Genomic DNA, 126,168 nt, shown 5'->3' with positions numbered 1-126,168 from the left:
GGAAGTCTGAATCCAACTGGGTGACCTTGGGCTTAATTTCTTGAAGCCTCAGTATCTTCCCTGTGATGTGAGAACAACAATAGTACCAAGCTGGAAGGGCTTGCTGGGAGAATCAGTGTGACAGCTTATGCAGAGAACTTGGCGCAGCCTAGTGTACGTGCTCTTGAAATGAGATGGTTGGCTTCCCCTTCCAACTGACCTTCCAAGAGCCTCCACTGGGGCTGTGGTTACACACTCAGCCCTATTTCAGGCGCTGTTGACCCAGCACCCACCACAGGAGGCAAACAAGCTGGGGAAGTGAGAGGGAGTCCCCTTGAGTGGCCCCTTGACTCCAGATTTGGGGCTTAAAACCAAGATAAACATGAAGGGGGGAATGTGAAGTTGCCTAACGTTTAAAGATAAAACACAAGACTTCAGAGAAATCGCGTGCTTGCTTTGGTCCATGCCCCTGGGCTGGGCGAGGCGTGTCCTCAGGCGCCTCTGTCCTCAGGGGCGTGGGGTGGATGCAATCACAGGCTGGGCCCTGGGGCACAGAGGAGCCCCGAGGGCATCGAGGGTCTGCCGGTAAATTCTTCTTTTTTCAATTGTGAAACTCTACTATGTTTTTAAAGTACTTTCAAATTTCAATAAATAATACATGAATCATTGTTACACACACAGTAAAATGTAAGAAGGGGAAACAAAATTCCTATCTCCCCTTCCCAGAGAGAAATGTGTCAATGATTTAGTGTTTGTCCAGACAGTCTTCTTCCTATTCATGAACACATAGGCGCACAGCACACACAGATACTCAAGGCACAGACTCACACAGGTGTGCACCCACACACACACACACACACACACACACACACACACACACACAACCTCAGACACAATTGCACATACAGACACATAGACACATCCAGCCATAGATGCGCATACGGATGCACAGATCCATGCACTTAGATGTACAGATACACATATGTTCCCTCACAAGTGGCAGACACAAAGGGATGTGAGGACACACACATAATGTTGCACAGAGTTGCACAGACATGTGGCCACACACCTGAGCACAGACATGCAAACATGCACATGTGCACATAGGTTTTAAACGATGGCATCAAATTATTGATACTAATCCACAGGCTGTCTTCCCCCTCCCACATGTTTCAAAACTTAGAAAATAATCTAACAGACACCCACCTACCCATTGTCAGGATATACCAAATATTAATATTTTGAAATAAAATGAAATGATACAGATCAGTTTAAAACCCTTCCTTCTTCCCCATGTATTTGCTAACCAGAAGCTATAACATTCCTGAGCACATTTTTATACTTTTGCAACATATGAATGTATTTAAACAATGATAACATTTGTGTGTGTTTTAAACTTTCACAGAAATGGTGTCCAATGCGTGAGTCCTCTTGCACTTTGTTTTTCCCGCTTGCTTTTCTTGCATCACTGGACATCCCTTGTCACTCCTTCGATCCACCCCAGGCCTCTGTCTCCTTCCCTGGCGCCCCTCCCCCAGCCAGATCTTCTGCGTATTATAGGCCAAGGGCCCCAAAGCGGCTCTCATGGTGGAATTGGGTCTTTGATGCATTTGCTGAAAGCAGTGGTTTCTGACCATGGCTGTCAGAGGGAAGGAAAGGCTCCACCTCCCACCTCCCGACTCCCACCTCCCTCCTGCTGCTTTTGGAAGGGCATTGCCTGGCAGGTGTTTGGGTAGGTGGTGGCTACTCTTCCCCTCCTCCCTTCTTCTTCCTCCCTCTTCCTGCCCTCTCTCAATTCCCCTTCCTCCTCCCCTCCTCCTTGCGCTTCTCCCTTCCTCCTTTCCCCCTCCTCTCTTTTTTCCCTCTCCCCTCTCTCTTCTCCTCCCCCCCCTCCTCTCTCTCCCTCCTCCCTCCCTTCCCTCCATCCCCCACCCCCTCTAGGCAGTGCAAGCCTCTGGCTGAAGCGCTGGAAGGTCGCCCAAGGAAGTACAGAAAGAAAAGACATCCTGATGTATTTCAAAATACTGTCTCCCTGCGATTTCTTATAGTTCTGTTTTTACATTAGGCTCCTTATCCTTTTAGAATTAACTTTTGTTTATAGTTTGAGGTCAGGATCTAAAAAACAATTTGTTTGTTTGTTTTCAAAGATGGCTAGCCAGTCTTCCAGGTGAATCAACTAGTAAAAATCTTATATTAGGATTTTGATTGGAATTGGAGAAAATTGAGGTCTTCTTATTTTTGCTTTATCACAGAAGGAGTATGGGAATACATGTAAATTATACAAATTAAAACCTCTATTCTTTTAGTAATTAGAATTAATTACAAATTAGCCCCCCCCCCCCGGGCAATCTCACTTTTCTAGGTTTGGTATGTGATAGGCTAAATTATTAATTTGATTTCCCCCGCCCTCTAGTAGCTTTAGACATCTACACCCTAGCAGCGGCTTCATGCTCGGCAGAATGCACCTCTCCACTCCCTGATCCTGGTCTTCACGAAGGCAGTGAGGAGCTGTGGCACAAGCAGAGTCTTGAAGTCCATGCCTGTGCTGAGCTGGCCTCAGGACTCCTGCCATCCAGGTAGGAAGAAAATGCCCAGGCGGCTGCTGACCCTCCAGGCTGAGCCCAGAGTGAGACACCAGCCACCACAGACATAGAGAAATAAATGCCTATTGTTTAGGCCACTGAAATTTTGTGTTTGTCACACAGCAAGAGCTGACTGATACAAACTGTATCCTTGTGTCTGTGTGTATATTCCCACACAAATTACATTGGGATTATGTGAAACATTTTATTCTAAAATTAGAATTCTATAATACATAGATATTATATGAAATTATATGTGTGTTTGTTTATTTATTACACACCTTGGCTCACCCCTAACATTTAAAAGGCTCAGAACTAAAGGAAAATTGGAAATCTACATATCTATGTCTAAATGTTTAAAAGGTATACCTTAAGCTAAGAGCTGTTAAATAAAATACATTTTATCCTCCAACCTTGCCAGCTATGCCTTCATAATGACCTGCAAGGCCGGTTCAGTTGGAATTCTCAGGTTCCTTGGAGGGAGAGGCTGAATCTGGTGGCGTGGGAAGAGTTGTCCCCTTTGCTCAATTTCCTGGCTCCATTCCCCACTGTGGGGCTGGGGGCTTCCTGTGTACTATATGCACACTCTAGCCTCCACTGCCAGGCTCTGTCCACACACCCCACAAATGGCTGTCCCCTGGCTCCCCTCAGACCTTGGGGTGCATACATTGGTGGATGCTGTCCACCCTCTGGACAATGGCCCAGAAGAAGAGGCCCATGCAGGCCCTGGTCCTAAGCTTAGGGCTGTTTGGCAGGAAATCCTAGGGCCCCAGGTGTGTCAGGACATGCAGACCTGTATGTCTTCTATGGCTTATCCTGGCTTCCTCTTGCACAGTTAATCTCCCTCTCGGTGGGTCCTTTCCATTGCTCCTTTTTATTTTATTTTACTAAATTGATTGGGGTGACATTGATCAACATGAACATATAGGTTTAGGTCTAGGTTTCTGTGTTACAAGATCTTATTGCACTGTGTACCCACCACCTAAAGTCAAATCTTCTCCTGTCACGCTGTATTAGGACCTCACTCCCTTCCCTCTGGCAGCCACCACACTGCTGTTTGTGTTCAGTTTTATATCCCACATATGAGTGAAATCATATTGTTCTTAGCTTTTCCTGACTGACTTATTTCCCTTAGCATAATGTTCCTAAAGTCCATCCAGTTGTTGCACATGTCTCTATTTCATCCTTTCTTGTGGCTGAGTAGTATTCCATTGTGTATACGTACCACATCTTTGTCCAGCCCTCTATCATGGGACACTTTGGTTGTTTCCATGTCTTGGCCACCGTGAATAATGCTGCAATGAACATAGGGGTGCATATATCTTTGTGAATACATGATTTTGAAGAGAGGGATTGCTGGGTGGTATGGTAGCTCTATTCTCAATTTTTTGAGGAATTGCCAGACTGCTTTCCATAGTGGTTGTAGCAGTCTACATTCCCACCAGCAGTGAATGAGGGTTCCTTTTTCCCCCATAGCCTCTCCCACATTTGTTATTACTTGTTTGTTGATAATGGCCACTCTAACAGGTGTGAGGTGGTATCTCATGGTAGTGTTGATTTGCATTTTTGTAATGGCCAGTGAGGTTGAACATCTTTTCATATATCTATTGGCTGTTTGTAAATCTTCTTGGGATAGGTATATTTTTAGGTTCTTTGCCCACTTTTTGATTGGGTTGTTTGTTTGGTGTTGAGTTCTACGAGTTCTTTATATATTTTGGAAATTAAACCTTTGTCGGAGCTACTGTGTGCAAATATCACCTCCCATCTGGTTGGCTGCCTCTTTGTTTTGTTGTTAATTTCTTTTGCCGTGCAGAAGCTTTTCAGTTTGATATAGTCCCATTCACTTATTTTTGCCTTTACTTCCCTTGCCTTTGGGGTCAAGTTCATAAAATGTTCTCTATGACCACGGTCCATAAGTTTGGTACCTATATTTTCTTCTATGTAACTTATTATTTAGGTCTTATATTTAGGTCTTTGATCCATACCAAAACCTGGCAAAGATAAGACAAAAAAAGAAAACTACAGACCAATATCTCTAATGAATACAGATGCAAAAATCCTAAATAAATTACTAGCAAATCGAATACAACAGTACATCAAAAAATTATACATCACAATCAAGTGGGGTTTATTCCAGGGGCACAAGGATGATTCAACATACACAAATCAATCAAGATAATACACCACATTAACAAAAGAAAGTATAAAAATCATATGATCTTATCAATAAATGCAGAAAAAGCATTTGATAAGATACAATAACCATTTATGATTAAAACACTCAATCAAATAGGAATAGAAGGAAAGTACCTCAACATAATAAAGCCCATCTATGATAAACCTTCAGCCAATATCATACTTAATGGTGAAAAACTGAAAGCTTTTCCCCTAAGATCAGGAACAAGACAAGGATGTCCACTCTCACCTCTCTTATTCAACATAATAGTGAGGGAAGCCCTAGCCAGAACAATAAGGCAAGAGGAAGGAATAAAAGGCATCAACATAGGGAAGGAAGAAGTCAAACTGTCACTTTTTGCAGACAACATGATTCTGTATATAGATAACTCTAAAGACTCCATCAAAAAAACTATTAGAAACAATAAACAAATATCGTCAAGTTGCAGAATACAAAATCAATGTGCAAAAATCCATTGCCTTCCTGTATTACTAACAACAAAACTTCAAGAAAAGAAATGAAAAAAAAATTCATTTTGCAATTGCAACCAAGAGAATAAAATACCTAGGAATAAACTTAACAAAGAATGTGAAAGATCTATATACTGAAAATTTCCAGGTATAATGAAAAGAGATTGAAAAAGACACAACAAAATGGAAAAAATCCCGTGTTCATGGATGGGAAGAATCAACATAGTTAAAATGGCCATATTACCCAAAGCAATAAACAGATTTAATGCAATCCCCATCAAAATCCCAATGTCATTTTTAAAAGAAATTATCAGATTTTTATGGAACCACAAAAGACCCTGAATACCCACAGCAATCCCGAGGAAAAGAACGAAGCTGGAGGTATCATGCTACCTGCCTTCAAATTATACTACAGAGCTACGATAATCAAAACAGCATGGTATTGGCAGAGAACCAGACACACAGATCAATGGAATAGAATGGAGCCCAGCTATAAATCCACATGTATATGGACAGGTAATTTTCAACAAAGGAGCCAGAAACATACAATGGAGTAAAGAGAGTCTCCTCAATAAATAGTGCTGGGAAAACTGGAAAGCCACATGCAAACGAATGAAACTGGATTACAGTTTGTATCCATGGGTCTTTATACACATGCAAGTTATCTCCCACGGAAAACAACAAACAAAACTCTGTTCCGGATATGCCCTGCCAGCCCCTTCCCTGCTTCCCTCCACCTGTCCAGCTGACATAGTGGAAAGTGGTCCATACTTCTCATGTCCTGCTTGCCTTCCATTCCTCCCTAGCCAATTCCAGTCACCTTCTGGCCTTGAGTCCCTTAAGGTCCCCAAACCTTGCTGACCTGACCTCTTTCTCAGGTCAGCAAGGACCCATATCACCTCATCCAGAGGCATCTCTCAGCCCTCATGTTACTGGGCCCCTCAGTGGCCTTGGGCTCAGCCGGGCTCTCCTCTTTCCTCAGCTCCCGGATCTCTTCCTCGGGCTCCATGGCAGCACTGTCCTTTCATGCCTCCTTTGAAGTTAGCAAGGCCATGCTACTTGCTTTGCCAGCAACATGTGAGACCGAATCTGAGAAGCTAGCGTGCCATTCATTCCCAGCCTGGGCAACTGTAGAAGCAGTTTTTGAGGTGGAGCCTCCATCAACTGGGTTCCCAAGGGACTATGCGCGGGGACCCATGCTGGACTTGTACAGTGAGGTGAACTTTTGTCTGTTTGGGACTTTGACATTTAGGCATATCAGTTTCTGCAGAGTGCTCTTGCCTGCACGGGCTGCTGCACTCCGCATCTCCAGAGCAGAACTCACACCCATTGCTTCCCCTCCTACTCAGCCCACTGCGTTTCGGCTTTGTCAGCTGGCGCATGCCTCTATCTGACCATCCCCAGGCTTCCTTCTGTTCTCTTCTCACACTTGCTCAGACAGCAGTCTCATGCAGCTGTGTAGTGTTAGTGACTCACAGATTTACACCTCCTTCCACCTCCAGACCCCACCTCCCACTTGATGCCTCCCTTAGGATGCCTCAGAGATTCCTCAGACTCAACATGTCATGACTCAGACTCAGAATCTTGCCCCTCCTAACCTGGCTTCCTCCAGCGCCCCCATCTCACCCTGCCGCTCAGTTGTGCAAACTGGAACCTGGGAGTCATCTAGGAATTGCCTCCTTCCTGATCCTCTCCTCCTTTTCCCATCTCCAGTCCATCACCGAGACCTGTCAATTTCCCCTCAGACGCGCCCACACTTCTCCATCATCATGGCCACTCTGGTCCAGCTACCATCATCTCTCACCTGGATGGCTGCAACAGCTGTCTTTCCGGTCTCACCACTGTCAGTCTTGCTCTTACAATATACACTGAGTGGCCAGATTATTATGATCTCTGAACACATACTAATCTGGCCACTCAGTATATATCCCATATAATAAAAGGCTAATATGAAAATTGTCCCCTTGATCAGGAGTTCGACCAGCAAGCAGGCCAGCCAACCACCCATGTCCCCTCCCCCTGGCCAGGCTGGCCGGACCCCACCCATGCATGAATTCATGCACTGGGCCTCTAATATATATATATATATATATATATATATATATATATATATATATATATACACACACATACTAGTGGCCCGGTGCACGAAATTCGTGCACATTAAAAGGGGATTAATTAGAAGAAATAATTTAATATTGCTATTTGCCCTTTCTCTATAATAGAAGTGTCAGAAATGAAAGAAAATTAGTAAAATGTATATGAAAACCTTCCTCCTGTCAGAGTCTGGGGCGCACCAGAGTCCCGCCCACCCACATGTGCCTCAAATCGTGTGAGACCCAGACCCGGCCGGCCCCCGCCCCCATTGGGCTAGATCCAGACCTGGCAAGTCCCACCCTTGTCAAGCCCTGCTGGGCAGGGGACGTAGCCTCAGGTCCCCTGGCCTGGCACCAGGATGCGGGGTGTGGCCTGAGGTCCCCCAGCCCAGACCAGGGTGGGAGGGCATGCCTTGAGGTCCCCCGTCAAGCTCTGCCAGGTGTGGGACATGGCCTGAGACCCCCTGTCAAGGGTCCCCCATCAAGCCCCGCCAGGCGGGGTGGTGCAGCCTCAGGTCCCCTGGCCTGGCACTGGGAGGGGGGAACAACCTCAGGTCCCCTGTCAAGCCCCATTGGCAGGGGGGTGCAGCCTCAGGTCCCCCCTGGGCGGGGGGCACTGCCTGAGTTCCCCTGACCCAGCACTGGGGGTGCACTTGAGGTCCCCTGTCATGCCCCACCAGGCAGGGGGACACAGCCTCAGGTCCCCTGGCTTGGTGCTGGGGCGGGGGGTGCGGCCTGAGGTCCCCTGGCCTGCTGCCAGGATGGGAAGTGCACCTTGAGGTCCCCTGTCAAGCCCCACAGGGGCTGGGGAGGGTGTAGCCTCAGCTCCCTGCTGATTGCTTGTTAAGGCTCCTTATGGGAACTTGGCCTCAGCTGTGGGTGCAGCCATCTTTGTGACGGAGTGATGGTTAATTAGGATATTCCCTCTTTATTAGATAGGATACACACACACACACACACACACACACACACACACACACACACACTGAGTGGCCAGATTATTATGTGTTCAGAGATCATAATAATATGGTCTCTCAGTGTATTTCCCCCATGGCAGCCAGCGGCACCTTTTCCCAGGAGTATGTGACGGCTTGCTGAAAGCCTTGCTCTAAGATAATGCCGTTCCATGTGGTGCATGTGGACTGGCCCACCTCTGCCCTAGCTCCCCTCATACTTCTCTCCTTCTCTACTGCAGGTGGGGATCCTGGGAAGCTGGCTCTGAGGTGGAGATTATTGCAGGAGCTTTATTTAGGGGGTGCTTTTTTGCATCCACATTTGTGGAGGGGAGGAGTGGAGAGGGAGAAGTTGAGCTCTCATGCAGTCCCAACAGAGGCCTCAGCGACCCATTGCAGCGCCTCTGTGTGACCAGACGGATGGCTGGATGTGCCATTGGATGCAGGGTGTGACCTTGGGCGAGACATCACTCTTCACCTGAGGCATTTGTGAAGGGGGTGATGGAAGCTGGGGGGTACGCCCTCCATTACTGAAGGGGATCTGGGTGGGACATCACCCTTAGCATGGACCCACTTCTCATACACGTTCAGAGAGCAGCTCTTTGGGATTCTGGTGTGCCGTGGGGGAACTTAGAAGAGGGCGGTTAGTGGGATAAACTACAGCCCCCCTGCTGCAGTTGGGCTTGAGGCTACAACTGATGTTCATCTTCTCTCAGATTCCCCTCGCCCTCATCTCACAACCTGCCCTGGCCTCAGTGGCTATCCTGGTGGAGGAACCAGACCCTCGTCCCTGAGGGCTCTGAGACTCTGGCCCACACGACCTTCTCGGGCCAGAGTTGCTACACTTGTCCACTATGGTCAAAATTGGGCAAGGGGGTACCAAGAAGCACCCAAGGGGATTGACCAGGCACCAAATATACTTTGCCCTGCCCCCATTCTATAACAGAAATGTTACTTCTTTCTGATGATCAGGCCCATTATCTCTGCCAAGATGGGGGCTGTCTTGCTGGCTGGTACCTCGGCGTGAGGAGTGTGAGTGCCCAGGCAGCGTCCCAGCATGTAGTCCATGAAAGCCTTGCTGTTCCTTGGCAGAGCTCTCCTTCTGGAATGTCTGAGCGCTGAGTGCCCAGGGAAGCACAGATTCCCCGAGTGGGTGGCTAGGAGTGATGGCAAGCAGGCGCCCTGACTTGCAGCCCTCGGCGCCCACACCCATCTTACCAACGACACCGTGTATTGGTTTCCCTTTGCTGCTGTAACCAATTACAACAAACTCGGTGAGTTAGTACAATATAAAGTTATTATCTTATAGTTCAGGAGGCCAGAAGTCCAAAATGGGTCTCACTGGGCTAAAAATCAAGGTGTAGGCAAGGCTGCCTTCGTCCTACAGGCTCCCGGGGCAGTCCGTTTCCAGCTCCTGGGGGCTTGCTGCACTCCTTTCTCAGGGCTCCCTTCCACCTTCCCAGCTGGCCATGGCTGCTTGCCTCTCACATGCATCACTCTGATGCTCTCCTGCTCTGCTCTTTCACTTACGCTGGGCCCTCCCAGATAATTTAGGATAATCTCTCCATCTCGGGATCCTGAACTTGATCACATCGGCAAAGTCCCTTGTGCCATGTAAGGGAACATAGTCACAGGTTCTTAGAATGAGGACATTTTGGGGAGAAGCGCTCTTCATTTTGCCTACCTCACATGGGTAGACCTATGTCGACCTATTGTTGATTTAAAGTGTACATTTTGCCTGGGAGAATGTTACCCCATCTTCAGTTGTGCTTCCGTCAGATCCTTCCATTGTATTACCAGACTGCAGATTCGGGGCGATACAGTGAGTGATATGACCAGGGCATTTTATGGTCATGTGCCCACGCTCCCACCTCCTTAGCTACAGAGTGACTCCCTTTATCTGACACAATGCTCCGTGGTGCTGGAGCGTCAGATACTCCGTAAGTCCTTGGATAGTGGTCTGGTTTGGGCTCTGTGGGCAGGGAAAGCAAACCTGTGCCCAGAATAAGTGTATACCCCTGACAAAATGAATGATCACTCCTCCAGGATGGAAGGGATCACCCCAATGTGGTTAACTTGCCACCAGGTGCCTGGCTGGTCCTCGGGAATGGCACTGTGTCTGGGACTTAGCGTTGAGCTCTGTGCTGGAAGGCTGGACACTCAGCAGCCACAGTAGCTGTCGCCATGGTGAGTGAGAGCCATGCTGTTAGACCTCTTCACAGCCTCTGACCCTGCCACTGTGGCTACTTCTTTCCTGTGCCCTTTGTGCCAGCAGTGACGAGACCAATGGCAGAAGCTGGTGGATGTCACTTGGCCAAGTCGTCCTGTTGACCTGGTTGTTTAGTGTGTCTTGATGATGGACGTTTTCCAGCGAGTGTTAACACAGGAGATAGCGAGCTTCACTCTGTGCGAAGACCCATCCGCATGACAGCCCAACAGCCTTGTCCTATCTTCTAATCAGCCTCCTTCCAGGCCCCTACTTCCACCAAAGTGGATGGCCAGGCACATTTCCCAGGGCTCTGCCCCAGGAGGATTCATTCTACCACCATCTCTCAAGTCCGTCTCTGATGCGGCTGCAGTGCAGACACCACCCAGTACTTACTTGCTCCCCGTACCAAGCCAATACTTCCGTGAACCAAGCTCGGGCTTTTTCCTGTTATCAGCTGTCGTGCCTCCCACCATGTGGTCCTAGGAGTCCAGGGAGAGAGCTTGGGGCAGCAGGGGTGGACAATAAAGGAGTCTAGGCTGGTCACACCACTTGTTTGTGGCCTCTTGTCCTGGATGTACCACCTCTGTCTTATGGATGGTTGCTTCTGGGTCCTAGTACCCTCTGACAGAACTCAGCTCATGATGGGCAGTGCTATGATCTGAATGCTTATATCCTCCCCTGCACCACCAATTTATATGTTGAAATCCTAACCCACACAGATAATAGTATTAGGAAGTGGGGCCTTTAAGAGGTGCATAAATCATAAGGGTGGACCCCTTATGAATGGGATTAGTGCCTCATAAAAGGGGCTCCATAGAGGTCGCTAGCCTCTTCCACCCTGTGAGGACACCACAAGAAGGAACCGGCTATGGTCCAGAAAGAGGGCCTTTACCAAGCTGTGCTAGCGCCATGATCTTGGACTTCCCAACCTTGAAAACTATGAGAAATAAATATTTGTTGTTAATAAACTACTCAGTTTATGGTATTTTGTTATAGCAGCCAGAAAGGACTAAGAGAGGCAATTAATGGTTGCATTTGCACTTGGTGTTCCATGGTCATGGTCAGGTACTCTCTCTAGACCAGGGCTTGTAGCATGCCAGGAACTGCTTGTCAAAAGATTTATCATTTTCCACATGGCATGGCCTTGCGACAGAACCTCAAGAGTCTTGCCAAAAACTCTACGTGGTGTCTTTCGCCAATAGTGATACCTCCAATACCATAGGGTCCTCAGGGTCGCATAGCCCAAGTTAGCACCTTGCACCACAGCCTGGACCTGCTGCAACGCCCTCTCCATCTCTGGACTGGCTCAAAGCTGGGAGCTTTCCACGTCCCCTGATAAGTGGTTTGGAGTATTCCTACATGAGCATGATGCCTCCAGACCCAAAGAGGCCTCCAGCCACGGCTTCATTCTCCACGGGGGGAGGTGCGAGATGCCAGGATTTGTCCTTTACTGTAGTTGCTCCAGCCCGCTGCAGCTCCTCAACGTTTTTCTGACATGAGGGGCTCCTGAAACGTCACTGGCTTGCCCTCCGCCGTCTGCAGTGCCTGGGCCTTCTGAAGGCCCACTGCTTGCTCATTCATTCTGATTAGCGTGAGGTTATTGAAACATAACCAATATGATATTCTACAGGATATCCAGCCAATCCAGGGCTTCTTGGTCAACTACTAAATAAGTCTATTTGAGTTACATGTGCTTTGGGTTTCAGGTTCATCTTGGGAGCTTACCTCTCCTTCAGCCACTGGGTTCCTCGCCTGAAAACCGGCTCAAAGTTCATTCAGTAAACTGGGCAAGGAATCACAAATATTTTTTTATTGGGAGGATTGCCCTCACATCTGCCACGAGAGTCTCTTCTGCCTTAGCTCTAACCTACAGAAGCGGGCTGGCACCTACCCTCTTAGTGACGCTGGGTTTGGTAACTGGTGTATCTGCCAGACCCTCCTGAAGACCATGCTTCTCTTCCATTTTTTCCTGGCCTTACGTGTACATTCAGTTCAGCATGACCACTTCGCAGAGCATGTCCACCATCTAACACAAAAATTCCAGCATTTCTAAAAGCACGGGCCATTGCTTTCCCCATGCTTCTAGAACCCATCCTAGCAGCATTTTTGCACAATCTCCTGTAGTCTTTGCTAGCATACTGAGTCCCCTACCCCAGGAAAGCGCTCTCATATCAATAAGCTCACCAACCCATTTCAACCTTACGTGCCTACCCAACACAGTCCCTGCCTGACCTGCGACCAAGCACCTTGAGAATTCGGTCCCACCTGTGCTCTCCTGGCCCTGCCGGTACCTGGGGGCTGTAGGTGCTGTGGCTCCTCTGGGCTGAAGTTCCTTTCTTGTCCTACCAGGTGCAGCACTTCCTTCCCCAGCTGTGCTGTGGTCCAGTGGCCGGGCGGGGGGTGGGGGGCAGATCCTGGAGGGCTGCACACTGTCTTACAGAGCAGAGATCTCCCACTTCTTCAAGGAATGGGGCCATTAATCCTTAAGAGGGGAGAAGGGCCACCTCTGTAGGCTCAGAGGGTTCAAGGCAATCTAGGGATTTACAGCTTGGGGTGCATCCACTCAGACATCCCATTGGAAACGTCAGGGTGTCGCTTTCCCCACCAGAGCATGACCTTGGCTCAGCTGACCTGCATAGGCTGAGTTTGACCTTCTTTGGAACTTGGTTGCTCCGGGTCCTAGCTTTGTCTGCCCTCCTGCTACAGGACGGGAGGACCTCCTTCTGTGTGCCACAGACCCCCTGGCTTTCACCCAGTTCTGCACTGCTCTCAGCCTTTTGTTACCTTTTCTCAAAGTGTTAGTCACGAGCAGGGGCCATCTAATTCTGCTGATTTGTTGTCCCTGGTAGTTCTCAAGTGCCTGAATACATTGCCCTCAGCACTGCATGGGCAAACCATCCCAGGCCACCAGAGGTGCAAGTGTGAGCCACTGCGGTCACCTGTGACAGGGGCTACCTGTGCACCCCCTGCAGCTGTGGCTGGCAGAGGAGGTGGGTGAACCTGCTCCACGGTCCTGCCCCTGCACCTGCCTCCTCAGACTCCCTGGCGCACAGGGCTGTAGGTGGGGTTCCCTGGGGAGCAGAACTCATTAACATGCAAGAGGTTGCTAGGGAGGCTCCCAGGACCTACACTTGTGGAATGTAAGGGAGGAAAGCAGGATTAGGCAGGGGAAGAAGGTGGGCTCTGATGGTGTATCAGTTTCCAGCTACAACACAAAGCAACACAAATTTACTATCTTACTCTTCTGGAGTTCAGAAGTCTACAATGGGCTACATTCCCTCTGGAGGCCTAGGAAAACATGTTTCCTTGCCTCTTCCAGTTCCTAAGGCTTCCTGCTTTCCTTGGTTCGTAGATCCTTTCGTCCATCACTCTGACCTCTGTGTCCATGGTCCCATCTCTCTCTGACTGACCCTCTCCTTTCATAAGGACTCCTGTGATTACATATGCCCATCTGGATACTCCAGAATAATCTCCCCATCTGAAGATCCTTACTCATATGGGAAAAATCCCCTTTGACATGTAAACTAACACATTCATACATTCTTAGAATTAAGAGGAGGGCATCTTTAGGGGCCATTGTTCTTTCTACCACATGCAGCTTTGAAGCTGGGTGGCCCTTCAGAATTGTTGGGAGAGGACACTGGCTGTGCTGTGATCATGAGTGAGCCACTGTCTTTAGCCAGGGCCATCCCTGAAGAGGGCAGCGGCAGAGACCTGTGCCAGCAGCTCTCCAGTGCCTGCAAGTCCCTCATTCCTGAAGGGGATCTGGGTGGTGCATCACAGCACCCACTACATCTCCTCTGCTGCAGCCCGGGCGACCTTCCTCCACCCCTCACCTGGCCACCCAACCTTTCACCGCAGGACATTTGCACATGCTCTTCCCTCAGCCTCATTGTCCTCCTGATGCTGAGCCCTGGTTCGGGCTGGAAACACACACACACACACACATGCGCGCGCGCACACACACACACACACACACACATGCCACGCGCATGCCATCACCACATGTCCTCAGTGCCTAGCACAACACCTGCCACATATGGCCACTCAGAAAATATGAAGTGGATGCAAGCTCTGGCCTCCCTGCCGCGATATGGACCCTTTGAGGTATGGAGCTGTGGTCACTACTCCCCTTCAGTGGTTCCCATTGCTTTTAGCACCAGATCCAAGCTCCTTATCGTGGCCGGGGTCCTACTTGACCTGGCATCTGTTGTCCCGGCCGCCTGCACATATGCGCTGCCGGTCCACACCGTGTCTGTGCACATTGCCCATGGGCTCCAGACCGTTCCAACGCAGGGATGGTCCTGAGTCCTGAGCTTGGAGCCAGCCTTACAAAGTCACATGCCCTGAGGCCGCCAAATACCCAGTTGGGGTCTGTGCTCCCCAGGCCAGGTCCCTCAGCCCCACCCTGAGCCCCACCCTGTTCCCATCCCCCTTGGTTAGGACCCCATTAGGGAACAACAATTCCATGGAGAGCCCAACCCCTGAAAAATGATGGTGGGCCCCTGTCCCATGTCATTAATTCTCCTGTGACTGAGGCCTTTCCCCCAGGGTGGGCATAGGGCCAGGGTGACTGATTGCACCTGTTCCGCCTGCGAGGACTTTGGCCAGTGGGCGGCTTGGGCGGCAGTTCCCCAGTGAAATGCTGCATGGAGATTAATGACCCCTGAGCTGGGGCTCTGGGTGCAAGAGGCCTGCGTGAAGGCGGGCTGGGCCCGCGGGGCCTGAGCCCCATGCCCCCGCCTGCTCTGCCCAGTCCCTCCGAGGAGCAGAGCTGCAGGTTCTGCACCTGTGCCCAGGTTCCCTGGATCTCCCAGAATTGGTTGCCTCAGCCTCATGCCTGAAACCTCAAACACAAATAATTTTCAATTTGCCTGGGAGTTTCAATCGCACAATCCAATGTTAAATAATAGATTAAATGCCTCAGGGAGAGAAACAGGATTTAAGAAGAAGAAATAAATAAAAGGAAAAGTAAAATTCAGCACATCGGCTTGGTGAGTAAGAATGTAGCTCTCCCTCCTGGCCTGCTTTCGCCCACCCTGCCCCATCCTGCCCAGCTGGGTTCTCTTCCCCAGGCCTGTGGGAATTACCCTTTGGGCACCTGGGTCTCCCAGGAGCAGGTTCCAGGCCTCAGCAGCCCTGGGCTCCACCCCCACCCTCCTGCTCCAGCCTCTGCACCGGAGGGAGAGGCCTGGCTTGTAGCCCTGCCAACCACCACTGACCCAGGTTTGCAGGCTGACCAGACACAGGCAGATACAGAGCACAGTCAGGCTGTGCCAGGTGACAGGCAGGTTAGCGGGCAGACAACAGGCATGATCTGATGGGGTTGGGTGCAGACACGGGTGTAGGATGATGGTGTCTTTGAATCCAACAGGAGGCTGCTGAAGAGGATGTGTCTATGGGACATGACTTGTCTGTAAAGTCTGGAACGAGGTCATCTCTGAGAAGCAGAATGGCACGTTGGTGGACACCAGGGCCAAACTACCAGGGTTTGAATCTTGGAACAACTTTTTTCTTTTAACATTTGTCAGTTTCTTTTATAAATTTTTAAAATTTTATTGTTGACATTATTACAGATGTCCCCCAATTTCCCCCTCTTTGTCCTCTTCCTCCCAGCCCCTGCCACACCCCAGGCCTTCACCACATTATTGTCTGTGTCCACTGGTTATGCATATACGCATCTAAGTTCTTTGGTTAATTTCTTACCATCCCCCAGCCCTCTTGGAGATATGTTAGTTGGAACAACTTCTTTTTTTTTTAATTTAAAATAATTTTTGTATTGATTTCATAGAGGAAGGGAGAGGGAGAGAGACATAGAAACGTCAATGAAGAGAGAGAATTATTGATTGGCTGCCTCCTGCACGCCCCCCACTGGGGATCGAGCCCACAACCTGGGCATGTGCCCTTGACTGGAACCGAACCTGGGACCCTTCAGTCCACAGGCTGACGCTCTATCCACTGAGCCAAACCAGCCAGGGCAGAACATCTTCTTAACAGCTGTGTGAGTTTGGGCAAATCACGTCACCTGTGTATCAGTTTCCTCATGTGCACAGAATGGGGATGACATAATTATATCTATCTCACAAGGCGGCGATGAGGATTTCTATGCATGAAATGCTTAGAACAGTACCTGGTAAACCGGTAAATGCCATCATTCTTATGATTGCTTGAGGAGCCTAGGCAGGAGACAAAGTGGCTTGGGTTAAGAGGTGGGCACTGGACAGGGACAAAAGGATTCACTTAGGGGCAGAGAGAATGACATGTGCAAGAAGGGGGCAAGCGATGGAGGGGATGGGGCTAATGCTTTTTCTTTTTTGAAGAGGGGCCCTGCTGGGAAAGTCTGATGACCAAGCAGTGCGTGAGTGATGTTCTTGAGGAGGAGACGTGGGGCTGGGAGTCCAAGAGAGAGTGGAGGGCTGACCTCCGAAAGGGCAGCGAGGAGACACGGGGGCGGGAGGTGCAGAGGAGAGTGCCTTTCACATGCAGTGAGGGGCCCTTTTATTTCACCGCAGTCAGAAATACACCACTAGCTGTGCTCCTTTCTGGGGATGTCTGTGTGAGGGTGCGGGGGTGTCTCATGAGCGTGTGCATGTATCTGCACCTATGTTTTTATCTGTATCCGTGGATGTGTCTCTGGGTCTGGGTGTGTATTTGTGAGGATGGGTATGTGTGCATTGGTGTGTGCCTGTGTGTGGGGGCATGTCTTGTGTGTTTGTGCCTGTGTCAGCGTGTGCATATTGTGGTTGAGGTCACAGAAGGCCTATGTCACCCTCATGGAGAGTGGAGGCTGCTGATGGCCCTGTGAGGTTTGTGAGCATGAGGTGACCCCATAGCTGGGAGGAGAGCCCAGGGAGCCAGTGCCTCCTGCAGCGTGGGGAGCAGGCTGGAGGGGTCTGCCACGTAGGGGTTTGCCATGGGAGTGAGACGGAAGGAGCGTGTGCAAGGTGGAAAGGAGGGTCAGGATGCACCCCAGTGTAGCTTGCCAAAGAAGGCGGTGAAGCCAGCACGGTGATGGCAGCTCCCCACACACCCCTGGGGACACTTGGCCCTCTTCGCACTGTGTCCTCCCTGCTAACCAGTCGGGGCCGGGGAGACCTTCCTGGGACGTCCTCCTCCCACTGGGCCCAGGTGAGGATGAGGGCAGGTGGGTTTTCTGGAGCTGGTTCCAGAATGACTTCTGGATTCTGCCCAGAGACAGCTGGAGAGGTACCGCGCGGGTGACCCCATGGCTGGGAGGGAGAGAGGTTCTCCAGTCAGTGTCGCCTCCTTGCTGTACACAGTCGGGATGTTGCTGCCACCTCGTGGGCTGGCCGGGGATACCCAGGCCGCTGCTCAGGAGCTAGGTCTTAGCACCCCCTGGTGGCCAGCGGTGTCTCTGCCGGTAGAGGCCTGCTTCCGCCCCGCCCTCCCTTGGATCGCCCAGATGCCCAGGGGATAAGGCCGTGGGCGGCCACAAGAGTGAGGGGGTCACAGCCCGACTGCTGGGTGGATCCCAGCTCCAGGTGCTATCCTGTGCATCTCTGTCCCCTCGCCTGTGGAGTAGGGCAAGGCAGGCACAATCAGAGCTGCTGGGAGAGGTCTACCAGGTAGTGCATGGGCAAGGCCAACACAGCACCCACTGTCTTGAGCGTTTGGTTCAGGCTGGTACACCCTAGGCTCCTCAGTTTGAAATGACTCATTTCTGACCTCTGACCTCTGACCTCTGACCCTTGTCCTAGGCTTCAAGTGTTCTGGGGAGCAGCCCCCAGCTTAACTTTTGGAGTCCCGTCTCCTCCACCCTCCCCTGCCCCCGCCCCCGCCAGCAGTGGGGGAGGGACAGAAGCATCTAGGTGGCCCTAGCCCCACCAGACACCTGGCCACCCTCTGCTCCTGGCCACCATATCACAGCTGAGACTCTTGTGCAAAGGGCAGGGTGAAGAGTCTGTGAACAACGTGGGCCTCATTGTTAGGCCAGGCCAGGCTACCCAGAGGGACCAGAGCTCAGGGCTCTCACTCCCCTCCCTTTCCCCTCCAGCATGGGTGAGTGGACCATGGAGCCTACTTCTCTAAGAGGGCAGCCATGGCCAACTCCCTCCCACCTCTCCCCACACTAGGGCAAGCCCACAGCTCCCTAAGGGTGCCGGTTTATTCCTCATCCAGGTCATTGTACCCATCAACACAGGGTCCCCAACATGAGGACAGATCATTTCAGCCCTGCTCAGCCCCAGACTGCCTGCCCCCAGCTCCTGGGAACCTTCCTGGTCCATTCCTGTGCCCATGGGTCAGACGAAGCTCCCTATGCCCAGCTCCGGGTCCTGCTGCATTGGGTGGAGTGGGGAGGAGACACCAGGAGGAAAGTCCCTTGATGAGCCACAGGTGCCCCCAGAGATGATAAACGAAGGATGGTGGGGGGTGAGGGGAGACCATCTGCCAGCCCCAGGCCTCTCCTGAGGCTCCAGTGCCCCACCCCCCAGCCAGGGGGCACAACTCCAAGGTTGAAATTGGTACATGGAAGGGGAGGGGGTGCTGAAGGACTGTCCTTCCATCCACTGCCTGCCTACCTCTGTCCTGGGCCCCTTCCTGTGTGGGAGGCCAAGCCCACACAGTGGGGAGTAGGAGGGTTTGGCTGTGTCTCAGAGGCCCAAGGCGCCTGAATGCCACACCTGACTACCTGGTAGATCTCAAATCTCATCTCCCCAGAGGACTTCAGGTCTCCTAGAGCTCACAGGCACCAGGAGGACCCTAGTCTGTCCTCTTTATCACCCAGAGAGCAAGGCTCGTGTCTGAGGAGGTCTGAGCTGCTCTGAGGCAAAGGCCTGGCAGGGACTCCACTGTGGGCTGCCCCAGAGAAGCAGGGGAAGGGCACTGGGGGTTCAGTGGTTATTTTCCCTGTGTAGTGGGCTATTGACCTCTGGGAGGACCCTGACCCAGACAGCCCTCCCTCCAGACTATACCCACAAAGTGGGAAGCAGATGAAATAGGGCAGGGAGGCTGCACAAGATGGTCCCAGAGAGGAGGGGGAGGACTGTCCAAGTCCCCCCGAATCCTGACACATTATACAGGCTCACACACATACACACTCCCTCACCCCAGACAGATACCCCTAGGACAGACACTTACCACACCTAACCCTAACCCCCGCCACACACATAATACACATAGAGACTCACATGCTCAGCCCCACACCCAGACACTTACACACACACACACATACCCTCACAGACACACCCACACAGACATACAGATGCACACACAGAGACACATACATGGAGACACAGACACACTCACAGACACACAGACATATACATAGACTCACATACTCACCCATCCACTCTCCCAGCCCAGATACCCACAAAACACACACACACACACACACACACACACTTTCCTGTATTGGCAGTTAGCTCCACTGTCCCCAAGCCCTAGGGCTATACAAGGCTTGAGGCTGGGGTTAGATCCAAAACCACCTCAGTGGATTCCTGGTGAGGTCTTAGGACTGGGCCTCTGGCGGTCGTGCTGGGAGCCAGGACTGTGTCACCTGTTATCACCCAGAAGGAAAACCCCCTCTTTGATGGATGTTGTGTGTGTATATCTGCCCAACTCAGGTCTGGTTGTCTCTGAGAGATGACACAAGTAAAGATGTCTTTTCCTACCCCCCAACACATACACACACACACACACACACACACACACACACACACACACTCACACATGCTCACACTGTGGGAGGATGGTCTCAGGACAATCCTGGTTGTCTCTAAGCTGCAGACAGCCCAACTGAGCTTCTAGGTGTCCCCATGCTGAGCTGATACCAGTGACACTGCCTCAGGCTTGGCCAATGCATCTGTGACCAGAGACACTGTTTCTGCATTGTGAATTCTGTCTGACTTTGTGGGCACACAGCCCGGGAATGGCTGTTTCTGGGCCATCGTTAGCCCTCCCCGCCTCCTCTCACACTGCTCTGGCCCTGGCCAAGGTGCTGGTGGGTCAGTCTCTTTGGCTCTCGGCATCTACCTTCCTGCCTCCCACACCCTCACGCCCTGACCACAGCCTCCTCCCTGGTGCTCTGGGTTCCTTCTGTCAGATGTCCCACGCCATTCCAGCTGGAACCTGAGGGGAAGCCTCACCCTGCTCAGGGTTCTTGGATGCATATGGCCTGAACAGGCAGGTGGCAGCCCCAACTCCTTGTCTGCCTTTATAGGTTTCCAGAGCCCATGTTGGAGGCAGAAAGGGAGATGGAGCAGCTCACGCCAATGTGAGCCTTGCAATCCAGGGTGTGATCCAGCAGGGTGTCCCACCGTGGGGACCTCAGGGTCTCCTTCTTAGGGTCCAGCAGCATCTCCCCTAGCCAGTGGGAACAGATTGAGAGCAATCTCCTGGGGAGATCCACAGAGACCAAAGGGGGGCCAAGAAGGGCGAGCAGCATACTCCTGAGAGACAGAAATGAGACCCAAGGTAGGCAGACAGACAGACCCCCAGATGCCTAGAAATAGTCAGGCAGCACTTCCAATTACAGACAAGACCCAAAGCAGCCACAGGCACACCCAACTCAAAGCTCCAGCAAACACTTTCTCCAAGACCTTCCAGGAATCACCCTGGCTCTTGACAAGCTCAGAACCATTCCTGTGTGTGAAAATGCCTGCGTTTGGATTTGTTTTCTTTATAGCCTCTCCTCCCCCTTCCCCAGACCTGGTTCACTCAGGGGAAGACGATCCTGACAACTTTGAGGTGGTCTTCTCAGGTGAATGGAGCCAGGGTCAAGGTCTGCTGATGGCAGCTTTGGTCCAAAGCTCTGCTTAGCCCAGGGGTTCGGAAAGCCAGGGATGGCATTACCCCCTGCCCGGCAATGCCACACCCACTGGCACCCACGTGCACTGCAACAAGCCCAGTGGCAGCCCCAAATGGCAGCTTGCCCAAAGAGCTCGTCACTGCCCTGGCAGTCCTCAGAGGGCCCCCACAAAGTGCACCGACAGGAAGAGACAGTGGGCCTCCGTCTGTCTATCTTTTTACAGACGAGGGTGCTGGTACTGAGACAGGAGGTCCCAGTTAACCGAGTGCGGGCCTCAGAGGCCTGAGTGTGAGGAGCTGGCCCTGAATGGAAGCTGCTGCGAGCGGCTCCTGTCACACACACAGGTCACTCCTGCCCTGGACTTCCGTGCGAAAGGGCCTGCGGGCACGTGGCTCTGGCTGCTCTGAGGAGGGGGAAAGAGCCCCCGACAACCCCGGGAAGGGGCTAGTGCTCCCACGCCAACGCACAGAGTGTAGACACGGCTGCTCTGGAAACCATGTGCTTTATTTGGAACCTCCTCCTGGGTCATAGAAAAGCTGCAAACCATGTGGTTTGGTACAAGGCAATGGCGAAGGGACTGCAGGAGATCCCTTACCACCCGGCCCTCATCCTCGGGCCTCAGGCTTCCTGGTCACCCTGACTCCTGGCTGAGCTGGGTGTGGGCAGCTGGGACTCCTGGGTGTCCAGCTCACACCCCTCCATATCTTCCTCAGCCAAGAAGGAAGGAAGTGGCTATGAGACGGGCCAGGGTCCCCACCCAAGGCCCGGGCCTCTGTCCCCACCAGGGCCTGCAGCAGCCACAGCTCCTCACGTCCTCAGAGCCCAGTTGTTCTGGGTAAATTGTGGCTCCTGGCTAAGGAACCATGCCCCTCGGACAGGTGAGTGGTGGGCAGGGTGCCCATGGGCAGCCGCCAGGCCCTCAGTACAGGTCAGCGAAGGGCTTGGAGTAGTTGAACATCAGGTAGTCCATGTAGTAGAAGTCGTAGGCGCGCTGCCGCTGCGGGGCCGAGAGCTGCGCGAAGTACTGGTGGGTGATCCCCGCTGTAGTCCGTGCCTCCTGCGAGTGCCGGTCCTTGAACTGGGGGAAGGTCAGGTTGCGCGGTGCGTGGATGAGGCTCAGGAAGAAGTTGGCATCGTCCTCCATGCTCTCAAACTTGCCCACAAAGTCATAGTCGATGAGGCAGGGGCTGCAGAGCCTGCTGACGTGGTCCCAGTGGATGTCCATGCCCACCGGCCGGTGCACGTCCAGCAGGTACTGGACGAACTCGGGGAAGCGCACGCCAGAGCCCGTCCGTAGGGCTTCCCCGGAGGCGTTGGCCCGGTACCGGGCCAGGATGGCCTTGCCGAAGACAGGGTGGTAGTAGCTATTGGGATGCTCGAACTTGTCGCGGAAGGCAGAGACCAGCCGCTCGAAGGGCTCGCGGACGAAGAGCATCTTGGTGTAGGTGCGGAGGCGGTGCAGGATGCCCTGGCGGTCGAAGGCGTCCAGCCGCTTGAGGGCGCCGCCGTAGTGCACGGTGTTGTGCTGGAGGTCGGCGGTGGACGAGGCCAGCCCGGCCAGCACCATGAGCACCCGCTTCCAGTTGGAGCAGCCCGCTTTGGGGACCTCGCAGTACAGCACGCGGTGGCGGTCCTCCACGAAGATGCGGGACACGTGGCGGGGCGTGACCGCCCTGCGGCTGCTGCTGGCGCGGTACTTGGCGCACGCCTCCCCCATCACCCGCTTGCGCTCCTGCTGCCTCTGGTGCAGGCTGACCCAGCGGCCGTCCAGGGCCCGCGGTGCTGGCCGGACAGCGGAGCCGGCGGAGCTGTTGGCCGGGATGGCTGCCGCACCTGGCATTTTCTTGATAAGCAGCCGGCGGCGGCGCTGCCGGGGCCGCAGACGGGCCCCCGTGTTTGGGTGGCCTTGAGGTGGGTCAGGCACCAGTAGGCTGAGGCCTCTGGGTGCCCGGCTGGACACGTCTCTGGCGACCCTCTCTGTGGGTGCCTTAAAAACGCCATCCTGGGAACTGCCTGGCGGGAAGTCCTGGAGCAAGAAGAGAAATGGTTAGCAGGGTGGACAGGACAGCTGGGCCCTGAGGGTCACACAGGCCGGCCCGCGGCATGCCCAGCCCCCGCCCGCTCTGTGACAGGAGAGTTTCTAAGATGAGGGAGAGGGAGATAGCTGACCCTGCAGGATGTGACCTCTCTGGTCGGAGCTCCCGCCCAGCCCTGCGGTCCCCCTCTCAGCTGGCCATGGCCTGAGGTGCAAGTGTCATTTTGGCCACAAGATGGCGTAGGCCTCCCAGGAACCCGGCCTAGCGAGGCGAGAGGGGCTGGGGAGCGGGTGGCTGAAGGCCGCGGCTCAGATTTACAGAGTCAATTAGCACACTCCAAAGCTGCCATCCAATGGGAAAGGGAAATTCATGGCCCAAAGCCCCGGGCTTTGTTCCCAAGGCTCCCGGGAAGAACCGGACACATTTTTCTTTCCAAGAATGGATTTAATGTGAGCTCCAAATTTTCTCCCGGCCCTCGCCAACTTTCCCCAGGCAGCCGTGCTGAGATTTATCAGAACTCACGTCGCGCGGCTGCTGTAGCCTGATGTTGAACTTGACTCCTGAAAAGCAAGCAGAGAGCACAGTATTAGCGGTGGAAGAACCACGTGGTTCCCAGGGGCCTGCTTATGGGCTGTTGACTGTGGGTGCCCCGAAGGGAGGGCACTTGGGATAGGCTCCATAAAAAGGCAGTGCAGGGGGGACACAGGAGAGGCACGCTTCAGTGTGAGTGCCCCTCTCCCCTATCCACATGGAAAATGGGGGCGCAGGGAAGACTTGATCCCCCTGGCTGCCAGCTGATGCTCCCTTCTTGGCGTCTTACCTCCTAATGTGACCTGAAAGGTCTGGAAAAACGCCCTGCCCAAGTGTGCCACACACCTGCCCAGTGGAGCATCCAGAAACCTCACAGCCCACTTCCCACCTCACACTGTCCCTAAATCAGAGGGGAAAGGACCCTTCAGAAAGGCCGTCCATGTTCTATGCCCTGCTGGCTCTGCCCGGCTGTAGTCCACGTGGACGTTCCGTACTTAGAATACGACACACCTGCACCCACACCTTTGCACACACCTGGCCCGGGACTGGAACACACTCATTCTCCTTGGCCTGGAGTCTCCCCACTTCCCTCTGGGAAGTTCCCTAGCTGAGCCATCCACTTTGCGAAGTTGGCCTCGCAGCTGGCCCTGGGGCTCTGGGGGTGAGCTGACCACATACTGCTCTCCTCCAAAGGGCCGAGCAGAGCCCAGGCACAGAGTGTCCAGCAAGCACTCACTGGTGACTGGGGAAGATGGAGAGAGATCAGCGTATCACTGGCCACACTCCAGGTGTCCCCTCTGCTCACCAGGGAGTCCCTTTGCCTGGGCTGAGGCTGGGCTCACCCAGGATAACAAGCATTGGGGAGGCGAGCCTTTGGCCGGAGGAGATGATTCTGCCTCGTAGCAGGTCTGGTCTGTTTTGGAGAATGTCCCAGGAGGACAAGAGGACTCCTTCGGGGGAACTTATTTAGGAGTCTGGGCTTCCTTCATCCATCCCTGCTGGCCAGGGAGACTTCAGGGGCCCTTCCCGCTCTGAGGCTTTGCCAGAAGCCAGTCACAACCAGAACCACCTTCCCTCACACAAGTGGACCGAGTCTGGCGGCTGCCTGGGGTGGGTGCTCTGGAGCCCCAGCACTTCCCTTGCGTCTCTGAATACTTCACAGAGGTCCAGTGGCGGGAGCCCAGATAGTGAGAGGACGTCCAGGTCCTCTGTCCCTGACCCCCAAACTCCACTCACTTCTCTGAGGTTGTTGTACAGGTTCAGCCACTGCAATGGCCCTGGCCTCATACTGGACAGGCTGAGGATGTGCCCACATGTCTCCTTCATTTATCAGCAATTGGGGGTACCCGAGGTCACCCTGGACTGAAAGCCTGACATCCTTGAGCCGGCTGGGCCTTTCTCAAGTCCCAAGAGGTGGGAATGAAGGCGGAACTTGGCACGTTGCATCCTTCTTCTGCTGCAGTATTATTCTTTGATCCCTTTGGGCTCAGAACAGGGGTGTGCCCTTCCCTGGGCAAAGGGCAGAGTGTCCGCCTTCCTGAGCATTCCCAAGGTTATGTGCTTAAGTGTGTGGAGGTGGGCGAGCTCTGAAACAGGCCTTCCGGACTCTTCCACGAGGCTGAGGCACAGCTCCAGGCAGAAGTGGTTGCACCCCTGAGGGTACATACAGAGTATGATCAGAGAGTGCCTGACTGTGAGATGGGAGCCTTTAGAATTGAGACCCTTGCCAGGGGCCCCTTCTCAGCCCAGATCCCGCTTCCCTTCGCTGCCCCTTCACCATCCTCATGGCAGCCATCCCCAGCATGAACTTCCTGGGCTCAGTTTTTCTGGCACATGCTGCTTCCTCCGACAGCCGATGATCACAGAGCCCTTCTCCAGAAGGGGCCCGCCACACACTCGGTTTTCCTCCACACTGCCGGGTTTCCTTAATTATTTTCTTCTGGTGATGGCAGCTGGCTCTGCTAAACCACCTCTCCTGCTCAGTTTCAGACACAGGAATTTACTCTGCTTGTCAACCCTGTCAACTTGTCAAGGTACGATGGCGCTTATTTATGTTCCTTTTCTGGAGCAAATGAGTCATGCCAGGCTTGGCCAAGAGTGGGGCTGAGGAGCCACTTACAAAAGGCATCCTGCCAGCTGGTGGACTCGATGACAACGTGTTTATTGAGGTTGCAGCCCCTACGGCTGTGACCTCCCACCTGCACTGTCCCCACAGTCCAAAGGGAGGTGGGCTGTGGAGCCTGTTCCATTTTATCTGTGCAGACTGGACAGGTGTGTTCAAGCTTGGCCCACTCGGAGGCTGGTAGGGCCAAAGTCCTGGGCATAGGCTGGGGAAAATGTTCTAGCTGGATAGAGCCTAGCTCTGGGTGAGTCTCCTGACCTTTGGCCACTTTTGTGTAATAAAGCCAACCTGGCTGCAATTGCCTCCTTTGTAAAGAAAAACTGTCTGTGGAAAACCCAACAACAGATCCTATGGGGAGACTATATGTGCCACAAACTCTATGCTCCAAACCCTTTAACTTATGGCAAGTTGCTGGACAAAGACTGGCCCTTTGGAATAAAGGCAGAATTTTAACAAAGGAAATGTAATGGGCTCTCCCCTAGCAGAGGCCCCTTGCTCCTTCCCCATGGAGGACCTGCTCTTCCACACACCGATTACATAAAGGCTGAAGCAAAGACCACCCAGCTCTCAACGAGGGAAGGCCAGGACCTTGGGCATCTTGACAATGGGGTCTGCGTATCCCCCAGGGGGCTGCGTATCCCCCCCAGGGGGCTGCACTTCAGCACCCCGGACAGCTCCATGGAGAGCCCAGCAAAGGCGGTGTTGCCTTTGCTGCACCCACAAGGAAGGAACAGCATTGTCACCAAGAGCCAGCAGAATTGGTGCCAGGGGGACTTATGGAACGGGGGGGCCTGACCCCAGTATAATCACGATCAGCCCCCTAAGCCCCCAAATAAGCACACAATCCAGGTAAAACTGGGTTTTCTGAGCAACACAAGCAGTGGCCCTTTGCCCCCTTGTCCACCCAATGCCAGTGCTGCCATGCCCGTTCCCCATCCCCCCACCTCCACCCCAGGACAGGGGAATCCCAAGGCCAGTCATGTATACTCCACTTGCTATATCTGAGTTACCCATCCCCTCTTTTCAACATAACATTACCAATCCCCCTGCACTTTGGCAAAAAATAAACCGCTTTCTCTTTCTGGATAGATGATATACACAGAGCAGTTAGAATACGACAATACAATTAGAGTTAGCATCGGTGAGAACAAACAAGGTGTGAGTTATGGGGACTGTCAAGTGGTTTCCACATGGTGAACTCTTCACGGGTTTTCTTCCGAGTGTTTGGCTGAAAAGCTTCCTGGTTACCTGCCGAGGGGAGGCACGGGCTGACGAGGGTGTGCAGAGCCAGTGCTTAGAATTGGACGGTGCAGCCTGGGCCTGGAGCAGAGCTGGGAGAGGGCCTCACTGGCAGGTGAGCAGTGGGAGTGGAGGGTCCATTGCCCTGCGAGTCACAGGAGGGAGGCTCGCTGGGTTCAACTAAAAAACTCCAACTCCTTGGTGCCAGTTTGTGTAGACACGTGACACTGACGGGGTCAAAACAGGGCCCAAGTGCCTAGAAAGGGTTAGACGTGTCTCTGGAGCCCTTGAACATGTTTAAGGGGAATGACTGCTATTCTGGTTGCTCAAATCCCAGCTCCAGGCCCTGGTGGGCAGTGGGGAGAGGGTCCTGCCACTCTGAACACTGTGGCCTGGGGAAAGGCAGGGCTATCCTGAGGAATCAGGCCCACAGGGAGGGACAGAGATGGGCGAACTGAAGGCCCAGGAGGCGCACCTGGGTGTGGGTGTAAGTTTGAATCCCTGCCCTGGGCGGAATTTCAGACTCATGCTCCTTGGATCCCTGGGGTTTCCTGGACCGAGCTGCATTTCCCTGGCTCCTGTTCTATGTCCACATCTTCTCAGAAGTGAGCCCGGGTGGCCACACCCACCTGTGAGCACACTCAGATGTCCACTTAGGCTGCCCATCAGGCCAGGAAGCTTCAGGAGTTTCAGGCTGGCCTGAGCCAGGGGAGACACTTGGAAGTGAGGCACCCACTGTGTCTTGGCCCCCTGTGTGTGAGATCCTGAGTCCAAGCTTCAGTCCCACCCCAGATGCCCTGGCAGTTGGTGGGATGAAGGCTGTTGCTGTGCTCTGCGCCGTCCACACCCCAGGCAGAGAGCAGCAGCTCCTGGGCCACAGGAAGGCCTCCTGCACAGCTGGTCCGCGGATGGGACATACAGCAGGGATGAGCCACAAGGTAGGACGCAGGGGTGCTGGCAGGAGAAAGCGCAGCCAGGGTGGGTGTGCTGCCCACAGGGGTCAGGAGAGAAAGCCTGAGGGAACCGCCAGGCCCCACTCCACAGGAAGTATGGAAGGTTTCTGAATGATGGACTGGATTAGTCAGGTCCTCCAGAGAAACAACCAATAGGATATATACATGGAAGGGTATATATTTTAAGGAATCGGTTCATGCAATTAGGAGGTTTGCAAGTCCAAAACCTGCAGGGCAGGCTGAGGCTGGAGACCCAGGGAAGAGCTGATGCTACAGCTCGAGTCGGGGGCAGATGGAGGCAGAATTCTTTCTCCCTTGGCGATCCCAGTCCTTTCTCCAAAGGCCTTCAACTGTTTGAATGAGGCTCACCCACGTTATGGAGGGTAATCCGCTTTACTCAAAGGCTACTGATTGAAATGTTAATCACACCTAAAAAATACCTTCCCAGCAACATCTATATTGGTGTTTAACCAAACATCTGGCACCATGGCTTAACACATACAAGTAAACATCACAGGGGTGTATTAGTTTCCTAGGGCTGCTCTAACAAACTACCACAAAACCGGTAGCTTAGTATTCTCTCTGGAGGCCAGGTGTCTGAAGTCAAGATGTCAGCAGGCCTCTCCCTCTGAAGCACCTTCTAGCTTCTGGCAGCCCCAGATGTTCCTTGGTTTGTGGCAATTTAAGTCCCACTTCACATGGTTGTCTTCCCCAGTGACCTCATCTTAACTTGATTACATCTGCAAAGACCCCATAAGGTCACATTCACAGGTACCAGGGGTTGGGACTTCAATGGGGACACAGTTCAACTCATGACAGGGGAAATGTGCCCTCAGGGGCTTTAAGAGCACTCGGGAGGCAGGACGGCAACCGCCTGGAGGAAGTGAGGAACATTTCCCTGCTGGGTTGGTTCGGCTCATCAGGAACAAAAGATTGTGTTAGTTCTCCATGTTCTTGGGGGAGGGACCGTGTCGGTCCATCTGTGCCAGACAGAGCCTGGCACAATGCCTGGCACACAGCAGGAGCTCAACAAATGCTTGTAGAAAAGCCACTGCTGCCTGGACTGGGAGCTGGCCCTAGAGGTGGGGATGGGCATTGGGCTCCTCCCTGCAGAAGTCCACCAACCTGGGCAGTGACTTCTCCGGCTCAGCCTGGCAGCCTGGGAAGGGTCTGCATGTCTGGGTGGCAGCTGCCAACCAAGTAGCTGGATGCAGACAGGAGCTGCCCTGGCTGAAGGTCCGTCCACCCCACCTGGTCTGTGTGAGGTCTGTGGGGTCAGAACTCTGACACACCCAGCTGGCGGCCCCACTGCCATCTGTGGGCACAGGCCAGAGCCTGCTCCTGGGGCCTCGAAGTGGCCACACCTCCTCTGGCTCTTTCTTCTCCCAGCAGTTCAGGCTGTGCCCTTTGGAGGGACACCCCCCGCCCAAGATCAGCCTCTGCCTCATTGTCAGCAGCTCCCTTCATCTGGGCAGATTGTTAATTCATGCAGATTAGATGCAAAACTAAAGTTTAAACATACTCAGCAATTAGAGGGCAGCCTGGACTCAAAGCACAGAATTCAGACAGAAGAAGCCTCACCAAAGGGCCTTAAACTCTCACTTGTGTTCACGGGAAAATACAACTCATTAAATCCTTTGCTAGGGCCTCAGTCACAGACTGAAGACCAGACTCAGTCACCGCCTGTCCACCTCTGCTGCCCTGGGTGCAGGGCAGGGAAATGGTGTTCTAGGCAGTGGGGCTGCCCTGGACAAAGGTGCCAGCTGCTCCTGGAACCCTAAGGTGGCTCTGTGGACCTTGGGGAAGGCAGGAGTCAGGCCAGACCCTCTCCTCTTGCCTCAGCCTCTGTGGATGGGCTTCCCCCAGTTGCTCTGAGAAAACTGAACTCATGGAGGCTTTTGGCCTCTCCCTTTGCCTGGAGACTCCATAGGTTTTAACAAGGGATCCATATTTTTTAAACAAGTGGGGAGAAAGAGAGAGAGAAAGAGAGATCTTTGGGCAAATCCCTTGACTGCACTGAACCTTAGTTTCCTCATCTATAAAATAGGATAAAAAATACCCATCCTACAGGTCCGCAAATATGCAAATGAAACGATGCTCAGTGCTGGCACAGAGAGAACCCTCGGATGGAAGCTACCAGGTCACCTAACCCCTGGCCACCTTCGGAGCAGCTGAGATTCCCTGAGCCACCTCCTCACCAGCGCAGTGTGGGAGGGATGCGGGAATCTTCCCATTCCGGCTGACGTGCCCTGACAGCTCTGACGGCTACTTGTTTTGTTTAGCGATTCCATCCCCTCGCCTCCGTGATTAGGATCCACGATTCAACTGGGTAGTTCCCTGTCAGCTCAGCCTGGACTGCGAGTCCCCTTGGAGCTGTCAGAGTGGAGCCTTGGCGCTGCCTGTCAGTCAACCAGCCAGCCAGTTAGCTGCTCTTCGAACCCAACAGCTGTCCTGCCAATCCCCACCCACTCATCTGCCCATCACATGCTGGGGGCAGGGTGTGCCTGAGCCTCCTGCATATGCACACCTGTCCACAAGGGAGGGTCCTCAGTTCCTGCTTTGAAGCTGTGCTCTGTTAGAAGCTGGGGGGACTCCCACCATGTTCCGTGTGTGGCCCCAGCACACATGTGCCATGCATTGCAACCCACATGTGCACACTGCATGGAGCAGGGCTCACGCCAAGGGGATGAGTCCCACCAACTCTCTGCGCCACACGTGTGCACGCTTCCAGCTGTTGCTGTGGCGTGTGCTGGGTGGGTTCATGTCCGTGGATGGTTTCTGAGAGTACGTGGCACATGGCTTCCATGGTCATGCCTTTTCTTCCTTTTGTATATTCTTTCACACACGTGGGCCTGGAAGGATAGGCAGGAGCTAGTGAATGCGGCTGCAGAGAGCAAGAGCTCACTCACCAGCAAGGCCGCCGTGCCCCTGCAGCCTGTCTCTCGCCCGGCGCTCCCATCTCTGCTTCCCTCCAGCACCTTGGCAGCAAGGATATCAGGTGGCAGAACAATTGTACTGTTCTGCACCATTTGCCCATTCACTCCTGAGTACCTGTGTGTGCCAGGCAGTGTCTTAGGTGCTGGTGATGGTGCCTTGGCCACGAATGAGACAGTCATGGTCCCTGCCCTTGTGGAGTTTAGTCCAGCAAGGACGTGAGGCACTGAACAGCGATTCCAAGTCAGTGGCAGCAACGGAGGACAGGGCTGGCAGCATGTGACGGGGGAATGTCCGCAAGCCCAGGCATCAGGTGAGGGCTCCCGAAGGGGGAGACAAGTCCTTGGCACCTGACAGCGACGATGGTCTTCTTGGCAGAGCTTGGTGGCCTTGCACCATGAGTGCAGGGCTCCTGGGATGAAGGGATGTAGAGACTGAAGGGTCAAGGAATGGCAGGGAGTTATTTTGAATTTAAGTCCCATTCTGAGATGAAGAGCTGGAGACAGAAGCAGAACGCCGGGTCAGTGCATGCTGCATGGTCCAGGCAGGACGTGCAAGGCCTGGACTCCGGGGCTGATGGCAGGAGGTAGAGGAGGATGTGGCAAATGCTTCAGGGGGACTAGCTGGCAGGGTGCTGTGCTGGCAAGTGTTTAACAGCTGGCTCCCTGGGTGATGGGCAGAAGCCTAATTTGCAGTGTGTGCTGATTCCTGTGGTGGATGCTCCCATCACGGCAGATTTCAGGCTGCTCATGTGAACGGGGAGTTGGCCCTGTGGGCTGGAACTAGCCAGCTCCTGGCACAGTGCATCAGCGGTCTGGGGCTGCCGCGAGCAGCACTGGGAGACTCTGGTTTCGACTTGAACGGTGGGAGGGCACTGGTGCCATGTCCTGCAAAGCAGGGCAGACCTGGCTGAGCATGAGATGCTGTGTGTCTCCCAAATGTAGACGTCCTGAGTGCAGTCGGAGGGTGGGACCCATTGCGTGCGCAGGAACAAGTTCTACGGCCCGTGGTCCTCCAGTGCCCGTGAGAGCGTGGGACCAGCACTTCCCAGAGGAGAGGGCGCAGAACTGAGGCAGCTAACTACCTGAAGGCCCGGCAGTGTCCTGCCTTTGTCCAGAACCTGCGGGGAGTCTAAGGCCGGCTCCGAGCAGCTGTGGCCCACCAAATGGGAGGAGCATAATGACTCCTGTTTGGCTGTCAGGGCACCCAGCGACCGCTCTGCAGCCAGCTCTGTAGGAAGGGGTCTAATTTGGCTTAAATATGGTGAATTCCCACTGGGGGTTACCAGGAAATAAAAATGAGTGAGTCATGCTGGAGGCAGAGTGGCCCCACTGAAGGGCAGCCTGCTTGCAGGAACAGTGCCAGCAGCGCTGACTGGCCGGCCTGTGACAGGCACTCCTTTCCTGGAAGAGTCAGGCCATTGGGGGCTGCCAGCGGGGCAGCCTCATTACAGAGATGGCCGGGCCACAAGATAATGATCAGCCCAGCTCTAGCCGGGCTTCAGGATGTGCTGTTCCGGCTGCGGCGTCAATTACTGAGCTGGCCTGTGGCTGTCAGATGGTCACAGCTGCTGCCTGAGACCCTGAAGAGCCACAAAAGCAAATCCGCCCGAGCTGATGCTTTCTTGGCACGCCCCACCCCCAACCTGCTACAGGGGCCTCTCTCTCCTGAGGGTGGCTCTCCAAGCCCCAGGAGCCAGGCTCCTGTGAAGGACTGCCTAGGGGCTCAGGGTGGGTGCGCTGATCCTCATAAGACAGCCCCAAATGGCCGTGCACCATTGGTCACCACTGTTCATTGATTGCATCCCAATTCTGGGCAGCAGATCCCCTTCTGGCCTGGCTCAAGCACCATGAATGGGCCGCTGCAGCCAGGGGGCAACTGCATTTCAGGGGTCATCCTGTGTGCCCCTGAGCAGAACAGGGCCTCCGACAACTCAGATCCTAAAAGGGCAAGGCTGGACATGGCTGCAACCTGGGAGCCCTGGCAGCCAGTCTGGACTCCCTGCCACGGGTATGGATAGCTGCAACGCACCTCTGAGAGGAGAGGTACGAAGGCCTCAGACCTGGAGCTGGGGCCGCCAGCAGCTCAGGAAGCCTCTGGCCTGAGGATTTTTCCGGCTTCTCTGAGGGGTAAGGCCCAGAATACAGACATCGGTCCTGGCCTTTGCAGCGGCTGGCTGTGTGACATCTGGCCAAAATCCACTTCTTCTCCCTTCTGGTTGGTCAGCCGTTGGCGCTGCTCTGCCCAGCCCCCTGGGTCGGTCTAGCAGTGAACCCCACCGGGCTGGCTGTGGGCTTACCCTGGAAGGCCCAGGTCATCCTGGGGAGCAGACATACTATTGTCCCATAGCTCCATCACCACGTCCTGTGGCTGCACTCCACACGCACATCACATGTGCACACAGAGACCCCCAGGCCCTGTGCACCCAGCCCCAGGCTCATGAAAGGTGACCATTCCTGGGGTACCAACCACATGGCTGAGATAGGGCGGAGTGGGGAGGGGCCTGTGGCTGCACATGCCAAGGCTTTCTGGAGGTGACTGGGGAACAGCCTGGAGAAGGGTAAGACCTAAGGTGGGTGAGGAATGGTGGGCGTGAACTCAAGCAGGGCAGGGAGATGAGGAGGGAGGGCAGATTCTGGAGAACAACCATGTGCCAGGCTGGAGGGCTTGTGGAGTCAGAGGTCTGAGTGGCAAGGTGAGGGAACGTCTGTCCCCCACCCTTATATCTGTCGAGGGAAGTCTGGGGGCGGGAGGAGCTGATGGGGGAGAAGACTGGGTTAGGCCATGTTGAACAGAGACACAAGACCTGCAGGTTGAAGCTCTCAGGAAACAGTGCAGAGTGTGGGGCAAACAGTGTCCATGCACAAACACGCAACCCAGTCCTTCGACTTCCAACATCTGTAACCCATGCAGCCGACATAATGCTGCTGACAGCACCCTCACTAACTCTGAGCACGAGAAGTAGAACTAAACACTGGAAATGTCATCCAGAATTTTCACAATTGTCATGTGGACTTAGAATTTGCCAGAGTTTAAGGTGGTCCTTCAGCCGAGACCCCCAGTCCTCTCCCCACCCAGCATGATTGATGCAGGCGTCTCCTGAACTATGAGAAGCCCCAAAGGCAGGGAACTCGTGTGGTGTGGTGTTTGCCTGGTGGGGTGGGGGCTGCTGGGTTCCCGGGAGGTACCGTCCTGTCCGAGGTCCCTGAATTCCCCTCCAGGCTCAGCGTCAGCCTGCACATCTGCAGCAAACCTGGGAGTTAGACCCGTGGCTTTGCAAACAGAATATGGCCTCCGCATAATGGCTGCTGGAAGGATGGCAGGGTCACCGTGGGAGGAGAGCGGAAGATGTTCTGAGCTCTTCTCTCGCTGCCTTTGAAGTCCGGCCGGCAGCTCTCAGGCCGAGAGAGACATCACAGGCGCAGAGGCGGCCCCTCCCGGCTGCGTGCATTTCCTGCGGAATGAGGACTCCAGTCTCGATGACTGGGCTTGTGTTTTGGGCACCTCTTTGCAGTCAGGAACGTGCTATTTCAAGACACAAAGAAGCCTGGCTCGTGCCTCTGGCCTTCCACACCCGTGTGTGGCAGAGAAGAAGAGCTGCCGGTGGAGGTGTGTATGGGGCCATCCTCTCCAGAATTAATGATTCAAAAGCTGGGCCAGAGCTGCTCAGCCCACCGCGGCATCTTCTGCAGGATTAAACGTCATTCTTTCTAATGACTTGATTTATGTCTGGAGGTTTACAGCTCCAAACAAAATATTGTGATGATGGCAATAAATCACACCGGGGATGCTTACAATGGCGACCAGCATGCTCCTGTTTGTAGGGAGGTGACGCAAAAGGAGGGGCTGCTGTAATGCCCAGGCGGGGCAGGGGGCGCAGGACAAACACGCTGTCAGGCCTGGGGAGCTTGGGCAGGGGCATCAGGCTTTGCATGTCTGAGGTTTTGGTGAGAATTTGTGCCTGGAGATGGCAGGGATTTCGGAAGAGCTGGGAATTCACGGGAAGGCACTCTCCTGGGCGCTGGAGGCAGCGCGTGGGTGGTGGACATCCTGAGAATGTCATTTGCAGCTTTCTACTCCTGTCTGTCCTGCTGCCTCCTCAACTGAGGACATGAGCTGGCTGAGGTAGGGGCCCCGGGACCCACGTGTGCCTCCGGAGGGGTACACCTCTCTTGTGTGCTCAGGACAGCTTCTGGAATACATGGGGGCCATTTTCTAGTCTGCAGCGCTGTCCTGGGTGGGGAGAGACCTGGATGGGGCCAGGCTAGGATTACTCTGCAGGGCTGAGCTCCTCGAAAGCATGAGGGCCAGCGGGCTGCAGACAGGCACCCCTGGGCCAGCATCTCTCACTCAGTGACCAGCGGAGTCAGCCCTTTCCTCTGAGACCTCGCCCTGCAGAAAAGAGCTCAGGGGAACTGAAGTCATCGTCAAGGTTCACCTCCACAACGGGGTTAGGTAAGACCCAGCCTGGGCCCAGGAAGAAACGGGCAGCCCCACCTCCCAGCCCCGTCCTCATCCTCGGCGAAGGTCTTCTGCCAGAGAGGCTGTCACCGTGCCCCCAACATCTGGGACTGGCTGTCCCCATGAGGCAGGGCAGAGGCTGGAGATGGCATGCAGGGTGGGCAGACGCTGAGGGGCCGCCACAGAGCAATCTGACCGCCCCCACTAGCCCAGCTACAGCTCCGTCTGCCCTAAAGTCTGTAAGAGCAGGAGCCTCCTCACTGGTAAAATTAATCCTGCCCCTGGCATCCACGCAGAGGACAGGGGAGGGGAGGAGGTGGGCTCAGGTCACATTTCAGGGGAAGTCCCCTCATCCCAGGAGACACAGTCTGGCCCATGTGCTCTCTTCCTGAGGCACAGAGATGTGTCCTCAGAAGAGCCCCGTGGCCTAAAATGCCACACCAGGGGTCATGATGCAGGGTGACTTAGGATGCTGGGCACTGGGGGAAGGTGATCCATTACCAGGCATGTGGTCCAGGCACTGTTCCAGGCACATTTAACTGGCGCTGTGGGTAGGAGAATCAGGGTGGGGAGAGGTTCACGTGTTGCGCAAGGGGTGTCTTCCATGTCAGGTGTGTGGAGCACAGGCGATGGGGAGACGGCACACTGGCCGCAGCTGGGATGTGGGATGGATGGTGGTAGAGCATGGAATGCGGGTGGCGGGTGGCGGAATGATGGTGGGCGGATGAACGGTGGTGGACGGGTGGTAGGTTGATGGTTCAAGGTGGAGAGGAGAGGATTTGAGATGGGGACCAGGCAAGGGCTGGGCTGCACTGGTAGATAGCTAGAGCGGAGACAGCAGCTGGGGGGGCTACACGGCTACAGCCCAGTTCTATTGGCCACAGGCGCAGCCTCTGATTTGCCTTCCCGTGTGCAAGAGGAACGCGACGCTTGGCAGGCCTGGCTGTTTTGGCTTCCCCGATGTTCTGGTGACAGTGGTGGCGGCATCTCCACATCAAAGGTAAGCCAGGGCCCACTGACCCCCTGGAGCCCTGGGGGTTCATGTGGCTGCAGCAGAACATGGCGCTTCCCCTTCCCCCAGGGCTGAAAGCACTCTCCACTTCAGAAAACAAAGCTTCTATCATTCTTCCATTAACACAGGGGCAAACAACATGTTGTTTGTTTTATAAAGTCAGGCAAATTTTGATAATGAAACCTGAACATACAAGGCTAAAACCTTTCTAATTCCAGGCAGATAAGGAATAAGGGTAATGTATTTCAACTTCAGAAGCAAGAAATAGCCTATATCATGTAATTTAACAACATTACTGGGAAAATATGTTAGGAGAATGTAAAATGTAGTTTAAATGATAAAATATGCTGTCTTGGATGCAAGGATTTTAATTGCCACAATCAGAATCCAGACACACTTCCCGGCCAGCGCTGACAGACACTGCAGCAGCACAGGGCGGCCTGGGAGCGGGTGGGGGGGTCAGCATAGGCTTCTGCCGTCCCCGGGGACCTGCCAGACCCCACAGCTGTCTGGGCTCCGCGGCGCTCATCAACATCGTCGCCTTGTGAAGTATGAATTGGTTCAGATATTAATATTAATCGGCCAACACATTAATATTAATCAGGTAATATATACTTCCCATGACAACAAGAGATAAAGGAACCTTATTATGTGGTGATCGGGGACACAGAATATCTAAGTGGATTTCCTTAGGACGCGTGACACAAAGAAGCCTAAGCCTCTTAGGTTTGTCATCTCTCGGAGAGCTGGGCTGGGGCGTGCCTGTGGACAAGGTCACAGCAGGAAAAGCCTTAGGGAGTGCATTCCTCTCGGGGCAGAGAGACGTTCCCATTTGTGAGCAGGTTCGTGCGTGCAGGCACCCCCACACTCCGCCCTCTCTGGGCTCAGATGGCAGCTGCAGAGCCTTCCCCCGGGGCAGGCAGTCTGCACAGCATGGGCCCTTCACTGCCCGGTGTGGGCGCTGAGGACACAGGGTGGATAAAGAGATGCTCTAAGTGCTTCGGCATGATTGAGGGCAGTGAATCTCAGAGGTGACGCATCTTGCCCTGGTCCACATCGCTGGCCCAGTGGGCGTCAGAGCTGGGGGTCTAGGCCAAACCTGCTAGACTCCATATGCCCTTGTTCTAACCATTACACACACTGCCTGTCAGTGCCTGGGCCAGAGCGCTGGCCGAGCAGAGGGTCACAGCAGTCTTAAATGGCATCAGTGATGTCACAGTCTTGGCGTGGGGCTGTCACTCTGGGGACACTGCTCCTCTCCACAGAGGACTACCTTCCCACGTGCTCGCTTGCAGGCAGCCACCACAGGCAAAGGCACATCTGAGCACAATTAGCATTCAAAGCACTAATTATTTCACTTGGGTGTCTAAGTCTGAGGATCCTTCAATTTCGGCTTAATTGGAGAAAAGTGGTCATAAGTTACTAAACAGCGGGAGGGCGCTCCGTGCTTTCCCAGCATCGGGAGTGCCAAGAATCATGTGAACATGTGTGTTCCCGCCGCAGCAGCGGGCAGCCGAGCCAGGCGAGAGTGCGGTAGGCGGGCCGTGGGCACCCTGCCCCGCAGTCCCTGGCATCTGCTGGGAAGGATTCTGCGCTGAGTTAACTACTCCCCTTTTTATCTTGTCCATTCTGTTCCATTTTCTGAACAGCATCTGTTGCAAGAAAACCAACTGAAAGAGGAAACGGGTGGGATTCACTATTAAAGGAGAGCTTACAGCGTCCCCTTCACTCCCTCTTGTACTTGATACAAACCTGAGCTCATAATGAATCCTCAGGCCTGTCTGGGCGTGGCAGGGTGGGTGAGGGGCTGGTGTGGGCATTGCCCTGCTGCTGAGGGATACGGGCGCTGACCACAGAGGAGGCTCATTCTGAGGGTCTGAGGGTCTGAGGGTCTGAGGGTCTCGTGTCCAGGGCCTCACGTGAGAACCACGAGACTTTGGTGCCCACACTGTGGAAAACTAAAAAGAAGTTTTATTTTGCTTTGTCCGTTTCTGTCTTTGGTCTCCTATGGACAACTACTTAGGAGTTTTAGAGTTAGAGTCAGGGAGACTGCGAGGGGGCTCTAGGAGCTGGGCTGCTGGCAGAGTGGGGCGTGGCTCTCTGCTGGCAGTCTCTGCGACGGATGGCCTGGCCCAAGGCTGAGGTGGGTGGCCCAAGGAGGTGCCAACTCCGTGACTTTTCCTCAGGGACAGGCCCACAGGCCCAGGTGGTTCCAGAGAGGAGTGAGCGAGGCTTTGAGGAGAAAGAGCTTGTCCCTGTGCATGGCCTCACGGGGGACCGGAGCCCCCTGCCAGGGCATCTAGCTTTACATGAGGCTGAAAACACTGATTCAGCTGTGACCCTCCCTGGACACTGACAGGTCCCTGCTCAGGAACGCATCCTGCGCCCCGGCAGGGTGGCTCAGTTGGTTGGAGTGTTGTCCTGTACACCAAAAAGGTTGTGGGTTCGATCCCCAGTTGGGGTGCCTACAGGAGGCAACCGGCCACTGTTTCTCTCTCCCCCTTCCTCTCTCTCTCTCAAATCATGAAAACAAACAAACTCTCACACACACAAAAACCCCCATAAACATACCCTGGGGTGAGGATTAAAGAAAAGAACACATGCTCCAACCCTCACTGACCCCGTAACCCTCCTCTAGTCACACCCCTGGTGACCCCTAGCATCCTCACTCACTGACCCCATCAGGGTCTCCTAAGTGACCCTTGCTGTCACCACCCACCTCAGGACGTCCTTCTCAGGCCCCATTTATCTCACAGGTTCCCCACTGCCTTGCCACTCCTCCCCTGGGAGGGTCCCCACGTCTCAGGCAGGCCCGGTGCCGAGCACCCCGATGCAGCATCTGGGTCCTCCCCACCCCCATCCCTCTGGTCTGTCTCTGGGTGCTGTGGCCACTCATTCACATCAGCTGTCTGGGAGCACCCCTAGCCCAGGCAGCAGGCTTCACAGAGGCCCTGGGCCGCTGCAAGACTCAACGTGCAGCTGGTGGACAGGTGAAGGGCAAGAACCCCCGGAGATCGGTGCACCTGCCAGTGGTCCTTGCTGGCTGCATCCACGGACCCCACTTCTTTTATGAAGCCGACTCTGTGAGCCCGCTGGCACTGTGCCCTTCCTCTGCCAGGGCTCCTGCCTCTCTCCCCTGGAGACTGGTCCTGCCCTAGAAAACTGGGTCTCCCATCTCAGCAGCTTGGGGTCTGAGAGGTGCACCCCCATAGCACCCAGAGACTGCCAGCAGAGGCCACCCAGGCAGAGCCCCCCTGCCTCACTTGTGCACGACCCCCTGCCCTCACCGGTGAGGGTATTTATTGATTCTAGGTTCCCACTCGCCGTGAAGAGCCTCGCAGCCCTGGACCCTCCAAGAAGCCCACACAGCGTGACACAGGGAGGAGCTGAGATGCCCACATGTTGAGCTGCACAGGGCGCACGGCTGGTAAGTGGCTGAGCACGGACTTGAACCTGGCTGTCCTTGGCCCCAGGGTCTGCTCTCCTCTCCACCTACTGCTTTCCTGTACAGTTTTGCTCGTGGCTCCTCTCCTCAGCACTGAACTGCCCCACCATCCTGCAGGGCCTCTCTGGGGTTGGCTCAGGGTGGGGTCTCTCCTTGAAGCTGGTCTTTGAAACAGCTTCCGAAACTTCTCGGATGCCCTCAGGTGAGTGTGTGCACCCGTGGGACGTCAGCTTCCTGATCTCATTTCCTTCTTTAGTCTCTCCTTGGCTCCCTGTCTTCAGTCCTGGCTGCCTTCCCAGCTGTGGTCCCTCCTCCCTCGCGGCACTGGCTTCCAGGTCAGCGATGAGGGCCCGAGCCGGGAGACCCCTGCAGGCCCGTTCATCTGCCTGCAGCCTGGGTCTGTCATCTCGGTAAAGGGAAGTTAGTGGCTTTGTGCCCAAAAATGAACATGTCTCTGGGAGGAAAGAACATGTGAACAACCTGGCTCGTGGGCTCACAGGAGCCCCCAGTCATGTTCAGACAGTAAGCTCCCAGGTGCCCAGGTCAGGACCGACCCTCTGTCTCCCTGTCCCAGCTGCTGCCCCAGGCTAGGCTGCATGCAGAAGCAGAACCTCGGGGGAAGGGAGGCTCTGGTGACAGGGAACCTGGGCTGCTGGAGGGGTCACGCCACAGCTGCTCAGTGGCGCTGGCACCAGACTTCAGGTGGCACCGGGTGGCTACAGGAGCAATCCGTCCTGTGGAAGTCGTAGCCCCACGTCCCGCCAGCTGTGGGGCCTTGGCCAGTTCCAGAGCTGCTCTAGTCCTGCACCTCCTTATGTGGAAGGTGAGGTGACGGCGGGGACTGTAGAGAGGGCTGCCCAAGCTCACCCGCAGGAGGAGGGAGCTGGTAAGTACCTGCATATCCAGATGTTCGAGGTCCGAATGCTGAGTACCAGGCAGTGGGCAGACATGGCTCTAACAGCCCGCTAGGTCTAAAAAAGAACCACGCCAGGTGAGCAGGGATCGGCATTCCCCTCGGTCCTCAGTGGGAGGGAGTGCTGGACAGGGCAGTCTGCCCACCACCCTCGCTCACCTCCTCCTGCTGCCCACCCTGAGGGAAATGGCAGTCATCATGCATGGGGCCACCTTCTCCTGCACAGAACTCTTTAGGAATGTGAGTTTTGTGCACCCACCAGGCAGACGCAGGAGGTCGAGACCAGTCTTCAAGCTGCGTGCTTGAAAGGCTTCCCTAGAGTTGTTCTGTTGTGAAGTGTTCATTCACACCAAAGAAAATATATGATAATACATACAGTATCCTCCGATATAAGCAAATTGACCAAACAGCCAAACAACCGGTTGCTATGACGTGCACTGACCACCAGGGGCAGACACTCAATGCAGGAGCTGCCCCCTGGTGGTCAGTGCGCTCCCACAGCCAACCTCCTGTGGTCCCTCCCCCCGACCCTCAGCCGGGGGACCCAACTGTGCACAAATTCATGCACCAGGCCTCTAGTAAAGAATAAGAACACACACCTGTATTCAGCACCCAGCTTACGAAACCGTTTTATCAGTATCATGGAAGCTCTCTCTGCCCCTCAGACATCACATCCCACCCCAGCCACCACACTGAAGTCTGTGTTTATCATTCCTTTGTCTTTTAAAATGTCTTTTTTTGTGTGTGTGTATGTGTGTGCATATACCCTTAAGCAACTTATCATTTATTTTTGCAAGGTAGCTTGGAATTGGCCACAGTGGGAGTATTTACAGCACAGAAACTGACAAATGTTACAAACCTGGGCTTTGCTTGTTGGTTGGTCCCTTGCCCTGGAGCACACATACTGGCATGTGATTGGTTGTAGGCCACCTCTCAGGGGAGGCGTCACCTTCGGGGGAAGAGGTCAAATCTCTGGCGAAGGGTGCAGCTGTGAGCTGTGCACAGCCCACTGGGAACGCAGATCTGGGTGGGGCACCCACGCATCTGATACAGCGCCTTGTAGTGAGGTCCAGACGAGAAGTGACCTCACAAATCTGTCCCCTCATTTTTTTGTTCTGTGGCTCATAGTATTTATAGGCCACTCCCTGAAGTCAAACATATGCTTAGCAGAGCTCTTCCCAACCTGAAGTTATTTATGAGTTGGCATTCAGGGAGGAAAAGCAATTTTCTCAGAATGGCTGATGTCATGATATATAGTCCGTTCGACATGCACGTGGCCCAAACAGATTGCTCTGTAGGTCTGCCCCACCATGACGATTACCCTGAATTGAGAAAGGATGTTAACTCAAAAAAAAAAAAAAAAATGCCTAGAGAATCTTCTGGAAAAATACCAGCCATTGGGCCAGACCATTGTTTTCTAGGTTCTTCAGTTAAGTGACGGAGTGAGTCCGGCCTCCTGGCTCATGGAGGCCCCTCGCAGCACTCCTGGCTGCATGGTTGTGGACAGGCCACACTTCCTGCCTGAACGCCTCTAAGGACCACGCTGCCTGCATCCACGTCTGCGGTGACGACTGCAAAGAGCATGCCCATCGACAGGGCGTGGATAAACACACCGCAGCCTCGCCACACAATGGGTGCTCGGGCCTTAAAGAGACCAACTACCAATACACACGACAGCACGGACGGAGCTCACAGACATTGGGCTGAACAAAATAAGCCAAACTGTATTTCCTGTGGGGTCTCTCTTATGTAAGTTCCACAACAAGCATCACTGATCTCTGGCCATGGAATGGGACCTGTGGTTGCCCGGGGGCCGTGGTGAAGGGGCTTTGGGTGAGCAGGGACATGAGGGAATGTTCCAGGAGAGGGAAATGCTGTGTGATCTGGATTGGGGTGATGGTATGCATTTGTCCAAACTCACAATGAATGTGTTTTCCTGTATATAAATTATACCTCAATTAATTTGATAAAAAGTTGTGTGAACATATTTTAGAACTCCCAAGTGGCATGTTAAAAAAATTCCTATTTCTGCTTTGCCAAGATTTTGCTTGTATCTCAGAAACAAAATGGCAACACCTGGAAGGAAGAAGCTTTCATAAAACTGACAGAAAGAAGTGAATTCAATAACATCAGCTACAGTCAATTTTCAATGATCCTGAGTAAGCCAAGCAATTTGGGAAAACTGACCCCTCACAAAGCGAGCCTTAGGCACTCCTTGTCCTTGTCCGTGGGGTAAGGGGCCAGCTGCTGGGAGCCAGAGGTGAAGGCTGCGGGGAGGCTGGGGTCAGATAGAATTGTGGGATGATGGGGTGCAGCGGCCTCTGTGGAAGCTTGCAGCCAAGCTTCCCTCCATGCCTCACTCTTGGCTGCTGAAAGTCGCCGCCCATCTTGCTCCCAGGGGCTGCCTGCATCCAGCGACGGGTTGCTGAGTATAAAGGTTCAGGCCCTTGTGTCCATCCTGGGCCACTCTGCAGGGCCATCCCAGCTCCTGAGCTCCACATGGGATGGGCTGACTACATCAAGCCGGACCCTCCCTTTGCTCACTCTTGCTGCCCTCCCTTCCCCACAGGTGTCTCCACTGTCTCAGACTCTCCTTCCCAATGAACTGCCAGTTGGTGTCTGAGAAAGTGAATGCTAAGATGAAATGTGAGGTTGAATCACCTGGTGACCAGCTAGCAACAGGGACCCCAGAATTGGTGGTAGGTGGGGCACAGGTAGCCCCTGGCAAGAGACAATGATGCAACTGCTGACACGTTTTCTGGTGGTGAAGTGGGCTGGCATGGCAGGGGACAGCAATCTTCTGTGTGTAGAAGGCTGTGAGATACGGGACAAGTAGTAATTTAGTGACAATGGAATTGGTTGGTTATTGCTTCTCTGGCAGCCTATAAAGAGACTCCCAGGTGCAGAGGTTAATTCTCAGCAATGTCAGGCACCAGACTGAGAAATGGGATGGGGACACCTGGATTGACACATGTGAAGAGGAGGGGCTAGACCCCAAGAGGTGACCCCAGAAACAGGTACTGGCAGGAGCCAGGCGTGTACATAGAACTTGTCTCGAGGGTGTTGGCTGAGAGAGCAAAACGTAGAGTTGGGTGAGGAAGAGAAACCCACAGGGGAGCACTCTGTCCGACGCTGACAGGCTGCTAGGACGGCTCTTGGCCACGCAGAGGGCCATGGCCCACACCGGTGAGGCAGATCTACAGGAACTGTGTGCAGGGCGTGGAGGCTCTCAGGGGTGACCGTGCAGGGGACCCAGGAAAGGCTGGGCACCGCCACAGCTGTGGGAAGAAAGGGAGAAAAGTCTTCCTGCTCCCAGGACTCCTGGGGAGGGGCTAACCTTTCTCTGCTTGTCTACCCATCTTGTAAGAGGCTGCCTGGGAGTGAGCTGGGAAGCGAGCAGGCGGGGGAGCCCAGTTAAGACGAGACTAAATCTCCGTGCACTGACATTTTCTTGACCTCTCTCTCTGCAGACGGCAATGGAGCGAGGAGAGTCAGGCAGACCCTGTAACTCTAAGTGGTAAGGGGATTTCTGAAGAGGGGCAGGACTTGGGTGGGAGCTGGGCCTGGTCTCCTTGGATACTGCCCATAGCGGGGAGTCCTTCTAGAAGGCAGAGGCAGAATTCTAATCCTAGCAATTTCCTCTCCTCCCACTGTCTCCCTCTCCTGCCAGGGAACCGTCTGTGCACATTGCTAAAGAATTTGCACTCCATCCCTCCAGATGCCAAAGAGAACCGATAGTTACATCAGAATAGTAGCACAAGGCTCCTCCCCAGCTTGCTGATACACTGGGAGTCCTCCGCGCTTTGCTTCTGAGAGACTGCAGCTTTGAAGTCATACGGGAATGTGCTGAACTAATCCTGCTCTACCACAGCCAACTGGGTTGTGGCCTTTCGCTGAAAGCCAGGGCTGGGAGCCCGGAATGACCACAGACTCTTTGCAAAGGTTGACAGGGTTCTCCTGCTCCTGCTGCTGTTCCACTTTCCCAACTGATGACTCAGGAAAGGCAGAGGCCAAATGCTGCAAACATTTTCTAAACGTATATTTTCAGGGCCTTTTAACGTGGCCAGTCCATGACCCCATCCTCTCGCACAGGCAGCGGTGACCAGGGACACTGGGCCCACACCTGGGAGTTTTGAGCAGTCAGAGAATAGGATGTATCTATCTAGCAGGATGTTCTGTAGCTCATGTCATATTCTCATCAAGAATGGGAAAGGTAATTGGATTTAAATGTCAAGATGTCCCCAGTGTAGGGTGGAAGGCACATTCCTCTTTTCTCACGTCTCATATTGAGTGTTTTTTTCGTGTTTTTTTTTTTTTTTTTTTTTTTTTTTTTTTTTTTTTACGTCTCATATTGAAAACTGCAACCACTTGTTGCAGAAGATGACAGGAGAAAATTCTCCGGGATGTGGAGATAAATGTCAAAGCCTTGGGGACAGGTGCGGGGCTATCAAACGGAGAGACCAGCGACAAGTGGTCGGGACTTGTGAGAAGCCCCGGATTAGGCAAGAGGAGTCAGCTGGGCAGAAAACAAACTGGGAAGGCCCAGAGGGAGCCCAAGGGGAGAGCTGGCTACACACCTGTCCTGCAGCCGTACTTCAGAGGAGAGTGTGACAACCCCAGTGCTCCCTGGGGACATTTCCCTTGAATTCTGTCCTGTGGCCCATTTCTGGATTTTGAAAAGCTCACTGTTAGAACATAACAGCATGGGGAGCTGAACTGTCTCCCCCATTTGTCTCAGCTCTAATCACAGCCACAGTGAACCTTTATTTCTGGTCAATTCCCAGTGCTGGGGGCAGCTCCAAGCGCACATCCCACGGCCCTGCACTTGGGTGTGGAATGGCAATGACCCACCATACATACAGGTATGTTGGGGACTGGGCTGTGGGCGCTGTCCTACATGGTCACAGCCCACAACCTCATCGGTGTGAGGCAGGGGGGTGGTCAGGGGGTCTGCTGGTGCCAGTGTAGCTATTTAAGAATGGGAAGGGAGTCTGGACAGGATATTTTCCACAGTCCCAAGGACATGAAGCTCCCTGCAACGCCCCAGGTCCCCAAAGCTGCCCCACACTCATCAGGCAGGTAAGCTGTCCCGCCAGGCACTGGACTACACAGCCAGTCTGAGCTCCAGCAAACTCCCCGGTGCCTCGGAGGGCCCTCAGAGGGATCCCTTCTCTGTAAAAGTGAGATCTGCTCTCTGGAGATGGCAGTGCCAGGTTCAAGGCACAGCCAGGTGCAAATTATAGATGGGCAGGGGGAGGCAGAGGCAGGCTGGTGAGCAGTTAGACCAGAATGTACTGGGGAGCCTTTCTCAATGCCCTTGGGATGGGGACCCCACTCTGATTAGAAGGGTCTGGGAGAGTCCGGTGTGATCCTGACCTGTGTCCACGGTGAGAGCCCCTGGCTAGACTAAGGCCTCCTCCTCACCCCAACATGCTCAGAGTTGACGAAAGGCAGGGGCCCAGGAGCTGGGGTGCAGTTGGGAAGGCCGGGAATGGCGTCCGGAGGCACCAGGGAAGGCGTGCAGGCCCCAGGTCAGTACTGAGCTCCTGGCCAGTTCTTCACTCCTGACTTCCAAACGCACCTGGACTTGGGTGCTCTTTCGTCAGTCCTCCAGCCTCCTCCCTTGCCCTCCTGGGGCCCAATTCCCAGTTCAGGGTCCATGACAGGAGTGAGGCAAGAGGTGGAGGGCTGGGGATTCCACCCTCTGGTATCTGTCTGTCATGGATTCGTGGCTTTGTTGGGCTGAGGCCACCGTGGCCCCTCAACAGGGAACAGTCCTCTTTGTAGGTGGCAGGATGGTACCTTTGAAAGCAGGGGACCTTAACTAGAAACAGGTGGAGGGAACCCTCTGTTCCTTTCACAGGTGTGAGCAGTCTTTCCGGAAGACGGCAGAGTGTGAGTTTCTATGACTGCTGTAGAGAGCTCTCTCTCTGTGTGTGTGTGTGGGGGGGGTGCACTGGGAAAGACCCTCTGGCTGTGAGGGGCCGGGGGTCAGGAGGAGGGAAGTGTGTGGCTGCCGGCAGGCATGTCCCCTCTCACATCCGGTTCTCATGCGCCAGGGGCATCTGCAGCCTCTCCCTATCATCCTTAAAGGGCAATCCTGAGCCTCAGGGGTCGGTTTTTCAGACCCTCAGGGGGAAGAGGCAGCATCATGGAGCACATCAGCTCTCAGCTGAACTCACGAGCCGCTCGGTGTGGCGGCAGACCTGCTGTCCCAGCATGTGGGTAAGGACCCCTACGCCTGCACCCCAATCTCTGCCATGCGATCGAGCTGCTGAGGTGGCTCTCCCATTTCCCTGAAGCTGCTTCCGGTGGAAATGGGCAGGGTCTTAGGTAGCCCACAAGGATGAACGGCGCATCCTCACGCCTCCCCTCTGCTCCGGCTCTTCTTGGGCAAACCAGAGCATCGGCTGCCCCCTCCTGCACAGGCCCCAGGGCTTCAAGGGAAGAACTGGCACCTTGTTTCCCATCATTGTTCACACACTTGTGTGGACACACAAAGACACGTCCAGCGAACTAAAGGGGGTGGCAGCAAATGCCAGACCCAATGGTGTGTCCGAAAAAAAAAAACACCACATGTCTTCCCTGATGACATGTCATGCCCAGCAAGATTCCCATATTATCTCATTTAATTTTCATGATGCCCTCTGAGGAAGGTTCTATTATTAACGTTATACCCACCCAACCAGTGTCAGTGAAGAGATTTCTCCCAAAAGGTCTCCCTGCTTCATCCTTGCCCACCCACCTGTTTCTCCACAGCAGCCAGTGTTGCTTTTACACAGTACATGTCCTCGTGAAAGCACCACAGATACACACACACACACTCTCACACCCACACCCACCCACACACACCCCCCACCCACACCCACACACCCACATGCACACACGCACACGCACACCCACACACACACACACCCCACCCTCACCCACACACCCACATGCACACACGCACACACGCACCCACACACACACACACACACACCCCACCCACACCCACACACCCACATGCACACACGCACACCCACACCCACACACACACACACACACACACCACCCACACCCACACACCCACATGCACACACGCACACACGCACACCCCCCACACACCCATACACACACACACACACCCGTTGCAGGCAGCTTCCGAGATGGCGCCCAATGGCCCCACTGTCTGGTAACTTGCCCTTGCCCTGCACTCCCGTCTCCCTAATGAAGGCTGAGCCCAGAGACCAGCTTCACACACAAAGAACACAGCTAACACGGTGGATGCCATTGCTGAGACTCCTTTGTTGGCCCTCTCTCTCACTTGCTCTGCAGGAAGCCGGCTGGGCTGTGAGCTGTCCTGTGGAAAGGACAGGAACTGAGGGATTCTCTGGTCAACAGCCCAAGAGGAATGAATCCTGCCAAGAGCCATGTGGCTGAGCTTGAACACAGTCCCGCCCTCAGTCGAACCTTTAGATGATTGTGGCCTGTTTCCCTCTGAGCTTCTGCTGGATCTCCCTCTAGGTACCACGGGCGACTGAGGCCTGGAGCTCTTGGCATGCCCAGATGGGGTACAAAATGGGGTGAGGCCCATCTTTCCTCCTGGGTGCCAGCAGAGCAGCTCCCTGTGCCAGATGCTCTGCAGCAGCTGGTAAGATGCTCTTGTCTCCACCCAGCCCTTCTCACAGGACTCGGATGTGGTCCACAGAGGGTGGGGCCAGAAGTTGGACTGGAGCAGCTAACACCATGCACATGTGAACTTGCCTCCATCTTGAGGCTCAAGGCTTCCTCACTGGGCTGACTGCCTTATGGTGTATTCCCTCTGTGGGGGGTCCTCAGCTCAGTTTCCCAGAGAGCTGGAAGGGGTGGGGTCAGCCTCTGTCCCTCCTTCCATCTCCTGCTCTGGGCTCCCCTGCACCTCTTTTCCCAGTAGGCTGTGAGCCTCAGAGTGCAGGTGCACCTCTGGTGCCACCACCAGCTCAGGGATGGCAGAGGAGAGGCTAGGAGGCTGACCAAGCCAAACCCAGTGCCAGAACCCATGCTAGGAGCTCTCTCTCAGGACTGCCTGAGGCCATGGGCATGGTGGTGTGAGGTTCAGCCCAAATATGTCCCTTCGTTGCCGGGCACCATGCCCCACTCCTTCCTCGGACCTGCAGCTACCCTGGAGGACATCCCTTGCTGAGGGGTGTGACTGTCGTCCTAGGAAAGCCAAGGGGAGAAGCAGTAGTGACCTAGGAAGCCAAAGGGCACCACCCTTGCCACAGGAGCCTCCCCCGAGGCAGTCTCCGCATGCCACCATATGGAGGACATGGATGCCACCCCGGGGCCAGGCCTGAGCCTAGAGAGAATTCTGAACTACATGGGAATGTGCCAATTATCCTGAATTTGTCCAGGAAATCATGGGTTGGACTGAATTTACCCTAAAGAGTAGCCAAGTCATCTGACACAAGACAGGCCGGAGGTCTAGAAAACAACTAAAATCTATTCTGGAAATAAAGACAGTGCTGCCTGTTAGGCCAGACGCTGTGTGCCACTGCCACAGGTGTGGCCACGACCCTGCCACGGGGTAAGGCGCTTGCTGGAACCCGTCTGCTTAGGCAGTCCCACACTGCACTGGTGCTCGGCCCACTGCCCTGCCCTGGGCCCTTGGGGAGAGCACCCTCTGCAGGCACCCATCTGTGCCCCACGCACAGGCAGTGTGGCCTGGCTGGGTTCCGGGCTCAGCAAGGCAGGGGGCCCAGCACAGAGGGACTCCAGAAGGAAAGGCACACAGGTTTGTGCAGACAGCGCGCACCGGCTGGTCTGGAATGCAGCCATCAGCCCCCTGCAGAGGGCGCTTCCCCGGGGAGCAGCTGCACTTGGCACCTGGTAATTACTGCTGAACTTTAAAACTAACGCAGCAAAACCGCAAATATTTAACATGTGTTCCTCCTCCCGGGGGGCACGGAGGAAACGGGAGCAAATGGCCAGATTCACAACATGAACTCCCAAGTCTGCTCACAAATGCATTAATAAAGACCCAGCCACGGCGAGATGCACAGCCCACAGCCAGCAGCAGCCCGGCCCCAGCTCTGCCCGGTGCCGCTCCTCCGTGGAGCAGGGGACCCACCAGCCACAGACACTCAGCTCCCTCGAGGCCCACTCAGGACTACATGGCACAGACATGTGCACAGACACTCGTGTGTATGAATGCACATGTCCACTGGCTTGCAGAAGCCTGGGCATACATACAGCACACACAGGTCAGGCTCAGCCCCAGTCCCGGGCCCCACAGGGAGGGTCAGCACGAGGTTGTGGTTCGACCCTGCCTTTCCATCCCAAGCTCTACAGATGGAGGACTTCCGGGAGGGGAGGCCCATGGAAACAGGCTGTTCCGAAGGAGGGGTGGGTAGTGTGAGAGGATCAGGACTGAGGGGAGCATCTGGGGGGCTGGCCACAGGGCCATCAGTGCTCCTGAAAGTTCCTGGGTGAAGCACATCATCCTGTACCTGCATGTGCTGGGAGGGGCCTGTGAGGCAGGAGCAGTCAGGGGCCCTGGCCAGGCTGAGCTGCTGGTGGGCCGGGAGATGGGAGGCCCTGAGGGCCAGGCCTGTCACATTTCCCTCTCACTGCCTTTGCTCCTCGGCCATGTCCCCCTTGCCCATGCCAGTCGATGAAGAAGCAAACCCAGACCTGCCCTTGCCAATTCTGGGCTGGGCATTGCTGTTGAGAGGCACAGGCTTGTGGCCCTCTGCTCCTGGGAAGTGGACCTAGCCTGTTTCCCACGTAGAAGGGAGCTCAGCCCGCCCCCGGCGCCCCCCCGGCTGAGGCCTCACAGTTAAGTGGTCCAATGCCAGTGCCCAGTGTGGCCAGTTGCATGTGCCCACTGCCCCATCTTGCATTCCAGGCAGGCAGCACGGCTATCTGAGGAGACCATGCCCCAGGCCCCGCTCAGGTCCATGGAGGCCTCAGGGCAGAGCTGGGTTAACTTCAGCTCCTGGCCACCCTTGCAGGTGGGAGGGAGAGGGAAAGTGAAGGGAGACCCCCAGTGAGCAAGGACCCTGATGCCCCACCCTGAGTGCAGCCCTCTGGGCTCACAGGGGCAAGACCTGCTGGCGACGGCCCTCCATGTTCCCATTCTCAGTGTCCCGAGTTAGCAAGGCCAGCTGGGCCAGGCCACTCTGACCTGAGCCTCCCAAAGCAGCTACCATGACTGGATGAAGGGACACAGAGAGACAGGGAATGTCGGGGCCAGAGGGGAGGGGTCACCCCAGATGAATGCCCTGGCCTGGCTCTTCCAGCTCCCTTCACACCCCAACCCCGTTCCTCCTCACGCCTCTCTCCTGAGACCCCTGAAGTCCCAGGTGGGGGGAGAGCCGAGGGAGAAATTCCATGTCCACGCGTGTGACTTTGGAACGGATGAGGAAGTCACCCCTTTCCACTAAGGAGGAAGCCGAGGCTCCTGCAGGCTAGCGGAGCTCTCAGGAGGAGGGCGGATCGGCCTCCCAGGCCCCTCCGAGGGCCCAGCAGGGAGCCAGACCGGCACAGGGCCCACGGATATGGCAGCTGGTTTTTAATTTTCACCTTTTGCAAACCTCATTACCAGGAATTTCTTCAGGTTTGAAGTATTAAGACTTGAGGCTCAGCTCTCAGAATGTGGGTCTGGAAGGAGCCCAGATAGTGGCGGGCAGACGAGCTCAGGTATAGGAGGTGCCCGGGGGGCTGAGTGGGGGGCTCAGCCTGGCGTCAAAGGAGGTGCCCTTCCAGGCCGGGACCTCCGCGCTCCAGTCAGTCTCTCCGACACGTAGAGCCACAGACATGCAGACCCAGGGTGTCCCCTAATCACACAGGGCCACGCAGCTCCCCAGTGCACCCACACGGTGTGAATACCTGCACACGCACTCATGGCCCTGCCCCCGCAATCGCTACCTGCCCGGTCTCCCCATTGCTTACCTGGTCCCTCCTCCAGGGACCTGCCTTAAAGCAGCACAGGCTGGCTCTGCTCCTCCTGGCCCCTCGCTGGGGTCCAGCCAGGTGTGGTATGTCCCTCTGGGCTCCTTGGAATGGCTGCAGAGAGGAGGGGCTGCTGGGATGGCCCAAGTCAGTCCTCCCAGACCCACCACTGCCCTCACCCAAAAGCGAGCCTCTCTGCAACCTGGCCCATGAGTCCCTGCGAGCTTGCTGGGCTGCAGTAGGCCCTCCTGGCTGACCCTTTCATGACATGGGGGCTCCAAGGGTGGGGAAGGAGACAGGGTCGGGCAGGGAATGGGGAAGGGGGATAAGCCCAGGATGGGCAAGCCTGGACCTGGCCTCCACCTCCCTCCAGAGGCCTCCCTAGCAGATGGGGCCCACCCAGGGCATTGTCTGGGCTTGCTCCTGCACACAGTGGGGGAGGGGCCGCCTCCCAACGGAAGGCACACATTTTAAGGCCTCTTCAATTATTCATGGGGACTTGGAAGAGCTGCGTGCCTGCCCAGAGCAACCCTGCAGCCACACTTTGCAGAAGCTGCTTGGAGCTCCTCTGGCTGTGCCCCAAAGGGGCCACGTGTGTCCTCATCTAGGATGAGGGACCACGGGGAAAGGCGAGCGCCCCCTCACCCTGCACTGTACCTGACCTCATGGGTGGGGGGCTGGCCCAGCACCTTCCCCTCTTCTGAGAGGCTACAGGGCAAGGGCCCCACACCCGAGGTGAAGATACTGCCTATGGTCTAGCTGGGGAATCTGGTGTAGGGTTTGGGTTTGCGGGGCAGGAATGAGCTCAGGGCCAGGGTGGCTAGTAATCAGTAGAGTCTGGTCAAGGGCACGTGGCCAGAGACCAGGGTCATTGAAAGCCCGAAGCAAGTAAGAGCAGCGGGCCTCACCCAGGACCTGTATAGTGACAGTTGTGAACCCCGTATGGGGCTAAGGACACTGAGGAGGCAGGCCCAGCACCCCTTAGGATGTATCTGTCAGTACCTGGGACATGAGACCTATGTCCAGGAGCAAAGCACACTCCTCTCCCTCCTCTCCCAGCACCTGCTTTGCCCCTCCCACCCTCGCCCCTGCACTTTGGAGGAGGTGGCACCACAAACACCAGGAAGGGCATGGGCGTCAGCTGGACCACCCAGCTCAGTCCATCTTCCAGCCCCAGGAACGGGCTCATGGAGGGTCAGGTGACAAAGCTGGGCTGACAATGGAGGCCTGGGGATGCCAGGGCCACCCTAGAGGAAAGGCTGCCTGGGAGTGAAGCCCTTCGGGGAAAGCAGAAGCGAGGAATGAAGCTGAGTTTGATGACACTGAGACTGCCCGAGTACAGCCCTGTCTGATGCCATCCCTTTCCACTGAAATGTTCCTGTCACCCGGGACCCTTCTCTCAGGAAGAGGACAGTGGGGAAGACAGGGTTCCAGCCAGCACGCCTCCCTGCCAGGCACTGGCCAAGGGGGAGTGAGAGAGCTGGCCCAGGTAGGGCATCCCACAGGCACTGCTCTCCTGGAGAGAACTCAAGAGGAGCAGGGGCTGCAGCCTCCGGCTTGTACAGCAACACCCTGATGACGAACACAGGCACCCAACACGCACCTTCATGTAGACACACACGTACGCACACAGAGAGGCACATGTTCACAAAGAGACCTGTACACCTGTGTGTTCACACTCACATGGATACTCAGATAGGCACCCACGTGCACACTGTCATGAACACAGAAACAGACATGCACATTCTTAAACAAACACAGTCATATACACACACTGGCAATGAGCCCCAAAGGCCCGGCATTCACCCTCCAGCTACCCTCCAGCAGCTCCACTCACACTCACAGGCACGCACGTTCTCATGAGCGCAGGGCGTGCACACATTCCCACTAAACCGCATACGTGTTTAGTGGGTGTTTGGAGTGGAAACATGACCTGGGCGCACACCCTCAGCCTGCAGGGGAGGGGCAGAGTCTGGTACTGCCTCTTGGTCTCCGGCATGCCTCGGAGCTCAGCCCGAGGGTCTTTGGAAGGGTGAACACCAGGTGAAAATGATTAGCTGTCACTCAGCACTTGATTGATTCGGTTTGCTCTTGGCAAAGGGCTGAACGTTATTGATCCACTTAGTGTACTCATACCAGCAACCCGAGCCTGAGCCAGGACTAGCTGAGCACATAAGAAGCAGGGGAGGGAAGGGCCATTCCAGTGTGAGGGGTGGGTGCCGTGGGAAACAGCCGCTGCTCCTCAGAAACCTCTTTTGTGCAGTCACGCCCCTTCCCGGCTTGTGTTCCTGGTCGTGACGGCCCAGCTCAGGTTGGAGAGGGGAAGGAGCATGGCCAGGGGACAGGGAGGACAGAGGGAATGTGATGACAAGACCACAGAAACACTGGTCGTGAGAGCTACCAAGAAATCAGCACTTGGGCTCTTTTCCTTGGAGATGTTATTAAGCTTTCTCTCTGTTTCCTGACAGAATTTAGTACACAGCAGGGGCTATGGCTTTAGTTTATCAATAAACCTTTACTGACCTCCATCTCACTTCCTTCTTATAGCATATTTGCTTATCCATCCATTGTCTGTCCATCCATCTACCCACTCCATCATCTGTCCATCCATCCATCTGTTCATCCATCCAGCCAGCCACCCATCCATTCATCCACTGACCCACCCATCTGCCCACCGACCCACCCATCTATCCAACCATCTGCCCGTCCCTACCTTCCTGTCTTCCACCCAAAAGACATTTATTAAGCACCTAGCAGTGCTTGATCCTGGCTTCCGTTATGCTTACGGGAGGTGGGAAGGTGGCTGGAGGTAAACAGACAGAAACAGATCTGGGCCCTGGCCAGTCTCAGAGGACCAGAAGGACAGAGAAGGACTGGGGACAGATTAGTACAGCGGTCACCGACCACTGGTGGTCCTTGAGGTCCGAAAGGTTGGTGACCGCTGGATTAGTACATCGTGAGCTGGCTCATGGCGCTCTCTGCTGGTGGCAAAGCAAATGCACACCTCTAAAGTCAACTGGCTCTAGACTAGAGGCTTTGGAACTGGGCTTCCAAGGGTAGCCATGGGGTTCCAAGAAAGGGTCCCCAGAGACCATCAGCCTTCCTGTCAGGCTCTACTACCTCCTGCAAAGGGTTCATTCATGGGTATGTGGACTTTGGGTTTCCTGTTGCTGCATATCAGGATAAATGGGCAGAGCATTTTGGTCAGACGAGCTTTGGCCACCCTAGTTTGGGCCAGGTCTGACCACCATTCATCTCTGCATCCAGGTTGGGCCAGAGCACAGTGCTGGCCACTGATGCTTTCAGCAATGACGGGCATGGCCATCTTTGATGGAGATTCCCCAACTCCTGGCCCCAGCTCCCAGGCTCGGCTGGCCCCTGCAGGGAAAAAGGAGCCCATGGTGACATTTAGTATAGGCGAGCAGGACCTTGCTTCTGGAAGCTCCTGCACTGCACACCAGCTCCCTGTCTCCTGCATCCTTTTGGGTCTGGAGCGGAGAAGGTACCTGTCTCTTCAGTGTGAGGTGCTGAGGTCACCGTGGGAGCCCCAGAGGGTAAAGCAGGAGAAAGAGCTGCCCCTCTGCAGTGAGTAGATGCCAGGTTTGGCACAGGAGCTTCGGCTGGGTGTGGCTTTTGCTGGCGAAGAGTGGCCAATAGGATGGAGTGGTGTGGGTGTGTGCATGGTGTGTGGTATGTGTGTATATGGTGAGTGTGTGGTATATGTGTGTGGTGAGTGTGGCATGTATGTGGTCCAGGTAGAGTGCATGTGTGTATAGAGTGTGATGTATGTGGGTGTAGTGTGTGGTGTGTGATTGTCTGTGTGGCATGTGGTATGTGATGTTCATATGTATAGTGCAGTGGTTCTCAACCTTTCTAATGCCGCGACCCTTTAATACAGTTCCTCATGTTGTGGTGACCCCCAACCATAAAATTATTTTCGTTGCTACTTCATAACTGTAATTTTGCTACTGTTATGAATCATAATGTAAATATCTGTGTTTTCCGATGGTCTTAGGCGACCCTGCTAGCGGTTCTACAGGTCGCGACCCACAGGTTGAGAACTGCTAGCAGGGTCGCCTAAGACCATCAGAAAACACAGATATTTACATTATGATTCATAACAGTAGCAAAATTACAGTTATGAAGTAGCAACGAAAATAATTTTATGGTTGGGGGTCACCACAACATGAGGAACTGTATTAAAGGGTCGCGGCATTAGAAAGGTTGAGAACCACTGGTATAATGTGTTGTGTGTGCAATGTATGTGGTATGTGATTATGTATGCATGTGGTGTGTGGCATTCATGTGTGTAGTGTGGTGTGTGTATGTGTGAATGTCTGTGTGAAGTGTGGTGTGTGTGATACGTGGTATATGTGTGTGGTGTGTGAAGTGTGGTGTGTGAGGTATGTGATATGTGTGTGGTGTGTGAGGTATGTGGTATATGTGTGTGGTGTTTGAAGTGTGATGTGTGAGGTGTGGTGTGTGAGGTATGTGGTATATGTGTGTGGTGTTTGAAGTGTGGTGTGTGAGGTATGTGGTATGTGTGTGGTGTGTGAAGTGTGGTGTGTGAGGTATGTGGTATGTGTGTGGTGTGTGAAGTATGGTGTGTGAGGTATGTGGTATGTGTGTGTGGTGTGTGTGAAGTGTGGTGTGTGAGGTATGTGGTATATGTGTGTGGTGTGTGAAGTGTGGTGTGTGCTGGGTGTGTGGGTGGTGTGTGGACCACAGGGCCTAGAGAGACCCTCTCTAAGGTACCAGGAACTCTGGGTCCTTCTCCCTCCTCTGACGGCAGGTTCTCTAAGGGGAAGGCCTGGGGGGCTCTGCAGCTCATGAACCTGGGCAGGAGGGAGGCATGGAGGCCTGGGGAGCAAACAAGCAGTGCGGGATCCCTACAATGGGGCAGCCAGAGCCCAGGAGTCTCCTCTGTGGCCTCTGCCTTCCCACCCCTCCCAGCAGCTGACACAGTGAGCGAGTGGCCGCAGCAGTGGCCCTGTCACTCATGGGCTGGCTGGGGAGCTGCTGAAAGTCTGGGCTTGCTTGTGAAAAGTGCAGGCCCCCTGCACAAGTTTATTTATTTCCTGTCACTCAAAATAAATTGACCAAAAGCAGAACCCCTTCCCTACACCCAGACTCTCTGGGGGACTTCGCAGGAGCCTGGAGATGGGGAGGAGCCCATACTGGGCTGAGCCTGGCCCTCCCCTCAGCACATGGGAGATGCCCTCTGCTGGAACTGCAATGGGCAAAGGACTGGGCACTCGGGCTGGGAGGAGAGCAGGGCAGCGTGGAAATAAGAGGATTACCGGGAAGCCTTCAGATGGACGGAGGCCAGCGCCCCAGGTCCCCAAGCCAGCCTGCACACACCAGGGACCCTCAGCTGGAGACTGCAGGTCTCTCGGTTATGGACTGAGTTGTGTCCTCCCCAAATTCAAATGTTGAAGTCCGAACCCCCAGGACTTCATGATCAAGCCTTTAAAGGGGTGATTAAGTTAAAATGGGTCACTAGGGTGAGCCCTAATTTAACATGACTGGTGTACTTACAGGAAGAGGAAACTCACACACAGACACAAGGAAGACCATATGAAATCACAGGAGAAGACCGTCTATAAGCCAAGGAGAGAGGCCTCAGAAGGAACCATTTCCACTAACACCTCAATCTTGGACTTCTAACCTCCAGAGCTGACAGAATAAATTTCCACTGTCGAAGCCCTCCAGTCCGCGGTGGCTCGTGGCAGCCCTAGCACACGGACGCACTCTTCCTTGGAGCACTCCCCCAAGATGCCGACCCCTCATCACACACTGTGAACAGAGCCCGTCCCCCATGTCCCTCAGCCAGGCGTTCTGTGTCTCACTCTCAACAACGAATGGATAACTAAAGGTCACCAGGTATCTGGGGACAGCTTCCAACACAAGAAAGACCAAAAGAAGTAGAAAAAGGTGACCCAGAGGAAACAAAAATAACTCAGGAACTAGTCAAAACTGCAAACAGCTTAAACATAAATCAGTAGGGAGCTGGTAAAATGAACCAATGCTACATCTTTACAATGAATACCGTTAAGCTGCTAAAAGGGGTTCACCCCTTTCACACGCTATATATATCAATGTGAAAGCAGGTATACCATGTAGCATTAGGTGAAAGAAAGGATTCCACTACGAGGCAGGTGATTGCGTGTATGCAAATGGCAGGTATAGAAGAAAGGTCTGGCAGAAGGTGGTAGTCAGGTTCGCAGTGGGGATATGTTGAGAATATCTGCTATGGGCCTACACATGTGCCAGGTAAAAAAGTTACCATGGACTTACTGATCTCCCTGCTTGCTCAGATATCTTTGGACCCACAGAGGCAAGTCTGTCTGACCTGGAGGGTCAGGAACTCATATGCCTGCCTGAGGAAGCTGCATGAGGGGAGGCAAACGGCCAATGTCCAATGACTGCTTAGTAGACAAAAAGATGGATGGATAGATGGATGGATGGACGGATGGGAGGATGGGTGGCCAGTTGGACATGATCATATAGTCATGAGGTAGCTAGGTGACAACCAGGGACAGCTAACCCAGCAAGGAAGTGAAAGCCATCCTGAGCACCGAGTGTCTGCTCCCTGAAGACCTGCACACTCCCTGGGCCCTGTCACTTCCTGCCAGAATAGACACGAATGCCCAGAAAAGAAGTTGAACCTGTTGAGTTGCCAAGGCAACCAGAAGTGAGCTGGGATGCAGAGCCGAAGGGAAGTCCTGTCTTCATTCCCTGAATCACAGTCCTGTCAGTGCTTCCTCAAGGCCTGTCACTGTCAGTGCGGAAACCGGCCCTCTGAGTCTCCTGTCTCTCCCTGACCCAGCCCGGCCAAGATCCTCAGGTTACTCACCCCTGGGAATGGGGGCTTGAGCTCCCAGAGGGCTCAGATCATGACAGGGACAAGACAAGGGATGGCATGGCCAGACAATAGATTGGGAGCTTCAGCTAGTCACAGCACACCCATGGCCTTGACCAAACAGCAGCCCCAGTGGGTGGGGAAGGGGTGGATGTGTAAGGTGTGAGGCAGTGACTTGTTCAAGGGCAGGGCTGGAGGAAGGGCAGCTCAGAGGGCAACAGGGCAAACATGAAAACAGAGCAGATGAGTTCTTAGGAGGTGACAGGACCTTGGCATGAGGGTCAGGGCCAAGGGAGGGAGAGGTAGGCTGGCCTGTCAGGGTAGGGTGTGGGGCAGATGCCGTGCAGAAGAGAGCACTGTGTGCCAGTAGGCTTTGCCAGAGCCTGAGTGGAATTCTGAGGACTGGGCAGTGTGGGGCAAGCCTGGATTCAGGAACCCATACCAGGAAAGAAAGGGAAGGAGGAGCTGAAGCAGGGGGTGGGGAGGGCAAAGAGAGAGCCTCCCAGAGTAGACAACAGTAGGAGAAGAGCTGTCCAGCTGGAAGGACCAAGCCTGCCTGGGCTTTTTCGTTCTGATGACAAAGATATTTGCCTATGACTCCTAATGAGACCTGAAAGCATCATCCATCTCTCAGACTTGCTGGGCCATTAAAGTCCCCTAAACTAGCATTTCTCAGCCTCCCGTCATGTTCAGACCACCTGGGAATCATGCTAAAATGCAGATTCTAGTCTAGTAGGTCTGGGTCAGGCCCGAGAGTCTGCGTAGCAAGCTCCCACATGTTGCAGATGCTCGTGGTCTATAGTCACACTTTAGGCGTCATGATTCTAAGTATAAATCCTGGTGTTAGAAATGCAGAATCGTGGGCCCCACCCAGACCTACTGGATCATTATTTGCATTTACCAGGTGGTCCAAGTGGCCTGTAGTTATGTTAAAGTCTGAGAAGCACTATTCTGAACCAATGGCTTTCAATGTTGCTCACACAGTGGACTTGCCTGGGGAGCTTTGAAAGCTCTTGCCTGGGTCCTTCCCCTAAAGATGTGGGTTTGATTGGATGGGTCTGGGGTGCAGCTTGGACATCAGGTTCAGCACTTGGGCCAGAGTCCTCATCTCCTGTTTGTGTAGACACAGGATCTCAGTCCTGGAGGGAAGGCCTCTGGAATGGCTGAGTGAGGATCTAGCAAATTCCTTCCCCCAAAGGAATGACAGAACAGAATAACACACAGAAATGAACAACAACCAATTGAAGAACTCTGGAATTTGACCAAAGGTATACAACATATTAAGAAGCAATTTTTTTTGTAAAAAAAATATCTACTGAACCTCAGAACTTCCCTGATGGCTGAAGTTCTAACAAGGTGGAGCAGGCCACGGAGACTGACTAAGCAATTCCATGCCCAGGAATGTTGTTGAAAATCGTAATTCTAAAATCTCAGCTAGCCCAAGTTTGTGATACAGGTTGGGGAAAGCAATAAATCACCAGACCAGACAGAAATTTAAAGGTAGATCTGGGAAATGAGATACTAAAGTGGACATCAGATAAAACGGTTTAAAAGGGAAATTCATAACTGCAATATCTATATTAGAAAAGAAGGATCTCAAATCAATAACCCAAGCTTCTACCTTAAGAACTAGAAAAAGAAGAATAAACTAAACTTAAAGCAAGCAAAAAGAAGGAAATAATAAATATTAGAGTAGAAGTCAATGAAATAGAAAACAATAAAAGAGAAAAAGCAATGAAACTAAGTTATTTGAAAAGATCAACAAAGTTGATAAACTTTTAGCTAGACTTAACAAAGAAAAAAGAGAGAATACACAAATTACTAAATCAGGAGTGAAAGAGAAAACATCACTAACAAATATAAGAGAATACTATTAACATCTTTATGCTAAAAAATGAGATAATTTAAATGGAATGAATAAAGCCCTACTAAGCTGACTCAAGAAGAAATAGAAAATCTGAATGGACCTATAGTAAATAAATTGAATTAGTCCTTTAAAAAAATCTTCCTACTGCCTGGCTGGTTGGTTGAGTGTCGGCCTGTGCACTGAAAGGATTTCTGGTTCAATTCCCAGTCAGGGCACATACCTGGGTTTGGGTTTGATTCCCCAGTCAGGGCATATATGGAAGGCAACCAATCAATGTTTCCCTTTCACATTTCTGTCTCTCCCTGTCCTCAGGCAAGGATTAAAAAAGAAAAATCTTCCCACAAGCTCTTCCAGTCAAGGTGGCAGCATAGGTAAATGCGGCTTGCATCTTCCCACAACCATATCAAAATTACAACTAAACTACAGAACAACCATCATTCAGAACAGCCTGAAATCTAGCTGAATAGAAGTCCTACAAGTAAAGATTTAAAGAAGAAGCCTGATCAAGACTGGTAGGAGGGGTGGAGATGCAGAATGGGCTGGTCCCACAACCATATGGTAGATAAAAATCAGGAAGGATATTTTGGCTACAGTGGTCTCCCCTAAGGAGTGAAGGGTCCAAGTCACACACCAGGCCCCCAAGCCCAGGTTCCGGTGCTCAAAAGAGAAGTTCCCCTAACTTACAGCTATAAAAACCAGTGGTAATTGAGTCTGAGTGAGACAGAAGGCTGCTGGAGTCCCAGATAGTTCCTCTTAAAGGGCCTGCACATGGACTTACTCAGACTCACTTCCTCTGAGCTCCAGCTCTGGGACAGCAGCTCAAAAGGCACCAGAGACATACTGGAAGGAACTAAATTGTCTCACATCAGGGTGAGAGCTGTGGGAGGCAGCTTTCTCCATGACAAAAGTGTTGGCAGAGGCCATTGTTCCTTTGATGAGCCCTCCCCGTAACAGAGCTGGTAGGCAGGTACCATATCTGAGTCCCCATTAACCTGGTTCACACTGTTCACCCTACCCTGGTGATTTCCTAAGACAGTGCCCCACCAAACTTTTGGGCCCACACAAACTGTTTCCAGTTGCTTTTCCATATGAATGGCCTGACTTGACTCATGCTTCATAATTTTCTAAAATCTCTCAAACAAGCAGTATCTAGCCTTAGTGAGTACTATACCTCTCACTGTGTACCTCTGGTTTATAGCTTGGCCTCTCCTGGGCACCTCCAAGCCCAGCACAAGTAGCAGCCATCTGGAGATCACTTTGTGGGTCAAGCTGGTTGGCCCTGGGCAGAACACAGGTGGCAGCTGACCTTGGCCTGTACCTTTTGGGAGGCCCCTGAGCCAGTGCACCTGGTGGATGGTTTTAGACTGTGTTAAAATACCACCATACCACCTCCACAACATACTCAAGAGGAGGACTCAGTGGGCACCAGAGTGCCGCTGAAGCAAATCCTGCTCTGTGTGGTTGGCCTCTGCACAGCAGATCTTCTGCTGTGGTCACTGTAGTCTTACAGTAGATTGGCCTGAGGTTAAATCCTTTCCATTGATAGCGATCAAAACTCAACTACAATAGGAGGGTGTACACAGCCCATGCATTGGCAGGGGGAGGGGGGGTGCACCTGGAGTGCCCAGCTTGGGTGATCTGGGAGGCTGTGCTACTGGACCCTATAGAACACCTACTACATTAGGCCACTCTACCAAGCCCAGGAGAGTAGCAGCTCTAGCTAATACACAGAAACAAACACAGGGAGACTGCCAAAATGAGGAGACAAAGAAACATGTCCTAAGTGAAAGAACAGAACAAAACTCCAGAAAAAGAACTAAACAAAATGGAGACAAGCAATCTACTAGATGCAGAGTTCAAATCACTGATTATAAGGATGCTCAATGAACTTAGGATAAGAGTAGTTGAATTTGGAGAGAACTTCAACAACATAAAAACAAAACAAAACATGGAAACGATAAAAACGAACCAGGTAGAATTGAATGATACACTAACTAAAATGAAGAATAATTTACAAGGAATCAACAGTAAAGAGGATGAAGCAGAGAATCAAATCAGTGATTTGGAATACAAGGAAGCAAAAAAAACACCCAATCAAAATAGCAAAAAAATAAAATAATAAATGAACCCCCCAAAATGAGGATTGTGTAAGGAGCCTCTGAGACAACTTCAAGTGTACTAACATTTGCATCATGGGGGTGCCAAAGGAGAATAAAGAGAGCAAGAAATTGGAAACCTATTTGAAAAAATGATGACGGAAAGCTTCTCTAATCTGGTGAAGGAAATAGACATGAAAGTCCAGGAAGTGCAGAGACCACAAACAAGATGAACCCCAAGATCCCATAGCAAGAAACATCATAATTAAAATGCCAAAGGTTAAAGGCAAAGATAGATTCATAAAACCAGCAAGACAAAAGCAGTAAATTACCTATAAGGGAGGTCCCATAAGAATGTTAGCTGATTTCTCAACAAGAACTTTGTAGGCCAGAAGGAATGGTAAGAAATATTCAAAGTGATGAAAAGCAACGACCTACAACCAAGATTACTCTACCCAGCAAAGCTATCATTTAGAATCAAAGGACATATAAAGAACTTCCCAGACAAGGAAAAGCTAAAGGAGTTCATCTCTATCAAACCAGTATTACATGAAATGTTAAAGGGTCTTCTTTAAGAAGAAGGAAAAAAATATGAACAACAAAATGGTAATCAATACATATCTATCAACAAATTATTCTAAAAAATAAACAAATAAGCAGAACAGAAACAGACTCATAAATACAGAGAACATTTTGACAGTTTGATAGGAGGGGCACTGAGGGGATGGGTGAAAAAGATAAAGGGATTAGAAAGTACAAATTGGTTGTTCCAGAATAGCCATGGGAATGTAAAGTATAACATAGGGAATATAGTCAATAATATTCCAATAACTATGTATGGTGTCAGATAGGAACAAGATTTATCAGGATGATCACTTAGTAAGTTATACGATGTCTAATTACTGGGGTATATACCTGAAACTAATAATATTGTATGTCAGCTATAATTAAAAAATAAAAAATGATTTAAAAATAATAAAAAATATAAATATAAAATCTCCCCCACACCCCCCCCCCCACACACACACACACAAATCCAGCTCTAGATGGCTTCATGAAAGAATTCTACCAAACAGTTAAGGAGAAATAATGCTAATCCTTCACAAACTCTTCTAGAAATAAAGAGGAGGAGGAGGAGGAAACACTTCCCACTCATTCTAAGATCTACTAGTATATTACTCTGATACCAAGGCCAGACAAAAACATCTCAAGAATAGAAAACTACATACAATTTTCTCTCAAAATATCCCCAACACAATCCTAGCAAACGGAATCCACAACATATAAAGAGGATCATACACCATGACCAAGTGGGATTTATCTAAAGAATGCAAGATTGATGTGTTAATGTAATACACCATATTTACAGAATAAAGGATAAAACCACCAAAACGACTCAGTAGATGTAGAACAAGTATTTGAGAAAACCCACCACCCATTCATGATAAGAAATATTTTTTTTCAACAAAGTAGCAGTAGAAAGAAACTTCCTCAAATTGTACAGGTCATCTTTATCTATCCTACTTGAGGCCCGGTGCATGAATTCGTGCATGGGTGGGGTCCCTCGACCTGGCTGGGGATCGGGGCTGATTGGGGCCAAGGGAGGTTGGACAGGGGGAGGGGACATAGGAGGTTGGCCAGCCAGAGGGAGGAGCCATGGGAGGTTCCAATTGGGGCCACTGGGGCCAGCTGGCTGGGAGGAGGGGCCATGGGAGGTTGGCTGGCCACGAGAGGTTGGCTGTGGGAGTGCACTGACCACCAGGGTTCATCTCCTGCATTGAGCGTCTGCCCCCTGGTGGTCAGTGCGCATCATAGCAACCAGTTGTTCAGTCATTCGGTCATTAAGTCATTTGGTTGCTTAGGCTTTTACATATATAGATAGGTACCATTATACTTACTGGTGAAAGATTGAATGTTCTCCCTACTAAGATCAGAATTTACCACTTCTAGTTCATATTGTACTAGCCAATGCAATCAGGAAAGAAAAAAAATCATTCTGATTGGAAAGAAAGCAAAAATCTCTTTATTTGAGGACATCATGACTCTGCTGTCTGCAAGTAAACCTAGTGAATTCACAAAAAGAACTACTAGGATTAACTGACAAGTTGAAGGGTACAAGATTGATACAGAAAAATCAACCACATTTCTCTATATTAGCAACAAACAATCTATATATAGAAAAGGCTAATATGCTAAGTGTCCAGGAAATGATGTCATGTAGCAACGCTGGCTTCCTCTCCCTAGCAACTAGCCTCCTTGCAGTTTCTTCAGCCCAGGAACACGACTTGCTTTATAGCTAGGTGGAAACATTTTACACTTTAACCAAATGTCTGTGAAGCGTTTTCCCGTGCCTCATCTCATTTGATCCTCACAGAAGTCCTGCAGTAGGTAGACAGGAGACTTGGTGGAATCATTTTTTTTTTCATTAGCTGGAAAATGGAGATGTAGAAAGCTTAGAAATTTGACCCAACTGAAAAGAAGTAAGAAATGGTGGACCTTGAAAATGACTTCAGGTTTTCTCACTGTGCAGAATATAGTCAAACACTGCTGCAGTTAAATATTTTACCCTTTGTTCTCCCTGCATGATCCTATCTAATAAAAGGGTAATATGCAAATTAACCGTCACTCCATCACAAAGCTGGCAGCACCCATAGCCACAAGATGGCAGCACCCAGTTCCCTCAGCCTTGCCGGAGTCCCCCAATCCTGGGGGGCTGCCGCTGAGAGTGGGCAGCGTGAGTGCCTGGTGGAATGCTTACTTCATCGCCGTGGCAATGGAGGGCCTCTGGGCAGCGGGCACAGAGCGGCCGGGGCAGGACACTTGCTTCGTCACCACGGCAATGCCCCGGCCGCGGAGGGCCTCTGGGGGATGGGGAGCCGGCCTGCAGCTTCCACAGCCAAGCACAGGCCCGGAGAGGAGACGGTGGGCCCGCCTCCCACGGAAGCAGCGTGGCTTCCGGTGGCGCGCTGCGGTTCCCACCAGCTCCCGGGGAAGCGGCGAGCGGCCTACTGTGTTTGATATCACGCGATGGGCTACTAGTCTATAATAATAATCTGCTTCGTGTTGATATTTACTGCTGTGTTGCTGACAATTACCTGAAAGAGAAGTTGGGATGCTTCACTGGGCTGGAAAAAGTTTAGCTAAATCAGAAAGCAGGTGTAATTAAGCAAGTTTATTCTCTATATATAAAAGGCTAAGTTGACTCATGCATGCACGATACATATAAAGCTCTCACTGGCACCAATCACAGGTATGTATTTCAATCTGTCATTGTTGATCGTGAATTTGGTTGATACTTCTATTATAGAGAAAGGGCAAATAGTGATATTAAAATATTTCTTCTAATTAATTTCCTTTCAATGTGCATGAATTTGTGCACTGGGCCACTAGTCCAGAAATAAAATTAAGAAAGCAATCTCATTTACAAACATCAAAAAGAATAAAATACTTACATAAGGATAAATTTAACAAAAGAAGGATAAGACTTTTATACTAAAAACTATAAAATATTGCTAAGAGGAATTAAATGAGATTTAAATAAATGGAGAGGCAGTCTATGTTCATAGATTGGAGGACTCAATATTGTTAAGAGAATAATTCTTCTCAAGTTGATTGTTGGATTCGATGCAATGCCTATCAAAATCCAAGAAGGCTTTTTGTTGGCAGAAATAGACTAATTCTAAAATTTACATAGAACTTTACATGGCTTTATAAAGGCCTCGGTGGCCAAAATGGTCTTGAAAAAGAACAAAACTGGAGGACTTATACTTCCTGATTTCATGATGTATGATCCTTTTTATAAACTTCCTAGAGGCCCAATGGATGAAATTTATGCAAGAATAGGCCTTTGAAGCCGGGACGGCTGCCTCGATCCCTCGCTCCCAGCTGCGGGCAGTTGTCTGGATCCCTCCCTTGCAGCCGGGGCAGCTGCCTGGATTCCTACCTCGCAGCCGCGGAAGACTGCCTGGACCCCTCCCTGGCAGCCAGGAGTGGCTGCCTGGATCCCACAGCTGCAGCCCTGACTTCGTCCCAGGAGGACATCCGGTCTAATTAGCATATTACACTTTTATAATTATAGATAGTAATTAAGACATTGTACTATTGGAGTAAGGATTGACATATAGGTCAATGGACTAGAATTGAGACACCACCATAAACCCCTATATTTGTGGCCTATTTATTTTTAATCAAAGTACCAAAGCAATTCAATGGGGGAAAAGATAGTCTTCAATAAGTGGTGCTGGGCAACTGGATATCCACACTCAAAAAGATGAAGTTACACCACTATCTCACACAAAGCAAAAATTAACTCAAAATAGATCACAGACATAGATGTAAAAGCTAAAGCTATAAAAACTTTGAGAAAAAACATAGGAGAAAATCTTTATGACCTTGGTTAGGCAAAGATTTCATAAATACAACACCAAAAGCATGACCCATTAAAAAAAAGGATGAACTGTACTTTCTCAAATTTAAAAACTTTTGCACTTTGAAGACACCATTAAGAAAATGAAAAGACAAGTCACAGATGGAAGACATTATTTGCAAATCCAATAAGTACTTGTATCTAGAAAATAAAGAATAACAACTCAATAAAAAGACAAATAATTTAAAACATGAGCAGAAGATTATTTCACTAAAGAAGATATTTGAATGGCTAATAAGCACATGAAAATATATCATTAGTGATTAGAGAAATGCAAATTAAAATCACAATAATACCTCTGCATACCCACTAGAACGGCTATAATTAAAAAGACAAATAATAACAAGTGTTGATGAGAATTGCTGGTGGGAATGTAAATGGTGCAGCCATTTTGTCAACAGTTTTGCAGTTTCTTTAAATTTGCAATACAACCTAAATATTTACCCAAGATAAATAAAAACATGTTCACACAAAGACTTGCATGTGAATGTTCATAGCAGTGTTAGTCATAATAGCCCAAAGTATAAACAATCCACATGCTCATCAACTGGGGAACGAATAAACCAAAATTCCATGTACTGGAATACTATTCAGCAATAAAGAGGAGTGGACTGCTAGTACAGGCTACAACATGACAAATTTCAAAGCATTATGCTAAGTGAAAGAAGCCAGATGCAAAAGGCTACATACTGTATGATCACACTTATGTGAAATGTTCAGAAAACAAATCTATAAAGACAGAAGTCAGGTGAGTGGTTGCCTGGGAGTGGCTGCAATGGGAGTGAGAGATTTTGGGGGCAATGGAAATATCCTAAAATTGGACTGCAGTGGGGGTTGTACAGCTCTGTAAATGTATTAAAAATCATTGAAGTACACACTTAAAATACAGGGTGTCTCCCCAAAATTTATACACACTTTGAATAATTATTAATTCCAGTGGGTTAAATCTGAAAAGAAACACTCATTGAGCTATCAGCTGTTAAAGCATGTATACATTTTTGGGGACTCCCTGTAGATGAATGTTACAGCATGTAAATTTTACATGAATAAAGCTTTTTAAAAAAGGCCCTAGCCCCAGACCCCGTGGCTGGCATTCCCTGGAGTTCACCACTTCCCTCTAATCCCTCTCCTTTTTTGGCTTCTGGGATTTCTCCTTCCTGAGTTTTAAAAAAGTTTTAGGTCCCATTTTACCCAGGGCAAGCGGGCACATGGGCTCCGTCAGCCCACACTGCCGAGGCTGGCCACATTGTTGGTATCTGCTTTCATGAGATTCTGGCATTTTCTGCTCCTCGAGAAGGGCTGTGTGTTCCCCTCGGTGAAGCAATGGTCAGACAGGGGTCAAGCCACGCTAATGCCCTCCCTTCCTCCTCCTCTGCTCGGTGGCAAGTCCCAGCCTGGTCTCAGCCTCAGACCCTAAGCTACACTGCAGAATGAAGGAGGAGGCAGCTGCAGACATCAAGAGCTCCTGTTAACAGTGCTGAAACGCCTGCTTGGGCAGGAGTGAGGGACACCAGGGATCCCTATCATCCTGGTCATGATTTCCAGTAGAACAGGAGCCCCGTGGTCCCATTCTCTGCAGAATCCCAGCACCCAACCAGGTTGGGGCTCAGAGACACCTCTGAAATGAGTGCAAGTGGGAAAGGGCCCCAGCAGTAAGAACCCACTCCTGCTGGCTGCGTCTTCCTGCTCTCACTGACTGCCCTCCTTCCCAGGAAGGGACAAGGACCACACACATTTTGCAAGCCCTTGTATATTGTACCTGCTTGGCGAGCAGACTTGGTTTAAGCCCAGAAAACCCTTTAATTGCTGCTGCTACTTCTGGCTGGGTTCTGGGAAGGAACTAATTTGAGCAACGATCACTTGGCCTGAAATATTATGAATGTAATTTCATCATTTGGTCTTCCCAGGTCTCAGGCAGGGGTTACAATAACTGGTTTTGCCAACTTTGTGCTGAAACAGCAATCCTTCACCCACTTCTGTGGCTGACAGCTGCCCCTGTGGTGCCGAAGGCCCCTGCTCCAGCCTGGGCCCTGACTGTCCCATGCCTGCTCATGGCAGGTTAAAATGTCAGTGTGCGCCCAGAGCAACCAAACCCAAACTTCGGTGGGAAATGTTTCCCACACAAGCTGTGAGCCCAAAGCACACACACATCTTGTGGTTGCGCACACATGCACTCGTTCACACGATTGTGAATGAGAGCCAGAAACACATGCCCATTCATAGAGGTCCCCATTGCTTCACCAGCACACACATGTGCACAGATCAGAACATGTCTGCATAGGAACGAAGCACACCCCAGACACCAGCGTGGCAGTGCCGTGCAGGCCCCAGGCTTGCCCTCCAACACCGTGTGTCTCACAGTGAGGCGTTTATAGCTCTTAGTGGCTGTCAGTCACTAATAAGGCCCTGTGTGTCTGGGATCAGAAGACCTGGGGTCTGGTTTAGGCACTGACACTCGCTGGCTGTGTAATCTTTGGCAAGTGTCTTTGCCTTTCTGAGCCTCAGTGTCCCCATCTGTAAAGTGGAGACAGGGTGCTGTGATGCTTCTGTGGGAGGGTATTTGTAAGGCAGGTGAAGTGCAGTGCCTGGTACACAGTAGGCACTAGGTACTCACTATCTCATCACTGCTCAGACCACACCCGAGGTGCCGCCTCCTGGATGCCTGGGGGACTCTCTGGCCCCACTCAGAGCCTCCGTGGCATGGCCCCTGACTGATGGGAGGCAGCAGCGAAGGAATTGTCTGCAAAGTGCCCCTCTCCCGCTCCAGACAGTGTCCAGTGGGGAAGAAAGAAGGCCAGTGCAGCTGCCCTGCCATTCCCCATCGCCGTGGGGAACAAGAAATCACTTTCCATTAAACCCAAGTGCACTCACAGGGTACCCACAGCCGCTCCCCAGCTCCTAGATGAAGGGCCCACCTTTGCAGGAAGGTTTTCCAGAAATGATTTGTTCTTTATTCACAGCAACGAAAGCTTGCTCCAGGTGCAAATATTTGCATATGCATAACTGCGTGTAAATGAAGGGAGGTTTTCATTGTGTGCCCTGCCCAGGCCCCCACCTGGCCCTTGCCCCTCCCCATACCTCTGCTGACCAGTCACCTTCCAGGCCCCCCAGGTCTCACGCCTGAGTGGAGAACAGGTATCTGCAAGGCCCCTGACCTCTGAACCAGACTGAGGCCATGCTGGCCAGCAGGCACCTGGAGAAGCTCTCCCTATGACTCTCTTGGGGTCTGGTGTGATTCCAGTCCTGAGGACGCTGGCAAGTTAATGAGTCCCCGCCCCACCAGGGGGACCCACCACCTCTCTGTCCTGGGGTGACGGGAGAGATGGCCCGGGAGTGTGGGAGGGGCCAGGTCTCAGCCCGAGGGAGGCTGGGCTATTGGACAGACCCTCTCCTTCCAGCCCATCCAACCAAGAGCAGGTGCCAAGATGGTTTATTGCCAGACTCTGAAAACACCTTCTAATTTTGAGCTGCCACTTACAGATCAGGAGAATCCATGTAAATATATGTTACAGACTCCTAGTTTCTTTGAAAAAAAGAAAAAAAAGAAAAGGAAGCTCTGGCCACCGTGGGCCTGCATCCCACACAGATCTCTTAGTTGGAGCCGGACAGCCACCGGGGCTGTCTGTCCACTCCCTCCGCCCTGGGCACAGCGTGCGTTTTCTGATGGACTGGAGATCGCACATGGTTTTCACTGACATCCTCCTCATCCTTCCTTTTCCTATCACCCTCCCTCCAGGGCTGGCCCAGAGTCTGAGGGCAAAGGTCGAATGCATTCACAAATGGGAGCTTTTGGTGGGGGGTGGGTATGAGTCCCAGACTCCTTTCAGGCTGCCTTTCCCAGGACAAGCACATTCCTCACACAGCCAGAATGTGGCGAGGGGTTCAGTCCAACCCAGGTTGGGAAACACCAGGGCTGAGAACCACTGGCCAGGGACTAGACCCTTGACCAGCTTTGGGGACAAGCAAGCTGGGGAGAAGGGAGAGCTTGGATGGGGACCAATCTATTCTATAGGTGGTCTTCAGGACTTCTGGGGGCTAGAAAATGACATGACCAGGCCCTAGGGCCCACTGAGAGGCAGTCCCAACTTCCTGTCTGGGCCCCAGACTGTGAGAATGGGAAGACCCTCAGGCACTCCTTACCCTCTGTCAGAAGCCAGCTAGCTGTTGTCCCCAAGCAGTGGCTGCTGGGGGCAACGGGACCCATTTAAGTTTAGCTGTTTCTCCCATATAAGAAAAAAATTTGAATGAAAGAATTGTCCACTGAATTCCACCATGATTCAAATTAATTCTGCAGAACCACAATCGGGGGAAATAAGATTTACAATGAAAATATCAGCAGATATGTAACTGTGAGCTTCTGGCTTAGGTGGGATCTGCCAACTCCCCACTTCCTGCAAATACGTTGGGAAGGAGAACGCCAGTGCTGACCCTAAAGCCACAAGAAAGGTGTCACCATAAACAGGAGGGGCTGGCAGTTGAGGCCTGTGGGCTCAGCCACACCCAGGGCTTCCCTGAGGGGCCCACCACCCCCTGGATGTGCATCGGCCTCCGGAACCAGCCCTTTAGTGCCTCCAATGTCATAACTACCGCCATAATCTTTCCAGGGTTTAAGAAGCCACAAACCATCCAGTGGCCATGGAGAGGGATAGCAACCATAGCAACGGCCCTGTCCTGGAACAGAACCATTTCTCTGCTGCCCGTGTTAGTTAGCGATGTACAACGTCAGGAAGGTTGGCGGGGCCAGGCAGAAGGGAGCCCCTTCCCCCACCCCCGAACCCTTGCCATTTTGGGGCTGCAGTCTCACCCTGCTCTTCCTGGCAGATCTCCTGGGCTGTCTGGGGGCTTGGCTCTGATGTCAGGTGACTCCCACTGAAGATAGCTAGGCAGTGAGTGGGGAGAGAGGTGGAGGTGTGGGCACGGGCGGAGGGAGGGAAAGTTCAGGCCCCGTCTGGGTTGCCTCCCAGCACCACCCCAACATTGGGCTCAACGCCAGACTAGCTGCAGTCCCGGCGCCCCAGACCAGATGTAATTCTGGGGCATCTCACGCACAGATCTTTACCCCCCTCCTCCTCACCGGGTCCCTCCAATTCACTCTGGGCCCGGCCGAGTGGGAAAGGGGTCAGCCCACACCTGAGCGCCGCTCTGGGCCCACTGAGTCATGACTTGTCGCAGGTGAACAGAGCCCGATTCACCCCCGAGAGGGGCTGGGGGAGCAGTCACTGCTGTGCAGACACTGCCTGAACCGGGTCTTCCGGGCACCGGGCAAGCACTGAACCGCCAGCCCTGCTCGGCCCCACCCAGGCCCGGACACAATGGCAGACCCAGTTTTCCAGCTGGACTGTAATTTCAGAAGGAGTCTTTGTGTGGCTTGATTAACCAGACACCAGAGGAGCCTTGGGGCTGTGTCAGGGAGATGGGCTGCTGCTGAAATCTGCTGGGTGTTGGCAAGAAAGCCCCTTGAGGAAATGGTAGAAAAACAGAAAATACAGGAAACGCAGACCATGACATTAACTAGTAGCAACGGGCAAGGGCAGCGTGTGCCGGGTAACCTCTCTCTCTGAGTCTCAGCGGAGCGCAGTGATTCCTGCCTCACAGGGTGAAGGAAGATGGAATGCAGGCCCCGGCACAGTGCCAGGCGCCAGCCAACGACACTGGCACTACGTTTCGTGCACACTGAAGCGAATTACATTGTTTCGTTTTAAAAATTATCACCACACACGTGTGTGGAGCTCTATGGCTTTCAAAGCCATTTTTGTCCATTCCTTCATTAGAGCCACACAACGATCCTATCTTCTATTTTTAGCATTTTACTTTAGTTCCTTTAAAACTCAAGTCCTGCTCTTATTGGATATAATTACCCCAATATTCCATTCTGCTATCCTTTTTAATTTGCCCACCCCTAGGAACCTTTAGCAGAACAATTCTGGGACCATTTTCTATTAATATGAATTTTCAGATTATAGCAATATGATGTCTGTTTCCTAATTTAATTAGGTGATTCCTGTTATTAGTTCCTACATGCTCATTATTTCTCATTTAGCATATTTAATGCACCAAAGGAAAGAGAGGCTCTGGCTGGAGACCCCCGGGCGTCTGCTGCAGGGAGAAGGGAAATGTCCCCCCACCTACAGGATGGTGGAGGAACCGGGAAACTGAGACCCCACCAGGGAAGCAGATGCTGGGAGCTGGGGTGGGGCGTGCTGCCACTAGGAACAGCCCAGTCTCAGGTGAATCAGGGTTGTGGCAGGTCAACTCCAGCAGAGACAGGGCCCACGGTGGGCGCCCTGAGGTCAAGGCAGTAGTGAGGATCCTTCATGAAGCCTTGCCCCGAAAAACACAATCAGAGAAGGGCCAAAGCCAGTATCCCTGGCCTCCCCAAACCCCCTGGACTCCAGTGCCCACACCTGAGGGTTGCGTATCTGACACCAGCTTCCTTTTTGGCACTCACTGGCTGACTGCCATGCGGAGGCCCCAAGTCTGCCCATGCATCAGTGCTGCCCTCTGCACAACTCCAGGGGCACCCTTCATAGTGCAGTTTAAGTCAACGCTACCCTGGAATCAGCACAGAACACAGCGCAAGTGTTCCTCCAAATGTGCAGGCCCTGCCTCAATGCACCTACACCCGTGGTCAGCAAACTGCGACTCGCGAGCCACATGCGGCTCTTTGGCCCCTTGAGTGTGGCTTTTCCACAAAATACCACGGCCTGGGCGAGTCTATTTGAAGAAGTGGCGTTAGAAGAAGTTTAAGTTTAAAAAATTTGGCTCTCAAAAGAAATTTCAATTGTACTGTTGATATTTGGCTCTATTAACTAATGAGTTTGCCGACCACTGACCTGCACCATCGAGGCGAGCTCAGCCATGCGTGCTCCTGGGCTCTGACCAACCCCGGTCCCCTCTCCATCTCCAGCCCTCACGTTGGCCAGGGCACCGCTCACTGGCCACTCCATGGCACCAGAAGAACCCCCACAGGGCTATTCTGGAGTTTGCAAGGAAGAGCGGGGAGGAAGGCCAAAGCCACGCTCTGAAGGGGCACTGTTACAAGCATCCCGCCCCACAGCCCTGACTGAGAGCCTGGTGCATGCCGTGAGGAGGAGCGGGTACTCCAGAGAATGCAAGTCAGTGGGTGGTTTTGCCCAGAGCACACTTCTTTTGCTGTGGCCGCAGACAGGGAGTGGAGGGAGGGCAGGCCAGCCTCGTGAGCCCAGCAGCACCGGGAGAGAGCTTGGACACGCGGCAGGTGCATTGCTTAGAAACACCAGGTTCCGAGAGTCCCAGCCCTGCTGATTTTGCAATGATAGATTGCCAGCTACTTAACAGGATGGATCACTGCAATTACATGTCACTTCTGATATTCACAGTCACAACAAGGATGTGTCAGCCTCTCAAGGTTTGTAGGAAATATGTATGATGTTCCGCAATGCCGTTAGAAAATGGTTTTAGGAAACAGACGCGAGAGGATTCCAATAAAACCCACCTGTCCGGAGAGGATTCCAATAAAACCCAGCTGGCTGGGGAAAGCAGATGGCTCTACGGAAATGCGAAGGGCTGGCTCCCCTGGCACGAAGGAGTGTGGGTTTGGACACCCCGACCCAGCAGGCCGCCCCTCCGCCAACAGCCAAGGAGGGACGGCCACCACACTTCCATCTTCTGCACCCCCTCACACGGTGGTGTTAGAGCTGTCAGAGCCTCGCAGCAGTTCCGCCCGTGGCCCTGGCCCACCCGGGGCTTTTGGCCTGGTGGTGTGCGCTCAGAGCTCCCGGGAACACACCTGGACAGAAACGGTCGCTGTAGGAACAAGACAAACCCTCTGACATTGCAGTGCAGCCTCATCATGGCTCAGACAGGGCTGTGTGTCCCTGGTCACCGTGGGACCGAGAGCGAGGGCCACACTTCCTCCAGCCAGCACAGCCCTGCCTCCAGGGGATCAGAGCAGGACCCCAGAGTTGGCCAGGCCCATGGCATTGGAATTCTGGCTCTGTTGATTTCTAGCTGTGAGATACTGTGCAAGACACCCAGCAGTGTGTGCTCTGGCGAGAAACCCAAACCCCAGTCTCATCCAAGCCCACTTCACTGCTTCTGCTGGCCGTCAACACCTGTCAACCGCTTGTGAGGTTGAGAAGGCAAACAAGAAACTCACCCCTCCCCTCCTCTAGGAAGCCCTCCTGACCCCGCCAGCCAGGACTCTGCCTCAGGTGTGTGCAAGGGCAGGAGTGGGTGTATACCTGAGAGTGAAGATGCAGGTGGAGGCAAGGTGGGGGCTTCCCGCTTCACTCGTCTGGTTCTGAGATCTGTGGGGCTGGAGCCCTGGGTGGAGGCGTTATAGGGCAACTCCACACACCCTGCCAAGCATCTCAGATGCCATCTGCTTAAAACAGAATGTGTGGTCTCCAGCCCCTCCCCCAGACCACTCCCCATCTTGTGTGTGCCTCAGTGTGTGGCACACCTGAGCCCCAGCTTCCAGAGCCAGAAACCCTGAGCCAAAGCCACCCTGAACGGAGATGGCTGCCCCCTCACCTCCACATCCTCCCACACACGTGGCCCTATCCGAACCTGACCCCTTGACACCCTGAATCCACCCCACCCTGTCCCCGCTGGCCCTGGGCCTTGCCATCCTCTGGCCTCACTCACCCCCTCCCAGCTGTTCTCCTGTAGTCGTTGTCCCTCCTCCGGCTCCTGTGTACAGCACCACCACATGCAGCCAGTAGGTTGGGCCTTTTAATGCCGCTCCCCCGAGAATCCCGGAGTGCTGCACGGCCGGTGGCAGAGGCTCGCTCTTCTGCCGTGCTCCAAGGGCTCCCTGGCCGCAGCCTGGCTGTGTCTTCAGCCACGAGTCTAGATCCGCAGGTCGCAATCCAGCCCCGAACCCACTGGGAGTCCCCGCCATGCCACAGCCTCTCATGCCTCCAGACCCTGATCCACACTCTTCCCTCTGCCCAGGCCCTGCTCTGGGCCCAGACCAGGCAATACCAAGCATCACAGCTGTTGGGAAGGCAGTAGGTGCAGTGGGCAACAGCCAGCTCTAACACTGGCTCTGAAGCCCAAAGGCACAGCTTTTAACCTCTCTCACCTCGGCAAGCTCCTCTGTTGAACGGTGTAACAGGACTTGGTTCATGGGGTTCTGAAAGGATTAAATGAATTCCAAACACATGGAAAGACCCGTGACAGTGCCCATCACGAGTGAATGCTGAGAGTGTGCCAATGTCAGTGGTGTTGCTGTTGGTGTGTCCACCGTAGGGAGAGCTGGGCACCTCATCTGCCAACAGGAATAATCACTGCTTATAAGAATTATATGCATGAAAACATATAGTGTTAGCACAAGATCTGGCAAGTGGTTGTTTGTTATTGTGATTATCCTTGAATGCCCTGTGCTCTGGAAGGAGTGCCCTGGGGTAGGCTGTAGACCAAGGCATCACCTGAGCTGTCCAGTCCCTTTGTCTGCACTCGCGACCCCTGAGCAGAACCTCTGCTGTGACCGTGGCTGCCTTCCCGCCCCGACTCCCTAGCACCAGCCCCAGACCCAGACCCCAGCACCACCACCCACAACTCCACAGCTTTGGGGAAGCGGTTACATCACTGAAACATGGGGTGGCCCCGCTTTCGGAAAACTCATTCTGCAAAAACCAAACATTAAGAAAAACTATTTATAGTGTGCTAGCAACACAATTCGTATCATAAAGTCAATTTCTTTAATGTATCAATGAATAACCCAATCAATCCACCGGTCACTTTGGTTTCACGGGTCACTGACGACTCGCATTTTGTCCCATTAGAACAAAATCCATCCCACTGAAAAGGACGGAGGGATGATAAACCAGCAGAGCGGGTTGTGCAGCCCCAGTGAACGGCTGGGTCTAGGCTACCGACTTCACAAAAGCGAGCCCAGCGGATGTGCGCCTCCTGAAGGAAGAACCTGGTGCCACACGTGAATTCTGGCCAAAGAAAGAAGGAAAAACTACATTTTTTCTTTCATTTGATCGAACTGCTAATTTACTTAACCGATAGGGACTCCAAAGAACAGAAGACAATATTGAACTATACCAAGTGGACACAATCAGCAAAAATCCAACTGTGGAAAACTCTACAGGACTTGTGACCCAGTTTCCGCCAACAAATAGCAAGAGAGAAATAAAGATGGAGAGGGAACTTGACCGATGGAAGAGATTTAATGCCTTGCCCATCAACTGCAATGTGTGGGCCTGACCTGGGTACTGAATACAACAAATGGGAAATAAAGGTATTTATAATATTTGTGAGACAACAAGATATTTGAACACTGGCTGAATATTTGATGATATTAAAAATGTTGAATGTTAACAAAGAGTTCTTATCTTTTAAACTGAGAAAAACATTGAAATATTTATGGCTGCATTCATATTCCACATGGTACGTGCTTTAAAATCATACAGAAGGAGAAAGGTGGGTGGGGATATGGATGGGCCAGCTTGGCCAGGGTGGGGGTGCTGGGTGCATGGGGTCCATTGTACTGTTCTAATCTACTTCTCTGTGTGTTCCAAACTCTCCATATGAAAAGTTCATAAAGAAAAGCAGCTCATAAAAATTCAGTATGCCTGTCTTCTGCCTCCCCAGGGCCAGCATGTTGGGATGTGTCATTCCTGATTCTGGCATGCTCTCTGAGTCTTCCATTTAGGAAAGGGGTAAGTCTAGTCTCCTGGGTCAAGAAGTGATTCAGGGCCTGGCAATATTGGAGAATAAAATGTTGGATAGGTGAATTCTCTGATCCACAAGAAAATCTAATCTTAGACGGAAGGTAGGTTAACTGGAAGTGATTCACATTTCAAAAGATTTGGTTTAAATATAGCAAACACTGCCCTAGCCGGTTTGGCTCACTGGACAGACCATCAGCCTGTGGACCAAAGGGTTCTGGGTTCGATTCTGGTCAGGGGCACGTACCTCGGGTGCAGGCTCCTCCCCGGCCCAGGCTCTGGTTGGGCTCGTGCAGGGGGCAACCAATCGATGTGTTTCTCTCACATCTATATTTCTCTCTGTCTTTCCCTCTCTCTTCCATTCTCTCTAAAAATCAATGGAAAAATATCCTCAGGTGAGGATTAACAACAAAAATAAATAAATATAGCAAACATTTTTGAAAATACGGCTCGATTTACAACAGTTGGCAAATCCATAAGATTACTTCTAATGCACTAGCCAGGTGATGTTTGCTGACTGGTCCCAAGAAATCCAGCAGCTGTTCACCTGGTATCTGCATGGGAGAAACCTCAATGGCACCCCAACCCTGAGAACACAAGTAACTAAGAGCTCCCACCTGCCCTCTTAGCTTGTTTCCAAGTCGCCACCTGCCCACCCTCCCCTTCCCCATTGGTCAGTGCCACCCAGAGCAGATCCCAGTGACTGGTTCCCAAGAAACTCTCTGCCACTGTGAGAGACAGAGCAGCACCTGTACAATTTCCCCTGTACACCCCTCAGCCTCGCCCGATCGGGTGGCAGAGCAGCCGCTGGGTCTGCAGCTCCCACCGGCAGGAATCCACCCAGAGAAGGCTTGTCCAGGGCCCTGGGGGCCACCCACCCATGCAACTGGATACATACACTTTGTAAGCACTGGTTTCCAACAGATAAGTGTAATCAAGGTTTATATGCTCAGAGAAGCCAACAGGATGGGATTGTTTCACTTGAAAGATCAGAAGAAAATTGTAACTAATGTTGTGGAAAATTACTTTGATATTGCTTTTTTGGTACCGAATCACAATTAGGCTGCTGTGAGAAGTACAGGGAAAGAATAAATGAATAGTAACAAATCAGCACAAACAGCCTGTGTCAGGAACACTTTGCTCAGGGAGAGTAATGTAAGCATTATTTAAAGTTTTACGACTGTGTTTGATGTGCTTTACGTAGAATGTCAAGGCTGTCTGTCACCTGGCACGTGGCAAGGGTGGTTCAGTTCCATTTACAGTCAGAATAACACGGCTCAGGACCGAAGAGTGCTCTTTGCCTGCATCTTCCAGGCCCACGTGGTCCCTGGCTACAGCTTCCTTCCATCCTTCACACACAGCCAGCCTGAGCCTTCGAGATCCTTCCCCACTCCCCACACCCCACTCATCACTTCACCCTAGAAATCCCAGCCACCACACCCAGCTCCACCCAGGAATGTAGCACCTGCCCCTAGAGTGTACCACGGATGGGTGCATGGCCTGTCCCAGCTGGACACCAACCATGAGGACCCTCTACCCATATGTGCGCCCCCACCACACACACACACACACACACACACACACACACACACACGCACGAGGATGTGCGGTGCTTCACCACAGGCTGTGTTTGGGGGCCTCTCCTCAGGAGCTCACTTCCTCCCAGAAAATACATACCACGGGGCCAACTCTGTCCGTCTTGACGGCGTGGGGCCTGATTTGGCTGACAGAGCCGCTATCCCATGAGGCTGCAAAGTCCCCCCAGAGGAGCCAGCTTGGTCACATGTCCTTGCTGGGGAGCAGCCAGACCCACTTGTGACAGCCACCATCTGTGAGGGTCCGGCCAGGCGTGAGTCAGCACCAGTGACTGGCTGCCATCTCCTGGGACATAGGGCCTTGGCTGCCTCACACTGACTCTCTGTGATGAGAGAATCAACTCATAGGCATCCCCTGCCAGGGCCTCTGGTAGCAGCTGCCAAGCCCAGGGCCCTAACTCTGGCCTGCTCGTGCTCCTCTTGCCTGCCCACCTCCTGCCTACAGGCCCACAGTACCCTGAGAGTGTGAGCTGGCCAGGGCTGAGGGCGGCTGGGGAGGAGGCTGCCCGCCTAGAGGCCAGGTGCTGCCCGTGTCCTGGAGCACACAGCACATGGGTGTCTTCAAGGCCCTCCCCCAACAAGGCCCAGGACCACTGCTGAGAGACGCCAGTGCTCTGGGCCTGGCAGCGGTGCTTTCCTCGCATTCCAAAGCAGAGCGACCCTAGCCTTGGCCCTGTGCCCGCTGCCCTCCGACCCTGCCGTGTTCTCTGGGGCAGGGGCTGTGTCCGACAGGCAGGCACCTTGCCTGAGCTCCTCTCTCCACATCCCATCTGCCCAAGACTCCAGAACCATGTGTTCTGCTCTCCCTCACTGACCCCAGCGGACCTCTGCTAGTCAGTGAGGTTTGCCCCTCCAGTGGGTCACCAGGGACAGGTGGGATAGGAGGCAGCAGGTGGGACCCCAGCAGGAGCAGTCTCAGCCTCAGAAAGCCAGGAGGTACCCCTATCCCTCTGCCCAGGCCAGAAGGGCTAGATTCAAGGGGTCCCAGGGTTGGGCAGAGAGAGTCCCATTTGGGCACATGAGTTCAAGGAGAAATCATGCACCTTCTGATGTCCCAGATCCTGGAAGAGGTCCTGAGAGGTGGCAGAATCCTCCTTAAATCTGAGTTTCACCAAAGGCAACAACCAGCTGAGAGATGGGGAGCCTGGCCATCATTCCCAAAAGGAGTGCAGAGGCCAGAGGTCAGAGGTCAGAAGCCAGAGCCATAAGGCTAGTAGGTCTGACATCAGACAAAGTGTTCCCATGTTGAGGCTGATGCCCGCCAGGAGGAGGCTAGGGGGTCTCAGCACAGATTTGGCCCCAGGGCAGCCTTGGAGGGCAAGCGGGTGGCGGGGCCAAATGCAAGGGCTCACCTGGCACCTGCTGGGGGGTGAGCTCCGTGGAGTCCTGCAGGCTGATGAAGAGGAGGAGGCCCGCGGCTCCGAACAGCAGGATGGATGAAAACATGCAGGCCAGCCGCATCGTTCTGGCACGTAGGGTCATCTGGGCCTTGCTCCGGGGTCACCTCTTGGGTGTGGGAGGCGAGTTCTTCCCTCATTGTCTACACCAGGTGTCCATCAGGCCACAGTCTACAGGGCAGAAAGGGAGAAAGATGGTCCATCACCATGGCACAGGGCCTCCTGGGCAGCTGAGGCCCCAGTCACTGCACGTGACCGAGTGTAGTCTCTGAAGCCTTCAGCCCTTCGCAGCTCAGGTGTGTCCCTTCCACCTTTCAAGCCCAAGGAGGTCCAGTGACCACCTGAAGCTGGGACACCAGCTCCCCTCCAGGGGTTCCTATATTGGCACCCCCAGAAAAACTATGGAGAGAGACACACTCTGGCCTCTGCCTGGGACAGCCCAGAGTAAGGCCCCAAGACCCAGAGCCAGGCACAGTGGCCACCCACCTGCACTGTCCAGACTCTCTGAGCCTCTAAACAAGCACACTTGCATGGCATGGTGACTTCTAGGTACACATAGCAATCCAGGTCCTTGTCCCTTGCAACTGACCCGGTGGGCAGGGAAGGCCTCAGTCCTCCTCTGCCCTGGCCCCTCTCTATGAGATGTTCGGGACAAGGTGTCCACAGGGCAGGAGGCTTTGAGAAGGTGCCTCCCAGGCCCAGAGGATGTCAGGGAAAGACTAACGCCCCCACCTGGCCATTCCCCACCAGTCAGAGCTGCCCTCCCTGACAGACTTGCTGGATGGGCTGGTGGGACTGGCCAGATCGTGCTTGTCTCCGATCTTGAGGCCCTCAGGCCTGGGGCTGAGGCAGGGCAGCCAGACCTGAGTCTGACTGACCCCCGGCTCAGAGGCTGGGCCACTGCAGACCCAGAGCCTGCATGTAACTTGCCCCTGACCTTGGCTCCTCCTGAAGGGTAAGAAATTCCAATATGAACCAGTGACCCCAGTTGGGCCAGGCTATGGGTCAACGATGGGGCAACGCAAGGCCATCTGCCTGCAGGAAGGATGCCAGTTCCCGCAGTGGGGCGGTGTGGGTGCTGAAGAGTCCGCACAAGAGGCTGTGCCAGATGGGCAGGTATCCCAGGACCTCCCCTTTGAAAGAGTGTCACTCTGTCCCCCAACTTTCTCCAGTTCTTACCAGCCCGGGCCCAGGGACACCACTCTTTCCACCCAAGGAGCCCTGGCTTCCCCATCCTGGAACAGGGCAGTGCCCGAGGAGGGCTTAGCCAGGTGGGCAGCTCCCCATGGCCTCTGAAACCACAGGTGAGTGGCTGGTTGGACCCCAGACCAGACGTGGCTCAGCACAAGGACCTTCCCCTGCTCACAGCAGGAAACCCATTCCTGACTAGACACCCAAGCACTCCGGCAGGAAGTCCCAGCTATTGTCCCCTCTGCATCCAGCCTGTGGGGCATGAGTCAGGAAGTGATAAGAAGAGAAGCCCTCCCAGCCCCTGCCCAGATCAGAAAGGCCTGGGCTGTTCTGGGAAAGCTCTGGGACTGAGGAGTGTTAAATTGCAGGTTTGGATTTCTCCACACTGCAGTCTCTGTAATTATTTTTTCACTCAGTTAACTTTAATTAACCTGCCCCAGGCCTCTACGCATGAGGAACGCACCTGATCTTGGGCTCCCTGGGCTGTGCTGAGCAGGTAGTTCCCACGACCTCCCAGCTTTTTATGTTTGGGAGGAAGCGTAAAGCTCTGCTCTGTTTCTGAAGCTGGCTCTGGGGTTTCAGGCTGGCCCCAGCCTGAGGGGAAGACTGCTGCTTCCTGCCATCCCGGGGACACCCTGCCCAGGCTTGCAGTGGGTGAAAATGGGCAGCCACAGCCCCTGTCCCCAAGGCTCAGACCCTACAGTACTTCATGTGGGGCCATGGCCTCCCCCTCCCCCGCCCCACCGTGGCTGCCCTGGATCTGATTGTCCTGAGGACCAGGGCAGACCCCAGGCTGTGTTGAAGAACAAGGCCACTCTTAGTGCTGCCCACAGCATGCTCATGCCCTGCGGACTCCCAGGCACTGCTTGCAGGGCCCCCTGGGGCCAGCCCTGAGGTCCAGGGGACGTGTGAGCCACTGATGGGGGAGGTGGAGCTATTTTCTCCCACCCTTGCTCAGCTCCTTACCTCCAGCAGTTGGATTAACCCCTTGAAATTGCCAGGCATCACAGAAAAGAATCGAAGGAGTGGGGATGCAGTGGAGACAGGACACATGCACTAACATGTATGAACACACACCTGCACGCACACTGGCGAGCACCTGTGCACCCACACCATTGACGGTCCCCAGCAAGACCCCAGCTGTGAGGAAATTGCCACAAAGCCCTGACTATGCTGGTCATGGTGTTGGCACACATTCTGCGGCCACACGAGCCTCCTGAGTCTGACACGAGGCCAGGAGGCCAATCTGATCTAGGGTGACCTCTGACATCAGGACATTTTGTAAGGAAGGAGAGAGAAGGACAAAGGGGGGGCGGAAAGGATGGCAAGTTTATGGCTAAAAGTGCTTGGAAAACAACTGAGAAAGTGCCACCCAACCTCAGCCCAAACACTCCGTTTGATGAAAAAGGGGGACTCGGATGCCCCAGTGATCATCATTGCATTGTTCGGACAGTAGCTGGAGCTGCAGAAGGGACTACAGAACTGGTCAGTCCCCTCTTCTCCGCAATCTGTCACATTGACTTCCCCTGTCCTGCAGCCATGACCCACCCTCATTTGTTTCTGAACTTGCCCAAATCAGCCCACCACATGGAGCTGGGCTCTGGCAGCCCATGAGCCTGGGAGCCTGAATGAGGACCACATCCCAGGCCCTCAATCTGGGGGAGAAGAGGACGAAGCCTCAGGATCTACACCTTCACTGAGGCAAGAGCATCAACCATTCAAATTTCTCTTTTCAGAGACCCTTCCCTTTGTTGGCCCCTGAGAGACTATAGGCACATTCTCCATGCCCGGGGAGCTGGAGTTAGAGCCGAGCATGGCTCCCCCTGACCAGCCCCTAAGCACCAGACTCTCCTGTCAGTGTTTGCTCTCCTGGAGACCATCTGACCAGCTAACTACCTGCCATGCAAATGGGAACCAAGAGGTTAGCATGCCTCCTTAAAGGTGGGGGTAGAGGGGAGGTCATCCACACACCACCACACTCCAGAGAGTATGTACAACTGGTCTCCTATTTTTCCCCTAAGGGTCCTGGTCTTCCAAGTCACAGGTTATTTTCAAGGCAACAGGGAGATGCTGGTTCAAAGGCTGTTTGTCTCTTCCTGGGAGTTGAGCCGCTGCCTGGATTGTGGATGCTAGGATCTGTCACAGGCCTGGCCAGGTTGTCCAGGCCCCATAAACACGTTCACAGGCCCACTTGGGTCTGCGGCCTCCTCACCATGCACCACATCAGCCTCAGTTCCAATGACAGATAGAAAACCCTCCTCTATCTCCCTGCCTCCCTTCCACAACCAACAGACAATAAGAAAACTCAAATAACTGGGGGCAGAGTGGGGAGGAGGAAGGCAAGGAAAATAAACAGCCCATTGAGTTTCCAGAAGGTCCTGCCTTCATCACAATTCCTAGAACTCCCAGCGGCTCCTCTCCCTGACACCTGAATGGCGTCACCAATTTTTACTGTAAGAAAAAAAATCCAATTAATCTTGTAAACACCTCCTGGGACACAGGGCAGGGCCAAGGATTCCTCCCATTTCCTTATTTATCTGATTTAAAAATTGTCTCTTCAAAAAATTCACTTCAGGGCACAAGCAAGTACTTGGGAATTCAGCCAAAACACACACACACACACACACACACCAAAAAAAAACGCACCTCCAGTGGCGATGGCCCGGCAGGCGACCAACGGACGGCTCCAAGGACACGCTTGGCTGCGGCTGCTACAAGGCCTGGATACTTTCCCCGGTCACCCAGAGGACCACTTCTGGCTGTGGGGACCCACCCCACACCCCAGTGGAAGCAGCAAGAGGCATCTGAGCACATGCCCATGGGTATACCCACTTGGTGTGCAGACCCCAGGCTGGGAAAGTTCTCTGTCCAGTCGGTCTCCTCCTCAAACGGGCAGGAGCGAACAATGACGTCCCTCCCTCCCAGCTGAGGGCTCCAGGAGAAGCTCTCATTGAGAGAGAGAGAGGCTGCTATGGCAACTTGAGGAGAATGGAGCCAGGCACTGCCGTCACCTTGAATCCGGCACCAAGCATTAGCCCTGGCGGCTGCGGGGCCAACCTTGGCTCTGCCCCTGCCAGGCGCCGGCCAGGGCGACACTGGGATTGACCTCTGCTTCCCTCCTCAGCCTTCTGGCCTCGGGAACTCATTTGCTGCTTGCTGAAAAGGAGCACACAGCCAGTCCCCTGAGAACACCACCTCCATCTGTTTCGTCAGACAAGTTCTTCCATGTGTGCAGCTCCTGCTTTACTTCTGAGATGGGGTTCTTCTTGATTTCAGATCATTAAAATTCTGAGCTAATTAAAACCGCTCTAATGGCAGCGGCGGCGGCAGCAAACTCCAGGACGAATCCCTCCAGTTTTTATGCATAGGCATAAAGTTGCAAGGTTCTGCAAAGATGACTAATGGCTGGAAGGGCTGGGACTCTAAGGGCGGGGTTGCAGGCTAGAAATAGCTCCTGCCCTTCCGGTGAAGTGGGGCACAGAGGGGGCGCTGACCAGGGTCCTGACATACCCAGCGCCCAGCCCAGTCGGATGCCTCTTGGGGCAGGAAATACTTCCGCCATCCACCTCCCTATTACAAGGCAAGGGATTACCTTCAATCCCTGCTTCCTGCAGTGGGGAGAAGGGAGTCCTAAGGGAGTCCTAAGGCAGAGGCAGAGGTGTAAATCAGGCTCAAACAGCCCCAAAGTCTTGTCCCACGTCCCAGCTTCCCACAGTTGCTTATACAAAGAGGCTGAGGGGAAGCCTGAAAACACAGCTGTGTCAAGGGGGTCCTGAGACTCTGCCAAGGTGCCTCAGGCTGCAAGGCCCTTGACAGCTGTCATGGGGAGAAACACACCATATATACCACCTCTGCCCAGGACTTCGTACATTTTCACGGCATTTTATGCCAAGGGGGCAGGGTAGGGGATAGTAATTCTGCAGGTAGAGAAACTGAGTCCCTCCCCACCTCACCCTGCAAAGTCTGGAATGGTCAGCCCTTCCCTCATAGCACGCAGAGTGTTTACCCGCTTGTCTCAGAGCCTGGGGAGCAGCATTGGGGGCTCCCCTTGTGTTTGCATTGCCAGCATCGCTGCACAGTGCCTGGCACGGGAAGGTGATCAATAACCTCTGCTGCATGCTGAACGAGCATGAGTTAATAGATGGAGGTGTTTGGGCCATGTGGAAAGAGGGACTCCATGGACCTGGAATTTTTAAAAGGTCATTTATGTTTCAGGGAGCTGTGGGTTTGTTTTGAGTAGGTCTGGGTTAGAATCAAGTCTGAACTGCAGCCCAATCTTATGAGAGAAGAAGAGGCAAGGAAGTGAGCTCCACGAGGGAGCCCAACAGAACCTGACAGCTCTGAAATGCTGAATGCACACGCCCTCACGGGGCTTCAAGACTAATTAATATACTTGCTGGGGTAAATGTCGACTATACATACATGTACATTGACAAATATACAAGACATTTAAATGTCATAAAATAGATTATCCCCAAATGTACGGTATTATGTTAGGAAATACCCAAACAAAATTACAGTTTGAATATATTGACCAAAAATCAAGGAGAGCAACACATGCACGCTTTGAGGATATTATGTTGTGTGAAACTAGCCAGTCACAATACTGCATGACTCCATGTGGTCAGATTCAGAGACAGAAAATAGAATAGTGGTTACCAAAGGCTTCAGGGAAGGGAGGAATGGGGAATTATTAATTAATGGGTCCAGAGGTTCCACTGGGGAAGATAAAAAAAAGTTCTGGAGATGGATTGTAGTGATGGTTGTACAACAATGTGAATGTACTTAATACCTCTGGGCTTAAATATGGTTAAAATGGAAATTTTTACATATATATTTTATCACAATAAAAAAAATCAATGGAAGACTGATACTGAGCAGAAACCACTCTCTATTGTTAGCTTCACTCATCCCACAGGTGGTTGGGTGTGGGCCCAGGAGCTGAGGAGGACTAGAGTGGTTAAGTTCATGACCATGTGAAACATGACCAGGACATGGGGAGCTGAGTTTGTGGCTCAGGAAGCCTGAACAATCAGCTGGATGTCATGAGATGAATATGTGCTAAGAGTGGGGAGTGCCTGACTGCCCTTCCAGTCACCTGTGTAACCCTCAAGATTTTATTTTCCTAATCTCATAATCAGTCAGCATCCAAAATATCCACTGTAGATGAGTTCCCAAGTTCCCTGCAACTCTGGTGTGAGACACATGTCTTGGAGAACAGAAAGGCACCTTGTCAATTTCATTTGCATGAGGCCACTTTCAGGCAGAGCAGGTGGCCCTCTGGTGAGGATATCCTTCACCTACACCCCTGTCACAAATCTGGGTCACTGCTGGGCCCCTGTGGATCAAAGCTGCCACCTGTCTCTCTGTGAGACAACTTTGTCTTTGTGGAGGGTGCAAAGGCTCATAACACAAGTGTCAAACTGTAAATTGTGTTCTCAGGTTCTTTCTGATCCACAAAGCCATGCTCCCCTGAGGCCTGCCTGGCTGAGGCAAGTCTGGCTGAGGCCACTCCCTACTGAGATGACCGCTGCTCTGCTTGAATCCCTACATGGAACCCAGCTGGGAGAGTGCCTCACTTATTGATAGAAATCATTTTGAGACAGAAATCTAAACAGGGCTAATGATGGGGATCCCACTGTATTTATAGTCACCTTGGTCATTTAAAAATAATTAATTTTTAAAGAATTTAAAAGGGCAACACAAGGAATCCTTAGGGTGATGAAAATGTTCTCTATCCTGACTATTTCAATATCATCATTGTGATATGGTACTATAGTTGTATAAGACATTACTATTGGGGAAAATGGGATAAAGAGTACACACGATTTCTCTGTATTATTTTTTACAACTGTAGGTGAATCTAAAATTATCTCAAAATAAAAAGTGTAACTTTAAAAAAAATCAAGAAATAAAAGTTACTGGCCTTTCAGCTCATGCATAATGGAAGGAAATTCTAATGTTGTGCACGTAAATAATAAATAACCATTTTCATGGATCAGCGCCATCCTCTGTTGTATAAGAAACATTTTAAAGTGAAGGTACTATGCCTTTAATAGGAAAATTTGATGTGTTAGCATCTACTGGTTGATCTTTGTGCATTTTTCAATTTCAAAGTGCATTTTAAAATGCAAACAATTATTAATATTGATTTGGACTAAAACAATATTGAATTTCAATATATTTCCAGCACTTTTATGAATTACCCTGTGGATACGTGGAGATTATGATGAAACAGTATTTGCATGCTCAATTTCTTTTCCATGAGGAACCTTGAAGAGGGCTGGTGTGATCCAGGAACAATGAACTCCACAGGACAAGACTGGCTCCAGACGCCGGGCTAGGCCCTCCAACCTAGCAGCCCGCACAGACCTGCAGGCCACTTTCCTCCCTGGGCTTTATCCAACCCGATATTACAGAGCCCAGTAAGAACACTTGCCCAAGGCCTGGAATGGGATTTAGTGTCATCATGTCCAGGGAAGGAACTGGAGAGAATTAGATATTTGTCATGCTTTGTCAACATTCCAGGCAGTATTAGATACATATAAACATCCCGTGTAGCCTTCACACAATAACCCCTTGAAGTGAAAATCGTTATCCTTATTTGTCATAGGTTTGGTTCTCTTTAAGGAGATGCTGAGATAGAGCGTGGGTTGCAAGATGTTTATTAACGATCAACACATGCGAAGGGAAAAGGGAAAACTCAAAAGTGGGCAGAAGTCAAAAGCACATGGCCCCAGCCAGGCCTGGATGGGGAGGCCTGGAGCAGGTGTAGCCACACCGTCCAGGCTCCCTTACTCAGTAGCTGGATGTCGGTTGCTCAGGGAAGGACATGACCTCGGATGCGGCAGTTTGTTGCTGCCGAGGCAGATCCTGAAGAAGCTGACAGCTGGGAGCTGGCTGCTGACCACACATCTTGTGGGTGATCAGTGAGTCCTTCCTGGAAGGGGATCTGGCAGCATATTTCCAAGCCCACCACTCTGTTTACAGATGATAAAATTAAGACCTAGATAGACTAAATATGGACAAGGTTACACAGCAAATAAGCCATCCCAGATCTGTCCGACTCACTTCTCCCAAACAAAAGCATACACTAGACTGTCCTGACCTTCGACAGTCACCAGAGGAAAATACAGAAAGCTTGACTGCATAAGCGGATACCCTCAATTCCCCTCTATTAACATCCCTGCAGCACACACACATGTATGTGTGCACACACAAGCTCACTTCTTGGCAATTATCTCATTGCTAATGGAAGGTGAGGACACAGATTATTGGGGTTAAAGTTCCCCTGATAGTTCAGCCTGGAGAGCATCTCCCCCAATAGAACCTCTGGTTCTAGCCAAGAGCAGCGCACGATGCACGATGCTCAATGGCCTCCTTTTACTTTTAGAAAGCACTGAGCTATTCACATTCTCCAGCTGCTCTGACATCCACAGCCACAGCAGGGAAAATTACAGGGAGGGAAAAAATTGCACATTTACTTCTCAAAATTGAAAGTTGGGGTATAATATGGACAGAAAGGAATGTATGAGTAAACCCAGAATGCCCTGGCCCCTGGCAGGGTGCAACTGCCTCCAAGATGCTAACAGCAATCCTCAGACTCCAGAGGAGGAGAGAATGGCAAGGAGGTTTGGCTTCCTTCCAGGGAATCCCTCTCGCTGTGGCTGGCACAGGAGGCCCCAGCAGACTTGCCTTTGTGGACCCTACTGCCAACAGTGTCCAGCACAGAGTAGGTACACTTGGGTAATGTGTGGGAAGCAAAAAGAGCTAGTCAGAGGAGGGAGGAGGAGAAGGGATGCTTGCACACTAAAGCCTGCTGGGTCCTCTGGACTGAGGTCACGTGGAGTCCAGCAGGTGTGGCTTTCCTGTCCACACAGTGTGCATGCACAGCCATCCTCTTTGAGGGCAGGCTGGCCTCTCTAAGCTGGCTCCAAGGCTGACCACCATATTCTTGACCCCCAGTAGTTTGGCATGAGTTTCCCTGGCCCTCTCCTCAAAACTAGTTGGTTTCTTCCAATCTGAGGGCTCAAAGACTAAGAATGTGGCAGAGCAATCAAGTTGGTTGGCCTTATCCTGGTTGCTCTGTGGATAATTGGATCTCTCACAGGCAACCAGGATGGGGTAGGTCTGTTAGTGACCTGGAAGTTCTAATGAGTGGTTATGCATGAGACAGGAGCCTGCCTTCTCTGTGAGTCTCTGCCTCCTGTCTCTAGCTGACATCCTGTGCTTCAAGTCTCCTCCACCACACTGACCCTCAGTGCCATCCCTTTCTTTCACCACAGGGTGCTGAAATCCAAAATGTAGGCCCACTCTAACTCTCCCTCCTCGGTTCCCCCACGTCCAACTGAGGACTCTGCCTCCTGCACGTGTCTTGTCTGTCTTTTCCAGCTCCTCGGCGGAATGGATTCAGCACTAGTGGTCTGGACAGCTCCCTGCATCCACAACCGTGCCTAAAGAACCTTCGCTGTCACTCCCCTATCAAAACTGTCTGAGGGCCCCAGTTGCCCAATAGTCCAAGTTTAAATGTTTCAGCATATCCCACAAGGCCGTGAGTAACCAGTCTCCGCCGACCTCCCACCTCCAGTCTCATCTCTCACAATTCCCTGACAACCCTCAGGCCAGGTGTGGTACCCCCATGTGTATCCCAGGAGCCCCGGGGCTTTCCTCCAACACAGGTAACAGTGGCTGGTGCAGAGAAAGGAGCACTGGGCTCTGAGTGTCTGCTACTCGGCATTAAATTTTCTCACAGGGAGACTTCAGGCACCACCATTTTACATCTCTGAGCTTCAGTTTTTCCAACCACTAAGTCAGTCCCTGGTAAACTGATACCACGGGGCTATTTGTGAAGATTCCTGCTGTGGTGGGACACTGTCCTGGGGTGGAGGGAAGAGGCTCCAGGCAGGTGGCGTGGATGCTGCATCCCAGTCCTCTCCCCAAAGGGCACATTCTCCTCTATGGTCAGTCTTGCTCTTCTTGCTGTACAGCTTTGCTGACTTCTTTGCTTGTCTTGAACAATAGAGAAGGGGGTCTGGTTTTGCTCTCCCTGAGCCTGCAGCTTCTTTCTGCTGGCCCAAATGTCCTTCTCTCTCAACTCCAATGACACAGAAAAGGTGCCAAACCTTTATGATCCCTGGACAGGGCACTCAATGGCATGTTTGCTGGGCTGGAGTGATGGGTCAAGGATGCAGGCAGCACTCAGCTGACTGGGACCACCTGAAAGCAGAATGGCAAACACAGGCTCCACACTTGTGACATGCGCCACTCTGTCATCCAAAGGGTCACTTGAGCCCTGACTCCTTACATGGTTGATAAGGTAAAGAGGATGACACAGGTGGAAATACACATTTTTATGATGAGAACCCGAAGTGGCCAATTATTGGTCTTCAGTGAACACTTGTGTGAAGCAGCCCATATCCCATAATAACCGTAGACACTTTTATAATGAAAATTGTTTTTAAAATGACATATCCAATGACCCTCAGTAGCAGACACAGACTTTCAGATCTTTCAATTTGGAAACCTGTACTTTAACTTGAAATTTCCTGATTCTCAAATTGGCAAGCAATGTCCATTAAAAAAACAAAACAAAACAAAAAAACACCTACCTGAGTGAATAAAGACTCAGGTCCAAGCTGGATTTGGCCTGGGGTCCGCCTGTTGCCACCCCTGCCATAAAAAGCATAGCCTTGGTTGGGGAAAGGCACCTGACCACTGGATTAAAAGGATGCTAACAGTTCAAGGAATTTTATGCAAAATCAGCTGAGGGGAGAAAAAGCCTGTGAGCCAGCTGGTGTGGAGAGAGGCCGCAGCAGCCACTGTCAGGAGCTGCTTCCAATAGCTCCGTAGCAATGGCCCTCATGCAGAAACATGCGAGTCCAGCACAGGGCATCTGCCTTTGCCTGCAGGACGCTCACTGCGGTGGGACAGGGGAACAGTGGCACAGGATCCCTGCCCAGCAGTGGCACACACGTGTACACACACACACACACACACACACACACACACACACACACTCACATTCATATACACTGCTGTGTACTGAATTGTGTCCTTCCTCTCCCCCCCCCACAAAAAAAAACAAAAAAAAAAACCTTCGTATGTTGAAGTCCTAGCCCCAGTACTTTAGAATGTGACTTAACTTGGAGATAGGGTCATTGAAATTGGTTAAGATGAGGCCATGCTGGAATAGAGTGGAGCCTAACCTAATATGATTGATGTTCTTATAAAAAGAGGAAATCTAGACACAGACATGCACAGAGACCACCATGTGAGGACAAAAGCAGAACTCTACCAGCCAAGAGACACCAAAAATGGCCAGCAGACCCCAGAGGCCAGGGGTGCAGCCTGGGAAATTCTCCCTCACACCCTCAGAAGAAATACACTGAGTGGCCATATTATTATGATCTCTGAACGCATAATAATCTGGCCACTCAGTGTGTGTGTGTGTGTGTGTGTGTGTGTGTGTGTGTGTATTAGAGACCCGGTGCATGAATTTGTGCATGGGTGGGGTCCGGCCAGCCTGGCCAGAAGGAGGGGACATGGGCAGTTAGCCGGACTGGCCTGCTGGTCGAACTCCTGGTCGAGGGGACAATTTGCATATTAGCCTTTTATTATATAGGATATACACTGAGTGGCCAGATTATTATGCGTTCAGAGATCATAATAATCTGGCCACTCAGTGTAAATCTTGCTGACACCTTAACCTCAGACCTCTACCTCCAGAATGGTGGGACAATACATGATGGCTATTTAAGCCCCCCAGTACGTGATCTTTGTTATGGCAGCCCCAGCATGATGCACAGGGGCAGTTCTCAGAAGGGGCTTGGGGTGTTTCCAGGAGACTAGCTCTTCCACTTTCTACAGTTGCCATCAACTGTGTACCAACAGTGTCAGGCCCAGCATCTGGCATGAACCCTGTGACAACTGGGATGACTAATAGAAAACCCAGCTCGGTGGGAGCCCTGCGGCTCCACGGTGTCAACAGGACACGAGTCCTTCCTGTGGCCCTGCTCGTCTGTCCCTGGGGCAGATTTTGTCTTCAGGTGGCTCCTGCATGACTGCATGACGGTTGTAGTCACAGTCCTACACGCATCCTCATTACATCCAGCAGGAGAGAGGGAGCCCCATCCCCAGGCCTGGAATAAAACTCCTGGACCTGAGCCCATGGCCCCTCCCTGACCCAATGCCAGGGGCTGGGGGCATACCCTGTTCTGATGGGAGCAGACCTGGGTTCCTGGAACCAGGGAGATAGAGCCGCCCTCCCTGGACCTAGCCGTGGGTTCAGCCCCACCAAGGGAGAGGGGTGACATGCAGTTGGCCACAGAGTCCACTATGCATTCTTTTCTTTGTTCCATGCAAAAGCCACATGAACAATTATAACCACCATTTACAGGTGAGGAAACAGGCTCAGAGAGGCTGAGCAACTTACCCACAGTGACACTGTGAGTAAGTTGAGGCAGATAGAATTCTGGTCTTATTCAGCACTCTTAGCATTAATACCGCCTCTGTGATGGAGGAAGCCACATCCTGGACACAGGCCAGCACAGACCTGTGTCGGTCAGCCGGGAGGCAGTCACTCTGCTGCTCTCAGTAGCCCTCCCGGCTGAGCCACACCCTGGGCAGCACCAGCCCACTGACCAAGTGAATGCTGGCCTCGGTGAGAGGGACAGCGAGAGCCAGGGAGGCCCTGAGGCCTTTGGCTCACACGTAAACACTGCTGTGACTTTGAGTGTGCACACGTGACTCCATCCTGTGGATGAGTGGGTGAAGGCCCGTATATTGTGTGTCTTGGTGAGCGCCTGTGTGAATGAACCTTAGTGCACCCATATGTGGGTATTTCAGAACCTCCCATCCTCTGCCCAATGGCCACCAGCTGAAAACAGTCCAGTGCAGCCCAGGCCATTCCCAGCTCCTGGACACCAAGAGAATGACCATGACCAGCCCTCACGCCCAGCTTAACGGTGTTCCCCCACAGCCGCTGCCCGGGGCCAGGCCTCCTTCTCGGCAGAGGACAGCAAAGCTCCCTTTTCCACCAGGGCCTGGAGGGAAGATGGGGAGGGTGGGCTGGAGGGGGGCTCAGGATGGCCACCCAGCGGGGCCATCGGCCATCTGTGCCTCTGCTCCACTCCCCCCTCCATCCCCTCTCAGCCTCAGGGTGCATCACTCTGGTGACCCCTGGGAATTGGAAGCTAATTTTCCATGATCATTAGTGATGGAAAGACCTCAGGTTCTGCCTTTAATTAAAGTCAAATGTGGGGCTGAGGAGAAGCGCTACGTGCAGGCATCCTCTTCTCACTTGCAAAAGCCATATGCAAATAATTAAGCCAGGCATGGAAGCCATAATTAAAAATTTCACAAACGCCCTCATTAGCTGAGCAGTCTGCACAGAGAAGAGGAGGCAAGTCCCTCCCCATGCCAATGGCAGCTCTTGCAGATGGTTAATTGGGCCCTGGGGGAGAAGAGGGCTGTGTTTAGGTGACAGTGCACCTGGCAATGAGCTGGCCGGGTTTCTGGCCTCCCAGGCCAGCAGGGATGACCTCCTACTTCTGTTTAGGAAGCTTCTAGCCAGAGAACAGGGCTCCAGGGTAGATGTAAACCCAAACACCCACCTGTCCACCCACCCACCCATCCCTCCCAGGGCGAGGAGGCACCACAATACAGGTCCCTGGTCCCAAACCTCACAGCCTCCTCTGGCCCTAGCCCTCCTGTGAGCAGAGCTGGGATGAAGGTGGCGAGAAGGGCCTCAGCTAAAGACTAGAGATTGCTAAAGACCGCCCCGCCGCCCCCCGGTGTACAGGAGGGAGGTGAAGACCTCAGACCAAGGCAGGCTCAGGAGACCAGCAACTGTGTGTCCTGAGGTCCTTCAACACCTTCTGGGCACACAGACGCCCCCAGGCCTGGTGGCCACTGTGCAGTGAGTGACTCACCTAAAACCAAAGGCCCTGGACAGGATGGCTACCCGCACCCCATAAACACACTGTTAGCCCCAGCTTTAATCAGCACCTCAAGAACTGGGAGGAGGGCTGGATGGCCGGGAAATGTCTGACCTCACTGTTCCACGCACTCTCTGGCCCCTTCCCCCGCCCTCCCCAGGGTCCCTGGCCTGAGCCCTCAGCCTCTGTAAACATCTGGTTCACTTCATGTCCAGAATCGATCCTGTCGGCCAGGTCACCGAAGGCATCATCCCACTTGCTCACTGACATTCCCAAATGAATATTCACTCGCCCCAATATCTGCCACTTGTTTTCCGTCTGGCCTGATCAATGGTGCTCCTCTGAAGAAATCACGCTCACCAGAGGCATTGATCGAGGTCTGGGACGCTGCCTGGTGTGTGGGAGGAGGAGATGTGTCCTCCCAGACATGAGGCCAGGACACTGACCAGCTCACCTCACTGCACACCCCGGGCCCTGGCGGGGCCAGAGCTTCACACGACCAGGACTCACTCCTCCACGGTCATACATATAAACTGAGTGTGATTAAAACAAACCCAGAAACTGGCTCTTTCGAGCACTTGGGGATCTTACGGGGCTGCAGGAAGTCACAGAGCTGAGTCGTGACTTCTGTCCTGTGCAGTCAAGCCTCCATCTCATGCACCGGACAGGTTCCTGACGCAGCCCTTGCAGCTCCAGCAGAAAACATTTCCCTTGTAGTCTCTCCTCTGACAAACAGAAGGGACACAAGCCCTCCTGCCACGGCCGACAGACACCCGCCCCCAGGCATCCTGCTCTCAGGAGCTGACCCTGGGCAGTCTGAGCCAGCGGACGCTATCTTGCTTCTCGGCTGTGCCCCAACATGCTTTGCCAGTCAGCTCTGCAAGTCAGCTTGCGCTCCCTTCGTTTTGTTCCCCCTCCAAGTCCCGCTGCCCTGATGGCCAGGCCCCCAGCCCAGCTTTTCTTTTTAATCCCTCCACATCGCCCCGTTACAAACACAGCTGCCTAAGCACCTGCCCTTGCAGCCACCGACACAGGACAATACACAGAAACGAGGCAAGATGCATGGATGGGGGGAGGGGTCTACCCCCACTTATACAAACTATAAATTGTACTTTTTGGCTCTGTTTGATTCTTAAACATTCATTAGAAAATATTTCATATGTATATGAACAGTCAGTGCACTTTCCCTCAGCTTAAAGAATAAAACAATTGCCAATATTCTTAGTCCCCGTTACCCCTTCCTCCTGCTCCTCTCTTGCTCCCCTCTAAGGAAACTATACATGTAGTAAATACATAATGAGCACCTACTATGTGCCGGTCACTCTTCTAGGCAATCGGGATCCATCAGTGAACAAAACAATGATCCTGCCCTCATAGAATTACATTGAAACCAGGAGACAGACAGACAGTTCTAGAAACATAATAAATTAGTAAATTATGAATAACATTAGAGGGTGATAAATGCCATGGAGAAAAGAAAAGCAGGACAGAGTAAAGGGGGTTGGGAGGGCTGAGGCTGGAGGAAGGTCTCAAAACCAAGCATGTGGGGTGGGGCCTCGCTCAGAAGGTGACAGTTGAACCATGTGGCTATCTAGGGAGCACCTGGGCGAAGACACCAGTGTGTTTGGAGATAAATGAACATAAAGAAGAGTGAACGGATATAGGGTCAGAGAAGTAACATGGGGAGCCAGTCACGTGGGCCATTGAAAGGATGCGGCTTTTACTCTGAGTGGGATGGGGTGGAGGAAAGACATTGGATTTCAGCAGGACTCCTCTGGCCACGTAGGTAGGCAAGGGCAGAAGCAGGGAGGCCAGGGAAGAGGCCACCTTGGCAGTCCTGGTGAGAAGTTTTAGCCAGGACATGAAAACCCATGTCTGCCATTCACATGAGAATTGACACTTTTGGAGGACACTTTATTTGATGTTGAAAATGACATTTTTGATTTGATGCTCTGATATAATCATGTCTTAGGTCACTTGCTGGCCACAAGTTTTTCTGATGTGAGTATTCTGGATCCTGAAAAACTATGTTACTCTTCACGTTAAGCCGGCCCTCTCTGCTTGTTTTCCCATCCAGACATGCAGGAAACTCAGTCAGTTGCTTGGCATACGTGAATGAAATAGAAATGGGATAAGGAGACAGTGAACACTGGGAGGGCCCAGGTCCTGGCTCCATCCAACGATGTCGCTCTGAGTAAGCTACTTTAGCTCTCTATGCCTTGGTTTTCTCACCTGCAAAGTGGGTGTGATAATGGCTACCTAGCAAGGTTGTAATAAGGGCTGAATGGCAATAAGGGTGCCAATCTTGGAGGAGTACTTGGTGCACAGGGAGTGCTCGATCATGTATGCAACTGCTTCGGGGAAGATGAACAGAGCTCCCCAAAGTGCTTCTCTCTCAGGCCAGTCCATCAACCTCGATCTGGAGAAGCAATCCTCTCCTGCTATCATCTATCAAAGCCTGAATGCAAGCAAGAAATGGAAGCTGTGAAGCTTCCTGCTGGGGTCTCCAAAAATTGCCCCAGGAGCTCAGGCTGCGGGCAAACCCACAGAGAAATGTGGCACTCCTGGAGGGGCTTCCATGAGACTGGCCCTCAAGCACCTCATCAAGAAGGGAAAGTGACCAGCAGTTCTGGGCACTGCAGCTAGCGCTGGACTCGGTCTACCACTATGGGTGTGTGTCTCGACGAGCAATGGGGTTGGCATTTATACCGAAGATCTGTGTTTGTAAAACTATTTCCATCACATCTGCTGAGTAGGCCAAGCACATCAGAATGATTGATTTTGAAAATTTAATGCAGTTGGTCTTTTCCCTGATGATTAAAAATATGGTAACATCTACCTTCAGCCCATTTACTCACCAAGAACCTTTGACAATTTCAGTTTGGATCAAAAGAACCCAGTATGCAATTGGATTTCACTGGCATTCAGTTCTTCAAAGAACTAGGAAAACAGGATTGCATACAATGCATTGGGTTTAGGGTGTTTGGGGTTGTTGTTGGGTTTTTATATAATTAATTCTGTTGTTAGCAAGGTTGAAGTCTTCCAAAAAAAAGGCAAAATGTTAGAAGCTGAAGCTTGGCAGGGAATGATGGAGTATATTCTGAAAACATTTGTGAGGTCTTCCCTTGTATTCACACACATAGACACACACACACAGTCCTTGTCTTGAATTTGGCATTGTAAGAACACCCATAATGCAAGTCTAATATTATTTTCCAATTCAGCTCATTTACTTCCAAGAAATTTGACTCCGGTTCAGAGACATAATCAAATCTATTGGTGGTCTCCAAGGCTCAGGGACACAGCCATTCCTCTCTAATCATCTCCTTAGCAGTGTGTCACACATACCTAGCGAGTTGTGCATCGTTTCACTTATCATCCATTCAACACAACTAATAGCCAAATAATATATTTGACCTTTGGCAAACTTTTAGCCTGCCAACCTCCACGGTTTGGCCTTCACCATGAATTCTGGGGGCTGCGTTCTCAGTTTCTTCACCAAGGCAAGGTCTGACTGCCCACAATACCAGTTTCATCGGAATTTCCAATAAGGCAAGGATCTGTATCCTTTCGGATTGGAAGGGTTTCGTACAGATGGACGGGTGACAAATCTTTCAGATCCCGCTGATGTCCGCCACTGCTAGTTTTTTTCATGTGAAGCAGAGAAGGACATTTTATGAAAAAAACAACAACAACAAAAAAACCCCCGACAGGTTTTAGAATGAATTTCATGTGATTTTGGTCCAACATGACTTAAGGTATAAAGGTGGTTTAGCATCACTGCCCAGAATTTGCCAGCACCTTAAGGAAGGTGCACCCCATCTTTGCAAATGATACACATCAACCCTTGATATGAGCCTCACACATTGTCAGCTCCCCTAAAAGGGACAAAGGAAACAAAACCAAGAGTCCTGAGGCACAAATGTGGCTTGTAGATGGCAGTGTGACCTCCACAGCCAGCAGCCAGAGGGTGGGCCGGCCTGGGCTCGAGAGGCAGGAGTGTGACAGTGGGTTTGTTCAGCCCAGAACATCCCGAGCACGGTGACTGCACCTGTGGCGATAGAAATGTTCCTACTTTGATTTCTGGCTAGTAGTGTTGGGACCAACTCTTGGGAAGGAGGAAACGGAAGCTGTAACAGGCTCCCAGTCCCTTATCTGTGCTCGTCTGCAGCAAATACAAAAACCAAACGTTTCCTCAAAGCACATCCTCTGCTTTTATTAAAACAGAAAACACTCTGTGTATGACACACAATGGGGACTGCAGTCCGCACGACAACATAAACACACAGTGACAATCCGCACCTATGAAACACAAGTGTCACAAAGGGAAACCTCCGAATCTTTCATTCTAATTTTCTGACCAGGAGAATTGTGAAAAGCTTTACTCTCTATAGTTTATCCTATATAATAAACCCTAATATGCAAATCAACCAAACAGCGGAACAACCGGTCACTATGACACGCACTGACCACCAGGGGGCAGACGCCCAACACAGGAGCTGCCCCCTGGTGGTCAGTGCACTCCCACAGGGGGAGTGCCGCTCAGCCAGAAGCCGGCTGATGGCTGGCGAGTGCAGCGGTGGTGGCAAGAGCCTCTCCTAAGGACCCCTCCGTGGATGTCCACCTGCCAGCAAGCTAGGCTGAGGGATCCCCCTTGCACCCCGCAGTGCATGAATGCTGTGCACTGGGCCTCTAGTGAAAATATAACTTTATACTTCAAACCCTCTTCCCAAAATATTACAAAATATTCTTTCTCAAACCTTACACATCCCCCTCATCCTCCCCAGAGATTAAGACACCTGCCTGAGGCTCACCTGCTCCCTGCCTCCCCCAGCTCCCTGGAGAGGTGCGCTGTTGGCCACCACCTCTGGGAAAGGCGGTGAAATGATGCCACCAGTTTTCCCAAACCTAATCGCTCAGAGACGCTCCTTCCCTCCTCACAGGGCCGCAGCACCTCCTCCCATTTTAGACATCTTGGTGTGAAAGCCCCGCATCCAACAGGGCAGAGAATGGAGTTCCGGAGACTTCGCCTCTTCCCAGCCCTGGACAAAGAAGGCCAGTGAAAGCTCTCGAAAGGAGGCCGGGTTTTAAGCAGCTCGCCTGGCATGGGAAACCCAGGGTCCCTGAGCTATAAGCCTCTATCCCCTGGCAACACCCACTCAGAGGCAATTTAGTTAATTCCCTTTCACAACATCTCAGCATTCAATACTCTGCATATAACAGCAGAATGGCAGCGTCATGGGCACAAAGGGACCTTAGAATCACCGTTTCTGAGTAGAGACAGTAAAAAACCAAGTGTCCGATTTGCTCTCTGACACGTGCAGGGTTATGGCTCCTCTCACTCTTTCCTCGGGCCCTGTTGTTTTAGGATGATACGAAGTGACTCTCAAAATGGCCAATATTTCTCCCCTGACACAAGAGCATAAATCACTACATCTTCGGCGCTTTCTTTGTGGTATCGATTCTTCTGAGCATGAAGGCAGATGGTTCCGATATGGCATCATCTAATATTCCCCCAGCTTGATTTATAGATTTCTTTGTGCATTACCTGAACCTAAACGAGTCTTGCATTATTTCTTGCACACTTGTCAAATTAAGGTAAGGCGTTCTTGTTGACCTTTAAACTTAAAAAATTAAATGTGTCTGAGACATTTTCCGACAAGCATTAAACGGAGCTGGGCCCTCAGATGCCAATTAAGAGGATGTAATCATGAAGGGGAGTGTCATCTGTGCTGTGGATAATGATTTTTAATTTTAATGCACTCATTCAATGGGAGAAAAAAAGAAGCTGGTTACGAATAATCTTGTGAAAGAGATGAGAACAATTTGGCACCATTTGTTCCTAAATTTACCAAAATGGGAAGGAGCTGGGGGAGTTGGCACCCTGGCCTTCCAGAAGGAAGGAACACTCTTGAAAGGTGCGGAGAAGCAGCAGTGGCCAGAACCAAAATAGAGACGAGGCGCCGCTCGCTGCGATGTTACCAAACAGCCAGCGCCAGCCTCCGGGCTGTGCCAGGGTACGAACTGGCCGACTTCCAGCCGGGGAGGAAGTTCCTGTGGGCGCGGCATTGAGGCTTTCTTCTACATTTTTCCTCCCACTGCCCTGACACGTGCAGGGCCCAGACCCAGGAATAGGTCTCTGGGTGACACTGTCTGCCAGGACACAGACAAAAGGAACGCACCCTGTTAACCCCATTCTTCAAGGTGAAATGGTACTGGCTGCACCCATTTGGGCTAGCCCTGGGTATCCTCACTAGGATAACAAAACCCCACTGGTCACACCCAGCTGCCTGTTCGAGCCCTCTCTCCCTCCCCATCCGAGATCTCACATGTATGCATAGCAGCCATCTAATCCCCCTCCCCGCTCTCCCCAAACACCCAGTCTCTTTTCCCCTCACACCCAGCCACAGGGCTCGGCCCACCTTCCACTCCCTTCTTTTCTCAGCTGTGATAACTTGCTCTTCCCTGGGGAGCCATGCACCCTCTTCCCTCCAGGACCAGGATTGCCTTGCTTCTTCTCACTACCCTGACCACACAGAGGCCCAGGAAACGCCAGGCAGACACAATTCTCCCCATGAGGCTGGAAGGAGGACTCTCTGTCCTCACCTCTTAGAGACTATTCTCTGCCACGCCCAGCTGCCAGTGTGTGCACGCTCACGTGCACTCTCAGGCACACACCTTCACCCCCCTGCGCTTCAGCGTGGAGGGCTGCAGCTGGTGAGGGTGGAGGAGAGAAAACGCACACACCCTAGGGGTCCCTGACCCTCCTGCCAAGATGGAGCATGAGGTGCTCAGTCCCAGACATGAGTGTTCCATCTGTAGCCCTGAGAAGCAGAGTTGGCAGTTCTGACACCCCACCCAGGAGGGCCAGGGCTGGCCCCGGGGGAGGCCTGGCTCTCAGCATCCAGCCACAGGGACGCCACTAGTTCCCCACCCAAACCTAAGGGGTCGCTCGTCGGCCCCAAGTCTGACCCTGTCCTCTGTCTCGCTGGGCAAGTCACTCGGAGCCCTGTTCACATCATCAAAGTGCCAACCGTGTGCAAGCTCAGGCCCCTCCCAGACTCGCACAGGATCCGGAGGGCCAGCTCCCCGTGGAGCACAGAGGACACCCTCACAGGACTTTCTCCTGGGTTCCCACAGCCCAGCCTCGCCCAGGTCCAGCTGGAAGAGGCTACAGTTCAGTGCTTGAGAAAAGCAATGATTTTTGTTTTTTTCCAATTTTGCAGATCCTCAACATGATAGTTCTGATTAAATTCCTAACACATTTCCATTTGCTATTTTTCTCTATTTCATATCGGTATCAATAAATCTTTAGGGGTCAGCCAACTGCAACCCACAGGTCAAATCCTACAGGCCACCCGTTTCTGTAAATAAAGTTTTATTGGGACACAACCATGCCCATTCATTTTCATATTATCTATGGCTGCTTCACATTATGGTGGCAGGGTTTAACAGTTTCAGCAGAGATCTTTTGGGACACAAAACCTAAAATATTTACTATGTTGGTTTTTAAATAGATATTTTCTACCTCTGACCTAAACTACAAATATAATTTACATATAAAGCATCAGTCAGAAAACTTTTTGGAGTGTCCAATAAACATTGCATAAGCCATTCAACATCATCACTCAAAGAAAGAAAGATGAAAATCCCAGAAGCTCAGGATAAGTGATGTAGATTCCCAGTTCTAAATCCATACATCTCTTTAAATTACACACATACACAGAAATACATTCTCATTGGGAAAAACTTCAAACAATACAATTAAAGACCATTTCAATGCTACCCTAATCTAGTCCAGACTTCTTTCTAGATGCAAGATTGTACTTACACATATGTAAACAGCGAATATATAGCTGTGGCTTTTTTTTTGCATGTATATGTTTTTTAGCCAGAAATGGTATATATGTACATATTGCTCAGTTTGCTTTTTCATTAACTATACGTTTTGGACATGTTTCCCAGGCAGTATATACAGATCTACCTCTTGCTTTTTAATTGTCCAGAATATTCCAAGGTGTAGGTGTTGCAACATCTAATCTCAGTGCAAACATCTGGAGTGGCCGCTGAACCAGCTCTCTCCTTCCCAGGAGAATGGATCCAATGTGCACAGGTCACCTCCGGAAGCGACATGGACTGCAGCTCGATGCCTCCCCCCTTATTTGAAGCTGGCCCCACCCTGGGAGCCCTTGTCATGGACAGCGCGCACCCGTCAAGGTGCTCTGCATGGCCTGCATGTCTCCTGGCTGAGTCCCCGAGAACCACAGCTCCAAACGCCCCGTTCAGAGCAGCTATTTTAGAGAAGAATCATTGTGAATTTAAATGACTGTTTCAGAAGCTTGACTTTTAAAAAAGGAAGATGAATCTGGCCCTTGCAAATACAAAACAGATTGAGAAGCTGAGCTTCGTGGAGTGACTTAAACAGGCATTCAGAGCTGGCACCCGCTGGGAACAGTGCAGCAAAGGAGAGCATTCGGAACAGGCAGAGCTTGGATCTTGGCTCAGGAGCACCCCCACCCTTCTATCTCCTCCTCTTTCCCAGCCTTCTCCATCTCCCTCCACCTTCACTATCTCCCCCTCCTCCACAACCCTCACAGAGCACTGCACCTACTACGTGCCAGCCTCTATATACCACCCTCGCAGAGTTCCCAGTGAGGCAGACAGTCCTGCAGCAAGGGTATTCGGCACTGGCCTGGCAAAGGAAGGCCCCTGTGTAGGATGGGATATGAGAACTGAAGGGGGCGGGGCAGGTAAGGGATGGGCGGATGGGTGGCACTCTGGGCGAAGGTCTGGTGGGACGAGCATAAACCTCTCCCCCTTTGGGATGTAGGCAATTTTCTGTTTAAAATGACCCACTCTGGCTGCTGGTGAACAGCTCTGTGGGAGGCAGTGTTCCACCCACCCACTCTACCCAGCCAGAGGCACTGGACAAACATCTGCCAAAGGAGCAGGGGTCCAACAGGAGGCTGGGGCAGGGGCGAGGCAGGCTGCAGGGCAGAATGTGGCTGGGCAGTGGGCATTGCCTCTCTCCTGATGGTCCAGCATGGGAAGCAAGACTGTCCCTTGAGCAATGAGCCCACAGAACCTCCTTTGGGGAAAAGGAGAGGGTTTCCGGGGGATGCTGAGCTCTGCGCCGGCTGAAATTCACCAAGAGGCCAGGAAGAGAGTTAAAAATCCCACTGGGCCACTGGCCGACTGGATGCCCATGCACACGGTGCGTAACCTGAGGTTCCTCCTCATCAGCAGTTCTCAGGGCTTCATGTGGAGCTTGATGGGATCACATAGTAATGCACCCAATCCAGGGCTGGCCTGATTGCAGGTGTGCAGCACACGCCCACTATTGGCCATTCACTACCATCCACCTGCAGAGACAGTTCCTGATAAGCAGGAAGCAGAGGAGCGTCCTCCTGGAAGGAGCCCACACTGCTAGCCCCACGGGGCTTGTGTCCCCACATAGCGACCAGAGGTGCTAAAAATGATCCTTCCTGCCATGAACTCATGCACATGGGGAGGCTGGAGCTAGGGAAGGAGATGGAGCTGAGTAAGAAAAAGAGCTTGTGTGCTTGGAAAAGCAGCTGGCAGAAGGAAAGGGACTTCTTTGTTAAGAATGGCAACGAGCACCATTTGTCTAATTTCTCTCCCTGCCAATTTCCATTGAAATGATCAAACAAATGTAAAAATGGAGGGGATGGGTGGAGCCTGTATCCACGAGCAGGGGTGGGGGGCGGGTGGACCACAAACCAGGCAGAGCCAAGAATTCCTGCAAGCCCAGTGCAGAGGGCACAGGACAGGCGACAGGGCAACCACTCGGGGATCAGGGCACAGGGAGAGCCCAAGGGCCCACAAAGGAGGTCCATGAGGCTTCCAGGGGATGCCAGGGGTCAGCCCTGCAGAGTGACCTCTAGGACAGGCACCAATATATCTCAGGACATTGCTTCAGAGTCTAGAAAGCAAACGTTTAGGGCAAAAGGACTTAACAAATCCCCAGTCATAAAGGTGTCAACACTTTTTAAATGAACAAATTACACAAACAAAATTAAGTGAGAATATTAAAGATTTCAGTAATAAAAATCTGACGCTCCCTCTCACAGCAAACAGATTAGTTTTCTCAATCTCTCATAGACTATTTAGAAAAATGGGCTTACATTAGAGTAGAGAAAAAAATCCCAATAGAAGGCATTACCTAACCATAATGCAATAAAAATAGAATTTAAGAAAAAAGAGGGAGGTTAAAATGTTGACTACAGCATTGTTTTTAATAGAAAAAAGATGGAAAAATATAAATTGCCATTAGTAGAAAAATGTTTAATTAATTTTTGGTCCATTCAAACTCTGGAATCCTATGCAATTGTTAAAAATTATCACCCATTCATCTAACATAGAGTTCCAGAAGAAAAGAAGGGGGTACTGGTAGAAAAAACAATACATTGAGGGGATATGGCTATGAATGTTCCAAAATCAAAGTAACACGTGATTTCTTATACTGAGAATGTACACATAGTGCTAAGCAGAATAATAAAAAAAATTAAAAAATTCACCCATCTTAGTAAAACTCTAGAATATCAAAAGCAAAAAGAAAAATCTTAAAGTTTGCCAGAAAGAAAAGACATTACCCACCAACAGTTAGACTAACAGCAGACATCCTCACTTCAGGAGCTGCCCAGAAGACAGTGGAGGAGTGTCATGTTTTGGTAGGCACTGTAGGAAAATGAAGGTCCTTTATTCAATTATTCAAGAATGTAGGCAAAATAAAGACCTTTTGCCACCTAAAATGAAAAAATAGTAAAGGATACATTTCTGCAAGAAAAATAAACCCAGAGAGAAGGAGCAGGATTTAAAAAACATGAACACTGGTAAAATTTGTTAGCAAATTTAATGAACTATTGACTATACTTATTAATAATGCATTTTTTGGTATTAAGATAGAAAAAAAATCCTTAGTCTAAGTAGAAAGATGGAAGGAGAGTGTGCAGCATACAAAGACCCTTGATTATTTCAAAGGATGAAAGAGATAACTTTAGACTTGCTAAAAATTGTATAGTTAAATATGTATGTTAACATTTTAAGAGTACTCAATTAAATGATAGAGAAAAATCTATAATTTTCAAAACAACTGAGGAAAAATATATTGATTGGACTGAGCACAAGAAAGGTGAGTAAATAGAAGCCATAAGTAAGGTAATGGAAATAAATCTAAAATATTAATGAGGAATAAATATTAAGGGATTAAGCCCATCTAACATTTAGTGATGTTCCCTATGTGCCAGGCCTCAATCCAAGCATTTTACATGTATTGGCTTATTTAATCCTCAAAATAAGCATATAGCTAGGTACCATTATTACTGCATTTTATAGATGGGGTAACTGAGGCCCCAGGAGGTTAAGCAATGTGTGCAGTGCCCACAGTTGGTAGAGGGCAGTGCAGGGTTTCAGACCCAAGCGTGGGGGTTCCCCAGCCCTTCTTTCCTCATGTTTTCTGCCACCTTCACAAACAGTGCTTACACACATAGAGAGCCTACTGCTTGCCAGAGGAAGACCATCAATCTTGGTAGGGGAAAAAACACACCTTTTAAAAGCAACACAAAGGCTGGGAATAAGGGACTGGAGAGTGGGATGCCAGTAAGTGTTAACCAAAGGAAAGCGGACATGGTGATACTGATTTCAAGGCAAAAAGGAATTAATCGGGGTAAGGAGCAGTGCCACATAATGAGAAAAAGAGCAATATAAAATTTTTTATAACAATTAGGAACTCATAGGGATCTACCAACGAAACCTCAGAATATATAAAGCAAAAAGTGGCAATCATGAGGAAAATTCACTAGTCCACCATTAAAGTGGAAGATTTTAACAGGTCTCACTCAGAAATGGAAAGATCAAGCTGATAAAAAAATGAACAACCATAGAGAAAATTTGAACAACAGTTTCAAAACTAATTTTATATTTGCATGCATGTGTGTGCATATATGGAATGTGTATCTTACAGTTGATGGGATATTTGAGTTAAACTAGCAGTGCCTTTTCCCGCCTTTCTTAGTTGTACAAAAAATGGAACGGTGTGCATTACAATCAGCATCATTTTAGATTTCATGAAAATATGGGAGTTTTAAAAAATGTATGGGATATAATAATATCTGACTAGAATTAATAACAAAAGAAAAAAGAAAAAGCTTTAAAATACTCTCCTAAACACCTCTCTTATATAAAAAAGGAAATCAAAATAGCAATTTTACAGTATGAAAAATCATGACAACTTATGTACACAAAAACTTATGGAATGTGGCCAGAACTGTGCTCAGAGGAAACTTTATTGCTTTAAGTGTTTTATTCTTAAGGAAAAAAATAATAATTAATGACTTGGACATTCAACTTAAACATTAGAAAAAGAGCAAGACAATAAAACTTAAAAAGGATTTAAAGATGAAAGGGGGAAGTAGAGATTTTTAAGAGTTTAATAGTAGGATGAATAAATAAATTTAACAGCGGTGTCTTAGAAAACACCAATAAAATATACAACTGCCTGGTAAAGTCTACTCATAAAAACCAAAGAGAGAGAAACACAACATTAATGAAAAAGATATAACTAGAGAAGATATAACTTATTAAAATATAAGAATACCACGTGGAATTCTGTGCTAATAAATTTAAGAATCTTGATAGAATGTGTGATAGTCTAAGGAAGCAGAAGTTATACAAACAGTTAAGAAGTAGAAAGCTGAACAGAAACAAGCAGAAAACCCTCATTCTCCCCCAGAGGCGGTGTCCTCAGACAGATTGCACTGGGAAATTTCAAACCTTCAAGGTACAGAAATTTTCTATGCTATTTAAAATGCTCCAGAGGATAAGGAAAGGAGAAAAACTTCCTAATTAATTTGATGAATAACACATAACCCTGGTATCAAAACCTGCCAAAGATGAACAAAAATAAAATCACTGACTAATCTTGTTTTTCACTCTAGATGTAAAAATCCTAAATAAAAGATCATGGCAGACACACACAACCCACCACCACCACCCCTAGCTCCAAATGCACGGAAATGCTGGATACAATATGAAATAATTAAAAATACATAATTGAGCTAAAAGAAAAGGAAATCCTTAGGTGTCAAAAATGAAGAGATATGAGAGCTGTAGCAATAAACTGTCAGCCGGTGCCCAGAGATGCTGAACAGCAGCGGGCAGACTGCAGAGGCCAGCACCGGGCGCTGGTGTCCGCAAGGGCAGGAGATGCAGCCTGGTCTGAGCTCCGGCGCCAAGCGCAGGCTCCACAGGGACCCCACTCATTGGAATGGGGCTGGAAAACTCAAACGGTCTGGGGAAATACAAAACAATCTTGGGTGGGGAGTGGGGGGCGGATTTCCAGAAAGAATGGCAATCCCAGGCCGGCACAATGGCCATGGGGTCCAAGTTTACACTTCCGATGTGGTGGTGTAAATCCCAACACTTTCACAACCCAGGAAGCACAGGGCTACTGTGTAAAATATCACCAATCTTAAATGAGTTTGGATCATTTCTGGTTCCCTAGAATATCACACAGAAATTATAACCTGCTCAAAGAAATGGTTCATGGTGAGGCAAAATCAGCTGATAAGCAAACAGAAGAACTAATACTCCATGAACCTGCAATAAGAAAAAGCCTGAAAAGGCAGTATAATTATGTTTTAGATTATTAAGTACGTAAAGAAAGACTAAAAATAACAAAAGAATGGGAAACTACAAAAACAGGTATGGAGATTTGAAAGATCTCCATAGAATTTCAAACAAATAAAAAATATAGTGATTGAAATTAAAAACACAGTGCGAGAGTTTAATAACAGATAATTAGTAAACCAGCAGATGCAGGGATCCAGGAGATAAATCTGACAAATCACCCAGAATGCATACATGAAAAATAGGAGACCGAGGTTACAAGGAAGAGAATAGAATGAGGTCCAAAATAGTACGAACCACCATGGAGACGCTGGCAGAAATGCATCTCTAGGGACTGAGACGAAGTCCTTCTCGTAAACGTGTAATAATGATCTTGAGGCAAACATGTTGGTGTCAGTGCGGGGTCTCTGGGGCATCCGGGAACTGATAACTAGGACTTACATAGAGATGGCCATGTGCCAGGAACTGTCTTAAGCACTTTACATACAGGGTGTCCAAAAACAATGTATACTCACTTTAACAGCAGACAGCTCAGTTTTGAAAATGAAATGTATTTTAATAAACACTGCCTTTATAATTATACAAAGTGTATGTATACCCAATATATTAACTCATTTAATTATCATAACAACCTAAGTGTATAGTAATATTACGCCCATTTTATGGGTGAGAAAACTGAGAATAGAGTTTAAGTCATTTTCCTCAGCTATTAATTTAAGCATAGAGGTAAAGTCAAATTCATGTAGCAATCTGCAAAGTTCATATTCTGTCTTTTTTTTTAATCCCCACCTGAGGATATTTTTTACATTGATTTTTAGAAAGAGTAGAAGGGAGGGGGAGAGACACAGAGAGAAAAACATCTATGTGAGGGAGACACATTGATTGGTTGCCTCCTGAAGTGCCCCAGCCAGGGCCAGGGATTGAGCCTGCAACCAAGATACGCACCTTTGACTGGAATGGAACCCGGGACCCTTCAGTCCGCAGGCTGACACTCTACCTCAAACCAGCCAGGGTGCAGAGTTCATATTCTTAATATATACACTGTCCCTCATATGTGTGACTGGCAATTCAAAAGCTAATGTTGAGAATAAAGGAAGAGATGATGACTGAAAGTTTTTCAGAACGTAATAAAGCCATAAGATTGAATAAATAAGTGCTTCAACTTCCAAGCAAGAGGGAGAGAGAGACAGAAACATCAATGATGAGAGCAAATCATTGATCGGCTGCCTCCTGCACGCCCCACATGAGCCAGCAACGCAGGCATGAGCCCTGACTGGGAATCGAACCATGACCTCCTGGTTCATAGGTCCATGCTCAACTACTGAGCCACACTGGCCAGCCTGCTTGGCTTTTCAAAGAACTACCATGTTGCCCTAACCGATTTGGCTCAGTGGATAGAGCATTGGCCGGCAGACTCAAGGGTCCCAGTTCGATTCCAGTCAAGGGCATGTACCGTGGTTGCGGGCACATACCCAGTAGGGAGTGTGCAGGAGGCAGCTGATCGATGTTTCTCTCTCATCAATGTTTCTAACTCTCTATCCCTCTCCCTTCCTCTCTGTAAAAAATCAGTAAAATATATTTTCAAAAAAAGAACTACCATGTTGGCTTCATGGGGGCTGGGATCTTCCTCTGCTTTGTTTCTTGCTATATCCCCCAGTGCCTAGAACAGTGCCTGGCATACAGCTAGTTCTCAATAGATATTTGTTGAATAAATTGATCAGAAGATGCAATATGGTAAAACATAACGTAAAAGACCAATTTATCTGCAGATTTATCTTAAATTTACCTATAAATGAAACACAATTCCAATACAAATTTCCATTGGATATTTGAAACTTGGACCAACTATTTATATAGAGTGCATGTAAAATAATAAAAATGTGATGTCACACAAGAATAATAAGAAGAGACTTATCTTCTAAGATAGTAAAAATATGTTCATAAGCTGAAATCACTAAAATAGTGGGTTCTGGTACAAGATTAGACAGAGTAAAGTCAAATAGTCCCAACGCAGCCCCAGTAAATATAAGAATTAAGCAAATGATGAAGCTGGCATTTTAAAAGAGTAAGGCAAAGAGTGAGTGTTCAATAAATGATGCTGGGACAATTGGTTGCTCATTTCACACCTGCAGGACATGCATGTTATGTATAACTACAGAGGCAGTCATACACGCAGGGGAAACAGTGCAGAGTTTTAGGTGGTTGCCTCTGGGAAGAGGCTGGGAGGGGCAGTAAGGATGAAGCAGAGAATGCTAGGTTTATTATAAACCTTTTATTAGCTGTGCTTTTTAAACTACATATAGGTGTTATTTTGATGAGAATAAAAGTTATTTTTTAAAAAAGCAATAAGCATGCCTCCCTTTAATCTATCATATTGACAAAAATCTAAGAAACGAAGACTTGCTGGTGTGCAAACAGGCACCGCTGGGTCTTCATGGAAGGTGTTTGTCGGGAATTATTCAAAGTCTTAAAACCATGCATATCCCTTGAGCCAACAATTCCACTGCTAGGGATTTATTCTGAAATGACACAGAAGAATACAGCAAGAACGTTCACTCCAACATTCTTTAAAATTGAAAAACAAAAATGAAAACCACCAACACGTCCAAGGAGGAACTGTTTACATAAGCTCATCGGAAAGAATTCTGTGCAGGTGTCAAAAGTAGGATGGGAACAGATCCGTGACCATGAAGAGGTGTTTGTGGTATACAAAGTGATTAAACAGGTTACATGCGGCAGGTATAAAAATTAATAAAATGAATATGACTTCTGAGTTTATGTATATAAAATTATTTAAAACATAAAACACTCCCTCTCTGTGACAAGGTATGGGAACCCCAGATCCAGCGATGGTCTGGGTAGACTTCCACTTTCCTCTTTTGCTCCTCTGAAAGCATTCCTGCAAGGAATTGCTAAGGCTCATGAAGGTGGAGGCAGGGATGCTGAGGTGAGGTCCCCCAGATGTGGGATAGGGGTCAGCTACCCAGTCATCCACTAAGTCCCAAGCCAAGTGGCCCAAGTGGCCAGGGATGGGCTTGCCCACATCTAGCCCTATTTGGGGCCCAAACAGCTTCCCAGATGCTCACAGTCTCAGGGCAAGGACCCCCCCCTTCCAGCAGATGGGGAGTCTCAAGAGGCCACAATTGGTCAGGCCTCAGTTATCTCCAGCCAACAGCTCTGCAGCTGTGGCCTGCAGTTTGGGCAATTACTGTTTCCTCCCAGGGCTCTGGCCCTCACTTTCCAGATGGGAAAGTGTCCACTTAGCCAGGGAAGCCTTGGGCTCCTAAGTCCTCCAGCCCAGAAGCCAAATGCAGTTCACGGGCACACTGTTTGGGCAGTCAGGAGTTGGGTTTTGAATTTTGAATTAGACTCCGGACTTCAGAAGGGAAGAGATTTCATATAATATTTACCATCTAGTCACGCTGAACCCCATCCCTTCCTGTGATGGCAGCTGAAACTGAGTTCCACTGCCCCCTTCCGAAGACCTCAGTGTCCCAGGCATCCCAGACCACACTACCTCCTTGCCATGAGGCCCTGATGCACCGGGCTGCATTTCCCACCTGGGCTGATCCGTATCTAAGCTCACCGGCCCCTTTTCTTTCCCACCTCAGCTGGGAAACAGTGCCCACGCCCCAGTGCCCGTCCCTCCCTGTTCTGTCCTGTCCTTTGGGACACTGGGGTTTCTGTCTCAGCAAAGCCCTTCAAGTCCACCCCCACCCAGAGCTGGTGGTGTGGCCACTGGGATCCAGAAAAGCCCTTTGGCCCTGTTGCTGCTTCAACCCTGTGCAGGGGGCCTGGACCTGGTCAGTGCCTCACCCCAGTCCTGGACTCAAGAAGGGGACACAAAGCAGAAAGAACAGTCCTGGTCTTTGGGGATTCTGATCCCAGCAGGGGACACTCACCTGGCAGTCCGTTTAGAAAAACCATCATCGCTAGGAGCTGCTGCATGGGCTGAGTTTCCTGGAAATCTGGGGTTTATTGGGAAGGGCTCTCTAGGGAGGGCAGAGGGAGAAGTCACGATGCCTCCCAACTGATAACAGGGCACTCAGGGTCTGAAGGTCCCATTAGCCAGTCACTGGATGCAGGATAGGGTGTGGCCTTGGGCAAGGAGCACCCCCCCCCCCCGCCCAAGATGAGGACAATTCTTGCAGGGGGTGCCGCTGGGAGCATCAGCCGCAGATTTTCCCAGCAGCCTCCATGGACAGTGAGGGCAGAGCACCCCAGGGTCATCAGGGAGGAGTCCTGGGGGGCAGGCCAGGTGAGTGACAGCGGGCTGCCTCAGTGGAAGGGGACGGTCTGTGAGAGAGACCCCCTCTCAGGCGAGGCCCTATGGGAAGGGCTAAAGACGGAAAATGAGGAGAATGCACTGAAAATTCAGTCACATCCCTGGCATTTATTTGAAACAGAACATTAATTCTGACTGTCATTAGAGTCCATTTCAATTTTGTAATAACATAAAAAGTTAAGAGTCTAATTTATTCATACAAATCTTGTTAGCATCCAATTTCCACATAATGTAACATATTCCTTAAAAAGCTGACAAAGCAGGAGAAATTAAAAACATGGAGGAAGACGCCCATGGGCACTCACTGCCACGGAGCCAAAGGTGAGGAGGGGAGAGCAGGGTGGTCCACGGAGGGCTGGCAGCTGGGAACACGAGGCGGGGCACTGGAGAGGCAGGCTGCGCGACCTGACGACCTGACGGGGCTGGGGCTCCCATCACACCCCAGTCTGCCCCCGACGCTGTGGGGCTCCTCCTCCCCAGCTCCCACCACCACGCTGTCCCCTCACCTGTCCCTGTCCAGCTCCACAGACATCTCCCCAGCACTTTCCTCAGCGAATTCACCCTCGAGAGCCTGTAACGCCTCTTAATTACACGTCTGCGGTGTTTGCATTAGATAGCTGTCACCCTGTAATTTACCCATACACAGCTTTTAATTGTACATTAATCTTTCCTACACGCCACTCCTCTGCTAGAATCTGTAACAGCAGCAGTTGGGCCATTTTGTTTATTCCTCAACCAAAAATAGCTGGCGAATGTAATTGCAGATGGTCCCTCCCCTTCTTTTCTGGGGTGATATGATGTGCTGGGGCGGGAGAGGCTCCTGTCACCTGCGGGCTGCCTTCATACACAATATTGGACTGTTTGGTGGCTGACGTAAATTCCAGAGGGCAGGTCAGCAGCCACAAGCAATCTCCCAGCCACCTGCCACAGGCTCCCTGGGCAGCCCTGCTCACCTCCTTTCTCTCGGCTGCAGCCTGAGGGGCGCTGAGAGCTCTCGCTTGGGGACCATTCTCACAAGACGCTGAAGGGCAATGTGTAAACCTAAGGAATCCTCCAGGTTGGAAGTTCCAAGGTCACTTGGAAAACCACAAAAGAGAAGTATAAATTACAAAGCTCTGGATGGCTGCCAGGGCCCCAGGAAGCTACATTTAGCATATCATTCTCCCAGCAGCAGGAGGAAACCTTAACTCCCTTTCCAGGGGAATTTGAATGGAATTTGTTACAAGAACATTGTGATTGAAATATCACCAATTGGCTTTTCATGACAACCCTGCAATAGATTGCAGTTGCAGTGGGGTGCCTCCGCGCGCGCGCGTGCGTGTGTGTGTGTGTGTGTGTGTGTGTGTGTGTGTGTGTGTGTGTTGGGGGTGGCTATTGTGTTCTCCAGCTGGCCGAGGTGGTTATAAGAGAGCCCCATACAATATTTATGAAATCCAAATGAAGCCCTACACTGGCAATGAGCTGATATCATAACACAGATTTCAAAAACGCCTTGACATTTGTCCAGGATCAAATTTCCCCTGGCGGAAACCCACGAGGCTTTGTGCTGATACCGGTCTGCACACTCTACCCCCTCCAGCAACCTTCTTCATTAAGCCCCGGTAATTAACACTGGGATGGGAGGAACCGAGGGATCTGCGTGGTGCTAAGGAGACTAATACCGTGGAAGTCCACTTTTCCTTGGTGGAAAATATGAGCAGTGGTTTTCAGTGGTGAAAGACGGGAGGGACTTCTGGTAATTTTTATTGTTAAACCCTTTCTGACGTGCAAAACAAAGCTTGATGATTTGCTCGCTGAAGAGGCTCTGACAGCACGTATTTGGACGCAAAGAGACATGCTGCGATGATCCATCACACATCAGCCCAGGGGGAAAAACGAGAGCAGGAAATGGATTTACTTGGCGCTGAGAATCTAGGATCTCGTTTAGGGGCAACCTCTGATTCCTTCTAGGAAGGGCGTCACTGGCTTCCCATGTCCTGGGTTACAAGCTATTTCCAAAGTGGTCCCTGTGGACATCCTCCACGCCGAAGGGCTCCTCCTACTTCTCTTTACCACAGCTTTTGGAGACAAAGGCTCCCCACATACCAGGACCCACAGTGGTGAAATATTGCATGGGATCCAAGCCTGAAATCCCCAGAGATTGTTTACCAGCAAAAGGCAAGGGCGATTTAGTTGCTTTTTGCTAAACACTTAATATTGCACATCCTAAGAGAAGCAGAATACTTGTCAAGCATGCATCTTTATGAGCTATCCGCCTATAAACCTTGCACGAAAGGTCGGTGCTTAATGTTGCTTTGGCAGTAAATTGGCGTGATGCACGCAAGGGTCTGCTGCATCAAATTAGCATCGACCCATAAAACGCTACTGAATGATTCCTCAAATCTGCCAAGTCTTCAAATCAATTTTGGAGAAAGTGTCAAGGTTTTTTTTAAACTTTGATAAACCTTTCATATTAGTTATCACAGAAGAGCATAAACCTTTCTAATCTGTCTTTCCACACACAAAAAAAAGGTGTTGTTTTTCCCAAACTGCTTTTAGCTCTTCCATCTTTCCACACCCGCCTCCACATCGCATAAACAATGTGTACCGGGCGTCCTTTGTCGCCGTTTTAGAGCAACTGGTATTTGGCTCAACTGTCAATTGCCCATGATCTGGCAGTTTGGAGAGAATTTCTAGTGGCACCAGGATAAAGTTCTCACCCCTGGCCCTGAACATGCATGCAGTCCCAAGCTTCCCTCCTCCCGGCAGCCTTTCATAACTCACCAATGAACTCTGATTATTGCTCTGTGCCTGCTCGCGTTGGGTCAACGAGACCATAGTCTACTGGGGGCTCAGTGCACTTCGTTTTCTGAGGACTTTACACGCCGATGTCCTCACTCCCCCCTTCCCATCTCTAAAGACCAGCCCAGGCCTCCCTCTTCTGTGGAGCCCCCAGCAGATGCCCCAGCCAGAATCCTTTGTCCTCACTCCCCAGCCTCAGAGATCTCAGTCACCCCTACCTGCTGCATCAGAGTTGACTGTGAATCTGCCTCTCTCCCCTGGGGGTAATGGCTGGGTCTTGAAACCCAACAAGAACAGAACCTCAATTTGAACCTGACGGTCTGACCCAGAGAGTGCTCTCATCCTCCAGGCTGTGCTGCGTGCCAAATAACTAAGTCAGATTTGGGAGAAAGTGAACAAGCTACAGCCAAAAAAAGGAGGCTGCACCACCGTCCCCATTAAACTTGATGGGCAGGCATGGATGCATGGCCATAGACATGCCCTTGGGCCTCCACTTGACCTGAGGGCATGCCGTCCATGAAAAGGTTGTGTTGAAAGGCTGAGGCCAAATGAAGCAGGCTGCTTTCAGAGGGCTTTCAGGCTTCTCCAGAGGGCCCCAATGACAGATAAGCCCACCAGGAATGAGGTCACCCAGGGGATACTCCTCAACGGCCAGTGCCTGGAGCTCTGGGGGTGAGCACAGAGCCTGGGGCCTGGAAACACGGGCCTTGGTCAGAAGCTGGCTCTGGAGAAGGGGGAAGTCATTAGAGGAACAGAGCCCCAGGACAGGACACCCCCTAGGGTGTGAGAGCCCAGCTTCCAGAACCCTCCCATAGCAGCTCAGGCTCCCAACAAATCCCCATCAGGTCATTGGGGGTAGGAGAGGACAGAGGCCCACAGGCAGCACTTTGTCTACTGGTCCTTCATTCCGTGGGTATTTACGGGATTGCACGCTGTGCCAAGACCCAGCAGGGGACACACAGGCAAGGTGGTCTCAATGCTCATGGAACCTGTGAAGGGAAAGAAAGGCGAGCCCCAGAGAGACTGGTAGATCATGGGGGTCCATCTGATGATTGGGGGCTGGGATAGGTAGGACCAGCAACTGCTGCTCTGATAAGCTCCCCAGGTGATTCTGGGGCAGGTGTTGGGGTTCCCAGTCTCATCCAGAGAAACACCTGGCCTACTCCACCCACTGCCTTCCAGATTCAAACCTGCCCAGCAGAGGCAATCACCAGCACCTGCAACATTTAAGACATCTATCTATAATTTGGATATAAAGTGAATTTTTAAGTTTGTTGAATAATGTTTTCAAATTCAACATATCCTTGGCAAAAAATAAACTGTATTAATCATTTGAGAAATAAAATTAAAACCACAGTGTGATATCTCTACATACTCATAGAATGGCCAAAACATAAAAGACGAGCAGCACAAAGTGTTAGAAAGGATGTGGAGCAACTGGAACTCTCACACATAACAGGGGAGGGGTGGGGATTGGTATAACCTTTAGAGAAAATTGTTTGACAACACCTGCAAAAGATGAACCCAGCCCCTCTCTTGTAGGGGCACACTTATTAAAGTGTGTGCATATGTCCAAGGGACACAGGCAAAATGAACATGCATGCAGTCCCAAGCTTGCCTCCTCCTGGCAGCCTTCCATAACTCACCAATGAACTCTGATTATTGCCCTATGCCCTCTCCTGTTGGGTCAACGAGATCATAGTCCCCTGGGGGCTCAGTGCACTTCCTTCTCTATGAGCAACACTGTTCATAATAGCCCAGAACTCGGAACAATCCAAATGTCAATCAAGAAGAGAATGGATAAATAAATTGGGTATATTCATACAATGGAATCTTACACAGTAATAACTATGAACAAACTACACTGACTCCCAGCAATGTGGATGAATTTCACAAATGAAGGTAAGCCTGACACAAAAGTGTACAGATTTATGAATCCACTTATATCAAGTTTAAAAATAAGGAAAACCAACCAATGTCATTACAAGTAAGGAGAACAATTGCTGTGGGGAGGGAGGTGCCTGGAAGGAGGCACAGGAGCCTCTGGGATGCTGGTCACGTTCTGATTTCTGCTTTGGTGCTGGCACACAGGCCTGTTTTGTTTGCGGATGTTCACTGCATTGTGCACACAATCTGTGCACTTTTTGGGGTGTGCATAATGTGTTTGGAATAAAAATTTTTAAATGTACTGAATGTGGAACACAAAAAAGGCACTGATAGGAAACTGCTTAGAACAGGTGGGACTTGAGGGGATACTAGCCAGTTAGCTTACATGCCCTCTAAGCCTTTGTCACATTACCAGGCAAGGCCACTGACCAACATACTTCCTTGCACCTGAGATGAAGAGGGACTGAGCCTCAGCTGAGAGACCAAACACAGGAGATTAATAATAATAGTAATAATAAAAATAATACAACAACAATAATAATAGAGGTAGCTGCCTTTGATTTGGGGCTGGCTGGCTTCTAGGCACAATGGTTCTTAGGCAGTTTCTATTGACATCTCCATTTTCTAGATGAGGAAACTGAGTTCCTAGTCCACACAGTGACTAAGTGGTGAAGCTGGGATTTGAACCCAGGCAGTCTGACTCCAGGTACTAGCTTCAGTCAAACCTCTAAGTGGCTGCATGAAGTGGAGCTGGTTGCCATGGTTGTTGGTTGACACTTCAGTTCATGGCAGAGGGAACTGAGAAGAGTTAAATAATGGGCATAGATTGTTCTTTCACAGGGATGAAGTTAAATTTGCAGACAAGGCCAACCCTCAGGAGGTAAGATAACAACAATGGAGATAGAGGCCCCAAAGCTAAGCAGGAGACAGCCAGAGGGACTCAGTCTGGAGAAGCGTGTAATTTTCCATGTGCATGGAGACTGAGTTCCCGCCCAGATGACTTTCCTGAGAAAAAGGCCTGTGCGTGGCTGCCGTAAGAGATGGCAAGGGGGCCATGACCACTGACAGCAGGCAGCCTCTGTATCTGTTGGTGGCAGCAAGCTCAGCCCCCAAGCCCAATGGGGGAGGGGGCATCCAGGTGAGATCACGATGCGTCCCCAAGCCCCACATCCACACCACTCCCAGCTCTGAGCCAGCAGAGACTGGAGTAAGACATGGGAAAGCTGAGCGAACACCAAGACAAGTTCCTTGGAAGCAGGAGTTAAATTGGACCCAGAGGTGTATACGGGAGGGGAGAAAGGAGTATTCCTGGGGAGGGTATCAGAAGAAGTCCAGAATACAGGCCTCAGCCAGCCGCAGGCTGGACGCATCACCGTGTACTGGCTCCACCAGTACACAGAGCGCCTGCTTTGAGCATTGGCTCAGACAGTTTCGACAGCTTGCGTGATGCGTGACTCAACCAGTGTAGACTGCCTGAGTCATGTACTGAGCTCAACCGATGTAAACAGACAGCCCTCAGCCAGAACCGGGCTCAATCAGTATAGATAGTGCCTGCTCTGGGTACTGGCTCAACCAGTGTAGACAAGGCACATTGGGCTCAGGACCCTCAGCTCTGGGAGACAGACCTGATGGATCAAGCCATTGTCTGACTGGAAGCCGGGGTCTGGGCTGAGCTCAGCCACAGGGAAATTCACTGAAGACAGAGAGAGTTTGAGAGCTCTGAACCTGTGCAAAGATCCCAGCAGGAGTGGGGCAGGCACTGACTAAATGGAAGGTGCTCAAACCCTAGACTCAACAGTATAGACAATGTGCCTGCATCACACAGTGGCTCCACTAGTGTAGACAGACTGCACAGTTTAGCTCCCTCCGCCTGCCAGCAGCAATCACCGAGAACCTTCTCCGTGCGGAGCTCAATGTGGCCAAGACTGCCGGAGAGAGCAGTATTTGCACCAGCTCTGTGACCTGCCTGGGTTTGCTCAGCCTCCTCTGCGATCTGGCAGGAGGCTCTGCCCATGGAAGGACCACTGTCAGTATTTGCTGGATGCCTGGATGCTCCTCTTAAAAGCACAGGAAGCAGACCCCTGTTTTTTAGATCTCAGGGATGGAGGAGGGTTTCAGAGCTCACAGGCGTGGGCAGATGGGTCTTGTCCCAGGAGATAAATCAGTCCCCACGAAGAGGCAGCTTTGAAGGTGGGGAGGACTTGCCTGCCAAGTATGCATCAACCTGTGCCTGATCTAGGAGCTGCGGGCAGAGGAGCTCTCCTGTGTCGCTTTTCCACTGATAGGCACAAGAGCATGGCCACTGGTCCATGGAGGTGAGGGCAATGGCCAGAATAGGAAGGAAGACTAGTCTGATGAGTCCACTCTCCAGGCAGAGAGGCCAAGGGTGGTAGGAATCAGCCCAGAGAGGCCTGGGGCCCAAGGAGCACATCTGTACCTCTTAGTTTCCTTTTCTTGGTTCTCATCCCCCTGTCCCCGAGTCTGGCCCAGCCAGGGAGGAGCTGGCTCAGGCCCAGGCAGAGTGAGGACAAGGTGACAGCGACCTGGACTGTTGCCTGCAGCTCAGTGACCACTCAGAACAGGGCCCACAGCCAGCAGTGTGAGCACCATGGGAAGTGGGGTGACTCACAGACCTGCTGTCCCACCCCAGCTATGGAGGAGCTGCATGGACCAGGTGGTGTCTGCAGGGACGCTGGGACCTGAGCTGAGCTGCAGACAGCCATCAGAGGGAGTTGGGGATCTCTGAGCCATGGGCAGAGCCCCTTGAAGGAGTAGGTACAGGCTGACTCCTACAGGTAGGAGGGAAAGGAAAGAGGGCTGGCAATGAGAGGAGGGCACAGGAGCGGAGCTGCCAAGTCAGATACAAGTGGGTGTCAGGTAATGGACCTACCAGATCACCAGGAAGCTAAGTGGACGACATGCAGGTCAAGAGAAAGGTGGGCATCATAACACCTTGTCCTCACCAGAGAACACTGGGCACAGGTACTGGACTGTAACTTACTGAGTGCGCACACAAGCTAGGGTTAAGTGGTGACCACATGGGGAATATAGCAGAAGGCCCAAGGGCTTAGAGGAAAGCTGGAAGGTGGGCCAAGCGGGCACAGGCACAGAGGCAGAGCCACACGAGCAGCTGCCTGACAGCCCCAGCCCTGAAGAACATAGGCCAGCCAGAGTGGACAGGTGCTTGGTCCAGGGTGCCCTGCCTCAGCATTCAGAGCTCCCAGTCGTGATCCAGGGGTCATGGTCCAACCACCCTCACCCTCTCCCTGGTGGATTCATGTCCATCACTCCTCTTTAGGATCATGGTCACCTTCCTCCAGGATTATTGCAGCTCCCTCCTCACTGGACTCCTCCTCTACAGGGGCTTGTACACTCAAGTCCCAGGTCTCTCCTCTCCCCCACAAAATCTTCAAGGCCCTACAGGGCCAGACAGAACTCCACTTATCTCCAACTACATCTCCCCTCTCCATTCTGCTGGCCACATGGGCCTTCCCGCAGCTCCTGGATGTGCTCCATGCTCCCTCTCATTCACTTACATTCTGGGCCAGGCAAGCCCTTTCCCTCACTTCCTCCCACCCCTCCCTGCTTAGTTTCAGCTCCTCCTTCAGATCTCAGCTGAGTGTCACCTCCTCAGGGAAGTCTTCCTGACCCCTAAGTCTAGGCCAGATATCTCTACTGTAGATCTCATACTCACCCAGCCAAGTCCTTCATATGTTCATTGTAGCCTAGGCTTACACAGACACTGTGTGTTTGTTTAGTAATAGTGTTGCAGGCAAAGCCTGAATCAGTGAGGGATGAATGTGAGGGAATTTCTGTCCCATAAAACTACAAAACCCACGAGGGCAAGGACCACTCTTAGTTTTGCTCATCTTGTGTCCCCAGAGCCTGGCACAATGACAGACACCTAATCCATGCTCAGTAAATGTTCACGGATGGCAGAATGAAGAAGATGGACAGCAGGTCTGAAACTGGGAGTGTGGGACGGAGGGTCATTTGGCTTCAGGTTTCAGTGTTGACAACTCCCATTTAGTTCAAGTAAATGTCATTGCCAGGGGCGGCTCTGACCATGTCTTGGCAGAGACAGGGTGCCTTGTCCTCAGTCACTAGCAGCCAGAAGCACTGACCGCTCAGCAATGCATGGCATTCAAGGTGGGAAGTGGAAATGCTGAGACCCAGGTCACTGGCCTGGGAGGGCAGCTGTGTCTGCCAGCCCCAGCACCTTGCCTACATACAGACACTCAGACTTCCTGAAAGATGGCTTTGGAGGTGGAATCAGGGCTGCTTGTGGGTGTCAACCCACCTGAATGCAGGCCTCCTCATGCCGTCAGTGGCAGAGGCTGCATTTACGGCCAGCAGGTGCAGGCAGCTCCAGATCACAAATGACAGGTAGTTATGTACAGGGTTAAAGTCACAACTTTTTCCCTCGACCAATTTGTAAGTCTCATCTTCTGCCACGGTGATTTGCTGACGGGTCACACAGCCTGCAGCCAGGAAAGAATGAGATGGTGTCTCCTGTGTCCTTTGCCCCCTGTGCTAATGCAGCTCTGGCCCCTGGCTGTCTGGGCCCAAGGGTTTCCTTTCCCCAGAAGGGAAGGAACACAGCTGCTCGGAAGCCAGGCAAGTCCTGGCTATGACTCCAAAGATAGTGCCAGGGAGCCTACCGTCACCACACTGTCACCACACAGGCTGCCTTTCCCAGCAACTTCCTGGGGCTCTAGGACACCATTGCCATATACACATCCAGAGAACCATCCTCACCCTTTTTAAAAAAATTTCTTGCTGTCCCTGCACCGGGCCACACTGCTCTCTGTGGGCCAGCACCTCATAAATCTTCTGTTTGTAACTCAGTACCTTCTGACTGGCTAAAAGGCTAGGCACTTGTTCCCCACAGCGTTTACTGACTCTAATTGCCACGGTTGTTCATTAAAAAGATGCCATAAACTTGTGTCCACTTTCCTGCCCACTGGTTCCCTCCCCACTCCACGTGTCTCCGACATGGCTGCTACACGATGGAGAAATCAGGGAAGTGCAGCCGGTGAGGGGAGACACACTTCCCAGACTCCAGGGCAGGAGATGGGGCACCACACCCTCCCCTGCCAGCCTCACAAGGCTCCAGAGCTCACCTCCCGCGCCTCCATCCAGACACATCAGCAAACAACGATAAAAGCTCTAAGTGACCATCTCTTCGATCCAAAAAACCACAAAAAGCCTATGAGGCCCCTGCTGGCTCAGACTTGGAGTAAAGAGCAGAGAAGCAACCTGCATGACGCTTTCAATCAAGAGAATCTGACTCTTCTCCTTTCAACTGAACTGAGAGTAAATTCTGAGACGAGCCCACCAGGCATACTTTCCCAACAACCATGCAGCAAAAACATCTTTGCCGAACTTTCCCAGACTTATTAGCTTACATAAACAGAGCTTTGAATAAATGTTTAAAAAATGAAATTCCCTTGATACTCTGTAATCAGTAAATGTTCATTACAGAAACACAGCAAATATGCCTGAAATTTCCCAAGTGGCTACGAGATTAAAAAGGCATCTCTGACAGCAGGCTGAGTTACAGAGCAACTTCCTCCTGCCACAGTCCAGGAAACCTCCGCCAAACCCAGGAGGTCAGACAGGCCCCTCCTCTCCCCGCCGGAGCCAGAATCAGAAGATGCTCCTTTTGCCCATGCAGGCAATTTATAAATGAGCCCCACACTGGCTGATTGATGTCTCTCCATAAATAATTAATCCTTGACCTTGCTTTAAGAAAGCCTGGCCTTTTTAATTTGGGGTCTTTTGAGAAATCAATACCTGGGGAACATAATTCACTCTTGTGGAGTCTGAATCCAGGTAAATAGATCAATAAGCGGTGCCATCTGTATGTCCCAGAGTGAACAGGCCAGGCAATGGGATGGGGTCAGACTTTGAGGTTTTCTGTGTTCAAATGCTATAGAATTATTGATCACCCTGTGAAGCTCCATCTCTTCAGATCTGAATTTTATCTCTCCTGTAGGTCACTTCACAGAGGCAAATGTGATGAAGGCTCTGCCATGTGCTTCCTCTACCGCCCCCCAGGGCTCCCAGACCCTCTCCCTGCCACATACGGCAGGCTGTGGATTAAAAGAGGGAGGTATCCTTCAAGGACCAGAGTGTCACCCATTACTGTGGCCCGTCTGCCTTGCCTTGTTGACAGGGATAGAGGGTATGAGGCCGGGAAATTTTAAAGAGAACTCTGCCACTCCTGCTGTTTGTTGTAGGGCAGGACTTAGAAAAAGTTTTCCACCGCAGAGCAAGGGTCAAGGTGAACCCAAATGTGAAAGTTTACCCAAAGAAAGGGGGCTTGGGCGTGCAGCTTGTAAGCACCCCAGGGATGCGGAAGGGGGTAGTATGCCCTTTAACCCTCTGCCGCTGCCCCTCCCCCGGTTCACTCCAGAGAGGCTGTGGTCCCTCTATTCAACCGCTTCCGCTCTGCTGCTGGGGGTAAAACCCGGTCAAGCAGACATAGAGGGCTTCGGTGCCCATTCCCCTTAAGATAGCCAGTCTCGGCTCAAGGAAGGGGGTCCACTGTGAAACCAGATCCTTCCTCAGGACAGGGAGTCTTCTCGGTTAGACAACCGGGCAGCCAGGATCCACAGCCGAGGGCGCTGTGCGGCTGCTGCATCAGCTCTGGGTCAGGGTCGCAGGGCCTGGAGACCAGCTGTGCTGTCAAAGTTGGCACGGGGGCAGTCTGGCGCCGGGGAAAAGAGAGGGGTCACTTCCGACCCAAGCGCCAGCACTGGCACCGCTGAAACCCGCAAAGGCGCCTTCGCCTGGCCCGGCCGACCTCCGCGAGGCCAGAGCTGGTGTGCAGAACTAGAAGCCAGCAGCTGGAGTTGCAGCCACAGCCGGAGCTCAGCTGGGTCCGGCGGCAAGACGGATTTTTCGCCGCCCACCCAAGTCGCCCGAGACTCCGACTCCCGCACTCCTGCACACATGCACACACACCTTCACCGATCACTGACGCACACACTCGCCTCGAGTACAAAACAGGCCGGTGCCCAGGAGAGTCGCGGGGTGGGGACTCGCGGGGTGGGGATGCGCGCGAAGGACCGTCAGGGCACCTTCCGCCGCTGGGTAGGAAGCGAGGCGGCCTCTAACTCCTCCCACGCCCCGCACGCCACAACCCGCCCCTAGTGTCCCAGTCCCAGGCGCGCGGGAAAGCCTGGGGCGCTCCAGCCGGGCCCTTTCGAAGTCAGACGCTGCCTCCCCTCACCCAGCACCCAGGGCTGGGAGGAGCAGAGGATCCGTAGGGACCCGGAGAGCCCAAGAGGCGCGGCCGCAAGTGAAATTCAAGAAGCAAAAGTCTAATTAAAGTTCCCACTACTGGAGCGGGTTCCCACTACTGGAGCGGGTCCCCAAAGTGCTGCCAGACCAGAACCCAGCGCGCATCCTATTTCCGCCCAAAGCTTCGGACTCACATTCGCGGGGGCTCGCGGGACCGGGTCGCAGTGCAGTTCTGGGCCCTCTCGGGACCCTTCGGGGCACCTCTCCCTGCCAGGAGCCTGCACAGGGCGGGGAAAGGGGTGGCGCAGGGACGCAGCGCACTTACCTGTCGCAGCCGGCACTCGCGGGGCCGCGGGCGCTTCCAGCCCCGGCGCGGTCCTCCACGGCGAATCCTCGGCTCTGGGGCGCCGGGGGAGCAAGGAGGACCTCCACCCCAGCTCTGTTAGGGCCCTGCACCTCCTCCAGCTCGCAGCGGAACTGCGAGCGATGGGTGAAGCGAGCGACGTGGGGCCGGCGACGGAGCGCACAGGAGAGGGAGAGGGCGCGGTGGCGTGTTCTTCCACCGCCCTGGTCCGGGTCTGTCCCCCACCTCCCGCCTCCCGCCGCCGCCTTCTCCTCTCTCCTCCCCACAGCAGCGCGGGATGCGGCTTGCGCGCCGGGAAGGCTCCCAGCGAAGTGCTAGCGAAGCCTTCGGCAAGGCTGGAAATAGCGCCGCGCCCGCCTGGCGCCCCACCCCCGGCCTGGGCCCCGCCCCGAAGTGGTGGCAGCAGCGGCGGTGGCCCCGCCGGGAGGGGATCACTCCTGGGATCCGCTGGCCGCTCCCGGGAGCTCACCGGTGCCGCACCCACGCGCGCTCTGCGGCTTCCGCGGCCCCACAGGCTGAGCGCTGCGAAGGAGCCGCCGCTGGGCGCGGCCCGGCGGCCGCGGGGGTGAAGGTAGTCGTGGGCCGCCCGTGTCTCCTGGGTTTCCTGAGAGGTGGACTCCCGGCTGTCACTTGGCTCCAGACCGCGGCCAGACTGCTGCCACTGCCTCTGTGGATCGCACGCTCGCGCCGACTCGGGAAAAGAGCAAGGCGGCACCAGAGCAGGCCGTGACACAGCTGGGCAGGGGTGCGCGCCCAGGACCCACGCTTCGGGGGTGCGGGGCTAGCAAAACGCAGAGGATTGCACCGAGGAAGCTTCTGAGAAATCCAGCTTCGGTGCAATTCGGCCAAGGTCTTGGGCAGACCGCTCGGTGTCACACCGATGCCCAAATTCCTGGGGCCCTGATTCAACTGCAAGCGTCCCCTGACCCAGACTCTACCTTGAGGGCTACCTCCAGGAAGCCCTTGTTTGGTCAGGGGCCTGAGAGCCAGGAGAGTCGTGAATGAGTTCAACCGGGCTCAAGTGACTCCTCCCCATACATTACTCCCCACCACAGAGTGGGGACGTGCCAGATCCACAGCCACTCAGCACGAGCGCAAGGCAGGGATGTGAAGGGGGCTTGGGGCTCTGC

The 126,168-nt window shown here is 51.8% G+C and overlaps 1 protein-coding gene across 3 annotated transcripts; it reads right to left on the bottom strand.

Moving 5' to 3' along the window:
* Window positions 1–21,717: 21,717 nt before the first annotated feature.
* Window positions 21,718–125,273, bottom strand: CHST8 (carbohydrate sulfotransferase 8). 3 transcript variants are annotated; one of them, XM_080644436.1, is made up of 4 exons: window positions 125,000–125,273; window positions 80,656–80,871; window positions 23,792–23,829; window positions 21,718–23,259 (listed from the first exon to the last, which is right to left on the bottom strand). In XM_080644436.1, the coding sequence occupies exons 2-4, from the start codon at window positions 80,783–80,785 to the stop codon at window positions 22,153–22,155; spliced, it is 1,275 nt and encodes a 424-aa protein (XP_080500562.1). In that variant the 5' UTR covers window positions 80,786–80,871; window positions 125,000–125,273; the 3' UTR covers window positions 21,718–22,152. The 3 variants fall into 3 exon arrangements, with proteins under 3 accessions (XP_080500562.1, XP_080500563.1, XP_080500561.1); XM_080644437.1 differs by lacking the exon at window positions 125,000–125,273 and adding an exon at window positions 84,724–85,035; XM_080644435.1 differs by lacking the exon at window positions 125,000–125,273 and adding an exon at window positions 84,538–85,278 and having other exon boundaries at window positions 21,719–23,259.
* Window positions 125,274–126,168: the final 895 nt, after the last annotated feature.

The sequence above is a fragment of the Plecotus auritus genome (assembly GCF_963455305.1).
Source record: "Plecotus auritus genome assembly, chromosome: 10".
Lineage (NCBI taxonomy): Eukaryota > Metazoa > Chordata > Mammalia > Chiroptera > Vespertilionidae > Plecotus > Plecotus auritus.
This window is presented reverse-complemented; position numbering and strand designations above follow the sequence as displayed.

Bases quoted from the DNA above. Each gene is read 5' to 3' on its own strand.
- CHST8 (XM_080644436.1), bottom strand. From the start codon at position 80,785: ATGACCCTACGTGCCAGAACGATGCGGCTGGCCTGCATGTTTTCATCC. The intron at 23,830-80,655 runs GTGAGCCCTTGC...CTTGCTTTTCAG, and splicing joins CACCCCCCAGCAGGTGCCAG to GAGTCAAGTTCAACATCAGG. The intron at 23,260-23,791 runs GTGAGTTCTGAT...TTCTTGCTCCAG, and splicing joins GGCTACAGCAGCCGCGCGAC to GACTTCCCGCCAGGCAGTTC.